The sequence below is a fragment of the Engystomops pustulosus genome, chromosome 4, assembly GCF_040894005.1.
Source record: "Engystomops pustulosus chromosome 4, aEngPut4.maternal, whole genome shotgun sequence".
In the NCBI taxonomy this organism is placed as follows: Eukaryota; Metazoa; Chordata; class Amphibia; order Anura; family Leptodactylidae; genus Engystomops; species Engystomops pustulosus.
Genome location: NC_092414.1, coordinates 215,776,239 through 215,891,031, shown reverse-complemented (window position 1 = coordinate 215,891,031; position 114,793 = coordinate 215,776,239). Strand labels below are relative to the sequence as shown.

The 114,793-nt window shown below is 44.5% G+C and overlaps 5 protein-coding genes across 5 annotated transcripts; all 5 read right to left on the bottom strand.

Annotated features, from left to right (window-relative positions):
* Positions 1–14,722: 14,722 nt before the first annotated feature.
* Positions 14,723–23,622, bottom strand: LOC140128596 (extracellular calcium-sensing receptor-like). Its single transcript, XM_072150295.1, has 6 exons — positions 23,450–23,622; positions 22,987–23,278; positions 20,450–21,277; positions 17,969–18,196; positions 16,463–16,586; positions 14,723–15,645 (listed from the first exon to the last, which is right to left on the bottom strand). Exons 1-6 carry the CDS (start codon positions 23,620–23,622, stop codon positions 14,723–14,725), a joined length of 2,568 nt encoding a protein of 855 aa, XP_072006396.1.
* Positions 23,623–27,206: 3,584 nt separating this feature from the next.
* LOC140128595 (extracellular calcium-sensing receptor-like) lies at positions 27,207–43,490 on the bottom strand. Its single transcript, XM_072150294.1, has 6 exons — positions 43,318–43,490; positions 42,864–43,155; positions 40,189–41,016; positions 37,175–37,402; positions 36,214–36,337; positions 27,207–28,129 (listed from the first exon to the last, which is right to left on the bottom strand). Exons 1-6 carry the CDS (start codon positions 43,488–43,490, stop codon positions 27,207–27,209), a joined length of 2,568 nt encoding a protein of 855 aa, XP_072006395.1.
* A 3,975-nt stretch (positions 43,491–47,465) lies between these two features.
* Positions 47,466–57,149, bottom strand: LOC140128594 (extracellular calcium-sensing receptor-like). Its single transcript, XM_072150293.1, has 8 exons — positions 57,061–57,149; positions 56,288–56,573; positions 54,022–54,849; positions 53,248–53,355; positions 52,191–52,484; positions 51,605–51,737; positions 49,047–49,951; positions 47,466–47,513 (listed from the first exon to the last, which is right to left on the bottom strand). The coding sequence occupies exons 1-8, from the start codon at positions 57,147–57,149 to the stop codon at positions 47,466–47,468; spliced, it is 2,691 nt and encodes an 896-aa protein (XP_072006394.1).
* A 1,239-nt stretch (positions 57,150–58,388) lies between these two features.
* On the bottom strand, positions 58,389–71,389 carry LOC140128593 (extracellular calcium-sensing receptor-like). The gene is made up of 6 exons (XM_072150291.1): positions 71,201–71,389; positions 69,899–70,726; positions 68,315–68,536; positions 67,457–67,580; positions 64,371–65,285; positions 58,389–58,462 (listed from the first exon to the last, which is right to left on the bottom strand). Exons 1-6 carry the CDS (start codon positions 71,387–71,389, stop codon positions 58,389–58,391), a joined length of 2,352 nt encoding a protein of 783 aa, XP_072006392.1.
* A 10,488-nt stretch (positions 71,390–81,877) lies between these two features.
* Positions 81,878–90,563, bottom strand: LOC140128592 (extracellular calcium-sensing receptor-like). Its single transcript, XM_072150290.1, has 6 exons — positions 90,475–90,563; positions 89,490–89,781; positions 87,209–88,036; positions 85,501–85,728; positions 83,537–83,660; positions 81,878–82,803 (listed from the first exon to the last, which is right to left on the bottom strand). The coding sequence occupies exons 1-6, from the start codon at positions 90,561–90,563 to the stop codon at positions 81,878–81,880; spliced, it is 2,487 nt and encodes an 828-aa protein (XP_072006391.1).
* Between the last annotated feature and the right edge of the window lie 24,230 nt (positions 90,564–114,793).

Below are 114,793 nucleotides of genomic sequence, written 5' to 3'. Positions count from 1 at the left end.
GGTGCTGTGACCAATGCATTTCCCACCCTCGGCTTATACACAAGTTAATAATTTTTCCCAGTTTTTGGTGGTAATATTAGGGGTCTTGGCTAGAGATGAGCGAGCACTAAAATGCTCGGGTGCTCGTTATTCAAGACTTTTCCCAATGCTCGAGTGCTCGTCTTGAATAACGTACCCCATTGAAGTCAATGGGAGACTCGAGCATTTTTCAAGGGGACCAATGGTCTGCACAGGGAAGCTTGGCCACCCACCTGGAAACCTCAGAAAATGATGGAAACACCACGGAAATGGACAGGAAACAGCAGGGGCAGCATGCATGGATGCCTCTGAGGCTGCTTAATCGCACCATAATGCCAAAATTATCGGCAACAGCATGGCGATGACAGAGTGACTGAATGAGGCTAGATAGCATCTAAAACATCCAATAATTGACCCCGACACTATAGAAGACGGCATGCAGAGGCAGCGGCAGCAGTGGCAGGCTAGAGAGTAGCATGGCGACATACCCCAAATGGACTCAGGCTTCAAACCAATTTAAAAAATTCCTTTTGGCAAGGATAACGTGTAGCACTGTATGTATCAGCATTTTGCCTGGTTAAGGCGGCAGAGAGGAACCAAAGGAGGTGAGCAAGAAGCGCTGAAATGATTTCCTATGTGAACAAAAGGTTGACGGTATATTTAGTCGATAACACAGCATGGTGGCGACATAGTGACCAAGTTCCATAACGTATCTGGTGAAACACCCGAAAAATGAGCCTGACACAGCTCGTTTGATAAGGGGACGACATGTGGAGGCAGCCATGGAGACGAATTCCATGATTAAGAGCGACAGTATGGGGCATTCATATTGCGCTGCTATGATTGAAACTTCAGGTCTCCAGCATGGCGGCGACAGATGCGCCGAGTTCCATTATGTCTCTGGTGAAACACCTGAAAATTCTGCCTGACACAGCTTGTTTGATAAGGGGATGATGTGCTGTATATCCTCTCACGCTCCAGCGTCTGGGGTATAGACAGTTGAAAGTTGCGCATGGAGACATTGGTGGACGCTGTGGAGGATCGTGGAGGCGAAATGGTCAGGAAACAGCAGGGGCAGTATGCATGGATGCCTCTGAGGCTGCCTAATATTGGGATGGAGCTGGCGGTCCACTGCCAGGCGAGCTTTCGCCTGTCCAAGCCCCTGTCTCTCGGCTCCTCCCCACCCAAAATGGGCCTGGGGGCCAGAAGCGTTTACTTTAAAAAAAATTATAATTTTCAAAGCAGCCCGGGTCGTTTGAATATTTCATCTAGGAATAATGGAATAGCATAGTGGTTCTATTTTTAATTGTTTTTTCGGAAATGGTTCCATGATTAAGAGCGACAGTATGGGGCATCCATATTGCGCTGCTATGATTGAAACTTCAGGTCTCCAGCATGGCGGCGACAGATGGGCCGAGTTCCATTATGTATCTGGTGAAACACCCGAAAATTCTGCCTGACACAGCTCGTTTGATAAGGGGACGATGTATGGAGGCAGTAAAGTAGTAGTAGATTAAAGGTGCTGCAGTTAAAACTATGTTAGTTGGATCTTGGGATGGAGCCAGCGATCCGCTGCCAGGCGAGCTTTCTCCTGTCCAAGCCCCTGCCTCTCGGCTCCGCCCCACCCAAAATGGGCCTGGGGGCTGGAAGCGTTTACTTTGAAAAAATTATAATTTTCAAAGCAGGCGGGGTCTACAAACAGCACTTCAAAGAACATTTTGTATAAGATCAAGTGTAATACTGTTCTTATAAGTAATTGTCCTGGTTATGGCGGGGGAGGGGAACGAAAACAGATCTGCAAGCAGCGCTGAAATAATATCATTCAATGATAAAAGATTGGCAGTATATTTTGTGGATAACACAGCAGGGTGGCGACAAAGTTAACAAGTTTGATGTGGAAGCCGTTAAAGCAACCAAAAATTCTGCTTGACACAGCTCGTTTGCTAAGGGGACGATGTATGGAGGCAGCTATATGGACGACTTTTGGAGGCAGCTATGGAGATGATGTGTGCAGGTAGCAATGGAGACAACGTTTGGCGGCAGCTATAAAGACGACATGTGGAGGCTGCTATGGAGACAATTAAATTTGGATTGAGTGCCTGTATGAGGCAGTCCAAAAAAGTTTTCAAACCAGAGGAGTGCATACATTATTCAGGTTGAGCTTCTTTCACCTGGTGGAGAATGGAAATCCTGAGAAATCCAGGCGTAATTCATCTTGATAAGCATCAGCCTGTCAGCGCTGTCAGTCGACAGGCGTGTACGCTTATCGGTGATGATGCCACCATCTGCACTGAAAACCCGCTCAGACAACACGCTAGCGGCAGGGCAGGCAAGAACCTCCAAGGCATACAGCGCCAGTTTTTGCCACATGTCCAGCTTTGAAACCCAATAGTTGTAGGGAGCTGTGTGATCATTTAGGACGATGGTATGGTCAGCTACGTACTCCCTCACCATCTTTCTGTAAAGATCAGCCCTACTCTGCCGAGACTGGGGACAGGTGACAGTGTCTTGCTAGCGCTGTCAGAAGGGAAATACTGTTTCAGCTTGTGCACCAGGGCCTGCTGGTATTCATGCATTCTCACACTCCTTTCTTCTCCAGGGATGAGAGTGGAAAGATTTTGCTTGTACCGTGGGTCCAGGAGAGTGAATACCCAGTAATCGGTACTGGAATAAATTCTTTGAATGCGAGGGTCACGGGATAGGCAGCCTAGCATGAAATCTGCCATATGCGCCAGAGTCCCAACGCGCAAGAATTCACTCTTCTCACTGGCCTGACTGTCCCTTTCCTCCTCCTCCAACTCCTCCAACTCCTCTTCTTCTGCCTATACATGCTGAACAGTGAAGGACTGAGCAATGCTCCCCTCTTCTTTCTCGCCAACATTTTCCTCCTCTTCCTCCTCTTCCTCCTCCACCTCCTCCGATATGGCTGAGAAACAGACCTGAGAGTGCTTTGGCTATCAACAAGGGAATCTTCTTCCTTCGTCTCTTGTGACGAGCACAAAGCTTCCGACTTCATGCTGACCAGAGAGTTTTTCAACAGGCCAAGCAGCGGGATGGTGAGGCTGATGATGGCGGCATCGCCACTGACCATCTGTGTTGACTCCTCAAAGTTACTCAGCACCTGACAGATATCAGACATCCACGTCCACTCCTCATTGTAGACTTGAGGAAGCTGACTGACCTGACTACCAGTTCTGGTGGAAGTTGACATCTGGCAGTCTACAATCGCTCTGCGCTGCTGGTAAACTCTGGATAACATGGTTAATGTTGAATTCCACTTCGTGGGCACGTTGCAAAACAGTCGGTGTGGTTGGAGGCGGCGCTGCGCTGCCCTGAGAGTTGCAGCATCTGTGCTGGACTTGCTGAAATGCGCACAGATACGGAGCACCTTCGTGAGCAAATCAGACAGATTGGGGTATGTCTTGAGGAACCGCTGAACTATGAGATTTAACACATGGGACAGGCATGGCACATGTGTCAGTCTGCCGAGTTGCAGAGCCGCCACCAGGTTACGGCCGTTGTCACACACAACCATGCCTGGCTTCAGGTTCAGCGGTGCCAGCCACAAATCAGTCCACAAATCATGCCCTGTAATAGCTCTTGAGTGGTGTGCCTTTTATCGCCTAGGCTCAGCAGTTTGAGCACCGCCTGCTGTCGCTTAGCGACGGCACTGCTGCTGTGCCTAGAGCTACCGACTGATGGCGCCATGGCCACGGATGGTAATTCGGAGGAGGAGGTGGAGGAGGGGTGGGAGGAGGAGGCATAGTAGGCCTGAGAGACCTGGACCGAGGTAGGCCCCGCAATCCTCGGCGTCGGAAGTATATGACCAGCCCCAGGGTCAGACTTGGCCCCAGCCTCCACCAAGTTAACCCAGTGTGCCGTCAGCGATATATAGTGGCCCTGCCCGGCAGCACTCGTCCACGTGTCCATGGTCAGGTAGACCTTGTCAGAAACGGCGTTGGTCAGGGCACGGATGATGTTGTCTGACACGTGCTGGTGCAGGGCTAGAACGGCACATCGGGAAAAGTAGTGGCGGCTGGGGACCAAATACCGAGGGGCGGCCGCCGCCATGAGGTTGCGAAAGGCCTCGGTCTCTACCAGCCTATAGGGCAGCATCTCCAGGCTAAGTTTGGAGATGTGGACGTTGAGGGCTTGGGCGTGTGGGTGGGTTGCACTGTACTTCCTCTTGCGCTGCAGCGTCTGGGGTATGGAGAGCTGAATGCTGCGCATGGAGACATTGGTGGATGCTGTGGAGGATCGTGGAGGCGAAGGTGTGGTTTTCGCACGGGAGGTGTTTGGGCCGGGGTCCTGGGCAGGGGGCTGACTAGCAGAGGCTGCAGATGACACAGGGGAAGGAGCAGTGGTGTGCCCGGCCGGAGGTGAACGGCCTTGGTTCCATTGAGTGGGGTGTTTAGCATTTATATGCCTGCGCATACTGGTGGTGGTTAAGCTGGTAGTGGTGGAACCCCTGCTGATCCTGGTGTGGCACAGGTTTCACACCACAGTCCGTTGGTCATCCGGTGTTTCTTTAAAGAACTCCAGGCTTTCGAAAATCTATCCCTCGCCACGGGAGCTTCACTACGTGAAACATTTGGCGCTGATGCACCAGCTCTGGCCCTGCCTCTTCGTCTGGCCCCACCACTGCCTCTTCCAACCTGTTCTCGTCGAGGACTCGCCTCCGTATCAGAAGCACTGTGTTCACCCGACCTATCAACCCAGCTTGGGTCTGTCACCTCATCATCCTCCGATCCCTCAGTCTGCTCCCCCCTCGGACTTCCTGCCCTGACAACAACTTCACCACTGTCTGACAACCGTGTCTCCTCATCGTCCGACACCTCTTTACACACTTCTTCCACTATGTCAACAATGTCATCATCACCCACACACTGCGACCAGTGGAAAACCTGGGCATCGGAAAAGAGCTCAGCAGCAACCGGACAAGTGGTTTGTGACTCTGAGAAGGGTCCAGAAAACAGTTCCGCAGAGTATGACGGTTCAAATGCCAAATTTTCCTGGGAGGGGGCAGACTGGAAGGAAGGAGGCTGAGGTGGAGGAGCTGGAGGAGTGCTGATTTCGGTGACATGGGTGGACTGCGTGGAAGACTGACTGGTGGACAAATGGCTAGAAGCATTGTCCGCAATCCACGACATCCCCTGTTCGCACTGTTCTGGCCTCAACAGTGCTCTACCACGAGTCCCAGTAACTTGAGACATGAACCTATAAAGTGTAGCTCTGCGGTGTTCCCCTGCTCCCTCATCAGCAGGTGGAGTCTCACCCCGCCCAGGACCACGGCCTCTGACCCCTGCAGTAGTTGGATGCCCACGCCCTCGTCCTCTACCCCTAGCCCTCGGGTTCAACATTTTCAGAATTAAAGATTACACTTTAAATTTTTTTTTTTTTGTGGTTTTTTGTGTTTTTTTATTTTTGGTGTTTTTTTGTGTTTTTTTGTTGTAGTTTTTTTGTGGTTTTTTTTGTTTGTTTTTTTTAACAAAACGATCAGAAGAAATCAAACAGCAACCACAGAAGATGATGATGATTGCTATGTCTAGTTTCTAACCTAGCAGGATTTTGTGCTGTGCCTGTGATGACTTTCAGTTTTGAAAAAAAAAAAAAATTCGTCAGACTTAATTCAATCAAACCCCTAATAAATTGTCCCACTTAGGTGTTTGAGATGGATATGTGTGTCACTAAGTGCTAAATAGAACGTTTGCAAGTCTCCCTGCAAATTCGTCACAATATGGTACTAGCTGCACTACAAGTGCCAGCAAGCCCAGCCACAAGCAAAGAAAAAAAAAAAAATTCTAGCCCTAACAAGGGCTGTTGGGTTCTTGTAGACTCACTCCTGCCTAACAGTAAGCTAATATAACACCCTAACGCTATCCCTGCAGCAGCAGCAGCTCTCTCCCTAACGGCATCCAGACAGTGAATGATGCGAGCAGCGCGGGCAGGGGCTAGTCTATCCCAGGGTCACCTGATCAGGCCATCCAACCACTGCTATCGACGTGTAAGTGTACCACGTCATGCTGGGTGGAGTGCAGAGTCTTCTGGCTTGTGATTGGCTTTGTTTCTGGCCACCAAAAATCAAAACGGCGGGAGATGCCATTTTCTCGAGCTGGCGAAATATTTGTCCGAGCAACGAGCAGTTTCGAGTACGCTAATGCTCAAACGAGTGTGTTCGCTCATCTCTATTTCTAACGTGATGCAGGAAATATGGTAAATTCTCACAATATTACCAAGTTTATATGATAACAATCACAATAACAATTACAATATTTTTACTAGTTAGTTTTACTAGTAGTACCATATTGTGGAGAATTTGCAGGGAGACTTGCGAACGTTCTATTTAGCTCTTAGTGACACACATATCCACCTCAAACACCTAAGTGGGACAATTTATTAGGGGTTTGATTGAATTAGGCACAGTCTACCGCTTTTTTTTTTTTTTCTCAAAACTGAAAGAAACAGGCACAGCACAAAATCCTGTTGTGTGCTGTCAGTGTAGGTTAAAAACTAGCCATAGCAATCATCATCATCTTCTGTGGTTGCTATGTGACTTCTTCTGATCGTTGTGTTAGAAAAAAAAACACAAAAAAACACAAAAAAAATTTACAGTTTACACTTTCATTTTGAAAATGTTGAACCCGAGGGCTAGGGGTAGAAGACGAGGGTGTGGGCGTCCAACTACTGCAGGGGTCAGAGGCCGTGGTCCTGGGCGTGGTGAGACACCACCTGCAGATGAGGGAGCAGGGGAACGCCGCAGAGCTACACTCCCTAGGTTCATGTCTCAAGTTACTGGGACTCGTGGTAGAGCACTGTTGAGGCCAGAACAGTGCGAAAAGGTGATGTTGTGGATTGCGGACAATGCTTCTAGCCATTTGTCCACCAGTCAGTCTTCCACGCAGTCCACCCATGTCACCGAAATCAGCACTCTTCCAGCTCCTCCACCTCAGCCTCCTTTCCCCAGTCTGCCCCCTCCCAGGAAAATTTGGCATTTGAACCGGCATACTCTGAGGAACTGTTTTCTGGACCCTTCCCAGAGTCACAAACCACTTGTCCGGTTGCTGCTGAGCTCTTTCCCGATGCCCAGGTTTTCCACCAGTCGTAGTTTGTGGGTGATGATGACATTGTTGACGTAGTGGAAGAAGTGTGTAAAGAGATGTCGGACGATAAGTAGACACGATAGTCAGACAGTGGTGAAGTTGTTGTCAGGGCAGAAAGTCCGAGGGGGGAGCAGACTGAGGGATCGGAGGATGATGAGGTGACAGACCCAAGCTGGGTTCATAGGCCGGGTGAACACAGTGCTTCTAAAACGGAGGCGAGTCCTCGACGAGAACAGGTTGAAAGAGGCAGTGGTGGGGCCAGACGGAGAGGCAGGGCCAGAGCTGGTGCATCAGCGCCAAATGTTTCACGTAGTGAAGCTCCCGTGGCGAGGGCTAGGTTTTCGGAAGTCTGGAGGTTCTTTAAAGAAACACTGGATGACTGACGGACTGTGGTGTGCAACCTGTGCCACACCAGGATCAGCAGGGGTTCCACCACTACCAGCTTAACCACCACCAGTATGCACAGGCATATGAATGCTAAACACCTCACTCAATGGAACCAAGGCAGTTCACCTCCGGCCGGGCACACCACTGCTCCTTCCCCTGTGTCATCTGCTGCCTTTGCTAGTCAGCCCCCTGCCCAGGACACCGGCCCAAACACCTCCCGTGCGAAAACCACACCTTCGCCTCCACGATCCTCCACAGCATCCACCAATGTCTTCATGCGCAGCGTTCAGCTGTCTATACCCCAGACGCTGGAGCGCAAGAGGAAATACAGTGCAACCCACCCACACGCCCAAGCCCTCAATGTCCACATCTACAAATTATTCAGCCTGGAGATGCTGCCCTATAGGCTGGTAGAGACCGAGGCCTTTCGCAACCTCATGGCGGCGGCCGCCCCTCGGTATTCAGTCCCCAGCCGCCACTACTTTTCCCGATGTGCTGTTCTAGCCCTGCACCAGCATGTGTCAGACAACATCATTTGTGCCCTGACCAACGCCGTTTCTGATAAGGTCCACCTGACCACGGACACGTGGACGAGTGCTGCCGGGCAGGGCCACTATATATCGCTGACGGCACATTGGGTTAACTTGGTGGAAGCTAGGACCGAGTCTGACCGTGGGGCTGGTCATATACTGCCGACGCGAAGGATTGTGGGGCCTACCTCGGTCCAGGTCTCTCAGGAATACTATGCCTCCTCCTCCTCCCACCCCTCCTCCACCTCCTCCTCCGAATTACCAAACGTGGGCATGGTGCCATCAGTCGGTAGCTCTAGGCACAGCAGCAGTGCCATCGCTAAGCGACAGCAGGAGGTGCTCAAACTGCTGAGCATAGGCGATAAAAGGCACACCGCTCAAGATCTATTACAGGGCATGACAGCGCAGACTGATTTGTGGCTGGCACCGCTGAACCTGAAGCCAGGAATGGTTGTGTGTGACAACGGCCGTAACCTGGTGGCGGCTCTTCAACTCGGCAGACTGACACATGTGCCATGCCTGGCCCATGTGTTAAATCTCATAGTTCAGCGGTTCCTCAAGACATACCCCAATCTGTCTGATTTGCTCACAAAGGTGCGCCGCACCTGTGCGCATTTCAGGAAATCCAGCACAGATGCTGCCACTCTCAGGGCAGGGCAGCGCCGCCTCCAACTGCCCACTCACTGACTATTGTGCAACGTGCCCACGAGGTGGAATTCAACATTAACCATGTTATCCAGAGTTTACCAGCAGCACAGAGTGATTGTAGACTGCCAGATGTCAGCTTCCACCAGAACTGGTAGTCAGGTCAGTCAGCTTCCTCAAGTCTACAATGAGGAGTGGACGTGGATGTCTGATATCTGTCAGGTGCTGAGTAACTTTGAGGAGTCAACACAGATGGTCAGTGGCGATGCCGGCATCATCAGCCTCACCATCCCGCTGCTTGGCCTGTTGAAAAACTCTCTGGTCAGCATGAAGTCAGAAGCTTTGCGCTCGTCACAAGAGACGGGGGAAGAAGATTCCCTTGTTGATTGCCAAAGCACCCTTAGGTCTGTTTCTCAGCGCATATCGGAGGTGGTGGAGGAGTAAGAGGAGGAGAATGTTGGCGAGACAGAAGAGGGGAGCATTGCTCAGTGCTTCACTGTTCAGCGTGTATGGGCAGAAGAAGAGGAGTTGGAGAAGTTGGAGGAGGAGGAAATGGACAGTTAGGCCAGTGAGAGGAGTGAATTCTTGCGAGTTGGGACTCTGGCGCATATGGCAGATTTTATGCTAGGCTGCCTATCCCGTGACCCTCGCGTTCAAAGTATTTATTCCAGCACAGATTACTGAGTATTCACTCTCCTAGACCCACGGTGCAAGCAAAATCTTTCCACTCTCATCCCTGGAGAGGAAAGGAGTGTGAGAATGCATGAATACCAGCAGGCCCTGGCGCACAAGCTGAAACAGTATTTCCCTTCTGACAGCGCTAGCGGCAGAGGGCATACTTCTGCGGGACAAGTAGTGAGGGAGAGTAGGCAAGCAGGCAGCTTGTCCAGCACTGGCAGGGGTACGCTTTACAAGGCCTTTGCCAGTTTTATGTCACCCCAGCAAGACACTGTCACCTGTCCCCAGTCTCGGCAGAGTAGGGCTGATCTTTACAGAAAGATGGTGAGGGAGAACGTAGCTGACCATACCATCATCCTAAATGATCACACAGATCCCTACAACTACTGGGTTTCAAAGCTGGACATGTGGCACTAACTGGCGCTGTACGCCTTGGAGGTTCTTGCCTGCCCTGCCGCTAGCGTGTTGTCTGAGTGGGTGTTCAGTGCAGCTGGTGGCATCATCACCGATAAGCGTACACGCCTGTCGACTGACAGCGCTGACAGGCTGATGCTTATCAAGATGAATTACGCCTGGATTTCTCAGGATTTCCATTCTCCACCAGGTGAAAGAAGCTCAACCTGAATAATGTAAGCACTCCTCATTTTCCTCCTTCTCCTCCTCTTTGTACACTAAAGCAGAGGAAACTGGCTATTTTTTGCCAGGGCAAACTGGCTCTAGCTATAGTACTCTATGTATTTAATTTTTCTGAAGGGCCACCTACCCGGTCCTCTGTTTTAAACAATTTTTGGGGGTGCCACATACAGGTACTCTATGTATTTAATTTTTCTGGAGGGCCACCCAACCGGTCCTTTGGTTTGAAAACTTTTTGGACTGCCACATACAGGCACTCAATCTATTTAATTTTTCTGGACGACCACCTACCTGCTCCTCTGGTTTGAAAACTTTTTCGGACTGCCACATACAGGCACTATCCAAATTTAATTGTCTCCATAGCAGCCTCCACATGTCGTCTTAATAGCTGCCGCCACACGTTGTCTCCATTGCTACCTCCACACATCATCTCTATAGCTGCCTCCAAAAGTCGTCCATATAGCTGCCTCCATACATCGTCCCCTTAGCAAACGAGCTGTGTCAGGCAGAATTTTGGGTTGTTTTAACGGCTTCCACATCAAACTTGTTAACTTTGTCGCCACCCTGCTGTGTTATCCACAAAATATACTGCCAATCTTATATCATTGAACGATATTATTTCAGCGCTCCTTGCAGATCTGTTTTCGTTCCCCTCCCCCACCATAACCAGGACAATTACTTATAAGAACAGTACTACACTTGATCTTATACAAAATGTTCTTTGAAGTGCTGTTTGTAGACCCCGCCTGCTATGAAAATTATAATTTTTTCAAAGTAAACGCTTCCAGCCCCCAGGCACATTTTGGGTGGGGCGGAGCCGAGAGGCAGGGGCTTGGACAGGAGAAAGCTCGCCTGGCAGACGATCGCTGTCTCCATCCCAAGATCCAACTATCATAGTTTTAACTGCAACACTTTTAATCTACTACTACTTTACTGCCTCCATACATCGTCCCCTTATCAAACGAGCTGTGTCAGGCAGAATTTTGGGTTGTTTTCATGGCTTCCACATCAAACTTGTTAACTTTGTCGCCACCCTGCTGTGTTATCCACAAAATATACTGCCAAACTTTTATCATTTACCGATATTATTTCAGCGCTTCTTGCGCATCTGTTTACATACCCCTCACCCGCCATAACCAAGCCAATTACTTTTAAGAACACTACTACACTTGATCTTATACAAAAGGTTCTTAGAAGTGCTGTTTATAGCCCCGCCTGCTTTGAAAATTATAATTTTTTCAAAGTAAACGCTTCTGGCCCCCAGGCCCATTTTGGGTGGGGAGGAGCCGAGAGGCAGGGGCTTGGACAGGAGAAAGCTCGCCTGGCAGCGGACAGCCCGCTCCATCCCAAGATCCAACTAACATAGTTTTAACTGCAGCACCTTTAATCTACTACTACTTTACTGCCTCCATACATCGTCCCCTTATCAAACGAGCTGTGTCAGGCAGAATTTTCGGGTGTTTCACCAGATACATAATGGAACTCGGCCCATCTGTCGCCGCCATGCTGGAGACCTGAAGTTTCAATCATAGCAGCGCAATATGGATGCCCCATACTGTCGCTCTTAATCATGGAACCATTTCCGAAAAAACTATTAAAAATAAAACTGCTATGCTATTCCATTATTCCTAGATGAAATATTCAAACAACCCCGCCTGCTTTGAAAATTATAATTTTTTCAAAGTAAACGCTTCTGGCCCCCAGGCCCATTTTTGGGTGGGGAGGAGCCGAGAGACAGGGGCTTGGACAGGCGAAAGCTCGCTTGGCAGCGGACCGCCAGCTCCATCCCAAGATTAGGCAGCTTCAGAGGCATCCATGCATGCTGCCCCTGCTGTTTCCTGTCCATTTCGCTTCCACGATCCTCCACAGCGTCCACCAATGTCTCCATGCGCAACTTTCTACTGTCTGTACCCCAGACGCTGGAGCGCGAGAAGATATACAGCACATCATCCCCTTATCAAACGAGCTGTGTCAGGCAGAATTTTCAGGTGTTTCACCAGATACATAGTGGAACTCGGCCCATCTGTCGCCGCCATGCTGGAGACCTGAAGTTTCAATCATAGCAGCGCAATATGGATGCCCCATACTGTCGCTCTTAATCATGGAAGTCGTCTCCATGGCTGCCTCCACATGTTGGCCCCTTATCAAACGAGCTGTGTCAGGCTTATTTTTTGGGTGTTTCATCAGATACGTTATGGAACTTGCTCACTATGTCGCCACCATGCTGTGTTATCGACTAAATATACCGTCAACCTTTTGTTCACATAGGAAATCATTTCAGCGCTTATTGCTCACCTCCTTTGGTTCCTCTCTGCCGCCATAACCAGGCAAAATACTGATACATACAGTGCTACATGTTATCCTCGCCAAAAGGAATTTTTAAAATTGATTTGAAGCCTGAGTCCATTTGGGGTATGTTGCCATGCCACTCTCTAGCCTGCCGCTGCTGCCGCTGCCTCTGCATGCCGCCTTCTATAGTGTCAGGGTCAATTATTGGATGTTTTAGATGCTATCTAGCCTCATTCGGTCACTCTGTCATCGCCATGCTGTTGCCCATAATTTTGGCATAATGGTGTGATTAAGCAGCCTCAGAGGCATCCATGCATGCTGCACCTGCTGTTTCCTGTCCATTTCCGTGGTGTTTCCATCATTTTCTGAGGTTTCCAGTTGTTTGGCCAAGCTTCCCTGTGCAGAGCCTTGGTCGCCTTGAAAAATGCTCGAGTCTCCCATTGACTTCAATGGGTTTCATTATTCGAGACGAGCATCGGGAAAAGTTTGTCTCGAAAAACGAGCACCCGAGCATTTTAGTGCTCGCTCCTCTCTAGTTAGGAGGGATGCATCTGGCCTGCAACACCCCCCAATAAAATCTTCCTGCGGACATTTCCAGTGCCATCAGGGACCTGGCCTGCATCACGCCCTTGTAATTGCAGGCCGTACATTGCCTGCCTCCCTTCACCCTTTTTTTGCAACCTGCAGCAGCTTATGCTAGACTTGCACCCCAGAACTCCTATTTGGGCACCAAGCAATAACCTGCAGTGGGAGCTCCATGTCGGAGTCAACAGAGTGCCAGATCGGAAACCTGGCTGACAAGAGCATAAGTCACAGGGTCATTGGAGCCCCTGAACTGTAAGTGATTCCACAACCAGTACCCAACCACAAGTCAGGAGGAACATTGCCCCAGTGACCCAAAAGGTAGCCTGTAACCAGACAGATTAAGCGCCGGAATGTGGCAAAAGTTGATCCATGGGCAGTGTCTACTCCACCTCAAACCACACAGTTTTCCCCACAATACCATTAATGCTGCAGCAGCATCCCAACTGTACTAACCCCTATGTATGTAGCCTGTGTCCATTTGCTATGGTCAGTAGTATTTTTGTTTGTACCGCAGTTGCATGTGCTAATGTTGTAGTTATGTTCAGGGGCGTAACTACAGTGGTAGCAGCCCAAAGTGTCAGAGGGCCCTGTCATCCAAACTAACTATAACAAATAAAGGATATGCACCATTATACATATGCTGTACGTTTGTATATGGCACTGTATGTGTGTATATGTGATGTGAATGTGTTTAAGAGTGTATAAATGTGTGTGTATGAACTGTATGTTTATGTATATAGGTATATAAATGTGTGTGTTTATATGTGAGCGTAATATGCAAAGGGGGGCCCCATTCAGAAGTCTGCTATGGGGCCCTGCCTATCCTTGTTACACCCCGGGTTATGTTAACCTGTATTGTGCTATATTGAAATATTCTGTAAATATTTCTGTACTCAACTAAGGAACGTGCCTCTCAAAGAGTATGTGTGTGCGCAATTGTGATATTAACCTAACTGTGTGTAAAAATTGCCGGGAGACAAGACATACAAAAGAATTTTCCCCCAGGGGATCAATAAAGTATCTTATCTTATTCTTGCAGCTGTTAATTACTTTTGATGTCAGAGTTTGGTGTATTTTGCTTTTGCTTTAAATTCTCATAAATACCATTCAATGACCATTTTCTACTCCCAATAAATTAAGCAGAATTATTCAAAATTTTATTAAAATTTATTTTAAAAATTTGACTTATAATTTTTATGTCAAGTTCAATATCAAAATAATTTCAGTTCACCACTGTTGACTTCATATGTATACAGTCTGTTACAGCATCCGCCGTGGCTTCTAAATCCAGCTCTATGTTTTTGTTTCTCATGGGCATGCCAAAATATTTTGTGTTATAGATGATTGATTTCCAGTTAAAAAAATAGACCGGAAGATCATGTTCTCCACCCACATTTTAAAATGCCATATTTTGGTTTTGGCACCACCATGGGTTTGGGTACAAATGTGTCTTCTCCAACAGTTAGTTGTTCATGGTTTATAATGAGAACCTTTGTATGGTCATAACACAGTCTTATTAAGTGAGGGAAGGAATAATTTTGCAGAAAGCTGTGATGGTCTGGGCCAAAGATCACTTCCAATTGGCAAAAATTATGGCTCTCCATCATAGAACAAAAAACAGACAAAGGAGTGTTTTGATTAACCAGTCAATGATACCTAGCAATTATGGAGCATTGGGTATTCCTTATTCATTATGGTTTGAAGTTTGGTTTGGAAAATCTTGAAGAGGGTCATTTTTTAGACAACGAAACACTCTACTATGGTATTAGGAGCTTATATAGGTGAGAAGGTATTCTGAAGATCCCTGAACATAAAGACTTATTTTCTTTAGGCCATATTTGTTGAGGTTTATTCTGTCTAATATCTACTTGCACTTTCGTTCTTATTTCTCATCATGAGATTTTCTTTCGAGTTCATCTCCGGTCTGAACAGTAAAATATAACATTTAGGAAAAAACATACAGACCAACACTGCCCAACTAGATGCCAGGATAGCAAATACCTCCATGGCCACTGTATATTTACCCTGAGCACTGAGAGAGGCCGGAATATAAGATATCCAGACACTAAGAAAAGCCAACATACTAAATGTAATAAACTGGGCTTCATTGAAACTGTCTGGGAGTTTTCGAGCCAAAAAGGCCACTATGAAGCTAATAGTGGCCAGAAGAAAAAGATAACCAAGCATAGTCCAGAAGGCAATGGTTGTCTCATTGTTACAATCAACAATGATGAGATCTGGTTTCACTTCCAGGTTGTACTGTGGTAATGGAGGAGCCACTGACATCCAGGTGATGCATAGTGTTAATTGTAGAACGAAACAGATCAAAATAATTGTGTAGGAGACTCTTAGAGTCGTCCATTTTTTTAGACTACTTCCTGGTCGAGTGGCCATGAAAGCAAAAACCACCATGATGGTCTTAGCCAATATACACGCAACACAGAGAGTGAAGATCAGACCAAAGGACACCTGCCGTAGGAGACATCTCTCATGGTTCGGATAACCAATGAATCCTAGAGAGCAGAAAAAGCAGAAGCTTAAGGACTTTAGCAGAAGACAACTTAGCGAATAACTGCTGGCCTTCACAATAGGTGTGTTGTTATGGTGGACAAAAAGTCCCAAGATCAGGGCGGGTACAATTGAGGACATTATGCTGGCTGCGGCTAAGGAGCCTCCTAATGAATCTTCATAAGACAAGAACTCAATTGGCTTTTGAAGACATTTGGACTTTTCAGGATTCGGCCATTGATCCCATGGACATCTGAAGCAGGTCAACGAATCTATAGATAGAAAATTATTTAGTTTGTTGCCATGATTCTTTATAAACTAATAAAGTCTTGCATAGATTTAGGGATCAAGAGAATTTACAGCAAAATTGTGAAATGGGAGCGCTAGATACCATTATCGCAAAAATATGGACTTTCCTGATCTGAAACCCTGTCAGGGTATTTATTAGATGATTTTCTTTCATGTTTTTCTGGAAGAAAAGTGCCCATCAGTCCTCCAAAGTTATACTTAATCTTTTATTTGATATTATTGAGATCTGTGGGATCTCAAGCAGCTCTTTCAGATTTTGCAGCAGAATGCACAGGTCTCTACCTGACAAAAGTAATGATATGTCTTCAATTTATATCCTGCTACCTATCCTTGACCACCTGAGCCCAACACTAATGTACTTGAGGATTATTCTTACAAAAGTTCAATAAAAATTCTCAAAAAATACCTTTAGAGGATTTAAATTCCTATATTTTTTAAGTAAATGGGTGAGGTTAAGTTAAGGACACCAGTTGTAACCCCCCCACCCTCCCCGCTGGTACATAATGTTATAGGTTCCTGCCGTTTAGTAGATCGTGACTCAGCTCGGCCATGTCTGGATTAGGTCTGACCTGGCGGAGCTTTTATTTATAGTTTTTTCATAGTCTCTGCCAGCTTATCAGTGGACATTATAGTAGATAAATTGGGCTGGGGAGTTCCGGGTCTTGGCCAGCCTTCTGCCCATCCCACTCTCATTGAGCTCTTTACCCTGGTGTGCGGGAGCATATGTCTCCATTCTCTTTTTGGTACTTAATATATGCACAGACTGCTGTGGAGTATCACCTGTCTGATTTGAGATCTCTCCTTGTAGACATGGAACACAAGCATAGCAACAAGTAGGTTTCCCTTGTAGGGCGGCTTTCCTGAATCCCACGGCACAACTGTCACTACAACTTGAGGATGGGACCTGGAAATATATTAAAAAAAAATATATATGATTTTAAGATGCCTTATAATTTAATAAAATTTATAAATTAAGATACCAATAAAGTAAAAACCTAACCTTAAAGAGGTTGGCCACTTCTGGTGGCCACAATAATGTTTTCCGTTAGACATGTCTCTGCATGTTTGTGTATTTGCCTCCATTGAGTGCTTTTCCCTCAGCCTTTCCCTCTTCACTACATGCTACTCTCTGCATATAAACAGAACTTCCTTCAATTCGTCCAAATGGCATCACCCACTGTGACTCTTTCTCTCACAGTCACACTCTCACCGATAGACGCTGGGAGAAGGGAAGGGGTTATGTCCACAAAGATCCCCAAGAGTTTGCAAACAGCACTTAAGTAAATAGCAGGACTGCTGAATCCCTTGATGAACATTCAGTGATTACTGTTAAGGCAGTAAAATCACATGGGTAACTTATGTAAAAGAATGGCAAACCCTCTTCAGCTTGTGCAGAAAATGGTGCATTACCATTGCACAATGGGTTGTCTCCATATCTGTCTCCTCTATTTCTCTACTCCTTCTCCGATTAATAGGAGAATTAGGACAAAGGAGCCTGTAGCATAGGATTATTAGAGATATCCCATACCTACTTGAACACCCTGGTCAACAGTGCATCCCTGGTTACTTTAGGAGACACTTAAAGGGCACCTACCACCACAAATCTACCTATAAAGGTAGATCGGGTGGTAGGTGGATCAATAGGACGTGAGGATAGCCCTTTTAAGGGACAATCCTCATGTCCACACACGGTTTCGATAACTTTTATTATCTCTATATTCAAATTTTTTTATGCGGCTACTGGGGCGTGGAGTAGCCGCATCTAAGGTTACACGGGGTGGCTACTCCTCACCCCGGTAGCCTCTTTTCTCCTCCTACTGAAAATCTTCGGCGCGTATCTGCTGTCTCCACATGCGCAGAACAACAGGCCCGTGCCTGTGCAGCTCCGGCTTCGGAGCAGTGACCGCACAGGCGCGGGCCTGCTGTTCTGCGCATGCGCAGACAGCATATTCGTCGGACGAGGGCGCGAGTAGCCGCCCCGTGTAACCTCAGATGCGGCTACTCCACGCCCCAGTAGCCGCATAAGAAAATTTGAATATAGAGATAATAAAAGTTATCGAAACCGTGTGTGGATGTGAGGATTAGCCCTTAAAAGAGCTATCCTCACGTCCTATTGATCCACCTACCACCCGATCTACCTTTATAGGTATTTTCGTGGTGGTAGGTTCCCTTTAAGGATACACTCTCATTTTCTTCTGTTGGTTTTCTCCTTCTCATCCACCTTCTTTCCTGGTTACTATATTTCTCTATTATTTATTATAACTGTTATCCTTTTTTTCCTCCCACCTGTTTGCTCCCCAAATTCCACATGATGAGACTTGAGTTCATGGTCAGAGTCCGATGAGGAGGGACTGTTTTATTATAGTTGCCTATCTTAACGTGCGTCATGGTCCCATTAGGCTTCAGCTGCCAGTTGATAATGGCGTAAACTCCAGGTGGATCTCCGTTCTCATCAATATATTTTTGATTGTCCACTTTAATGTTGGGCTGGGACCTCCGTATATAGTAGGTGAGCTAAAGAAGGAAAGAAATCTTTACTGAAACAAATTTACTCTACAAGCAGTTAGTCCAATCGGTAATTGTCATGGGACTGATAGTGGTACCATATGTACATGTCAAGAACTCATAGAACATTTCGAGATCCCCACAAAATTACAACTTTAATAAAAAACGAGATTTATGAATCAGGTGCCCCTAGAAGTCATGGCACAGTGGTGCTTTCTCTTACCAATGTCAATCTGTTTTTTGATGACTTACGAACGATAAATCATAATCGATAAACTCCACTTCTTTGTTACAACGTTAAAAATACCAAGTTAAAAGACCAAGGGTGGTGGGGCCCATTTTGAAATTACTAACTACTGCACATCAACAATGCAGATTTTGATCCTGAAATGGTGACCTACTCACTTTTGGTAGTTACTACAAAAATATTTCTCTTAAAGTGAATCTGTGACTAGATTTTCACTAATAAACGTAATGTCAGGTTCCCATAGCACTATGCTAACAATTGCCAACAATGTTTCTAAGCTTACTATCCACAATATATGAATTTTGTAGGCCTACCTAGATGGAGCAGGGAGTCATAAAGGGTATATCTTATTTGGCAAACTCACTGTGTGACTCAGCCCATGTCTCCTGCATCTCCGTCATCCCCCCTCCCTTTGGTTGATGTCACCCACTGCTCACAATGAATTCCTACACCTGCACATTCACAGATTTTCATTAGTTTTTTTTTTTTGTCAAAATCTGCTGAGAGGGACTGTGCCAGCACTGGGCATACCTGGGCATTGCTGCTGGGGGGGGGGGGGGCACATTAGGCTGTACATAAGAAATCCATGGGGTTGAGGGGACTGTATATAATGAATACATAGGGTGTGAGGGGGGCATATATAAAATAACCATGAGGGGGCTGTTTGTTATGATAATATAAGGAATGTTTTAGTTTCTGAATTTTCAATGCCGCTACGTTAGTTCACTGCAAAGGGGCCTACAGACGCTCTGTCGCCCAAGGGCCTACTGAAGTTCTGGAGCCGTCCCTGTTTGCTGACTGGTTCAAACTAACCCTGGAGTCCCAACCAAATTACTTCTAAGTTGGTTAATGTGGGATGTAAAGCCATGCCTACTGTGTGAAAATTTAGCATCCTACAGCTGCCAGAAACATTTTTTCGGCAAAGAACGGTAGACCTCATACACAATGGTCCACATCTACTAAGGGCCGTACGCCACTTTTCAGGTGGACTTTGCGCATTCTTATATACTCTGCAAACTGCTTACACATGTATTTAAGAAGTGTTTTAGACACATTTCTGGCACACGCAACACAATTGTGGCATGCAACACTTTGTGGCGAACGCTGCACTACTCTTCATGTGACACAAATTTCTGCACTGAAATGGGCGTTCCGGTGCTCAGTCGCATTATGCAAAGTTCATCAGAACTGTGTTGTAAGCCCCTTGTTAAAGGTGCACCAAAAATAAAGTTAGTACACTCTGTCGAAACAGTGTAAAGGGCGCCAGATTCAAGAAGAACGTGCGGCAGAAATCCTGAATCTGGCGCCCCCTGCACACTACACAGGCAAATTGCACATAGTGAAGACTGCGCTGTTCTTAGTAAACGTACCCCAATGTTTGTTCAGCTGCCCTAACTGGGCATTCCAAGTTGTTGAATTCCAAGTTGACAATCCTTATCTACCACAAAATTTGCTATCTGAGGACTAGTAAGGGCTCATACACAGTAAATATTTGTCCAATAATTTTAGTTTTATAGGGCCCTTAAAAGTTAAAGTGGTGTTGCCATCAGGGCAGTAATAGTGGCGCTTCCTTGCCAACCCCTTTTCTTTGTGCTGTGACTAAAGTATTTCTTCAGAATTTGAACCCATGGTGACTGCTAAACTGAACCCCCCAGACAGTCACCTACCTACTTACCGGATCCACCCTAACCAGTGGCCAGTTACTGGTCAAAATTCCTGTCCTATGCCAAAGTGAGGACACAAAACAAGACACAAAAGTGAGGTCAGAGGACCAGGTCACAGCAGACATAGCAAATGCGGCACAAAATCAGAATACAAAGGGATAGTCAAATTACGTAAGCCAAGGATTTTCTTTTATTAGTTGCAAACAATGGGAAATGCTCCTTTACCACCACCATGTTGTGGTCATTCTTTCTAGGCTCACATTTCTCAAGTTTGATAGCTTCCATCATAATCTTTATGCAACCCTAAATTACATACTTTATATTATTAACCCCCCCCCATTTTTTAATTACCTGCCATGGTTTAATATTCCAAATGTTTCCACAGGTTCCATTGAAAAATGGTCCTTCACCATTTTTGCAGCTTTTCAGATCTTCCAAAGCTGTGTACAATAGATGGACAGCAGCAAACATTTTATAGGTAGACTTCAAGCTAGAGATATAGTTGGAATTGTTCTTGATATCTTGTACACGTTCTGATCCGGTACAAACTTTCACTGGGTTTACTAAAGAAACTGTTTGGTTCTCAGGGAGAAATTGGCAGGAGAACACTTTCTCCCAATACATCTTAGTCCATGTTGCTGTTGTAGATGTAGATGGATGGATCTTGTTTAGGAACTCACTTAATCCAGGGACAACAAAATCTTCACCGGAAAGCCCAAGAGTACCAGATAATACAGGAAAATATTGGCTTTGGGACAATAACACTGACCTGGCCCAACCAGCATTTGCAATAAAGATTTTCCCTGTGACCTTCTCCTTGACCATCTCACTTAAAATGGGGACAAAATCCGCTTCATTAGAAAAAACAACCACAACTGAAGCTGTGGACTCTTTTATGGCCTTCACTATGCGTGGGGCATTCCGATCTGGTTGACCAAGCCGAATATATTCGATGAAAGCCACACATGCTCCAGCCTTTACTATCTCTTCTTTTATTGGCTGAATTCCCTCAAGGCCGTAATCATTGTCAAGAGCCATAAGACCAATCCAGGTCCAGCCAAAGCTCAGAATCAGTTGGACCAGTCCTTTAGACTGGACTATGTCACTGGTGACAGTCCTGAAGAAGGATGGAAACATTTTTCTGTTACTTAAGATGGGAACACTGGAAAATGGACTGATCTGAAAAAAATGCACAATAATAAAAAATGATTTAGCAATTTGAAATGGAAATACATGCATTTCTTGGATGTATTTTACCACCAGCACCCATGACAGGACAGATTTGCCATTTTGGGAACCTTAAGCAAAATTTTTTTTGGGGCTCCCAGATGCTAAAGTTGGCTCTTGGTATAACACTGTGCTGTCTGTACCCACACTCCTTGTCTTGGTTTGTCCCCTCCTTATAGCACCTGAGAAGGGGGAAAGTGGGGCTGGGAGCAGGCACACATCGCACTAAGGGGTCTTCATACCACTTCTCTGTTGTTCCTCTGAAAGGCTGTTAAAATACTTGCACTCTGGGGGGCCCCGATAATTTAAGGACAAATCTCACCTGACTCAGTCCCTTTATTTTGGAGGAAGCGGGAAAGATTATTTTGGGCTAAATGATGGGTTTCACTGGATATTCACTGGATAAAAGGCAGGTCATAGTAATAGTTACAACTCTCTGGTCATCCCAGTGGCTGGTCAGAAAGCCAAAACCACCATGGTCCAGGGCCACTGGAGTTAAAGTGACTGGTCTCCTGGAGTTTTCGTCGTGTGTTGTAATGTATGTCCTTGATAGCATATAAATAGCCAGCTTTCCCATGCTTCTTGGTCAACATATTAGTAATATGGTGACGCAATCCCCTCCCATGACATTTTGTCCCTTACAATGTTCCTATCCTCAATAAAACAAGTGTGCGGCCGCACATCAGAAGTATGAGCGCTGTAAGACTAGGGTACCAACCTAAATAAATGCATCATGAAAATAAGCCAAAATACTACTTTAAGAAGGTCAAAATTGTGATTTTTAATGAAACATGGCAAAAACTTCCACAGTTGCGTAACCTTTCGGCCACTTTAGCCTTTGCCAAACACAATAGCTTTAGGTAGGATATAGGGAGAAGGTGTAGGGCAGCAGCATGAGGTAAAGTACGTCTGTACGGGGTGTGCATGGTGACGCTGTACAGATGTATATAACCTTCTTGATGTTCCTATCCTCGACTATCTCTATGAACTTCCTGGGCCTATTGCTATGGAATAGAATGTTGTCTCTTGCCAAAGCCAAAATACAACCTATCTGGTTGCAGACTCTCTTAAGCTTGGCTTGTGATGGTAAAGCTTTATATAATAAACCCCACCTCCTTTCTAGAAAGGTCTAGAAGACTGTACCACTATAGTTTACAGGGATTCACAGGAAACAATGGTTTGTTCTACGTTAAAGCCATATTGTAATTTAAAAACAGTCCAACATTATCTGAAACATCTAAAAAAGCATTAAAGAGGTTATGAGGGGAGCATCAAAACTAAATCGGTGACAGTAATGTCCCTCCAAAAGTCTTCTACCCTTTTCAATTATTGACATTTGTAAGTTAATTAAAATTAGCAAGTTCCAGGGACCAGGGATCAGCACCTTCTAACAGACTTGCATTGATGCTATGGGTCGTCAGGCATTGAATCATGCTGGATCTAAGCTGCAACATTCAAGTAAACCTTCTGCAAAGGAGGGTTTCTAACTGTGCTACTTTTGGTAGCCAATAGGAAAGCTACCCTTTGCAAACAGGACCATAAAGAACATATCCGTGGTTAGGCTGGTGCTGGAAAGGAGAATCTGGACCCCAGTGGAACCCATGGGTGTTATAAACAATGTCAAGCTGTATCTTTTCCTATCTTCTGAAGCTCCTTCTTACCTGTGGATACATGAAAGTCCCCAAAACATGAGCCATAATGATTGAATTTGATGAGACTGTTGTCCCAATAGCAGCAGTGAACAGCGGCCTAGAATTACACTGGTTGCCAGCGATAGAGGTCCTAGAGTCCGTCAGGAACTGTAAAGCTCCTTGTAAATCGTAGTGAGGTATGTTACATGTGTCATACATCTGGAATCCTATTGTTATGTTTGACAAAATATTGCGATTTCTGTTGATTTCCTCCATTGTATACAGGAATGACTGGAGCCGGTGGTAATATTCAAAGCTAAATCTTTCAAAATAGATAAAAAAAAGGATAGATAAGTTTGAGAAATGATGAATTTCTCTGAATTTTTAGGAATAATTTTGCAAATTCATCAAAAATTTGCCAAGTCAACAGTCATTTTGAGTCTAAATCTTGTTCGATATCAATGTATTGTTATATAGGACCTTCAGTACTCACAGTCTGCAGGTCGTCTTCGATGGTCGGGTAGTAAATGTCAGTTTCTCGTAGATCTTGTCAGTGTTAACAGGGACTAAAACTCCTACCATGACATCTCCAGGTTGTCTTATCCCTTCCAGCTCTGATAAAGGTGGCAATTTACACATCTGACCCACGGTGTAGATAACCGACATGGGGTACAAGAATAAGATCTCAATACAGACTATGTACACATGAAACATATTGCGATAGCTCTCCATTGGCTTAGCTGAGAACAAAAAATTTACATAATTATTATCTGTATATTATACCACCCGTCGATGCTATAAACTTTTAAAATGTAGACATTATATGGACCTTACGTTTTAGCTACGTGACACCATTGACCATTACTTTTACATGTGGTTGCATTATACATGTTATGATATATCATGAAGGCAATTTACATGTGCACCACCAAAAGTTGTCAGGTGGATCTATCCATAGGTCAATAAACACATGAACCAGGCAGTTGAAGGGGAGCTACAGAAGAGTCTGGGAAGCATCCAGTTCTGGTTGATGGGTTTGGTAAACTTCCTAGAAGATTGGTAAACTGAGGCCACAGGAAGCCATGGATAAGATCAGTCTTGATGCATCTACATGGCCTAAATTTGACACTTTGGAGCATGTATGATGAGAAACCTTTTCAAGACCACTCAGACTACTAAATATTGCAGTTAGATATTGCAAGATGAACCCCGGTTTATTGCACTGTAGATAACTAGGAAGTGGGGGTGATATTAAGGTGAACCACCCAAAGCCTAGGATTATGGCCTAAGAGGAACTGACATAAGGAATGAACTTCAGCTGTAGTCTATCATGATTAGAGAAGACCAACCAACATGTCTCAAGTGAGAAAACAATTCACCATTAATGGATGGAGATAAATTAAGTCCACCTTCTGAAGGTTGAAGTGTCCAGAGTATAGAAATCCCTGCCTCTTGCTTGATGTCTTCCTTGTGGAAAGTTCTTCAGTTCTGGCTAAGCCCTACCTCCATCCCTGAGTGAAGAAGCATCCAACACCAGAGCACCAGAAAATTCAAAGGTGTATACCAAAAACCTTAAAATAAATACCAAGCATATTTGTTTGGTACAGGTCGGACCCCTGCACTTTACCGATAGCACCTCCACTAACACACCATTTGTATATACTTTTTATACATTTTTGTTAAGTGTATATTGGGAGGTAGGATAATGCTGAGTAACGTCTTCTTAACACCAAAAACCTACTTGTGACCTTGGGATGAGCAGATATTTGAATGCCTTAAAAGCGTAAAACCTACTATAGAAGTGATTTATACATTTTAAATGTTGTGTATCTGAGTATTTATTTGTACATTTAAAGCAAAACTATTTATATTTCTGTATATTTTGTGTATTTTAGCTTTTTTTAAAAAAAATTGTATTTATCCCAAATGATTCATTTTTTATTCTTTTGTATTTAGGACCTAAAACATAATTTAAGCATCTATTAACCTAATATTTTTTTTTTTAACTTTCTCACTATACTGTTCGTATGAAAAAAGGAACATCAGTTTATAATTTTTTTTCCCCACGATTTTAAAGAAATACAAATTATGCATTTTAATGAATACCTTAAGTTATTACAAAAAAATCATTAAAATGGTTTATTATATTTATCACAAATAGAAATCTAAACATGAATTATGCATTTGTTATTGTACTAATTCTGCTACTTTTTTCTTCACTACAGCAAAGTAATATAAAACCTAGGAAATAAAAATGTTATTTTCATTTCTTATCTTTCACTAGATTAAAGGAAATGCAAATACAGAATGAAATTCATAAAAATTATGTAATAATAAACATTTAAAATGTAATTGTAAGTAAATATAAATTAAACCATTAGATATTGTTTCAATTGTACAATGATAGAAAATTTTATATTTGTAGAAATTTTTAAGTTTGAGTAATTACATTTACAGTCATACATTTTGTGTCTATAAGTAGTTGTATGATGGACTTACTGAGAGTGAAAGTCTTCTACTTACAATATCCCTGGTCCTCCCCTATTCTCCTGTATCTACTATATGTATCTAATAAGTGTCTTATATACTGGAGGACACAGATATGAGAGTAGCCCCATCGAGGTCCTGTAGGGCCAATTTATTCTGGTTATAATATCATTATAATAGCCGCTGAGGCTCTGTATTTGTATGTGACATTGATGGCAGGATAAGTAGCTCCCAGGAAAATAATTACGTGGATTGAGCAGATGTGATCTCCTCCCCGATGGATAGGATTTTATGTATTATCAAGCTGTAAAGCCACAAAATACAGTGACTGATGGTTTTAAAATATTGAAAACTATATAATATCATAAAAAATAAGAGTGTGTGCAGTTAGAGCAAGGCATACGGAAGCATTAAACAAGACATATATTCTATATAATATTTCTAGAACATATATACAGAACTTCTACACCTCTGGACTAGAATGGCTCATTAAGTTTCAATAACTCTCCAATGCTGATGACATACAGATCTATATAGCTGGTCCCAGTATCTCCTCTCTTCTAGGTAGAATTCTAGAGTATCTATAAGCCATATCCTCCTTCTTCTCTCCCCACATTCTAAAATTCAATGTGGACAAAATGGAACTCATCATCTTCCCTCCACCTAATACATCCCTCCCACCTAACCTAACAGTCACAATTCACAGATCCACATGCTCCCAGGTCCCTTAAGTCCTCTGCCTTGGAGTCATCCTTGACTCTACCTTACCCTTTAAACCTCAAATCCAGGCCCTACCTAACAGTTACAATTCACAGCTCCACATGCTCCACGGTCCTTAAAGTCTGCTGCCTTGAAGTCATCATTGACTCTACCTTACCCTTTACGTGCAGGCCCCACCTAACCTAACAGTCACAATTCTCAGCTCCACATGCTCCCCGGTCCCTTAAGTCCGCTGCCTTGGAGTCATCCTTGTCATACCTGACCCTTAAAGCCTCACTAACAACCGCCTCCATCTCAAGAACATCAATTGCCTCCAACCCTTCCTCAATCCAGAGTCTACACAATTACTAGTCCACAACCTCATCTCCCACTTGAATGATTGCAATATTCTTCTCTAACGCCTCTCCTATCCATTCCTGGCTAATCCATCTGTCTCCTCAATTCTCCTCTCCGTTCCTCACACGGACCTTCTACTTCTCTCTATTACCATCCACTCTTCTCACAACCATCTCCAGGACTTCTCCCAAGCTCTGGAACTCTCAATAAAAGTGTGTTAGACTGTGGAAAACCCGTCACTTTGTGATCTACAACACACAATAACCGCACTGCTCTGCTTCGTGTCTCCGACCCCCCCCCCTCCCCATATAGATTGTGAGCCCTCACAGCCAGGGTCCTCCTTCCACTTGTTCCCACATTTCTGTAGTTTTTGAATTTGCATTTGTTCTTATCTTAAAGTAATGTATGTGATTTTCTTATTGATTGTACAGCACCTTATAATTAATGGTGCTCTACAAATAACAAACAACTTTCAATAAAAAACATAATACCATAAAACTAATAAAACATTCCAAACACATGTGCTCCCCCAGCACACTTTTTATGACATATACAGACTTTTTATATATTTATATGTGTATAATATATATATTTATCCAAAAAATAGCAGCTTTCCTGGATTCAAAGGTAAAGCTAATGGGGCACATTTATCAAGCTGTCTAAATGTCAGAATATTCTTAGGCCATATTTGTTGAGGTTTATTCTGTCTAATATCTACTTGCACTTTCGTTCTTATTTCTCATCATGAGATTTTCTTTCGAGTTCATCTCCGGTCTGAACAGTAAAATATAACATTTAGGAAAAAACATACAGGCCAACACTGCCCAACTAGATGCCAGGATAGCAAATACCTCCATGGCCACTGTATATTTACCCTGAGCACTGAGAGAGGCTGGAATAAAAGATACCCAGACACTAAGAAAAGCCAACATACTAAATGTAATAAACTGGGCTTCATTGAAACTGTCTGGGAGTTTTCGAGCCAAGAAGGCCACTAAAAAGCTTATAGTGGCCAGAAGAAAAAGATAACCAAGCATGGCCCAAAAGGCAATGGTTGTCTCATTGTTACAATCAACAATGATGAGATCTGGTTTCACTTCCAAGTTGTATTGTGGTAATGGAGGAGCCACTGACATCCAAGTGATGCATAATGTTAACTGTAGAAGGAAACAGATTAAAATAATTGTGTAGGAGACTCTTAGAGTCGTCCATTTTCTTAGACCACTTCCTGGTCTAGTGGCCATGAAAGCAAAAACCACCATGATGGTCTTAGCCAATATACATGCAACACAGAGAGTGAAGACCAGACCAAAGGACACCTGCCGTAGGAGACATCTATCATGATCAGGATAACCAATAAATCCTAGTGAGCAGAAAAAGCAGAAGCTTAAGGACTTCAGCAGAAGACAACTTAGCGAATAACTGCTGGCCTTCACAATAGGTGTGTTGTTATGGAGGACAAAAAGTCCCAAGATCAGGGCTGGTACAATTGAGGAAATTATGCTGGCTGCGGCTAAGGAGCCTCCTAATGAATCTTCATAAGACAAGAACTCAATTGGCTTTTGAAGACATTTGGACTTTTCAGGATTCGGCCATTGGTCCCATGGACATCTGAAGCAGGTCAACGAATCTATAGATAGAAAATTATTTAGTTTGTTGCCATGATTCTTTATAAACTAATAAAGTCTTGCATAGATTTAGGTATCAAGAGAATTTACAGCAAAATTGTGAAATGGGAGCGCTAGATACCAATCCCACAAAAATATCGAAACTTTTCTGATCTGAAATCACACATGTTATTGTGTTACTAAAAATGTCAGGGTATTGATTTTCTGGCAAGTTTTTCTGGAAGAAAAGTGCCCATCAGACCTCCAAAGTTATACTTAACCTTTTATTTGATATTATTGAGATCTGTGGGATCTCAAGCAGCTCTTTCAGATTTTGCAGCAGCATGCACAGGTCTCTACCTGACAAAAGTGATGATATGTCTTCAATTTATATCCTGCTACCTATCCTTGACCACCTGAGCCCAACACTAATGTACTTGAGGATTATTCTTACAAAAATCCAATAAAAAATCTCAATATATGCCTTTAGAGGATTTAAATTCCTATATTTTTTAAGTAAATAGGTGAGGTTAAGTTGAGGGCACCAGTCTTAACCACCACTCCTTCCCCCCTGCTGGTACATAATGTTCTAGGCTCCTGCCGTTTAGTAGATTGTGACTAGAGATGAGCGAGCACTAAAATGCTCGGGTGCTCGTTATTCGAGACAAATTTTTCCCGATGCTCGAGTGCTCGTCTCGAATAACGAACCCCATTGAAGTCAATGGGAGACTCGAACATTTTTCAAGTGGACCAAGGGTCTGCACAGGGAAGCTTGGCCAAACACCTGGAAACCTCAGAAAATGATGGAAACACCACGGAAATGGACAAGAAACAGCAGGGGCAGCATACATGGATGCCTCTGAGGCTGCTTAATCGCACCATTATGCCAAAATTATGGGCAACAGCATGGCGATGACAGAGTGACCGAATGACGCTAGCATCTAAAACATCCAATAATTGACCCTGACACTATAGGGGACAGCATGCAGAGACAGCGGCATCAGCAGCAGGCTAGAGAGTGTCATGGCGACATACCCTAAATGGACTCAGGCTTCAAACCAATGGGTGGCAGAGAGGAACCAAAGGAGGTGAGCAAGAAGCGCTGAAATGATTTCCTATGTGAACAAAAGGTTGACGGTATATTTAGTCGATAATACAGCATGGTGGCGACATAGTGACCAAGTTCCATAACGTATCTGGTGAAACACCAGAAAAATGAGCCTGACACAGCTTGTTTGATAAGGGGACGACATGTGGAGGCAGCCATGGAGACGACTTCCATGATTAAGAGTGACAGTATGGGGCATCCATATTGCTTCTATGATTGAAACTTCAGGTCTCCAGCATGGCGGTGACAGATGCGCCGAGTTCCATTATGTATCTGGTGAAACACCTGAAAATTCTGCCTGACACAGCTCGTTTGATAAGGGGATGATGTGCTGTATATCCTCTCGCGCTCCAGCGTCTGGGGTATAGACAGTTGAATGTTGCGCATGGAGACATTGGTGGACGCTGTGGAGGATCGTGGAGGCGAAATGGACAGGAAACAGCAGGGGCAGTATGCATGGATGCCTCTGAGGCTGCCTAATCTTGGGATGGAGCTGGCGGTCCGCTGCCAGGCGAGCTTTCGCCTGTCCAAGCCCCTGTCTCTCGGCTCCTCCCCACCCAAAATGGGCCTGGGGGCCAGAAGCGTTTAATTTGAAAAGATTATAATTTTCAAAGCAGGCAGGGTCGTTTGAATATTTCATCTGGGAATAATGGAATAGCATAGCGGTTCTATTTTTAATTGTTTTTTCGGAAATGGTTCCATGATTAAGAGTGACAGTATGGGGCATCCATATTGCACTGCTATGATTGCAACTTCAGGTCTCCAGCATGGCGGCGACAGATGGGCCAAGTTCCATTATGTATTTGGTGAAACACCCGAAAATTCTGCCTGACACAGTTCGTTTGATAAGGGGACGATGTATGGAGGCAGAAAAGTAGTAGTAGATTAAAGGTGCTGAAGTTAAAACTATGTTAGTTGGATCTTGGGAAGGAGCTGGCGGTCCGCTGCCAGGCGAGCTTTTGCCTGTCTCTCGGCTCCTCCCCACCCAAAATGGGCCTGGGGGCCAGAAGCGTTTACTTTGAAAAAATTATAATTTTCAAAGCAGGCGGGGGCTACAAACAGCACTTCTAAGAACATTTTGTATAAGATCAAGTGTAGTAGTGTTCTTATAAGTTTTGGTTATGGTGGGTGAGGGGAATGTAAACAGATGTGCAAAAAGCGCTGAAATAATATCGGTAAATGATAAAAGTTTGCCAGTATATTTTGTGGATAACACAGCAGGGTGGCGACAAAGTTAACAAGTTTGATGTGGAAGCCATGAAAACAACCCAAAATTCTCCCTGACACAGCTCGTTTGCTAAGGGGACGATGTGTGGAGGCAGCTATATGGACGACTTTGGGAGGCAGCTATGGAGATGATGTGTGGAGGTAGCAATGGAGAAAACGTGTGGAGGCAGCTATAAAGACGATGTGTGGAGGCTGCTATGGAGACAATTAAATTTGGATAGTGCCTGTATGTGGCAGTCCAAAAAAGTTTTCAAACCAGAGGAGCAGGTAGGTGGTCCTCCAGAAAAATTAAATAGATTGAGTGCCTGTATGTGGCTCTCCCAAAAATTGTTTAAAACAGAGGACTGGGTAGGTGGCCCTCCAGAAAAATTAAATTCATAGAGTGCTATAGCTAGAGCCAGTTGGCCCTGGCAAAAAATAGCCAGTTTCCTCTGCTTTAGTGTACAAAGAGGAGGACAATGAGGAGGAGGAGTGCATACATTATTCAGGTTGAGCTTCTTTCACCTGGTGGAGAATGGAAATCCTGAGAAATCCAGGCTTTATTCATCTTGATAAGCGTCAGCCTGTCAGCGCTGTCAGTCGACAGGTGTGTACGCTTATCGGTGATGATGCCACCAGCTGCACTAAAAACCCGCTTAGACAACATGCTAGCGGCAGGGCAGGCAAGAACCTCCAAGGCGTACAGCGCCAGTTCGTGCCATGTCCAGCTTTGAAACCCAGTAGTTGTAGGGAGCTGTGTGATCATTTAGGACGATGGTATGGTCAGCTACGTACTCCCTCACCATCTTTCTGTAAAGATCAGCCCTACTCTGCCGAGACTGGGGACAGGTGACAGTGTCTTGCTGGGGTGACATAAAACTGGCAAAGGCCTTGTAAAACGTACCCCTGCCAGTGCTGGACAAGCTGCCTGCTTGCCTACTCTCCCTCGCTACTTGTCCCGCAAAAGTACGCCCTCGGCCGCTAGCGCTGTCAGAAGGGAAATACTGTTTCAGCTTGTGCACCAGGGCCTGCTGGTATTCATGCATTCTCACATTCCTTTCCTCTCCAGGGATGAGAGTGGAAAGATTTTGCTTGTACCGTGGGTCCAGGATAGTGAATACCCAGTAAACGGTGCTGGAATAAATTCTTTGAACGCGAGGGTCACGGGATAGGCAGCTGAAAATGAAATCTGCCATATGCGCCAGAGTCCCAACGCGCAAGAATTCACTCCCCTCACTGGCCTGACTGTCCATTTCCTCCTCCTCCAACTCCTCCAACTCCTCCAACTCCTCTTCTTCTGCCCATACATGCTGAACAGTGAAGGACTGAACAATGTTCCCCTCTTCTGTCTCGCCAACATTCTCCTCCTCTTCCTCCTCATCCTCCTCATCCTCCTCCACCTCCTCCGATATGTGCTGAGAAACAGGCCTGAGGGTGCTTTGGCTATCAACAAGGGAATCTTCTTCCCCCGTCTCTTGTGACGAGCGCAAACCTTCTAACTTCATGCTGACCAGAGAGTTTTTCAACAGGCCAAGCAACGGGATGGTGAGGCTGATGATGGCGGCATCGCCACTGACCATCTGTGTTGACTCCTCAAAGTTACTCAGCACCTGACAGATATCAGACATCCACGTCCACTCCTCATTGTAGACTTGAGGAAGCTAACTGACCTGACTACCAGTTCTGGTGGAAGTTGACATCTGGCAGTCTACAATTGCTCTGCTCTGCTGGTAAACTCCGGATAACATGGTTAATGTTGAATTCCCCCTCGTGGGCACGTCGCACAACAGTCGGTGAGCGGGCAGTTGGAGGCGGCGCTGCGCTGCCCTGAGAGTGGCAGCATCTGTGCTAGACTTCCTGAAATGCGCACAGAGGCGGCGCACCTTTGTGAGCAAATCAGACAGATTGGGGTATGTCTTGAGGAACCACTGAACTATGAGATTTAACACATGGGCCAGGCATGGCACATGTGTCAGTCTGCCGAGTTGCAGTGACGCCACCAGGTTACGGCCGTTATCACACACAACCATGCCTGGCTTCAGGTTCAGCGGTGCCAGCCACAGATCAGTCTGCGCCGTGATGCCCTGTAATAGCTCTTGGTGTGCCTTTTATCGCCTAGGCTCAGCAGTTTGAGCACTGCCTGCTGTCGCTTATTGACGGCACTGCTGCTGTGCCTAGAGCTACCGACTGATGGCGCCATGCCCACGGATGGTAATTCGGAGGTGGAGGAGGGGTGGGAGGAGGAGGAGGCATAGTAGGCCTAAGAGACCTGGACCGAGGTAGGCCCCGCAATCCTCGGCGTCAGCAGTATATGAGCAGCCCCAGGGTCAGACTCGGTCCCAGCCTCCACCAAATTAACCCAATGTGCCGTCAGCGATACATAGTGGCCCTGCCCGGCAGCACTCGTCCACGTGTCCGTGGTCAGGTGGACCTTGTCAGAAACGGCGTTGGTCAGGGCACGGATGATGTTGTCGGACACGTGCTGGTGCAGGGCTGGGACGGCACATCGGGAAAAGTAGTGGCGGATGGGGACCGAATACCGAGGGGCGGCCGCCGCCATGAGGTTGCGAAAGGCTCGGTCTCTACCAGCCTATAGGGCAGCATCTCCAGGCTAAGTAGTTTGGAGATGTGGATGTTGAGGGCTTGGGCGTGTGGGTGGGTTGCAGTGTACTTCCTCTTGCGCTCTAGCGTCTGGGGTATGGAGAGCTGAAAGCTGCGCATGGAGACATTGGTGGATGCTGTGGAGGCGAATGTGTGGTTTTCGCACGGGAGGTGTTTGGGCCGGGGTCCTGGGCAGGGGGCTGACTAGCAGAGGCAGCAGATGACACAGGGGAAGGAGCAGTGGTGTGCCCGGCCGGAGGTGAACGTCCTTGGTTCCATTGAGTAGGGTGTTTAGCATTCATATGCCTAAGCATACTGGTGGTGGTTAAGCTGGTAGTGGTGGAACCCCTGCTGATCCTGGTGTGGCACAGGTTGCACACCACAGTCCGGCAGTCATCCGGTGTTTCTTTAAAGAACCGCCAGACTTCCGAAAATCTAGCCCTCGCCACGGGAGCTTCACTACGTGGAACATTTGGCGCTGATGCACCAGCTCTGGCCACTGCCTCTTCCAACCTGTTCTCGTCGAGGACTCGCCTCCGTCTCAGAAGCACTGTGTTCACCCGGCCTATCAACCCAGCTTGGGTCTGTCACCTCATCATCCTCCGATCCCTCAGTCTGCTCCCCCCTCGGACTTCCTGCCCGAACAACAACTTCACCACTGTCTGACAACCATGTCTCCTCATCGTCTAACACCTCTTTACACAATTCTTTCACTACGCCAACAATGTCATCATCACCCACAGACTGCGACCGGTGGAAAACCTGGGCATCGGAAAAAAGCTCAGCAGCAACCGAACAAGTGGTTTGTGACTCTGGGAAGGGTCCAGAAAACAGTTCCTCAGAGTATGCCGGTTCAAATGCCAAATTTTTCTGGGAGGGGGCAGACTGGGGGGAAGGAGGCTGAGGTGGAGGAGTGCTGATTTCGGTGACATGGGTGGACTGTGTGGAAGAGTGACTGGTGGACAAATGGCTAGAAGCATTGTCCGCAATCCACGACATCACCTGTTCGCACTGTTCTGGCCTCAACAGTGCTCTACCTCGGGTCCCAGTAACTTGAGACATGAACCTAGGGAGTGTAGCTCCCTTGCTCCCCTGCTCCTTCATCAGCAGGTGGTGTCTCACCTCGCCCATGACCACGACCTCTGACCCCTGCAGTAGTTGGACGCCCACACCCTCGTCCTCTACCCCTAGCCCTCGGGTTCAACATTTTCAAAATTAAAGTGTAAACTGTAGATTTTTTTTGTGTTTTTTTGTGTGTTTTTTTTTAAAGAAAATTATGCTATCCTATTGCTATGGCTAGTTTCTAACCTACACTGACAGCACACAACAGGATTTTGTGCTGTGCCTGATGACTTTTAGTCATCATGCACAGAAAAAGCAGAAAAAGCAGACTATGCCTAATTCAATCAAACCCCTAATAAATTGTCCCACTTAGGTGTTTGAGATGGTTATGTGTGTCACTAAGAGCTAAACAGAACGTTCGCAAGACTCCCTGCAAATTCGTCACAATATGGTACCAGCTGCACTACTAGAGCCAGCAAGGCCAGCCACAAGCAAATCAACAAAAAATTAAATATATAACGCTATTGTAGCCCTAAGAAGGCCTGTTGGGTTCTCGTATGGCTAGTTTCTAGCCTACACTGACAGCACACAACTGGATTTTGTGCTGTGCCTGATGACTTTGAGTTAAAAAAAAAAGAAAAGTAAAAAAAAAAATAGAAAAAGCAGACTGTGCCTAATTCAATCAAACCCCTAATAAATTGTCCCACTTAGATGTTTGAGATGGATATGTGTGTCACTAAAAGCTAAATAGAACGTTCGCAAGTCTCCCTGCAAATTCATTACAATATGGTACTAGCTGCACTACTAGTGCCAGCAAGGCCAGCCACATGCAAATAAAAAAAAAATATATATATATATATATAACGCTATTGTAGCCCTAAGAAAGCCGGTTGGGTTCTTGTATGCCTAGTTTCTAACCTACACTGACAGCACACAACTGGATTTTGTGGTGTGCCTGTCACTTTAAGTTTTGAAAAAAAAAAAAGGCAGACTGTGCCTAATTCAATCAAACCCCTAATAAATTGTCCCACTTAGGTGTTTGAGATGGATATGTGTGTCACTAATAGCTAAATAGAACGTTCGCAAGTCTCCCTGCAAATTCGTCACAATAAGGTACTAGCTGCACTACTAGTGCCAGCAAGGCCAGCCACAAGCAAATCAACAAAATATATATATGACGCTATTGTAGCCCTAAGAAAGCCGGTTGGGTTCTTGTATGCCTAGTTTCTAGCCTACACTGACAGCACGCAACTGGATTTTAAGTCACATTAAGTTTTGAAAAAAAAAAAAAATCGTCAGACTGTGCCTAATTCAATCAAACCCCTAATAAATTGTCCCACTTAGGTGTTTGAGATGTGTGTTTCACTAAGAGCTAAATAGAACATTCCCAAGTCTCCCTGCAAATTCGTCACAATATGGTACTAGCTGCACTACTAGTGCCAGCAAGGCCAGCCACAAGCAAACAAAATAAAATAAAATATAACTCTATTCTAGCCCTAACAAGGGCTGTTGGGTTCTTGTAGAATCACTCCTGCCTAACAGTAAGCTAATATAACACCCTAACGCTATCCCTGCAGCAGCTCTCTCCCTAATGGCATCCAGACAGAGAATGATGCGAGCAGCGCAGGCAGGGGCTAGTCTATTCCAGGGTCACCTGATCAGGCCAGCCAACCACTGCTATCGACGTGTAAGGGTACCACGTCATGCTGGGTGGAGTGCAGAGTCTCCTGGCTTGTGATTGGCTCTGTTTCTGGCCGCCAAAATCAAAACGGCGGGAGACTTTCTCGAGCTGGCAAAGTATTCGTCCGAGCAACGAGCAGTTACGAGTACGCTAATGCTCAAACGAGCATCAAGCTCGGACGAGTGTGTTCGCTCATCTCTAATTGTGACCCAGCTTGGCCAGGTCCGACTTGTTTAGATCAGGTCTGACCTGGCGGAGCTTTTAGATATAGTCTCTGCCAGCTTATCAGTGGACATTATAGTAAATATATTGGTCTGGGGAGTTCCGGGTCTTGGCCAGCCTTCTGCCCGTCCCACTTCCACAGAGCTCTTTGCCCTGGTGTGCGGGAGCATATGTCTCCATTCTCTTTTTGGTACTTGATATATGCATATAATGCTGTGGAGTATCACCTGTCTGATTTGAGATCTCTCCTTGTAGACATGGCACACAGGCATAGCAACATGTAGGTTTCCCTTGTAGGGAGGCTTTCCTGAATCCCATGGCACAGCTGTCACTACAACTTGAAGATGGGACCTGGAAATATAAAAAAAAAAAGTATGATTTTAAGATGCCTTAAAAGAGGCATCTATAAATCAAACAATTTATAAATTAAGATACCAATAAAGTACAAATCTAACCTTAAAGGGGTTGGCCACTTATTCTGGCTGCAACAAATCTCTTCCATTACACAGGTCTCTGCATGTTTGTGTATTCGCCTGTATTTGCCTGCCTTCACTACATGCTACTCTCTGCATATATACAGAACTTGCTGTTTCTCATTTCTTCAATTCGTCCAAATGCCATCAGCCACTGTGACTCTTTCTCTCACAGTCACACGCTCACTGACAGACACTGGGAGCAGGGAAGGGCTTATATCTCTCCTATTTCTACCCCTCCTCTTTATCAATGCTCAGACATGTACACATAGATCCACAAGAGTTTGCAAACAGCACTAAAGTAAGTAGCAGGACTGCTGAATCCCTTGATGAACATTCAGTGATTACTATTAAGGCAGTAAAAGCAAATGGGTAACTTATGTAGAAGAATCGCCAACCCCACTCAGCTTATGCAGAAAATGGTGCATTACCCTTGCACAATGGGTTGTCTCCATATCTGTCTTCTCTACTTCTCTACTCCTTCTCCAATTAATAAGAGAATTAGGACAAAGGAGCCTGCAGCATAGGATTATTAGAGATATCCCATACCTACTTGAACACCCTGGTCAACAGTGCATCCCTGGTTACTTTAGGAGACACTTAAGGATACCCTCTCATTTTCTTCTGTTGCTTTTCTTCTTCTCATCCACCTTCTTTCCTGGTTACTATATTTCTCTATTATTTATTATAACTGTTATCTTTTTTTTCCTCCCACCTGTTTGCTCCCCAAATTCCACATGATGAGACTTGAGTTAATGGTCAGAGTCCGATGAGGAGGGGCTGTTTTATTATAGTTGCCTATCTTAACGTGCGTCAAGGTCCCATCAGGCTTCAGCTGCCAGTTGATAATGGCATAAACTCCAGGTGGATCTCCGTTCTCATCAAAATATTTTTGATTTTCCACTTTAATGTTGGGCTGGGACCTCCGCATATAGTAGGTGAGCTAAAGAGGGATAGAAATCTTTACTGAAACAAATTTACTCTACAAGCAGTCAGTACAATCGGTAATTGTCATGGGACTGATAGTGGTACCATATGAGCATGTCAAGAACTCATAGAACATTTCGAGATCCCCTTCACAAAATTACAACTATAAATAAAAAATAAAAAATGAGATTTGTGAATCAGGCGCTTCTAGAAGTCATGGCACAGCTGTTCTCCATCTTACCGTTGTCAATCTGTTTTATGATGACTTACGAACGATAAATCAAGAAAAACTCCACTTCTTTGTTACAACGTTGTACAGATGATAGTTTTTAAAAATACCAAGTTAAAAGACCAATTGTAGTGGGGGCCATTTTGAAATTACTAACTACTGTACATCAACAATGTAGATTTTGATACTGAAATGGTGACCTATTCACTTTTGGTGGTTACTACAAAAATATTTCCCTTAAAGTGAACCTGTGACTAAATTTTCAATAATAAACTTAATAGCAGGTTCCCATGGCACTATGCTAACAATTGCCAACAATGTTTCTAAGCTTACTATACACAGTATATGAATTATGTAAGAATACCAAGATGGAGCAGTGCGTCATAAAGGGTATATCTTATTTGGCCAAGTCACTGTGTGACTCCGCCCATGTCTCCTGCATCTCCCTCATTCCCCCTCCCTTTGGTTGATGTCACCCTCTGATCACAATGAATTCCTACAACTGCGCATTCATAGCTTTTCATTAGGTTTTTTTTGTCAAAATCTGCTGACAGGGCCTGTGCCAGCACTGGACATACCTGGGCATAGCTGCCGGGGGGGCTACATTAGGCTGTACATAAGGAATCCAAGGGGTTGAGGGGACTGTATATAATGAATATATAGGGGCAGATTTACTTACCCGGTCCTGTTGCGATCCCATGGTGCGTTGTCCGAAGTGGATTCGGGTCTGCCGCGATTCACTAAGGTCGTGCGCCCATGCTTCTGCATCCGTCGCTTCTGTGCTGAGGTCCGCCCGAATTCACCTTCTTCTTCCCGGTGCTTGTAAGTGCGTGTCTTGTGACACAATTCTAAATGTTAAATCCCGTGCGTTGTCTGAATCCGTCGGGTTGTCTGATGGCCACGCCCCCCGATTTCTGACGTGTGCAAGCCAATGCGACAAAATCCGATTGCGTGTGCCAAAATCCTGGGACAATTCGGCGCAAAACGGTAAACCTTTTTTCATCAAAGAACATAAGAATCCAGCAGTTGAATATTAACTTACCCAAGCTGGCTGAGGACAGTGGTGGGCAACATTAAAATTTTTATCTCTTCTGAATTTGTTCATCCTAACACCTGTATACAATTAAAGGACAGAGTCTTGTCCTTACTCCTGTGAAAACAGCTTATCTAAAAAGAACAAAAGGAGCCATTTTGAACTTGCCTTACCCTTAGTTGGCTCTACATATGATTTCTGAGGAGAGCTGGTAGACCTCATACACAATGGTCCACATCTGCTAAGTTTTCTGGCAAACTTTGCACATTATTTTTAGTGTAAACTGCTTTCGCATGTATTCGGTGCTCAGTTGGACCATGCACCACATTTATTATGCAAAGTTCATCAGAATTGTGTTGCACGCCCCATGTTAAAAGTGCACCAAAAATAAAGTTGCACTCTGTCGGAGCAATGCAAGGGGACCAGATTCATGAAGAACGTGCGGCATAAATCCTGAATCTGGCGCCCTCTACACTATAAACAGGCAAATTGCACATAGTGCGGACTGCACTGTTCTTAGTAAATGTGCCCAATATTTGTTCAGCGGCCCTAACTGGGCAGTTGAATTCCAAGTTGATGTTCCTTATCTCCCACAAAGTTTGCTATCTGAGGAGACTCGTAAGGGCTGATACACAGTAAATATTTGTCTATTAATTTTAGTTTTATAGGGCACTTAAAAGTTAAAGCATACTTAAAAATAGAGTGTTGTTGCCATCAGGGTAGTAACAGTGGAGCTTCCTAGCCGGGCCCCTTTTCTTGTGCCGTGACTGAAGTCTTTCTTCAGAATTTGGACCCATGGTTTCCCTGGGTTGGAGGGTATATCCTTTATGTTTTAGTGGACATTTGGTGTTTTTTTCTAAAAAAATGACTTGGGTATGAAAACCTAGACCCATTATAGTCTCAGTGGGACTTTTTATGTCCAGAACAATTTAAATTATGTGCAGTATGAAAAAATATGTGTAGGATGGTAAACTGTAATGTGTGCCTGCATAGGAACCCCAAATTCCTGATGGCAAGCTGGAAGTAAAGGTGCCCAACTACATTTCATAACATGCAGGGTATGATATTTATCTTAAGTGATCTCATTAGTGACTCCTATTTTATTAGAAAAAAAGGGCATTGTAATTGAGGGACTGGATTTGGGGAGGACAGACAAAACTGTGACAGCAAAACTAAACCCCCCAGACTGTCACCTACCTACTTACTGGATCCACCCCAACCACTGGCCAGTAACTGGTCAGCATTCCCTTTCTATGCCAAAGTGAGGACACAATACAAGACACAAAAGCGAGGTCCGAGGTCCAGGTCACAGCAGACATAGCAAATATGGCACAAAATCAGAATACAAAGGGATAGTCAAATTTTATAAGCCAAGCATATTCTTTTATTAGTTGCAAACAATGGGAAATGCTCCTTTACCACCACCATGTTGTGGTCATTCTTTCTGGGCTCACATTTCTCAAGTTTAATAGCTTCCATCATTATCTTTATGCAACCCTAAGTTACATACTTTATATTATTAATCCCCCCATTTAAATACCTGCCATGGTTTAATATTCCAAATGTTTCCGCAGGTTCCATTGAAAAATGGTCCTTCACCATTTTTGCAGCTTTTCAGATCTTCCAAAGCTGTGTACAATAAATGAACAGCAGCAAACATAGTATAGGTAGACTTCAAGCTAGAGATATAGTTGGAATTGTTCTTGATATCTTGTACACGTTCTGATCCTGTACACACTTTCATTGTGTTTACTAAAGAAACAGTTTGGTTCTCAGGGAGAAATTGGCAGGAGAACACTTTCTCCCAATACATCTTAGTCCATGTTGCTGTTGTAGATGTAGATGGATGGATCTTGTTTAGGAACTCACTTAATCCTGGGACAACATAATCTTCACCGACAAACCCAAGAGTACCAGATAATACAGGAAAATATTGGCTTTGGGACAATAACACTGACCTGGCCCAACCAGCATTTGCAATAAAGATTTTCCCTGTGACCTTCTCCTTGACCATGTCATTCAAAATGGGGACAAAATCAGCTTCAATAGAAAAAACAACCACAACCGAAGCTGTGGACTCTTTTATGGCCTTCACTATGCGTGGGGCATTCCGATCTGGTTGACCAAGTCGAATATATTCGATGAAGGCCACACATGCTCCAGCCTTGACTATCTCTTCTTTTATTGGCTGAATTCCTTGAAGGCCGTAATCATTGTCAAGAGCCACAAGACCAATCCAGGTCCAGCCAAAGCTCAAAATCAGTTGGACCAGTCCTTTAGACTGGACTGTGTCACTGGCAAGAGTCCTGAAGAAGGATGGAAACATTTTTCTATTACTTAAGATGGGAACACTGGAAAATGGACTGATCTGAAAAAAACGCACAATTAAAAAAAAAATTATTTACTTATTTGAAAAACATACATTTCCAGGATCTATTTTACCACCAGCACCCATCATTTATCAAGCTGTCTGAAAGTCAGAATATTTCTAGTTGCCCATGGCAACCAATCACAGCTCAGCTTTCATTTTACCAGTGCTCATGAATATTTTAAAGGGGAGCTGTGATTGGTTGCCATGGGCAACTAGAAATATTCTGACTTTCAGACAGCTTGATAAATCTGCCCCAATATGTTTTGGGGCTCCCAGATTCTACACTTTGCCCTTGGTAGAACAATGTGCTGCCTGCCCACACTCCTTGTCCTTGTCCCCTCCTTATACCACCTGAAATTTCAGTATTCGCTATTGTGAGATGGAACAAGACCTAGAGGAGAAGGGGGAACGCGGGGCTTGGTGCAGGCACACATCGCATTAAGGGGTCTTCATCCCACTAATCTTTTGTTCCTCTGACAGGTTGTTAAAATACTTGCATTCAAGGGGGCCCCATGCAGTTGCGTTGGATGATTTAGGGACAAATCTCACTCAGTCCCTGTATTCTGGAGTAAAGGGGGATGATTATTTTGGGCTAAATGATGGGTGTTGACAACTGGATACTCACTGGATAAAAGGCAGCTCATAGTAATAGCTACAACTCTCTGGTCATCCCAGTGGCTGGTCATCCAGCCAAAACCACCATGGTCCAGGCCACTGGAGTTAAAGTGACTGGTCTCCTGGAGTTTTCAGCTTGTGTTGTAATGTATGTCCTTGCTAGAATAGGTATTAGAAGGAGTCAAGATACTTTGTGGCTACAAATAGCCATCTTTCCCACACTTGTTGGTCAAACATATTAGTAATATGGTGACACAATCCTCTCCCATGACATTTTTGGTCTTAAAATGTTCCTATCCTCAATAAAACAAGTGTGTGGCCACACATCGGAAGTATGGGTGCTGTAAGGCTACGATACCAACTGCAATAAATGAAAATAAGCTCAAATACTATTTTAAGATGGTCAAAATTGTGATTTTTAATGAAACTTGGCAAAAAGTTCCACAGTTTCGGCCAATTTGGCCTTTGCCGAACACAATTACTTTAGGTAGGATATAAGGAGAAGGTGTAGGGCATGCTGACGCTGTAAAGATGTATAAAACCTTCTGGATGTTACTATCCTCATCTTACATCTCTATGAACTTCCTGGGCTTATTGCTATGGGATAAAATGTTGTTGTCTCTTGCCAAAACTAAAATACAACTGGTTGGCGACTCTCTTAAGCTTGACTTGTGATGGTAAAGGTTTATGGAATAAACCCCACCTCCTTTCTAGAAAGGTCTAGAAGACTGTACCACTACAATTTACAGGGATTCACAGGCAACAATGGTTTGTTCTACGTTAAAGCCATATTGTAGTTTAAAAACAGTCCAACATTATCTGAAACATCTAAAATAGCATTAAAGAGGTTATGAGGGGAGCATCAAAACTTAATCAGTGACGGCAATGTCCCTCCAAAAGTCTTCTTCCCTTTCCATATCCCGACATTTTTAAGTTAATTAAAATTAGCAAGTTCCTAACAGACTTGCAATGATGCTATGGGTTGTCAGGCATTGAATCATGCTGGATCTAAGCTGCAATATTCAAGTAAACCTTCTGCAAAGGAGGAAAGGTTTCTGACTAGGCTACTTTTGGTAGCCGAAAGGAAGGCTACCCTTTGCAAACAGGACCATAAAGAACATATCCGTGGTTAGGCTGGTGCTGGAAAGGAGAATCTGGACCCCAGTGGGACCCATGGGTGTTATAAACAATGCCAAGCTGTAGATACAGCTTCTGAAGCTCCTTCTTACCTGTGGATACATGAAAGTACCCAAAATATGAGCCATAATGATTGAATTTGATGAGACTGTGGCCCCAATAGCAGCATTGAACAGCGGCCTTGAATTACATTGTTTGCAAGTAATAGAGGTCCTAGAGTCCGTCAGGAACTGTAAAGCTCCTTGTAAATCATAGTGAGGTATGTTACATGTGTCATACATCTGGAATCCTATTGTTATGTTTGACAAAATATTGCGATTTCTGTTGATTTCCTCCATTGTATACAGGAATGACTGGAGCCGGTGGTAATATTCGAGGCTGAATCTTTCAAAATATAAAAAAAATGTTAGAGAGGCTTGAGAAATGATGAATTTCTCTGAATTTTTAGGAATAATTTTGCAAATTCATCGAAAATTAGCCAAGTCATTTTCAGTCTAAATCTTGTTCGATATCAATGTATTGTTATATAGGACCTTCGGTACTCACAGTCTGCAGGTCGTCTTCGATGGTCGGGTAGTATATGTCAGTTTCTCGTAGATCTTGTCAGTGTTAACAGGGAGTAAAACTCCTACCATGACATCTCCAGGTTGTCTTATCCCTTCCAGGTCTGATAAAGGTGGCAATTTACACATCTGACCCACGGAGTAGATAACCGACATGGGGTACAAGAATAAGATCTCAATACAGACTATGTACACATGAAACATATTGCGATAGCTCTCCATTGGCTTAGCTGAGAACAAAAAATGCACATAGTTATTATCTGTATATAATACCACTCGTCGATGCTATAAACTTTTAAATGTAGACATTATATGGACCTTACGTTTTAGCTATGTGACACCATTGACCATTACTTTTATATGTGGTTGCATTATACATGTTATGATATATCATGAAGGCAAGTTACATGTGAACCACCAGCATTTGTCAGGATCCATAGGTCAATAAACACACGAACCAGGCAGTTTAAGGGGAGCTACAGAAGAGTCTGGGAAGCATCCAGTTCTGGTTGATGAGTTTGGTAAACTTCCTAGTAGATTGGTAAACTGAGGCCACAGGAAGCCATGGATAGGATCAGTCTTGATGCATCCACCTGCCCTAAATTTGACACTTTAGAGCATGTATGATGATAAACCTTCTCAAGACCACTCAGACTATATTGCAGTTAGATATTGCAATAAGAACCCCAGTTTTTTGCACTGTAGATAACTCGGAAGTGGGGGTGATATTAAGGTGAACCACCCAAAGCCTAGGATTATGGCCTAAGAGGAACTGAGATATGGACTGAACTTCAGCTGTAGTCTATCATGGTTAGGGAGGACCAACCAACATGTCTCAAGCAAGAAAGTAATTCACCGTTAAGGGATGGAGATAAAGTAAGTCCACCTTCTGAAGGTTGAAGTGTCCAGAGTCTAGAAATCCCTTGTTGCCTCTTGCTTGTTGTCTCCTTGTGGAAAGTTCTTCAGCTCTGGCTAAGCCCTACCTCCATCCCTGAGTGGAAGAGGCATCCAACAGCAGAGCACCAGAAAAATTCAAAGGTGAACACCAACCCACCTACTTGTGACCTTGGGACGAGCAGATATTTTAATGGCTTAAAAGCGTAAAACTTACTGTTGAAGTGATTTATACATTTTAAATATTGTGTATCTGAGGATTTATTTGTACATTTAAAGCAAAACTATTTGTATTTCTGTATATTTTGTGTATTTTAACTTTTTTTCAGAATATTTGCATTTATCCCAAATTATTCATTTTTTAAAATGCTTTTCTTTACACGGCCAGTAAAAAGAATAAAGTTATAGAATCTTATTCAAAATAAAGACACCCAAAAGTGAAATTTAATTTTATTCTATGTTTCACATTATGTTTCTTATTTCCGATTTTTGTATTTAGGATCTAAAACATAATTTGCGCATCTATTAACCTAATATTTATTTTTATACTTTCCCACTTTACTGTTTGATCGTATGAAAAAATGGAGATCAGTTTATAATTTTTTTTCCCTACGATTCCAAAGAAATACAAATTATACAATTTAATGAATACCTTAAGTTATTACAATAAATCATTAAAATAGTTTATTATATTTATCACAATTAGAAATATAAACAGGATTTATGTATTTGTTATTGTATGAATTCTGCTACTTTTTTCTTCACTACAGCAAAGTAATATAAAACTTAGGAAAGCAAATTTTATTTCCATTTTATATCTATCACTACGTTAAAGGAAAGGCAAATACGTAATGAAATTCATAAAAAATATGTATTAATAAACCTTTAAAATGTAATTGTAAGTAAATCTAAAAAAAACCTTTAGATATTGTTTCATATTGCACAATGATAGAATATTTCATATTTGTAGAAAATTTTTACAAATTTGATAATTTACTTTTTACAGATTGAAGTGAATGTGGGGTGAGTAGTAACAGTAGGTTTATATACATTTATACATTTTGTGTCTGTAAGTAGTTGTATGTTGGATTTACTGAGAGTGAAAGTCTTCTACTTACAATCCCCCTGGTCCTCCCGTATTCTCCTGCATCGACTATATGTATCTAATCTCTTATAGACAGAAGTGTCTTATATACTGGAGAACACTGATATGAGAGTAGCCCCATCGAGGTCCTGTATGGCCAATTGATTCTGGTTATAATATCATTATAATAGCCGCTGAGGCTCTGTATTTGTATGTGACATTGATGGCAGGATAAGTAGCTCCCAGGAAAATAATTACGTGGATTGAGCAGATGTGATCTCCTCCCCGATGGATAGGATTTTATGTATTGTCAAACTGTAAAGTCACAAAATACAGTGACTGAGGGTTTTAAAATATTGAAGACTATATAATATCACAGAAAATAAGAGTGTGTGCAGGGAGCCAGCAGGAGAGCAAGACATACGGAAGCATTAAACAAGACATACATTCGATAGAATATTTCTAGAACATATATACAGAACTACTACATCTCTGGACTAGAATGGCTCATTAAGTCTCATGGCTTTCAATAACTTTCCTATGCTGATGACATACAGATCTATATAGCTGGTCCCAATATCTTCTCTCTCCTAGGTAGAATTCCAGAGTGTCTATCAGCCAAATCCTCCTTCTTCTCTTCCCATGTTCTAAAAACTCAATGTGGACAAAATGGAAATCATCATCTCCCCTCCACCTAATACATTACTCCCACCTAACCTAACAGTCACAATTCACTTCTCCATATGCTCCACGGTCCTTAAAGTCTGCTGCCTTGGAGTCATCCTTTACTCTACCTTACCCTTTAAACCTCACGTGCAGGCCCCACCTAACCTAACAGTCACAATTCTCAGCTCCACATGCTCCCCGGACCCTTAAGTCCGCTGCCTTGGAGTCATCCTTGACTCTACCTTACCCTTTAAGCCTCACATCCAGGCCCTTACTACAACCTGCCACCTCCATCTCAAGAACATCAATTGCCTCCAACGCTTCCTCAATCCAGAGTCTACACAATTACTAGTCCACAACCTCATCTCCCACTTGAATGATTGCAATATTCCTCTCTAATGCCTCTCCTCTCTGCTGCCTGGCTAATCCCTCTGTTACCTCGATTCTCCTCTGCTTCTCCTCTCTGCAGCCCGGCTAATCCATCTGTCTCCTTGATTCTCCTCCGTCTCTCCACTGGTTGCACATTGCACAGAAAATTCTATTTAAAATCCTAACCATGACTTACAAAGCCAAACACGACCTGTCCTCTCCATATATCTCTAATCAGTCAAAATCGTCATCTCCGTTCCTCACATTGACCTTCTACTTCGCTCTATTACCACTCTTCTCACAACCATCTCCAAGACTTCTCCCAAGCTCTGGAACTCTCAATAAAAATGTATTAGACTGTGGAAAACCCACCTCTTCATGATCTACAACACACAATAACCGCACTGCTCTGCTTTGTGTGCCCCCCAGCCCACTTTTTATGGCATATACAGACTTTTTATATACTTATATGTGAAATATATATATATATATATATATATATATATATATATATACATATATATATATTTATTGTCAGGCTCAGAGATAGTGGATCCTTTGAACCACCGCGGACGATGACACAAGCCACTACCGGGGATCGAAGTCTAAGTGGTACCCGGTTTTCACCAGAGCCCGCCGCAAAGTGGGCTGAATTTGCTGCGCAGTGGTACCACCAGGTTGTTCCACAGGCGTGACTTGTCCATAGTGGCAGCCAAGGTGAGGTACAGAAGGTACAGAAGGCAGGCAATCTCGTAGTCGGGGACAGGCTGGAGGTCAGAACAGGCAGCACAGGATCAAAATCAGAGATGTAGCAAAAGGTCAGGGCAGGCGGCAAAGGAGTAAAGTCAGAAACGGAACTGGGGTCACAACGGTAAATCATGATAATAGCGCAAGGCATCAAACACAGCTTTCTCAACAGCTCGAGGCACACAGATCCGGCAGGGTTTGCAGGAAGAGGCAGGCTTAAATAGTTTTTTAGAAAATGGCCAGTGCCAATTAGCGGCGCACTGTCCCTTTAAATCTTTATAAATCTTTATATATCTATATATAAATTTATCCAAAAAATAGCAGCTTTCCTGGATTCAAAGCGAAGGCTATTGTGCTTTAATCACCATAAGTCACAATGTTTCAGAGCCCTTCCAAGAGAAAGTGGCTTGAGAAAGACTCTGTATGTTAAGAGACATATGGTGAACAAAGAACAAAAGCTTTCACTTTGAATCCCAGAGTGCTGCTGTTTTCTGGATCTATTTCGATGTACTATGTCTGAGCCCCAGGCTTGCACCTGGGTCACTGTATATATATAAATATTCACCTATTCTGAGTTCCTGATATTGCCATCAAGTGAGATCTTTAAAAGTAATAGTGCCACACACTGTTAAACTTGAAAATAATACTTTTTGCCAGACAAAAAGTGCCTTAGTGCCACCCATAAAGCATCTTTTCCTAATGATTGACCCTTGACTTGTCCACTGACTGTGTTCCCTATCTGCTATGAACTGTGTATGACCCTGATTGGTTGGACAGTCTACAGGGTAGCTGAAATGGGCAGTCTGTATTGACAATTGTCTGTGTATCATGTTTGGTGCAACCAATTCACTAAGATCATACTCCAGAAATAAAGAATGTGTCGCTTCCCCGCTCAGGTCCGACAGAGTTCACCATCTTTTGGTGGTGCACCTTTAACATAGGGCGTTCACACAATTTTAAAGTTAAATACAGGGCCCAGTCCGAATCAGTTAGACCGATCGACAGCATGCCTCCTAATTTGTGTGACATGGAAGCCAGGGCAGCTGCGCTACAAAAGGTTCACATGCACAATCACTACGCAGACACTTCTTAAATACCTGTGAAAGCCGTTTTAGCCTAGAAGAACATGCACAGTCCGACAAAAGTGCGGCGCGAAGCGCTTAGTAAAGTGCCCCATAGTGAAGCAGGATGGTTGTTTAATCAAATTTGTCACCATCTAAGCTGTTCTGATCTAACAGTAGGGAGGTTTTTGAAGTACAGTAGTGGCTACTTGAGGTCATGCAGGGTAGGTCCAGTGAGACCACCAGTGGACAGGATTTTGTGATCCACCAACAAGCAGATCCCAGAGCATAGTTCACCTTCAGGACACGAGGGGCTCCTTCATCACACTTTCCTGTCTCTACCCAAACCAATTGACCAGCAGAAGGCAATTTAGTGTCACAGCACCAACAGTGTTTAGTTAGCATTGCTTTCATGAATGAGACATCATGACTGCTTCCAACTTGAGCTGTATTGTCTCCAGGATATCTTTAGGATCTGATAAAGGTTGGTTTCTAGCATTGAGGCCTTGTGGTAAGTACTTCCATACTGCCTCTGCTCTGGAGTGCCACATTGCCCCCAGATACCCCTGTGAAACCATGGCATACAATAGTTGGTCAACCTTAGCCCAGAGGTACGCATCAGTGAATTATGACCTAGCCGTGTGTTCCCGGGCCCTCCCCCCAACAGGCCTGGTCGCGGTAGCACCCTCTGCAACTGCAATTGTTACGCCCCTGGTAATCACTTTCATATATAATTATGACAGTCACACAAAGAAAGTTTCCATCTTGGTGGAGTAATAAGTGTCAAAAATGTTCTCAATTTATTCAAGAAAATTAACATTTACAATATTTTACTGTTATAATCATATACATATAGATGGTTTACTTTGTATATAATCTGTTTTTTATTACTTTATCCTTATTTCTCATTGTGAGATAGTCTTTGGAGTTCATCTCTGGTCTAAACAGCAAGATATAACATTTAGGAAAGAACATACAGATCAACACTGCCCAACTAGATGCCAGGATAGCAAATACCTCCATGGCCACTGTATATTTGCCCTCAGCACTAAGAGAGGCCGGAATAAAAGATATCCAGACACTAAGAAAGGCCAACATACTAAATGTAATAAACTGGGCTTCATTGAAACTGTCTGGGAGTTTTCGAGCCAAGAAGGCCACTATGAAGCTTATGGTGGCCAGAAGAAAGAGATAACCAAGCATGGCCCAAAAGGCCACGGGTGACCCATCATTACATTCTACAATGATGAGACCTGGTTTAGCTTCCAAGTTGTATTGTGGAAATGGAGGAGCCACTGACATCCAAGTGATGCATAATACTAATTGTAGAAGGAAGCAGATCAAAATTATTGTATAGGAGACTTTTAGGGTTGTCCATTTTCTCAGATTGCTTCCTGGTTTAGTGGCCATGAAAGCAAAAACCACCATAATAGTCTTAGCCAATATACACGCAACACAGAGAGTGAAGACCAGACCAAAAGACACCTGACGAAGGAGACATCTATCATGATCAGGATAACCAATAAATCCTAGTGAGCAGAAGAAGCAGAGACTGAGGGATTGCAGTAGAAGACAACTTAGTGAGTAATTACTGGCCTTCACGAGTGGTGTGTGTTTATAGTGGATGAACAAACCACAGATAACAGCTGGGATGGAGGAAGACAATATGCTGGTGGCCGCTAAGGAAGCTCCTAATATATCATCATAAGACAAAAACTGTATCGTTTTTGGAAGACACTTGGACTTTTCAGGATTTGGCCATTCGTCCCAGGGACATCTGAAGCAGTTTACAGAATCTATAGAAGAAAATACATTTTATTTGTTAATTCAATGATTTTCTTTCTTACTTTTATCTTGCCTTGGAAAGCACAAGCGATTATGATGAGACAACAAATTGACAACTGTTAGTACAATGGGGCTTATTTACTAAGGGTCCCACGGCCGCATTTTCGTGGGGTTTCCTGAGTTATCGGGGATCGTGATCGGATTGTGTCGCAATCGCGCCAGCTTTCACAGTTCACAAATCGGGGGGCGGGCAGTCGGACGATCTGATGGATTCGGACTAAGCTCAGGATTTAACATTCAAATTTGTGTCACAAGCCATGCACTTACATGCACCGGGAAGAAGATGGTGAACTCCAGTGGACCTGAGCGGGGAGCGACACATGCAGGATATCGGGCACAGTGCATCATCGTCGGGGAACGCCCCTTGGGGTCGCAACTCGGACAGGTATGTAAATGTGCCCCAATATCTCAGTAAAGCTAGAAACTAGGTTACAGTGAGACCAATGATGTTCTACAGCTATACTGATCTGAAACCACATGGTAAACTCTACATATTGTTTTCTTATGATAATGTCTAAATGTATAAAAGTCATTCCTTTAGGTACACATATGGGCTTATTTACTAAGGGTCATGGATCGCACTTTTGTCGGACTGTTCGCTATTTTTTCAGGGTTTGCACTTCTTGGACAGGTATTTAACAGGGGTTTTTGCTGGGATTGTGTCTCACGCAATCAGATTTTTTCCCAGTGGCGCTGGTTTTCATGCAACAGAAATTGGGTGGCGGGCCGTCAGACAATTGGACTGATTCGGACTGAGCGCGGGATTTAAGTTTCAAATTCTGTCACAAAACAATGCACTTACATGCACCCGGAAGAAGAAGGTGAACTCCGGCGGACCTGAGAGGGGAAGCGACACATGCAGGATATCGGGCGCATGATCTTAGTGACTCCCTGCACAGCGCATTATACATGGACAATGCACTTACATGCACTAGGAAGAAGAAGGTGAACTCCGGCGGACCTGAGAGGGGAAGCGACACATGCAGGAAATCGGGCGCATGATCTTAGTGACTCCCTGCACAGCGCATTATACATGGACAATGCACTTACATGCACTAGGAAGAAGATAGTGAACTCCGGCGGACCTGAGAGGGGAAGCGACACATGCAGGATATCGGGCGCAGGATCTTAGTGACTCCCCGCACAGCACATTATACACAGACAATGCACTTACATGCACCAGGAAGAAGAAGGTGAACTCCGGCGGACCTGAGAGGGGAAGCGACACATGCAGGATATCGGGCGCATGATCTTAGTGACTCCCTGCACAGCGCATTATACATGGACAATGCACTTACATGCACCAGGAAGAAGAAGGTGAACTCCGGCGGACCTGAGAGGGGAAGCGACACATGCAGGAAATCGGGCGCATGATCTTAGTGACTCCCTGCACAGCGCATTATACATGGACAATGCACTTACATGCACTAGGAAGAAGATAGTGAACTCCGGCGGACCTGAGAGGGGAAGCGACACATGAAGGATATCGGGCGCACGATCTTAGTGAATCGCGGCAGAGGTCATTATCGTTGGACAACGCACTTTCTGTGAACTCCTCGGACCGGGTAAGTAAATGAGCCCCATAGACTGCTGTGGAGTATCACCTGTCTGATTTGAGATCTCTCCTTGTAGACATGGGGCACAAGCATAGCAACATGTTGGTCTCCCTTGTAGAGCGGCTTTCCTGAATCCCACGGCACAGGAGTTACTACATTGTGATATTGGGACCTGGAGATAAGAAACATTTCATCTTATGACAAAGATATCATCAATGGTAGGTGAAAAAATCTTCAAAATAAGACACCAAGGAAGCATTAACTTCAGAAAAATAACATGATGTTAGTGAAGTATTTAAATAATCTTTTTGGATTTTTTAAAAACTGAATTGAATTGAATTACTAGCATTCCCTTGGTTTGTGCAGGTGTCTTCTCTCCTACTTTCCCCCTTCCCTTACTTGGTCCTCATACTCACTAAGTCCTCAGTAAGGCCTTAAGCAAACTACTGTACAAATTGTGGCAATCTCATGGTCCCTATAGCCTTCTGTTATGAATGGTCATGGTCCAGTGAGGCTTGGTCCATAGCAGACCCCATAGGCTTCTCTTATGGATGATCAAGGTCTGGTGATTTATGCTGCGAACCCTGTAACTCGCCACATTCAAAATGTGCCAGATATCTGCATTGTGAGGTACAGAGCAGGTCCTATTCCTGGTCATTTTGCAACGTTGGTCTGTAATTTTTGACTTGATGGACTTTCTGTCAAAGGGAGTTGTTTCCCACTTGTCAATATCCACCAGTTGTTGCACAAATGTTTGTCCATCCCTCTCTTTTTGCTTTGATGTTATGATCTCTGACTCTATCCTTCCTTCATTCACTCTTTGCTTCTCTCCTTCTTTATACTTTCTTGCATTAGATACCAGGAGCCCTCCATAGCTGATGGTTCTGAGGGTCCATCCTTCATTCACAATGGATGTGCGCATTCCTATCTAGGATATATTATTAATAACATTTAATAACCCATAGCATTTACCTATAAATTAAACTATATGGCACTTCCAAGTTGGATTGTCTTCTGTTGGATTTGGGGGGGCTCATCATTGAGGCACATTTACTAAGGGCCCGAATCGCTCTTTTTCGTTGGACTTCACAAAAATTACCGGTTTGTGCCGAATTGCCCCGGGTTTTTGGCGCACGCGATCGGATTATGGCGCATCGGCGCCGGGTTGCATGCGACAAAAATCGGGAGCGTGGCCGTAGGAAAACCCGACGGATAAAAAAAAAACGTGTCGCTTGACACGCGCTTATATGCACCAGGTATAGGATGGTGAACTCCGGCGGACTTCAGTGGACCTCGGCGCAGCAGCGACACCTGGTGGACATCGGGCGCATGACCTTATTAAATTGCCGGAAGACCCGGATCCTCGTTGGAGAACGCGCCGCTGGATTGCGACAGGACCGGGTAAGTAAATGAGCCCCATTATGTTTTAATATAAACATGGGCCCAACCCTGCTGTTCTCCCTATAATACCCTATAATCCCTTATAGCCCCCAACCTCATCCATATCCCTGCTTTCTCCTCATTAATTCAATTGTCAAGTGAAATTTCTGCCGAGAAACCCCCAATTTAATTAGGAAATAAAAAAAATACATGCACACCTCTTTACTTCCCAGGTTCCACTTGATGAGACTTAAGTTCAAGGTCAGAGCCCTAGAAGGAAGGAGCTTAGAATTAAAGTGGCCTATCTTTACATTTGTCGTAGTCCCATCTGCCTTCAGCTGCCAGTTGTAAAAAGTATTAAAAGAATTTTCAGAATCCACATTAATGTTGAGCTGGACCCTCCGGATATAGTAAGTGAGCTAGAAATGAAAAGAAGAAGTGGTTGAAATTACACCATTGATTATACTCAAGTCATCTTTACACTCACAATCCAAGATTTTTGCGCCATAACATTGCTAATACCCCATAGAATTTTTGTGTTTTGGTGGATTACAAGCTTTAAGAAGACTTATATTATATACCAGTGATGGCTAACCTATGGCACTGGTGCCAGAGGTGGCACTCGGAGCCCTTTCTGTGGGCACTCAGGCCATCACCAGAGATGACTCCAGGTATCTTCCTGCAGTCCCAGACAGCCCAGGACTTGCTGTGCACAGAGCTATTTTAAAGTGACAGCTGTACCTGGGACTATTTTCTGCCTTATTGGTGTCCTCAGGGGCTGATATCAATGAAAACTGTGACAGAGAAGGGAGAATAAATCACAAATTAAATTTCTGTGCTGGTACTTTGCGATAAATAAGTGGGTCATGGTTGTAGTTTGGGCACTCGGTCTCTAAAAGGTTCGCCATCACTGTTATATACTATAATTTTAGGCCCATATTTTAGCTGGTCAGCATGGAAATCCCGCCTTATATTAGCATATTATAGGAGAAATTTAAAAGAACCTTTATGCACAATTTACTGTCAACATTAACCAGTATGAACTTATTTCAGAAGAAAATAACTAGATATGGACATAAAATTACCTGCCATGGTCTGAAATTCAAAATATTTGCACAGGTCCCATTAAAAAATGGCCCCTCACCCATTTTGCAACTTCTCAGATCTTCCAAAGCTTTGGCTATGACATGGACAGCAGCAAAAATAAAATGAGTTGTTTTCAAGCTTGAGATGTAATTGGAACTGTTCTTGATATCTTCTAAACGTTCTGCTCCAGTACACATCTTCACTGGGTTTACTGAAGAAAATGTTTGGTTTTCAGGACGAAACTGGCAAGAAAACACGTTTTCCCAATACATCTTGGTCCATGTTGCCGGTGTAGATGTATTTGGATGGATCTTGGCCAGGAACTGGCTTAATCCAGGGACAGCATACTCTTCCATTGCTAAACCAAGACTTCCAGATAAAACTGGGAAATATTGACTTTTAGACAATAACGTTGATCTGGTCCATCCCGCATTCCCAACAAAAATCTTACCCGAGATATTCTGCTTCATCATCTCATTTACAATTAGAAGGATTTCAACTTCAGTAGAAAAAACAACTACAACCGTAGCTGTGGACTCTTTTATGGTCCTCACTATATGTGGGACATTACGATCTGGTTGACCCAGGAGAATATATTCTATGAAGGCCACACAGGCTCCAGCTCTAACTATTTCTTCCTTTATTGGCTGAATTCCTTGAAGACCATAATCGCTATCAAGAGCTACAAGACCAATCCAGGTCCAGCCAAAGCTGAGAATGAGCTGAGCCAATCCTTTAGACTGGACCAAATCACTTGAGAGAGTTCTGAAGAAGGATGGAAACATCTTCCTGTCACTCAAGATGGAAACACTGGAAAATGGACTAATCTGTAAATGAAAAAAAGTATATTTAATATCTTGAAATTTTACCAGATTGTTTGGCTGTAAGTCTCCACACGGACTTCTAGGGGCAGATTTACTTACCTGTCGTGATCCCGCGGTGCATTGTGCAAAGAGGATTCAGGTCCGGCACGATTCACTAAGATCGTGCGCCGAGTTCTTGCATCCGTCGCTTCCCCGCCGAGGTCCGCCGGAGTTCACCTGCTTCTTCCCGGAGCATGTGAGTGCTTGATCTTGCGACACAATTGCGTTTTTAAATTCTCCGGTTTGTCCGAATCCGTTGGGATGCCCGATGGCCCCCCCACACACGATTTCTGTTGCGTGCATGCCGGCGCCGATGCAACACAATTCGATTGCGCGTGCCCAAATCCCGGGGCAATTCGGCGAAAAACGGAAATCGACAAGTATGCGTCCGATGGACCCTAAGTAAAGGAGCCCCATAGTCTCCATAACATGTCCAGGACAAAAAAAAAGACTAGGAGAAGAAACAATGTAAGGACCCATAAAGGAAAGAGTAGATGCATCTAATTCTGAGAGAAGAAGTTTAGGGAAACTACTGAGAAACATCTAGCCAAGTACTAGCAAATCCCACAGTAAAGACTTGCAGAGTCAAGACTCTAGAATAAGCCAGAATTATCAAGTGGTTATGGCAACCATCAGGTGACAGTTGTCAACAATCAGAGCCTCCCTAACTGGACCAGAACTGGGCTCTCACAAGAATGAAAAGAGTGAACAATGGGAAAGGAAGAGACTATTCTCCTTTTGGAAGATTGGCATCAAAAGGCCACATTAGTAGGTGTTTAGAGCCGTGTATACTCCTTTATGGATTCTGGAAAATCTGTTTTCCAGGGTGGAATACAGAAAACTTGGCATCAAAGTTATCTTGAAGGCAGCCTCTTTTGCTCTTAGAATGACCTTCAAGAAGCCTATTGAGATGATGTGGGATTAAAGCCAAACTAGTTTCTATTCCAAATGGAAGTCCCAGCTATGGACTTTTTTAATGTTTATGCACGCTGTCAGCATCATAAAGGGAACTGGTTTGTCTAGGTAATTGTCCGTAGATGGAGGTCAGGGAAAAAACTATTCTCCAATGTCAGTGCTAGTGAAAAAATTCAAAAATATTCATCATAGAGTCTAACAGATGAGAGTAAACACAACCCTAGTCTAAAATATGGGTCGAAACATGAAGAAGTCACTTACATAAAGTAAAAAACTTGGTCAAGAAAGAAGAAATCCACTTCAACTTCGAAGAAGACAATAGAAAAAAAGTGCAGTCACTTTTATAGATTTATAGCAGGTTATAGAAATTGAGAAGACATGTTCAACTTTTTATAGGAGACCGGTGTAGGGAAAGAAATACAAGCAACTGTGGTGGTGACACAGCTGTCGCCTAATGATCGAAAAAGTATCCTGGAAGGTTCCTTACCTGTGGGTATCTGAAGGTCCCCAAAAAATGAGCTAAGAGAATTGAATTGGCTGAAGCTGTGGCCCCAACAGCAACAGTGAAGAGCGGTCTAGATTTACACTGACTGTCGGTGATAGAGGTCCTAGAGTCCGTCAGGAACTGTAAAGCTCCTTGTAATTCAAAGTGAGGTATGTTACATGTGTCATACATCTGGTATCCAAGAGTCACATTTGACAAAATATTAGTATTGACTTCCCCAACTGTAAACAGGAATGTCTGGAACCGGTGATAATATTCCAGGTTGAATCTTCAAAAAAAAAAAAAAAAAAAAGAAATATATTTTTTTAAAAACAGAAAGATTAATATAATAAAAATGTAAACTTTTAAAAACCAATTCAATTAAAAATTGGGGGTATTTAAAACATCAATTTATAAAATACAAGGTGAAAGCAGAGTTAATGACTGTACAAACAATGCCCCACCACCACCATCACACCACCACCCATGTGCTTCTAAAGGTATCTCACTGCTCTCCGCTGTTTTGCAAAGGACACACAGATAAAAATATATATACAGTCAAAAAGGTGAAACCTATAGATTGTGGCCAATTACTAATGGGTGACAGCTTGGTCCGACAATCCACCATAATACTATGCCCCCAACCCTCTTATTGGATAGGAGAGGCAAGTTCAGCCTCGTCAAGACCAGATGACCATGTACATTTCCTGCCCCAACGATGGGAGTTGTTTAATGTTGTTTGATGTACCGGTATATTTTCAAAGGATAAAACTTACAATCTGCAGGTCGTCTTGGGTGGTGGAACATTGAACGTAAACTTTTGGAAGACTTTATCGGAGTTAATAGGCAATCCAACTCCAATCATGATGTCGCCAGGTTGCCATAGCCCCTCTAGGCCAGAGGTAGGAGGCAAATTACACATCTGGCCCATGGAGTTAATAACTGATATGAAGTATAGGAGAAGGGCAGTCAGAAATACTATAAACATATGGCTTGTATAGTAGGTCTCCATTGACTATGCTATGAATAAAAAACAAACATCATCACCAAATTCACATAACACAACACAGAACTACAGAGTCGGTCACATTTGTTTCCTCGAATGAAATTAGAACTTTATATACACTTTGTGAATCAATTCTTGCATTTCATTTACAATAACAATTTGCAATTTATTGTTTTTTTTTCATTTGTAAAATATTCGCTTTGCATTTTATATATAATTCTCTATTACTTAAAATAACAATAATAATCTTGAAAAATAAAAGTACAATAATAATCTTGAAAAATAACATTTGCTCTTTAATGTTTTGAATGCATCACTCAATTTAGTTACCATTTAAAGATCGACTCTTACATTTTTGTATTGTTATGTAGAACAACTTTGCCTATTATCTTGATTAGCTTTGTGCAGCAATTTTTAGCTATCCTCCTCAGTTTAGCCTTGCTCTGTCCTAGCTGTGTCTGCTGGCTGTGCTGATTTTTGTTATCATCCGTTGAGTAGTTCACAGATACGGACATACAGAAAAGGAGGTGCTACTGCTTCTTGCTCACAGAGGAGGAGGGTGGGGAAGGTCATATGACTGTCCTTTCTGTGTGTAGCTGAGAGGCAGTAGTGGAGCTGATTGTGTTCAGTGCTGTGAATGCAAAAGTCTCCTACTCAGAATATTGAGGTAAAAGATCTCTCCTCTTCAGTATAAGGCCCTTCATTCCATTCTGTGATTCTGAAGAACTTTCTGTCTCTTTTTGCACCTTATGCTGTCATATACGCCTCCGCACTCCCTTAACTACATTTTGCTCTGTGGGGAAGGGAGTGCTGTGCATTTTCTGCACAGTGCAGATAAGCTATAAAATCTTAGTGCTCACGAAGCACAGATTATAAGTATGTCACTGCTGGTTTCTATTACTTATAACAGGCTGCATGCTCCTCCACGTGAAGAAAGCTGTTAGGCTAGTCACCATGCTGTAGATTCTGTATGTACACTATACAGTGGATTTACTTGTAGGAATTTCATGGTATTTTCTGCTGAATTGCTGAATGGTGCCATTAACTAAGTGAGGGCTAACTCAATTTGACTCAGCTTCAAGGCAGTTACAGAAGAGGTTAGTTTCCACCTTCTTCACTGCTATTGAAGAATACTTTTTCCAAGTATCTGTGGAACAGAAAATACCATAACTCTGGAATGAAAAGCATTGCAGTTAAGTGAGCAGTACAATATGATGAGTGTACTGGAGAATCACAGGTGTCAATTTGTTTAAAAAGATTATAACATCAGAGGTATGCAATATATAATTAGTATCTTAAGTTTTATTTTATGTGTATTTTCAATTTTTGTTTAATCTTTCAAAATTGAAATCATTGACTATACCATGATAACTATGACACTAAAGACTAGGAAAGCTGTTGAGCTATTGAAGATTATGAAAAGTATTATTTTTGTTTTTTAATTTTAATTAAATTTTTTCAATTTGTCAAAATGAATTTTATGATTTTAAGCTTTTAAGATTTTAATGTGGGAATGTGACAGCAATATATGAAATTCCAATATTTTTTGGACAAATTCTATTATTTATTATTATTTATTATGAATTCATCATTTTTGTGGATATTATAAAAAATGAAGAATTTTAAGAGGAAATGTGGAATTTTTATTTCTTAGATTTTGGATTCTCTATTTATCACTTAGCTTGTATTAGTATTACCTTAATGAAACTTATTTGCAGAATGTTTTTATATTTTAAGAAAGTTTAATTTGATCAAAACTGCTAATTTTGTACAATATGTTATTAGTGATTTGATAAAGATTTACAGCACAATATTGTACAGTAATTGTATAATTGGTTCTCTAAGAGTGATATGTGTTATACTTACAATCCCCACGATCTTTAGGATTCTGTATCTAAGTAACCTCTCTGGCTCTTTTATAGACTGGTGAGCGCTCGTTCAGGGTCACCCCAGGGCATCGTAGTATAATTTTCTGCTACGATAATGTTATTATAATCATCGTTGTGACCTAGGGTTATCTAAAGGGGATTTTTCACTTTACAATTATGTGATGACTGAGCAGATGTTACCTCACTGCCTTTTTCATGCACTTTGATAGATTTTTATATATTTTTTAGATTGCTAACAAAATAATTGATTTAAACAATAAATAAAAACAATATAGTAAATAAAAATAGGATAAACTCCTCTCTATGGCATCTCATTACAATGTGGAAATCTGTTTTCAAGATAAAACAATACAACAGTTCCCTTGGTTATGGGAATTTTAATAGTATTCTACTAACTTAACATAATAATGTTGTTACAATTTGCACGCACTGCTGTTTGAAATACAAAGACTAGACGGCCTTTTCATCAAAGTGTCTAGTGCTGAATTAGAGAAGTTAATTGAATTGAATGGACCCAATTGGAAACCAGTAGCGAACTTCCCTCCCTTCCCCCAAAATAATTGTACATGGTTGTGTGAAAATAAAAGTCTTGTGTAACCCATCATCCTCATAGACTGTAAGCTCTTGTGTGACCCCCTCATCCTCATAGACTGTAAGCTCTTGTGTCACCCCCTCATCCTCATAAACTGTAAGCTCTTGTGTCACCCCCTCATCCTCATAGTCTGTAAGCTCTTGTGTCGCCCCCTCATCCTCATAGACGGTAAGCTCTTGTGTCACCCCATCATCCTCATAGACTGTAAGCTCTTGAGTCATCCCCTCATCCTCATAGACTGTAAGCTCTTGTGTCACCCCCTCATCCTCATAGACTGTAAGCTCTTGTGTCCCCCTCATCCTCATAGACTGTAAGCTCTTGTGTCCCCCTCATCCTCATAGACTGTAAGCTCTTGTGTGACCCCCTCATCCTCATAGACTGTAAGCTCATGTGTCACCTCTCATCCTCATAGACTGTAAGCTCTTGTGTCACCCCTCATCCTCATAGACTCTAAGCTCTTGTGTCACCCCTCATCCTCATAGACTGTAAGCTCTTGTGTCACCCCATCATCCTCATAGACTGTAAGCTCTTGAGTCATCCCCTCATCCTCATAGACTGTAAGCTCTTGTGTCCTCTCTCATCCTCATAGACTGTAACCTCCTGTGTCACCCCATCACCCTCACAGATTGTAAGCTCTATATACTACCGGGGGCTGGCAGGCTATATACTACTGGGGCTGGCAGTCAATATACTACAGGGGGCAAACAGGCTATATTCTACAGGGAGCTGGAAGGCTGCATAATACAGGGGGCTGGCAGGCTATATACTACAGGGGTTGGCAGGCTATACACTACAGGGGGCTGGCAGGCTATACACTACAGGGGGATGGCAGGCTTTACACTACAGGGGGATGGCAGGCTTTACACTACATGGGGCTGACAGGCTATATACTACAGGGGGCTGGCAGGCTGCATTTTACAGGAGGCTGGCAGGCTATATACTACAGGGGGCTGGCAGGCTATTCACTAAAGGGGGCTGGCAGGCTATACACAACAGGGGGATTGCAGGCTTTACACTACAGGGGGCTGGCAGGCTATATACTACAGGGGGCTGGCAGGCTATATAATACAGGGGCTGGCTATATACCACACGTGGCTGGCAGGCTATATACTACAGGGGGCTGGCAGGCTATACACTACAGGGGGCTTGCAGGCTATATAATACAGGGGCAGGCTATATACTACAGAGGCTGGCAGGCTATATACTAAAGGGGGCTAACTATATACTACAGGGGGCAGGCTATATACTACAGGGGCTGTCAGGCTATATACTACAGGGGGCTGGGAAGGCTGTATACTACAGGTGCCAGGCTATATACTACAGGCGGCTGGCAGGCTATATACTACTGGAGGCGGTGGTGGTAATGTGTATGGGGTGGTGGTGGTGGTAATGAGTATAGGGGTTGTGGTAATGTGTATGGGGGTGTGTGGTAATGTGTATAGGGGGGCTGGTGTGGTAATGTGTATGGGAAGGTGGTTGTAATGTGTATGGGGCGGTTGGTGCTAATGTGTATGGGGGTGTTGGTGGTAATGTGTATGGGTTTTTTTGTAATGTGCATGGGAGGGTGGTGTATACTACAGGGGGCTGGCAGGCTGGATACTACAGGGGGCTGGTTGGATACTACAGGGGGCTGGCAGGCTGTATACTATAGGGAGCTGGGAGGCTGTATACTACATGTGACTGGCAGGCTATATACTACAGGTGACTGGCAGGCTATACACAACAGGGGGCTGGCAGGCTATACACTACAGGGGGCTGACAGGCTATATAATACATGGGCTGGATATATACTACAAAGGCTGTCAGGCTATATACTAAAGGGGGCTAACTATATACTACAGGGGGCAGGCTATATACTACAGGAGCTGTCAGGCTATATACTACAAGGGGATGGGCAGGCTGTATACTACATGGAGCAGGCTATATACTACAAGGGGCTGGCAAGCTATATACTACTGGGGGCGGTGGTGGTAATGTTTATTGGTGGGGGCAGTGTTCATAATGTATATGGGGGTTGGTGGTGGTAATCAGTATGGGGGGTGGTGGTAATGTGTATGGTGGTGTGTGGTAATGTGTATGGGGGGGCTGGTTTGGTAATGTGTATGGGGTAGTGATGGTAATGTGAATATGGGGGTGGTGGTAATGTGTATGTGTGGGGTGGTGGTTGTAATGTGTATGGGAGGGTGGTGTATACTACAGGGAGCTGGCAGGCTGGATACTACAGGGGGCTGGCTGGCTGGATACTACAGGGGGCAGGCAGGCTGTATACTATAGGGAGCTGGAAGGTTGTATACTACAGGGGACTTACAGGCTATATACTACAGGGGGCTGGCAGGCTATATACTACTGGGGCTGGCAGTTAATATACTACAGGGAGCTAACAGCTTTATACTACAGAGAGCTGGCAGGCTGCATAATACAGTGGGCTGGCAGGCTATATACTACAGGGGTCTGGCAGGCTATACACTACAGGGGGCTGGCAGGCTTTACACTACAGGGGGATGGCAGGCTTTACACTATATGGGGCTGACAGGCTATATACTACAGGGGGCTGGCAGGCTGCATAATAATGGGGCTGGAATGGTCTGGAATGCTGTATAATTGAGGGGGCTGGCAGGCTATATACTACAGGAGGCTGGCAGGCTAAATACTACAGAGGCTGGCAGGCTATATACTACTGGGGCTGGCATTCAATATACTACAGGGGGCTAACAGGCTATATACTACAGGGAGCTAGCAGGCTGCATAATATAGGGGGCTGGCAGGCTTTATACTACAGGGGGTCTGGCAGGCTATACACTACAGGGGGATGGCAGGCTTTACACTACATGGGGCTGACAGGCTATATGCTACAGGGGGCTGGCAGGCTGCATAATAATGGGGCTGGCAAGCTATATACTACAGGGGTGAACAGGCTATATACTACATGTGGCTGGCATGCTATACACTAAAGAGGGCTGTCAGGCAATACACAACAGGGGGGTGGCAGGCTTTACACTACATGGGGCTGACAGGCTATATACTACAGGGGGCTAGCAGGCTGTATAATAGAGGGGGCTGGAAAGCTATATACTACACGGGGCTGGCAGGCTATATACTACAAGGGGGTGGCACGCTATATATTACTGGGGTTGGCTATATACTACAGAGGCTGGCAGGCTATTTACTACATGTGGCTAACTATATACTACAGGGGGCAGGCTATATACTACAGGGGCTGTTAGGCTATATACTACAGGGGGCTGGGCAGGCTGTATACTACAGGGGGCTGGGCAGGCTGTATACTACAGGGGGCAGACTATATACTACAGGGGGCGGTGATGGTAATGTGTATGTGTGGGGGCGGTGGTGGTAATGTGTATGGGGGTGGTGGTTGTGGTATTGAGTATGGGGGTGGTGGTAATGTGTATGGGGGTGTGTGGTAATGTGTAAGGGGGGTTGGTGTAGTAATGTGTATGGGGATGGTAATGTGAATATGGGGATGGTGGTAATGTGTATGTGTGGGGTGGAGGTAATTTGTATGGGGGCTAGTGCTACTGTGTATGGGGGCAGTGGTGGTAATGTGTATGGAGTGGTGGTTGTAATGTGTATGGGAGGGTGGTGTATACTGCAGGGGGCTGGCTGGCTATATATACTACAGAGAGCTGGCAGGCTGGATACTACAGGGGCTGGCTGGCTGGATACTACAGGGGGCTGGCAGGCTTTATGCTATAGGGAGCTGGGAGGCATTATACTATGGGGATGGTAATGTGAATATGGGGGTGGTGGTAATGTGCATGTGTGGGGGGTTGTAATGTGTATGGGGGGTTGGTGCTAATGTGTATGGGGGTATTGGTGGTGGTGGGGTGGTTGTAATATGTATGGGAGGGTGGTGTATACTACAGGGGGCTGGCTGGCTGGATACTACAAGGGGCTGGCAGGCTGTTTACTATAGGGAACTGGGAGGCTGTATACTACAGAGGCTGGCAGGCTATATACTACAGGTGGCTGGCAGGCTATATAGAACAGGGGTCTGGCAGGCTATACACTACAGGAGGCTGACAGGCTATATAATACAGGGGCTGACTATATACTACAGGGGCTGGGAGGCTATATAGTACAGGGGACTAACTATATACTACAGGGGGCAGGCTATACACTACATGGGGCTTACAGGCTGTATATTACAGGGGCTGGCAGGCTATATACTACCGGGGGCTGGCAGGCTATATACTACAGTGGGCTGGCAGGCTATATCTCATGCACCCTTTTCTGTAGTCTCCTCATTTTTTGATCTCTATTCTATAGTCCCCTGTGTCAACTTATGTTCCTCCCTTCAGTAGCACCTGCTGAGATCTTAGTACCATATTGTTTGTCAATTCTTCAGGTAGTCTTCTACTAGGGCATTGAATGGATGCAGTGTTTTTACATCGTTTTTATTTATACACTCTCCTTCACTGAGGTTTATAGTATGTACAGTACAAGAGAGCAGCACATGATATATGGTGTTTAAATATATATATATAAATATATCAAATATCACACATGATTCCAGAACATAAATATTTTTTATACTGGCATCTGCTGTACATTTATTATTCGTACAGGTCTATAACCTACTTGTAGCATCTCTGTTCTTATTTCTCATCATGAGATAGTCTTTGGAGTTTAACTCTGGTCTAAGCATTAAAATATAACATTTAGGGAATAACATACAGATCAACACTGCCCAACTAGATGCCAGGATAGCAAATACCTCCATGGCCACTGTATATTTGCCCTGAGCACTGAGAGAGGCCGGAATATAAGATATCCAGACACTAAGAAAGGCCAACATACTAAATGTAATAAACTGGGCTTCTTTGAAACTGTCTGGGAGTTTTCGAGCCAAGAAGGCCACTATGAAGCTTATGGTGGCCAGAAGAAAGAGATAACCAAGCATGGCCCAAAAGGCCACAGATGACCCATTGTTACAGTCTACAATGATGAGACCTGGTTTAGCTTCCAAGTTGTATTGTGGGAATGGAGGAGCCACCGACATCCAGGTGATGCACAAAATTAACTGTAAAATAAAGCAAATAAGAATAATTGTGTAGGAGACTTTTAGGGTTGTCCATTTTCTTAGATTGCTTCCTGGTCTAGTGGCCATGAAAGCAAAAACCACCATAATAGTCTTAGCCAATATACATGCAACACAGAGAGTGAAGATCAGACCAAAAGACACCTGACGTAGGAGACATCTATCATGATCAGGATAACCAATAAATCCTAGAGAGCAGATAAAGCAGAGACTGAGGGATTGCAGTAGAAGACAACTTAGTGAGTAGTTACTGGCCTTCACGAGTGGTGTGTGTTTATAGTAGATGAAAAAAACCCAGATAACAGCTGGCACAAAAGAGGACACTATGCTGGTGGCCGCTACGGAAGCCCCTAATGGGTCTTCAAAAGACAGGAACTCTATAGGTTTTGGAAGACACCTGGATTTTTCAGCATCAGGCCATTGGTTCCATGGACATCTGTAGCAGTTCAAGGAATCTATAGATGAAAAAAAAAATAATTTGCTTTTTATTTCCCTTTGTTTACTAAAAAGTCTCTGAGACATTACAATCAAACAGATGGAATGAATACCATATCTAAGAGAAATAAGTTGCTTAGGTTCTTCCTATTTCTTTTTGGAAGTGAAGGATTTTTAAATGTTCGAGCGGGAAGCTAGGGAGAAGAAATTTTGGCACAATCGGCAGCGAAAAACAAAATGAATCGTAGAGTAATTGTATTTCCTGTGGCAAAAGGACCTGTTATGCATCTCAGGGACAATAAGCTTCTTCATCTATACCCAATTTACAAGTGAATCTATAGGACCTGCGAGAGAGTGAGCACTATGTTATTATCAACATAATCAAAGATCCTATAGGAACAAGATCAAATATCTCCATTTGCTGGACACCAGTAGGTTACATAAACATGGAGTGGAAGGAGATTGAAATTGGTGAGAGGCTTGATAAAGAGGAGGGAAGTGGGAGGAAGGATCAATATTGTTGGGCTGGGCCGGGTATAATGAGAACCTGCCCTACAGACCCCTCTTTATTTGCCCCACTGTTACAAATCTATGCTTTAGACACAAAATATAGTGATGGGCTCATCTATGTTTTCATGAAGTCCATGGTGAGAACATCTTGAATCTATCCAGTTCAAAATTATGTCCTGTTCCGACCCTGTAGTTGGGTGGTTGAGTCTGGACTGCCTACAAGGCTGTGCTACAGAGGGTGCTGAACTTTATTACTGCACATTGTACACCAATAATCAGTTAAGTTAACTGGACTGACTAGGATTCTGGATCTTACTAAGCAAGTGAACTGCCTCTTACATTGCCTTTCTCTTTACTGGACTATGGTCTTCATTTTTGTGCCAATTAGTTCTTTGTTAGATAAAACTGGTAAACAGTAGTTACTTTTGGTAAATTTGCTTCTATTGGTGATCACTAAGCTATTCACTGAACCTCCAAAGGCATGCTTCTCATATCCTTGCCATATTGGACAACATGACAGTCAATAAGAGATCCAAACTTCCACTATCCTCACCCAACTAACCTTCTGGCTATTCACAGGGTATGTGCTTGTGAGGCTACTCCTGATTATGTTACTTCCTCTTCTTGAGCTCTTCTTATCAGCTAAGTTTTATCAGATGCGCTCACACTAGTATATTTGGCTCACGACCTCCATAAACAATTAAGGGTTACCTTTACTCCAGAAATTGGTCTCCTCAACCCCAACAATTGAAGGAAAATAGCATCAGATATCTGCTTATTAATTTAGATCTGATGGTAGGTTTCTTGTGACCTTCTAAACCCTAATCTATCTTTTGCAAATACTAGAATCTTTTCTACACTAAACTACAGTTTAACTAATATGCTAATTTCTGGCTACCCATTGGCTCCAAAGCTGTGGCTACAGCACATGTGCAGAGCTCCGAAGGAGCCGATGATGCAGAAGCAAGGCAGCAATGTTCTTGGAACAAGCAGGTGCAGAGGGATTGCAGAGGCTAATGGGCCATGAAGCAGCCTTTGCTCCAAATACCCGGAGAGGCTACTCCACGCCTCAGTAGCCTCTGCCAAAAATTAGCAAAGTGGTTAGATAAACTGTCGTTTAGTGTACAAAGTATTCTAGGATTATCTTAAGATAGATAAGGGTTTAGTATATCACTGGGGACCTACCATCCGATCTACCTTAATAGGTAGATTTCTGATGGTAGGTTTCCTCTTTTTCAGGGTAGGTTATCCTGAAAAAGACCATTCAAGAGGGACCAACTGCAACATCAGAGGTAGAAATACACTGATTCCAGATTGGAAGTTTTTCTGTAGCTCCAGGGCTATCAGTGCAGATTATTGGCATTCCATAAATTGGCACACAGTAAGCATGCTTGGATCTCTACTGACCGGTGGGGGTCCTGGCCTGGAGAAGACTGTCTAGCACCTCTCAGCTGATAGTATAGATGCTTAGGATATGGTGGGGACAAGAATGGTGGGGCTAGTAAAGTACCCCCAATAAATGATTCAAGGTTTGGATTTGATGGTAGTTTTGGAAGGTCTACTTTGCATGAAAGAATTTGTTTGCTATTTTCACATATATAGCTGGGTATAGGGGTTTGGGTTCTGGGACCATTTTCATTGTTTGCACTTGTGATACATATAGACCGCTGTGGAGTATCACCTGTTTGATTTGAGATCTCTCCTTGTAGACATGGAATACAGTCATAGCAACATAGTGGTTTCCCTTGCTCGACAACCTTTCTGAATCCTACGTTACAGTTGTCACTACAGCGTGAGGATGGGAACTGGAGGCATAAAAATATGATACTATGACTTGAAGATTCCATGGACGTGATGTCACACAATATGAAAAAATATATATTTTCCCAGATTAAGACAAGTAAAGGCACCAGGGGTAATCATAGCAAATAAAATTGTGACCTCAGAAATCGATTTGTAGCATACTCTACTTTTCTTCTCTTTCTTGTCCCTACTTCTATCCCCTGTTAGTTTAAAGAGACATGCACCTCTCCAACAAGTTCTTCCCATCTGGCATGCCCACCCGTCCCTTGTCCTGGCGCCGGATAAAGCATTGGTTTCAGTATGTATGGGGCGCAGTGGCAGGGGATGGGTGGGAATGTCAGGTGGGCGGAAGTTGACGGAGCAGAGTGTGTCTGCCTCTGTAAACAAACAGGGCTACGGCACTGTTTTGGTGGGTGGCGGTCCAGGACAAGGCGTGACAAGGCGTGCAGGTTTTTTACAGCCCCCACCTGTTAAAACACTCAGACAAACCCTTTAATTTTTTTTTAGGAGTCTCTTTACCTCCCTCAATTAATAACCTATATGTTCTTATCCCTCAATCCCTATTGACAACTCCATCATTTGCTCCTTCATCACCACAATAAACCTCTCTCATTGCCTTTTCTCTATCTTTATATCCTTCTATTGGTTAATGTTAACCCCCCCTTCATAGTAAACACCAAATCCCACTGACATATCTTGTCAAAATGTATGTTTTATAATCTCTATACCTGCCCACCTGTTTACTCCCCAGGTTCCACATGATGACATCTGAATTCATGGTCAGATCTTGAGAAGGAAGGAGCTTAGAGTTATAGTTGCCTATTTTAACTTGTGTCATGGTCCCGTCTGCTTTTAGTTGCCAGTTGACAATACTGTAAAATCCAGAAAGATCCCCATAATCATTAAAGTATTTCCCAGTGTTAATGTCAAGTTGGACCCTTCGAATATAGTAAATGAGCTGCAATGGAAAAGATGAAGCTTTGGTTGAACATTATCATTAAAGATCTCACCATCAACAATTCTGAAAAACTGGAAGAATCATAGAGTCATGTTATCGTAGTATTTTTTTGACTCCTTCACACTCTGTGCCGTACATGTACGGTGCATAGGTGTGGAGTCTATGTGAAGAGGGCTTATGGGCAGCAAACATCCAATGCTAACACCCACAATCGGTGCTCAACCCCTTCAATGCCACGAGTGGAGCCGCCTTCTTTGTTGCGAGCGCCGCTCCCTGGGACATCATTGGGGAGAGGCGATTGGTTGCCATGACAGCATTGGGTCTTTGTCAAACCCGAGGCTGTCTGGTTTCTGAAGTTTTGCTACTAAGTAGTATTATTTTTAACGCACAGTAAAAGTTATAAAAACTGAGCCAAAAAGAAAGTGACTTAAATGTGTTTTGTTGACAATTTCACCACATTTGGAATTTTTTTCCAGCTTCCTAGTACAAAGCATTGAATAATAAATAACCTCACTGAGAAGTAAAATTTATTATGCATAACATAAACCCTCACACAGCGTTGTACAAGGAAAAATGAAAAAATTATGGATTCTTGAAGGTGGAGAGCAAAAATGAATTAAAAAACCCTGAGTCCTTAACGAGGACCCGTCACCCTAAAAACTCACTAGGAGCTGCTTACTAAAATAAGCTGCTCCTAGAACTATCCCATTTTTAGCAGTGATAAAATGCTAGCTTTAACGAAAACCCTCCGATAATGCAGCGCCATAGCCTCGGAATGCCAGACCAAGTTTACAGCGGTCCGGTGTATTCATGAGGGGGTGGTCCGAGGCGCTGCTTCTTCCCCGCACCGCCCCTCACGCCATAGACCAGCGTGACTGCCTGCCTTTATGTGGCAGTTACCGCCTCCTCGCACTGCTCCCTCATGAATACGCCAGACCACTGTGATCTTGGTATTAGAAATGGGGTAGCGCTAGGAGCTTCTTACTTGAATAAGCTGCTCCACATGCATTTATGTTAGTTAGGGTGACAGGTCCTCTTTAAGGGGTTAAAGAAGAAAATCACAAACCACCTTAATGGGATGGGAGTGTAGACAAGAATAAAAAAAAATCCCATTCCTGCAATGCAACCATTGTACTGTTTACCACCTGGGCCAGAATTGATGTCACACGACTACTCAGGTTCATCGGAAGCAAGAACGATGACATCACTGTGGCCATCAGCATTCTCTCTCTATGAAGAAATATTGTAAACGACTTTGAAGACCCAACATACCAGACTATTTCCTAGTATTAACATATTTCAGGATGCTTCGTTGGCAATATTATACATTATTGTGTTTGACTCTATTGTATGTATAATTACCTGCCATGGTTTGAAATTCAAAAAATCTGCACAGGTCCCATTGAAAAATGGCCCCTCACCACTTTTACAACTTCTCAGATCTTCCCAAGCTTTAGCTATGACATGGACAGCAGCAGACATATAATATGTTGATTTTAAACTGGATATGTAGTTGGAATTGTTCATTACATCTTCCAGACGTTCTGATCCTGTACACAACCTCACTGGGTTTATTGAGGAAACATTTTGGTTCTGAGGGAGAAACTGGCAGGAGAAGACTTTCTCCCAATACATCTTGGTCCATGTTGTAGGTGTAGATGTAGATGGATGGATCTTGGACAGGAATTGGCTTAATCCGGGGACAACATAATCTTCAGCGGCTAAGCCAAGACTTCCAGATAAAGCTGGGAAATATTGTTTTGAGGACAACAACACGGACCTGGACCATCCAGCATTCCCAATAAAAATCTTTCCTGTAATAGTTTGCTTCACCATCTCATTTATTAAAGGAACACATTCAATTTCATTCGAAAAAATGACCACAGCCATAGCAATGGATTCTTTAATGGTCTTCACTATACGTGGGACATTGCGATCGGCTTGGCCAAGGAGAATATATTCAATGAAGGCCACACAGGCTCCAGATTTCACAATTTCTTCCTTTATTGGCTGAATTCCCTGAAGACCATAATCATTGTTAAGAGCTACAAGACCAATCCAAGTCCAGCCAAAACTGAGAATAAGCCGTGCCAATCCTTTTGCTTGGATAAAATCACTCGAGAGAGTCCTGAAGAAGGATGGAAACATTTTTCTGTTGCCTAAGATTGAAACACTGGAGAACGGACTGATCTGAAAAGACAAACGAGTAAATATTCAATAACATAAAATTGAAGCAAACTTCAGTTTTACAATATAGTAACAGTGGTCAACAATCGCTTTTTGTTAAAGGGATATTTATACTAACCCCTGTCATGTATCGTTAAAGACTCTGAAATTAGAAAAATGTAGGTTCTGCCTCGACTTGACATCAGGATAGAGGTTTTGTTTGGTGGCGTCAAGAAAGGGTCAAGGATGAAGACAAATTAAATACATGAATAAGGACACAAATCGGATTTGTCTCCCATTTGGAAATCCAGTCCTTGTTTAGAGAGGATTGAACAAGTAGCATAATCACAAACCAAGACTTAAAGAGGTTAAAGAAGGTTTTACAATTCTACAACCCACAGCTGGTAAAGTAAATTAAAGTTGATGGCCCTATCTATAAACTATACAAGGGTGCGGGAAGAGCAACTCTGATAGTATGAGGGACACCAAGGTTCTTACCTGCGGGTATCTGAAGGCCCCCAAAACATGTGCTAAGATGACTGAATTGGATGAAATGGTGGCTCCAATAGCAGTGGTGAACAGTGATCTAGAAGTACACTGGTTGTCGGTGATCGAGGTCCTGGAGTCAGTCAGAAACTGTAAAGCCGCTTGTAAATCATAGTGAGCTATGTTACATGTTTCGTACATCTGGAATCCTGATGTCACGTTTGACAAAACATTGGGATCTTTGTTGATTTCCTCAATTGAAACAGGAATGTCTGGAACCTGTGATAATATTCTATACTGAACCCTCAAGAAATAAAAAATGTAAATCTAAGAAAGTGTTTAACATTTCAATGTATTTTGTGATTATTCTCATACATACATTTATTCATTTCGATGGTTTTAAAAAATGTACCTATCTGAAAAAAATGTACTATCTGAAGATAATTTTCATAACCGTAGCTATGTTTTCCCATAGAAATGAGAACTGTCCTTGGATATGACCACCCTCGCACTCTGGTAGTGCCCTGGTAAGCCCTGACTGACAACCTGGATTCAGTGGCAATTACCACAGGATGGCTGTGAAAAATTCAGTGAATTCTTATCATTTTATATGCAAAAACATTTTTTTTTGTACAATCACTTCAACAGCAGTGGTCGTATCCAAGGACAAACAATCTAATTTCTGAGGGACCATATTACTACATTTATGGGAAAATATCTTCACACAGGGACATTTTTTTAATAATATCCAATTCAAGAAATGTATATATAAGACAGATTAATTAAATTAAAGGGGTATGCTCATACCTGAATACCCCATTCAGGTTTAAGGAGGAAGGACCTCCCTGTGAGAATACTATATCAATTATTAAGATTCTTTTCTGCTGCCTTATCAAAGATAAGATTTAAACCCTAGACCTACTGCATGGAAGGCAGGAACAGTAACAGTGATCCAAAGGCCACATTTTGAAGGTTTTACCAATGTTGGGATAATGTATGGTTAATTGAAATCTGTCAATCAAATTAAGAAATACACCCATCAACACATTAGGTTATATTATTGAAGGCAAAGTTATTTGTATTTATATGTATTTTTTTATTTCCATTTTTCAAAATTTTCAAATGTTCACACAACAGAAGTATCACAACTTTTGTTAAAAAAAATTCACATTTATTGCTTAGATTTTCTTAATAATTATAATTCTATAAGCTTGTCCTAAATAAAATATAAAATGTTTACTTTCCATTGGGAAATTAATTTTTTAAATTATCAAAACTTTCCTTATATGAGATTGCTGTAACTAGGACGACTAATTGAATACTTAGCATAAGGCCACATAGATAAACTTGTAGATGCTTAAAAATACTTGCAAAAAAACCCAAGATGGAGTATAAAAGAGGTAAAATAACTTATCAGCTTGCAGTTGTCTTTCATGGGTTGGTCTATTTTTGTTTGGAAGGGGGGATATTTGTGTTGAAATTTATTTATATGGTCTTTACCATTTACACACATACACGAAAACCCTTTCTGAACGCCATCGAAGACATTTCTGGTGGAAAAGCTAAAAGTGAAGGCATAGGAGACCATAAGGGATCTTCTAAGATCCTAATGTTTATTCTCTCCTTATCTACAAAACCATAGACTTCAAAGAGGTTGGGTTTCTTTTTCTCATGATTTCACACTCTATATGAAAGAACGTCAAGATATTTCTGTGAATTTTAACTCAACAACTTAACAATTAACAACTTAAAACTTAATATTTCATTGTACTTTTTGTCTCCAACTTTGGCTCCAAGTTTGGAGTTGTCTTGTGACTCAATGGACCATGATATGGATTTGAACCTCAGCTATGATCCATGTTCTCTACGAAAGAAATTTGAAAACCTGATTGGACCTTGTATGGTAAATTGTATGACATGGAGATATGGATATTATGTCACTCATTATCCATTATAGAATCAGACCTACTTACAATCTGCATGTTGTCTTCTGTGGCTGGACTTTGAATGAAAGTTTCTGGTAGATCTGGTCAGAGTTAATAGGCAATCCAACCCCAATCATCACATCTCCAGGTTGCCTTATTCCATCTAAGTCTGAGGTAGGGGGCAATCTACACATCTGCCCCGTGGAGTAAGTGAAGTGTAACATGAGGGCTGTCAGAAATGCTACATACATATGACTCATATAGAAGTTCTCCATTGACTTGGATAGACTGTGAAAATAAAGCATAAATCACACAATACATTTTAGTAGAAATAGGTGACATTTCCTAAGGTAATAATTACCTGTAAAGAAATCCACAGGCTCGGCCCAGAATTCATTTCCAAAAACTTTATATGTAAACATTTTAAATATATATTTTTTATTTCATTACATTTTATTTCAATTTATTGTGTTTCTTTTATAAATATGATGCAATAAAATAGGCAATTTCCATTTTCAGAAAAAAATGTGTTAAAATGTTTTGCATTGGTAGATTTTATTTAATACAATTGTTATAGTAATTTATGTGTATTTTACATTTTTTCTCTTCCTTTTTAACCGATTTTTTAAAATTATCACCAAAACACAGTATCAGGATTTTAAATTTAAACTTAAAATTTTATCCATCTTATATTTTGCGCTAAGTTTCTGAATTTTTATTTCTATATTTATTACAAAATCGGAATGATGATAATGTACAAGTTTTGATATTTTTTTGAACTTTTTTTTATGATTCCTTATTACTGTGTAATAAAAAAATGTTTCAATATGAAATAGTCATCAAAAGAAATTAAACTGGAGCATGGTTTATATTATATTCTCTCCAATTGTATTGATCTGTGAAATATATGTCCCTTAAATTAATCAGTTAACTAATCATTGTTGTGAAATTATAATGTAAAATATTTTTGAGGATACATTTTTAAAGTTAAAATTGCTAAACTCTGAATATAGAACATTATGTTAGTATTGGATAATGTGTTAGGATCCTACTACGAGTAATATGTCTTAGACTTACGATTCCCGTGGCCTTCGAGTCCTCTCTCCTCTGTATCTACATAACCGCTCTACACTTTTATAGACTGGGGCACGTTCAGTCACAGGTGTCCCAGGGCATTGTAAGAGCATTTGATGGTGATTATAATTTCATTATAATCATCGATGAGACTTGGGTTTATTTTTCACTTGAGAAAGTGAGTAGATGCTTCCTCCGTGCTCTTTTTTTGTGCTCTAAAAGATGGTCAGAAAATGATTTCAATGATTTAAAAAAATCAATTAAAATATAAAAACCAGTTCAACATTTTATCACAGGAAGTTGTGTGATCTCAATGTATATCAGAGTAATTAAGATGGAAGTTGGGGGTAATCATCAAGTTGTCTTTATTTACTACTTTTGTAAAATGATATGGGGCAGATGTATTATTGATGATTTTGTCTATGTTTGACGTGGTTTTGGCGCAGTTGTGGTGCAAATGCTGTTTTGCGACTTTTCATTGCACCAAACAAACATAGGACAATGCAAGGCACTGTGACATAGACCCTGTTTGCGCCAAATTCATTATTTATACAGACTAGTTCTCTCGATAATTGTGAAACTGAATTCATGAATAGCTACTTTCCATTTATAATACAACAAACAATGCACATAAAAAGAGAAAAGCTCAAATTTAGGGCCAGTTGTATCACTTTTTTGTTGTTGTTTTTGAACCTTTTCATATTGTTGTACTGTTTTTGCACCAGTCAATCATTACAGATGTTTTGCTGCACATAATAATTATTCATTATTTGCAACTTTTTTATTTAATTGCAATTTAGGCACAAAAACACTCCAGTCTGAAGGTGGTGTAGAGAAGCAACACTGTACAGTACAGCAGCAGAGCAGCTTATCCCCTGTATAGTGCAGCAGTAGAGCAGTGTATCCCCCTGTATAGTACAGCAGGAGAGCTCAGACAGTTTCTACACTACGTGCAGCCTCCGTTTACAGTTCATGAGCTTCTATTTACAAATAATTTCCAAAATAAGCAGCTCAGAGCAGGATAGAAGAGAAGTGAGTGGGAGCCGCAGACAGGACAGAGAAGTATTCCCGTGTGGCAGGATAGAAGAAAAGTGAGTGGGGAACACAGGACAGAGAAAAGTCCCCATGTAGCAGGATGACCAAACTAGTATCTGAGGAGGAATACTTGAAAGAATTACAGAGGGGCAGCAGAAAATCAGCACTGGAGGATCCCTTCCTGGAGAAGCCATTGCTAAGGGAAATCACTAAGTGCAGCTTTGCACACACCTGGGATCTGTTGTGAGGGTCATTTTCATGGTGAGGTGTGGGAGAGAAGCAGAGTGGAACTTGTAGGAGGATGTCAAAGATTGCGCCTAATTGCGCCTAAAGTGCAGTCGCAAAATTGTGCTGACAGTCACAAGTGATTAATAAGAGGCAGGAACTCAACTCAGATGGCACAGATGGCTGTAGCTTGTGATAATTCAGGCGCAACAATGTGCCTCATTTAGGCACAAAAGCAGAACTAGTGCTCTACAACTGTGATACATCTGGCCCCATACTGTAGCGTTGTGGATAATGATTTCATTCAGTAGATAAGAGTCATTGGTGGCTCCTTACCATAAGCGGTTGTATAATAGCCACAACCAAGTACTTTATTTTACTGTTTTATCCACGAGGCAGCCCATGGTGACCCAATCGCAGGGATCTAGTGGGTATTTTCATATAGAGACATATGCACTTGACAGTAGGATAAAAATGATTGCTTTATTATATAAAAAACATTGGGGCAGATTTACTTACCCGGCCCTTTCGCGATCCAGCGGCGCGTTCTGTGCGGTGGATTCGGGTCTTCCGGCGATTCACTAAGGCAGTTCCTCCGCCGTCCACCAGTTGTTGCTGCTGCGCTGAAGTTTCCCGAGGTCCACCGGAATGCACGAGCCTATACCTGGTGAAGGTAAGCGCGAGTCCCACGACAATTTTTTTTTTTTAAATGCAGCGGTTTTTCCGAATCCGTCGGGTTTTCGTTCAGCCATGCCCCCCAATTTCCGTTGCGTGCATGCCGGCGCCGATGCGCCACAATCCGATTGCGTGCACCAAAATCCCGGGGCAACACAGGGAAAATCGTCACTAATCGGAAATATTCGGGTAACACGTCGGCAAAACGCGAATCGGGCCCTTAGTAAATGACCCCCATTAGGATCAGTGGAAGTGGATGTTCTGTACCACTTTGGACGATGTTGTAGGCTGACACCTGGGATCGGAGTCTAATTGGTACCTGGTTTCCACCAGAGCCTGCCGCAAAGCAGGTTGGACTTGTTGCAGCGTGGTACCACCAGATCTTTCCACAGGCGCGACTCTGGTGGTTACTGGCCAGGCAGGCTCCGGTGGCACAGTAAGGCACATGGTGGCGCCTGCGACCTGGGATATGGGTCGCAAAGGCACCCGTGGCAGTGACACATTTAACATAAAAAAATATGTTTCTAACTTTAATAAAATCTATGTATTATAATTAAAAAATGTAGGCACAAGTTGTGGCGCAAATTGACTCTATTCTCCAGTCTTCTCCTGTAGCATCCTTTCCTTCAGACTCCTCCTGCAGCCCCCTGTAGCATCCTGTCCTTCAGCCTCCACCTGTCCTCTTTCCTTCTTCACTGGCCCCTTGTCCTCCAGCATCCTCCTGTCCTCCAGCCTTCTCCTGTGGTCCTCTTTCCTCCAGCCTCCTCCTGTCCTCCAACCTTCTCCTGTGGCCCCCTGTCCTCCAGCCTCCTCCTGTGGCCCCTTGTCCTGCAGTCTTCTCCTGTGGTCCCCTGTAATCTATCCTACTTTTGTAGCCTCCTGTCCTCCAGCTTCCACCTGTCCTCTATCCTTCTTCACTGGCCCCTTGTCCTCCAGCATCATCCTGTCCTCCAGCCTTCTCCTGTGGTCCTCTGTCCTTCAGCCTCCTCCTGTCCTCTAACCTTCTCCTGTGGCCCCCTGTCCTCCAGCCTCCTCCTGTGGTCCCTTGTCCTGCAGTCTTCTCCTGTGGTCCCCTGTAATCTATCCTACTTTTGTAGCCTCCTGTCCTCCAGCCTCCTCCTGTGGCTCCCTGTCCTCTATTCTCCTCCTGTGGCCCCCTGTCTTCTATCCTCCTCCTGTGGCCCTTGTCCTCTATGCACCTCCTGTGGCCTCCTGTACTGCAGCTCCTCCTGCAGCCTTCTGTCCCCCAGCCTTCTCCTGCTGCCTCCTGTCCTCCTACCTCCTCCTCTGATACCCTGTCCTTTATCCTCCTCCTCTGGACTCCTGTATTCTATCCTCTTCCTCTGGCCCCTGTCCTCCAGCCTCCTCCTGCTGCCTTCTGTCCTTCAGCCTCCTCCAGTGGCCACTGTCCTCCAGCCTCCTCCAGTGGCCCCCTGTTCTCCAAACTCCTCCTCTGGCCTCCTGTCTTCCTGCCTCCTCCTGTGGGCCTCTATCCTCCTCCTCTTGCCCACTTTCCTCTATCCCCCTCTTTCTGTGGCCCCCTATCCTCTTTCCTGGTCTGGTGGCCCTAGTCCTCCTGCCTCCTATGGGCCCCTGTTCTCTATCCTCATCTTCCTCTGGCCCCCTGTCTTCTATCCTATTCTTCCTCTGGCTCCCTATCCTCTATCCTCCTCTTCCTCTGGCCTCCTATCCTCTATCTTGGTCTGGTGGCCCTGTGCTCCGGCCTCCTCCTAGGGCCCCCTGTTCTCTATCCTCCTCTTCATCTGGCCCCCTATCCTCTATCTTGGTTTGGTGGTCCCTGTCCCCCAGCCTCCTCCTATGGCCCTTTGTCCTCTATCCTCCTCTTCCTATGGCCCCCTATTCTCTATCCTGGTCTGGTGGCCCCTGTCCTCCAGCCTCCTCCAGTGGCCCCCTGTCCTCCAGCCTCCTTCACTGGCCTCCTGTATTACAGCCTCCTCCTGTGGCCCCTGTCATCTATCCTCCTTTGCCCCCCTGTCTTCTATCCTTCTCTTAGTGTGCCCCCCTGTCCTCTATCCTTCTCTTCCTGTGGCCCCCTATGCTCTACCCTGGTCCAGTGGCCCCCTGTCGTCCAGTCTCATCAAGTGGCCCTGTGTCCTCCAGCCTCCTCCTCTGGCCTACTGTCTTCCAGTCTCCTACTGTGGCCCCCTGTCCTCTATCCTCCTCTTCCTTTGGCCCCTAGTCCTCTATCCTCCTCTTCCTCTGGCCCCCTTTCCTCTATCCTCTTCTTCCTCTGGCCCCTTATCCTCTATCTTGATCTGGAGGCCCCTGTCCTCCAGCCTCCTCCTATGGCCCCCTGTTCACTTTCTTCCCTTTCCTCTGGCCCCCTGCCCTCTATCCTCCTCTTCCTATGGCCCCCTATTCTCTATCCTGCTCTGCTGGCCCCTGTCCTCCAGCCTCCTCCTATGGCCCCCTGTCCTCCAGCCTCCTCCAGTGGTCCCCTTTCCTCCAGCCTCCTTCACTGGCCTCCTATCTTCCAGCCTCCTCCTGTGGCCCCTTTTCTCTATCCTCCTTTGCCCCCCTGTCTTCTATCCTTCTCTTAGTGTGGCCCCCTGTCCTCTATCCTTCTCTTCCTGTGGCCCCCTATGCTCTACCCTGGTCCAGTGGCCCCCTGTCCTCCAGCCTCATCAAGTGGCCCTGTGTCCTCCAGCCTCCTCCTCTGGTCTACTGTCTTCCAGTCTCCTACTGTGGCCCCCTGTTCTCTATCCTCCTCTTCCTTTGGCCCCCTGTGCTCCGGCCTCCTCTTCCTCTGGTCCCCTATCCTCTATCCTAGTCTGGTGGCCCCTGTCCTCCAGCCTCCTCCTATGGCCCCCGTTCTCTATCCTCCTCATCCTCTGGCCCCCTGTCCTCCAGCCTCCTCCTGCGACCCCCTGTCCTCCAGCCTCCTCCAGCTTCTTAGACCAGGTCCCCTGTCCTCCAGCCTCCTCCTCTGCCCTGCTGTCTTCTAGCCTCCTCTTCCTGTGGCCCCCTGTCCTCTATCCTGATCTGGTGGCCCCTGTCCTACACCCTCCTCCTGTCCTCTATCCTCCTCCGTGGCCCCCTGTGGGTATTTAACAAAAAAACCCTATGTTTCTTCCCTTCCCTCATTCCCCTGCCTCAGTCACTTCTTCTCCCAGCTCAGTCTGTAACTCAAAAGGGGAAGGGTGGCCGACCGAGGGGCAGAGCTTCCTCCTCACATGTCCTCTATCCTCCTATGTTGCCCACTGTGGATATTTAACAAAAAAGACCCTCTGTTTCTTGCCTTCCCTCTTTCCCCTGCCGCAGTGTACTCGAAGGTTGGAAGGTGGCTGACCGAGGGGCTGAGCTACCTCCTCACATGCCTAAAGGAGTCATATGAGCAACATTTGATAAGGGACTTGACCCGCCTTCTGCTTGCTCTGATGCAAGTGATGCTCTGCAGCAGACAAGGGAAAGCCGGGACAACCTCCCAGCTGTCAGTGCATTTCAAAAAACAACATGTAAAATTTCTGTGCTCAGCTCTTGGCCCCCACATTTGTGCTCCTGTACAGCACCTCCCTCCCCCCCTGATGTCATCTCACCAGGCTGCGAGCTCCGTGTAGGAGCAGGAGGGAGGAGCAGCACAACTAGCACAAAGGTGGGAGCTGAGAGCTAAGGAGTCTGCAGCACAGAGAATTCACATGTCATATTTTGAAATGCATCCAAACCAAAGCCCAACCCCTAGGACAGTGGTGGCTAACCTATGGCACGGGCCTTTTCTGTGGGCACTCAGGCCATCACCAGAGATGACTTCAGGTATCTTCCTGCAGTCCCAGACAGCCCAGGACTTGTTGTGCACAGATCTATTTTAAAGTGACAGTGCTACCTGGGACTACTGGAGGAGTGGGATGGTGTGGACAGATCTGGATTATCATTGTAGCTCCTGCTCCGGCCTGACAATTCTTCCTGTTTATGGGACCCTGGAGGGAAGCTACAATGCTCATCCAAATTTCTTCTATTTTCTGCTTTATTGGTGTCCTCAGAGTGCCGGTATCAATGAAAACTGTGACAGAGAAGGGAGTATAAAACACAAATAACACAAATTTCTGTGTTGGCACTTTGTGATAAATAAGTGGGTTTTGGTTGTAGTTTGGGCACTCGGTCTCTAAAAGGTTCGCCATCACTGCCCTAGGACTACACAGAGGATTCTGCTAGGGTGCAAGGTAAGTTATAACACACAATTATATTGTATTGAAAATACTTAGAGAAAGCAGAAAGACATATTTGCACGGCAGGTGTGATGGGCTTCTGTAACCTGAAGTCACTGGTGACAGGTTCCCTTTAAATCGACATCCTTTATATTTATTTGTCCCATGTCTATTGTACTCTTTTGGTCCCAGCCTTTGAAATACTTTTTGCGTTCCATGAGTGTTTGTATACTTCCGGGTATAAGACTTTATATGCTTTATTTGCTTTATATGTGTCCCATACTCCCCTACCTGATGTATGAGTGGTGGTCAGCCTATCCGGAATCCCCTTTGTGTATATAATGGCTCACAGGTATTACCCATCACCCCAGAGGAAGCCCGGGGAATGGACGATACACGCCTTGGTTCACCCCCTTTCTCTTTGTGTAATGTATATTGGTTTTCTATGAGACACTTGCATCTTGGTCTGTCTTGGCTACTTTGTACTATAACATTATTATTGCTATTGTGGATACCTGATTAATGCATTGGTTAGCCTCCCATCACACAGGTCCTTATTTTGGACAGATTGGGGGTCATTTACTAAGGGTCGGGTTTCCCGAAAATTACCGATTTGCGCCGAATTGCCCCGGGTTTTTGGCGCACGCGATCGGATTGTGGCGCATCGGCACCGGCATGCACGCAACGCAAATCGGGGGCATGGCCATTGGAAAACCCGACGTATTAGGAAAAAACGCAAAATTTTTTTTAAAAAATGTGTCGCTTGACACGCACTTATCTGCACCCAGGATACCTTGGTGAACATTAGTGCACTCCGACGGACTTCAGCGCAGCAGCGACACATGGTGGACATCGGGCGCACTACCTTAGTGAATCGCCAGAAGACCCAAATCAGCGTTGGAGAACCCGTCGCTGGATCACGAATGGACCGGCTAAGTAAATCTGCCCCATTGAGTACCATATTGTGTGGTTATTATATACTCTATTCTCATATTGAATTGTTTGTATTCAGGTGTATATATTATGATGTACCCAACAACACATCTCTATTTTTTTATTCATATGGTTCTCCGGGATGTTTGGGCCTCCCATAGGGGGTTTATGGACCTTTTTTTTTCAAGGTATACATTTCAGCCATAAAGGTAGTGGAGGCTATAGCCAGAAGCTGTTTAGACCCGGTCTGACCTGGCGGATATTGCATCTAGATCTACTAAAAGGCAGGAGCCTCTTAGTAGATCTGGGAGAAGGAGTGCTGGTGGGGGGTTGGGGGGGGGGGTTAAAATGCCTCCTATGCCTTTACAGAATAATAATGAGGTAGGTGAAACAGGTTTATAAGAACAAGAATATAGATATATAAAATATAGAATATTTATTACGTATGACTTTCAATTAAAAGACCAGAGGATCAGGGTGCCAATTGTTAAAGGGGTCTCCATCTAAGTCAATTTTTCTCAACAAGATAATAAAATGACTTCCCCTCGAATGAAAACTTTATCAGAGTTCTTACTACATCTTTATAGTAGCATCTAAATCATATATACAATATCATTATTCTACAGTATATTAGGTCCTATATTAAATTAACTGTAGGTCTATAATCTATTTGTTGCTCTTTTATCCTTATTTCTCATCATGAGATTTTCTTTCGAGTTCATCTCTGGTCTAAGCAGTAAAATATAACATTTAGGAAAGAACATACAGATCAACACTGCCCAACTAGATGCCAGGATAGCAAATACCTCCATGGCCACTGTATATTTGCCCTGAGCACTAAGAGAGGCCGGAATATAAGATATCCAGACACTAAGAAAGGCCAACATACTAAATGTAATAAACTGGGCTTCATTGAAACTGTCTGGGAGTTTTCGAGCCAAGAAGGCCACTATGAAGCTTATGGTGGCCAGAAGAAAGAGATAACCAAGCATGGCCCAAAAAGCCACGGGTGACCCATTGTTACAGTCAACAATGATGAGACCTGGTTTAGCTTCCAAATTATATTGTGGGAATGGAGGAGCCATTGACATCCAACTCATGCACAAAATTGATTGGAGAAAGAAACAGATTGAAATTATTCTGTAGGAGACTCTTAAGGTTGTCCATTTTCTTAGATTGCTTCCTGGTTTAGTGGCCATGAAAGCAAAAACCACCATAATAGTCTTAGCCAATATACACGCAACACAGAGAGTGAAGACCAGACCAAAAGACACCTGACGTAGGAGACATCTATCATGATCAGGATACCCAATAAATCCTAGAGAGCAGAAGAAGCAGAGACTGAGGGATTGCAGTAGAAGACAACTTAGTGAGTAGTTACTGGCCTTCACGAGTGGTGTATGTTTATAGTGGATGAAAAATCCCCAGATAACAGCTGGGATGAAGGAAGACAATATGCTGGTTGCAGCTAATGAAGCTCCTAAGATATCTTCATAAGACAGGAACTCAATGGGTTTTGGAAGACATTTAGATTTTTCTGGATTTGGCCACTGATCCCAGGGACATCTAAAGCAGTTCACAGAATCTAGAAAAGGAAAGAAAGTTAAAATGTTATTTCATGATTTTCTTCCATGTTTGCACTGTTAGAAAGGTTTTACGGCCATAAGACAACATAACATGATACAGTATATAACTAGTGAAATGGACAACTAGATTACAGTGAGAATGATGATCCCACGGACTGCACACCTTGTACAATACGGAAGGGCTTCCCGTCTGGTGGCCAATCTTCAGTAATGGGACTGTCTTACCATACAGGCCCGTTCATGTTCATTCAACCTAAATGAGTTGATGAGACACATAGGGGGATATTTATCATACGCTGGCGCTCGTGCGCCAGCGTATGATAGCCCCGCCGCTGCAAATTCGCAGCCCGATACATGAAGAGGCTTCTGCCTCTTCATGTATCGGGCTGCCAGTTGCGCAGCGTTTATCCTACGCCAGGCAGGGCCTGGCACAGAAAAAAACGCAACCGGCGACTTTTCACGCATGAAAAGTCGCCGGCAGCAGCGAGTGCGCAGGCGCGGGGACAGTAACGCCCCGCGCCGGCCCACTCCCGTCCGGCCGCGCCCCCCGCTCGGCCGGCCGCGCCCCCCCCTTCACGCCCCTTCACGCCCCACTGGCGTGAAGGTGGCGGATTGGAGAAAATAATCCCAAAAGCTAGCAATAAGCTAGCATTTGCGATTATTTCAGGGCCTCTGCGCCACTGGCGGTGCGCAGAGGTCCTGATAAATATGCCCCATAGTGTGCAGTATCACCTGTCTGATTTGAGATCTCTCCTTGTAGACATGGAACACAAGTATAGCAGCATGTTGGTTTCCCTTGCTGGGCAGCTTTCCTGAATCCCATGGTACAACTGTCACTGCAATGTGATGATGGGACCTAAAAATATAACATATTCCATTACTGAAAGTGATATAAAACAGTGAAATGAGACACAAAATATTAAAATATGAGCAGTTTCTTGCACAAGAGATGTTCATGTCCTATCCTGATGTGACTGGGGAGGAATGGACCAGAATAGCAATGGTACAGTTCCTACTGACTGACTTAATCAGAAGTCCTGGTTTCGGTCTGGCTCAACCGAAGTGCCGCTGGTCGAACTCAACCTGACCTGAACTTAAGTGGGTCTGTTCATTCCTAGCTGTAACATCATAGAAAGAAAATGTTCCGTGCTTGGGAAGTATTTCACAAAAAATCTGTGCCTTGGTTTGGTAGCATTCTCTTTCTATGCCAGATGTTCCTATTCTTCTCCTTCCCTATGTTCTCCAATCTCTTTTTAGTTTTAGCGTTGACCTCCTGTACCCTCTTCTTCATTCAATTAGTCAATTGGTTAATTTTCTTCCTTCACTAAATACTCTTCAGAGTTGGACTGGGATACCATGGGCCCACTAGTCGTGATCCAGAAAGTTTGCCTAAATCTTCTATAGATCTACAGTATATTTTTAATTTATCTTACAAGATATAGGTCCACATTTAGTAACAACAGTGTGGTCTGTACTATGTGCAGTTTGCCTGTGTAGTGTGCAGGGGGCGCCAGATTCATGAATTGTGGTGCTTTCTGTACTGCTCCGACAGAGTGCACTAACCTTTTTGTTGGTGTACCTTTACCATGAGGCATGCAACACACTTCTGTCAAACTTTGCAAGATAAGTGTGCCACATCGGATTGCCCACTTCCGTGACAAAATTTGTGTAGCGTGAAGAATAGTGCAGCTGCGCCACAAAATGGCCGCGCATGACACATATGTGGTGTGGATACTTCTTAAATACCTGCTTGCACATGAAAGAATGTGTAAACTCCACCAGAAAAGTGTCGCAAGCACCTTAGTAAATGTGCCCCATAAAGTATCAAGTGGTTGCTCTTGCAGGTTTGTCTTCTGCTGGATCTAGGGGCCCATTATTATGTATCAAGGCCTGGTGGTACTTATGGTACGATGGGGGGGTAGTCCAAACCTGCTACTCTCCAAATCCCTCTATATCAGTCTTTTTACTTTTTCACTTTTACATTCTTGTCTGCTCCCCTCCCCATCTTCTTCCTTTCACTCCCTACTCACACCTCTTCCATGCCTCCCTTATCATCTTTTATATCATTCTTCTCCCCCTCTTCTTTCCTTTTTTCCTTATCCTGCTTTCAACTCATCGCATCCTTATGTGAGTTGTTATATAATTTTCCTCAACTCCACATGATTTGTCTGAAAGCAGAACATACGAGTAAAGCTCGCTGAGAAGGCCATCCATTAGGTATAATGGGGCAGATTTACTTACCCGGTCCATTCGCGATCCAGCGGCGCATTCTCTGCGGTGGATTCGGGTCTTCCGGCGATTCACTAAGGTAGTTCCCCTGATGTCCACCAGGTGTCGCTGCTGTGCTGTAGTTCGTTGGAGTGCACTGAAGTTCACCGTCCTACGCTGGGTGCAGGTAAGCGCGTGTGAAGCGACACTTTTTTTAAAAAAATGCGGCGGTTATTCCGAATCCGTCTGGTTTTCTTATGGCCATGCCCCCCGATTTCCGCCACGTGCATGCCGGCGCCACAATAAGATTGCGTGCGCCAAAATCCCGAGGCAATTCAGGGAAAATCGGCGCAAATCAGAAATTTTCGGATAACCCTCGGAAAAAATGCAATTCGGGCCCTTAGTAAATGACCCCCAATGTCTTGAAACCTCCGAATCACATATAATCACTGATATCCAGTTGAAATGATCAATGTTATATTACCCACCTGCTTACTTCCCTGGTTCCACATAATGAGACTTGAGTTCATTGTCACAGCCCAAGAAGGAAGGGCCTTAGAACGAAAGTTGCCGATCTTAACTTGTGTCATAGTCCCATCTGCCTTCAGCTGCCAGTTGACAACTGCATAAACTCCAGGAGGATCCCCGTTATCATTAAAAAATCTTCCATTTTCCACATTAATGTTGAGCTGGACCCTCCGAATATAGTAAGTGAGCTAGAAATGAAAAATGAATGAAAATACTATTTAATATTTTCTATTTATATAATTCTATTTATTTTAATTCAACACCAACAATGTTAGAATCAACAATATTTTGGACCGATCAATTTGTAAAACTTTTTTTTTTCACAATTTTTTAGACCCCCTAGGGTACTTTAACTCTAGGTTTCCTGATTGATCCCACCAAATACTGTAATACTACAGTATTTCAGCATATGGCAATTTTCCGCACCATCTTTTACAATGTGCAAATCATACCTTGTAATTGATGGCGTAAAACGAGACAGCTTTGGGTCTTTGTATGACCCGAGGATGTCATGGCCAATAATAAAAAAGTAAAAAGAAAAAAATTAAAATCACCCCCCTTTCCCTAGAATCGATATAAAATGTAAACATTATACAAAACATAAACAGTAAAAATTACAAACATGTTTATAAAAAGTGATCAAAAGGTTGCACAGTCCTCAAAATGGTAGCAATGAAAACATAATCACGCATCTTAGACAGTTCCATTCACCTAAGTATGAAAAAGTTATTAGCGTCAGAAGATGGCAAAACTAATTTTTTTTGGTACACATTGGGGCTTAGTTACTAATGGTCCACGCACACTATTGTCGGATATTCTTACGTTTTCCGCTTTGCGCCGCATTTAGCAGGGTTTTTGGTGCACGCAATCGGATTTTGGCGCATCTGCGGCGGCTTTCATGGGTCACAAATGGGGGGGGGGGGAGGCGGCCGTCAGATGATTGGACTGATTTGGACTAAGCGCGGAATTTAACTTTTAAATTGTGTCGTAAGCCATGCACTTACATACACCGGGAAGAAGAAGGTAAACTCCAGCCGACCTGAGCGGGGAGAGGCACATGCAGGATACCCGGCGCACGCTAGTAGTGAATCACACCACAATCCATGCTCGTCGGACATTCCGGATCGGGGATCCTGACATGGACAGGTAAGTAAATGTGCCCAATTGTTTTAATTTCTGAAAATGTATTAAAACACAATAAAACCTTGCACCGGACCAAAGCATAAAACAGATGTATCATTTGGAGCTCACAGTGACAGCTATAAAAACTGAACAATTTGTCCCTAATAGGTTTGTAGATAAATGTAAGGTAGATAAATGCACTTGGGTCGAGGAGATGAAAATTACAATTAATTGGTAAATTTAAAACAAGATTGGGCTTTGGAAAGGAATATTTCCCTGCTTTGAGCAAATTGGATAAGCCTTGTATAAGGGTTTTGCCTTTATCTGGAGCAAATAGGCGGTTTTTACTAAAATTATTTTCTTTGTTACCTTACAAAAAGTCTAAAATATAAAAAAATTATCCTTTGAGAATTTTGCTGTGTAATTATGACTTATACACAATTTATTGCAACAGTTAAAAGTATTTCGATGCAAATACGGTAACTGCCCATTCATTGTAAATATTATACATCATTGTCTTGGACAACTAAATATTAATATAATTACCTGCCATGGTTTGAAATTCCAAATATCTGCACAGGTCCCATTAAAAAATGGCCCCTCACCCCTTTTGCAGCTTCTCAGATCTTCCAAAGCTTTGGCTATGACATGGACTGCAGCAAACACATAATAAGTTGACTTTAAACTGGAGATGTAGTTGGAATTGTTCTTGACATCTTCTACACGTTCTGATCCTGTACACACCTTCACTGGGTTTGCTGAGGAAACATTTTGGTTCGGAGAAGGAAACTGGCAGGAGAAGACTTTCTCCCAATACATCTTTGTCCATGTTGTTGGTAAGGATCTAGATGGATGGATCTTGCTCAGGAATTGGCTTAATTCAGGGACAACATAATCTTCAGAGGCTAAGCCAAGACTTCCAGATAAAACTGGGAAATATTGACTTTGGGACAATAACACTGACCTGACCCATCCCGCATTCCCAATATAAATCTTCCCTGTAATATTCTGCTTCAGTATCTCATTCACAATAAGAACAAAGTCAACATCAGTAGCAAAAACAACTACAACCGTAGCAGTGGACTCCTTAATGGTCTTCGCTATATGTGGGGCGTTGCGATCTGCTTGGCCAAGGAGAATATATTCTATGAAGGCCACACAGGCTCCAGATTTCACAATTTCTTCCTTGATTGGCTGAATTCCCTGAAGACCATAATCATTGTCAAGAGCCACAAGACCAATCCAGGTCCAGCCAAAGCTGAGAATGAGCTGAGCCAATCCTTTAGACTGAACCAAATCACTTGAGAGAGTTCTGAAGAAGGATGGAAACATTTTCCTGTTACTTAAGATGGAAACACTTGAAGATGAGCTGATCTGAAAGTAAAGAATGAAAATACTAAGGAATTATAAACAACTGACATGTAGCATGCATCACATACTATTGATTTCTTGACAGGAATTGCTCTTTGAAGGAAACCTACCACTTTATAATCGTAGTTATAAGCCTCAAATACCTTGCACCAGCTCAGGGTGAGCTGGTGCCAGAGCATATCTTTATTATTTCCAGAAAGCACTGTATTGCTTTTTAACATTGTTTTAATCTTTATATTCTAAGCATGCTTCAGGGCACCATGATACATGCTCGACGCACCATGCATGCGACCGTGTGTGCGCCTGAATAGGAAGTGCCGGAGAGCCGTTGACGTCACAGAGCTCTTGGGCACACTCGCGCCTGCCCAACTTACAATTTTCATCCTGGCTGGCTTTTCATGCAAAGTTATGAAGTTTCCTTTAAGTCTTCAGGAAACTTACAGGACAAAGCCACCCAAGCATGACAAGGCTAACTCCAGACTCCTCACAAGAAGGGTTGACCTTGTATGCCAAAGACCCATGTTACCACTACAGCATGCATTACAGAAAACACACATAAATTAAAAACCACTTGACTGGTCAATAAAATAAAATACAGATGTTATGCTGCCTGTAGGCACTGGAAGAACTGACAAGGATAGTGGTTCCTAGCTGTTCCTATCTAATTGCCAGCCTACCCTAAGTGGTAGGTAAAAACTGGTTGACATTCCCTTCCTGTGGTAAAGTTCAAACATGGAGATAAAGACTGGTCCAATACAAACATTAAAGAGTAATCAACAAAATACAAGTCAGAACCAACAGGACAAAAGCAGTTCATAATTCATAGGCAAACAGATAGTCAGAAAACTTGCAAAGGGTCAAGAGATACAGAATACAGAAATCAAGATAAGTGCTAGCTGGCTCCAAAAAACTTATAACTTGCAAGGAAGAAATACAGTTTTGGAGTTTTTGGATCAGTTCTCTGACATCCAGACAGGGCAGATAAACAAGCAAGAAATGCTGGTAGAGGAAGATTCTGTCCATCTTAGCTAAATTAACTGTTTATAACGTAGAGCAAAATCCACAGGAGAAAGAAGGGTGTGGTGGAAATCAATTAAGAAAGGAATAAAACAGTGTTCAGACTGGTAAGGACAGAGTGAAACCAAAGCACACTTATGAGGGCATCCTCAGCCATAGTTTCTGGACCGAGGATGCTGTTGAACCCAAAGCAGAGAATTAAAGTGTATAACAGGTTAAAAAATAACAGGTTATAAAGGAGTATGCTCAAGTATGCCAGCTAGGGAAGAAACATAAAGAGGACGTACCACTTTATAAAGCGTTCAACTAACCAGAGTTAGACCAATTCAGAAAAAAACTGCTGTGGTGTTACACAAGGTGCTATGTCTTCTTCACATGAAATAGGGCCCAGGGCTACAAACCTTTTAATGTATCATCATTTTCTAAAGTTTGTCCTTACCTGTGGGTATCTGAAGGTCCCCAAAACATGAGCTAAGTTGATTGAATTGGATGAGACTGTGGCCCCAATAGCAGCACTGAAGAGCGGTCTAGAAATACACTGGGTTTCATCGGCAGCCGTCCTAGAGTCCATCAGGAACTGTAAAGCTGCTTGTAATTCATAGTGAGGTATGTTACATGTGTCATACATCTGGAATCCTAATGTCACGTTTAGCAAAATATTCAGATCTCTGTTAATTTCCCCAACTGTAAACAGGAATGTCTGAAATCGGTGATAATATTCTAGGCTAAACCTAAAAAAAAATCGAAAAACAACAGCATAAATAAAAAAAAAATTCAAAATTAATAAATAAGATTTTCATGTCTTGACATTATAGATTTATAGATTTGTTTTTACAACAAAATATAAACCTTGTCACCTATTATTATGTTACTAATAGGGTCATAGGGTAGAATGGGTAATACAAATCTATGATTTCACATTGTTATACTACACATCAACCATATTACACTTCTATAAAGATTCAAATACTAACGTAATACAGTGCCAGTGGCTAAATATTAGTGCCACAGTATATGCAGATCCCAGGTTACCCATAATGTGTGCTCAAAACAAGTCCATTTCTAAGACATCACAATAATAGTGCCACAGAATGTCTCAACAATGTAATACAACTACAATAAAAATTTATGATGGTCACAAGCCACAGGTTCCCGTGCCATTAAGGTTGTATCATTCAGAAGCTTCGGCCATTGTTTATGGGGTCTATAGTATGAGATCCATAGGTATTGGCAAGCTAGCATTCCAGAAAAAATTGGGTTGCCTATTGTCTATCATTCAAACCTAAATTTAAAATTTGCTTTGAGATCAGTTTGAGAACTTTTTGACTTACTTGAGATACAATATTGGAAATGACGTGGCTGGTTCCTTAATTCCTCAGTATATAACAACAAAAACCATCTAATATAGCATTAGATCTACTTACAATCTGCAGGTCGTCTTGGGTGGCCGGACGTCGAATGTAAGTTTTTGGTAGATCTTGTCAGAGTAAATAGGTAATCCAACCCCAATCATGATGTCGCCAGGTTTTCTTTGCCCCTCTAGGTTTGAGGTAGGGGGCAATCTACACATCTGCCCCGTGGAGTAAATAACTGATAGAAAGTTTAAAATAAGTACTGTCAGAAATACTATACACACAGGGCTCAAAGGGTAGGTCTCCATTGACTTTGCTGTGAATAGGAAAGATATATCACACAAATTAGCAGATCAGCAACAGGTCGTTTCCTCTGTGTGTTCAGAATATTTAGAAAAGTTTTAACTTTTAAAATTTTGTTAATTTTTTTTACAAAAGTATAGTAATTTCCTATAAGTTGTGGCTTTTAAAGTACAGTATTGTAAGTTAATTATAACACTTAGGTCAATTATCTTTATTTTACTTAAGACTTAAGGAAAACATATGGAAAACTTAAGGAAAACTAAGAAGTGACGAGACTTTTGTGTGACATTTTTGAGATGTTTGTAACAAATGTCTCAAAAAGAGATTTGAAAAAAAAATTTAACACAAGGAAAAAGTGAGATTGATAAATTACCAAAGAAGCAGATGGAAAAACAACCAAAAACTAACCAAAACAACCAGAGAGAAGATAGATGACCCCCTTAATCTCATACTACATTGTATATAAAACAATAACTTTTAAGTACATTTAAAACGTAATTGATGTTGCTAATTATCTTTACATATTTTGAAATGTTGTGTTCTAATTAGAGATGAGCGAACACTAAAATGCTCGGGTACTCGTTATTCGAGACGAACTTTTCCCGATGCTCGAGTGCTCGTCTCGAATAACGAACCCCATTGAAGTCAATGGGAGACTCGAGCATTTTTCAAGGGGACCAAGGCTCTGCACAGGGAAGCTTGGCCAAACACCTGGGAACCTCAGAAAAGGATGGAAACACCACGGAAATGGACAGGAAACAGCAGGGGCAGCATGCATGGATGCCTCTGAGGCTGCCTAATCGCACCATTATGCCAAAATTATGGGCAACAGCATGGCCATGACAGAGTGACAGAATGAGGCTAGATAGCATCTAAAACATCCAATAATTGACCCTGACACTATAGGGGACGGCATGCAGAGGCAGCGGCAGCAGCGGAAGGCTAGAGAGTGGCATGGCGACATACCCTAAATGGACTCAGGCTTCAAACCAATGGGTGGCAGAGAGGAACCAAAGGAGGTGAGCAAGAAGCGCTCAAATAATATCGGTACATGATAAAAGTTTGCCAGTATATTTTGTGGATTACACAGCAGGGTGGCGACAAAGTTAACATGGAAGCCATGAAAACAACCCAAAATTCTGCCTGACACAGCTCGTTTGATAAGGGGACCATGTATGGAGGCAGTGAACTAGTAGTAGATTAAAGGTGCTGCAGTTAAAACTATGTTAGTTGGATCTTGGCATGGAGCTGGCGCTCCGCTGCCAGGCGAGCTTTCGCCAATCCAAGCCCCTGTCTATAGGCTACTCCCCAAACAGCACTTCTAAGAACCTTTTGTATAAGATCAAGTGTAGTAGCGTTCTTATAAGTTTAGGATATGGCGGGTGAGGGGAATGTAAACAGATGCGCAAGAAGCGCTGAAATAATATCCCTAAATGGTAAAAGTTTGCAAGTATATTTTGTGGATTACACAGCAGGGTGGCGACAAAGTTAACAACTTTGATGTGGAATGCCCTGTAATAGCTCTTGGGCGGTGTGCCTTTTATCGCCTAGGCTCAGCAGTTTCAGCACCGCCTGCTGTCGCTTAGCGACGGCACTGCTGCTGTGCCTAGAGCTACCGACTGATGGCGCCATGCCCACGGATGGTAATTCGGAGGAGGAGGAGGTGGAGGAGGGGTGGGAGGAGGTATAGTAGGCCTTTGAGACCTGGACCGAGGTAGGCCCCGCAATTCTCTGCGTCGGCAGTATATGACCAGCCCCAGGGTCAGACTCGGTCCCAGCCTGCACCAAGTTAAGTGTAGTAGCGTTCTTATAAGTTTGGGATATGGCGGGTGAGGGGAATGTAAACAGATGCGCAAGAAGCGCATGATGCGCATGGAGCTGGCGTTCCGCTGCCAGGCGAGCTTTCGCCAATCCAAGCCCCTGTCTCTAGGCTACTCCCCAAACAGCACTTCTAAGAACCTTTTGTATAAGATCAAGTGTAGTAGCGTTCTTATAAGTTTAGGATATGCCGGGTGAGGGGAATGTAAACAGATGCGCAAGAAGCACTGAAATAATATCCCTAAATGGTAAAAGTTTGCCAGTATATTTTGTGGATAACACAGCTGGGTGGCGACAAAGTTAACAACTTTGATGTGGAATCCATGAAAACAACCCAAATTTCTGCCTGACACACCTCGTTTGATAAAGGGACGATGTATGGAGGCAGCTATATGGACGACTTTTGGAGGTAGCAATGGAGACAACGTGTGGAGGCTGCTATGGAGACAATTTAATTTAGATAGTGCCTGTATGTGGCAGTCCCAAACATTTTTCAAACCAGAGGAGCAGGTAGGTGGCCCTCCAGTAAAATGGGATAGATTGAGTGCCTGTATGTGGCAGTCCCAAAAATGTTTCAAACCAGAGGAGCAGGTAGGTGGCCCTCCAGTAAAATGGAATAGATTGAGTGCCTGTATGTGGCAGTCCCAAAAATTCTTCAAACCAGAGGAGCAGGTAGGTGGCCCTCCAGTAAAATGGAATAGATTGAGTGCCTGTATGTGGCAGTCCCAAAAATTGTTCAAACCAGAGGAGCAGGTAGGTGGCCCTGCAGTAAAATGGAATAGATTGAGTGCCTGTATGTGGCAGTCCCAAAAATGTTTCAAACCAGAGGAGCAGGTAGGTGGCCCTCCAGTAAAATGGGATAGATTGAGTGCCTGTATGTGGCAGTCCCAAAAATGTTTCAAACCAGAGGAGCAGGTAGGTGGCCCTCCAGTAAAATGGAATAGATTGAGTGCCTGTATGTGGCAGTCCCAAAAATTCTTCAAACCAGAGGAGCAGGTAGGTGGCCCTCCAGTAAAATGGAATAGATTGAGTGCCTGTATGTGGCAGTCCCAAAAATTGTTCAAACCAGAGGAGCAGGTAGGTGGCCCTGCAGTAAAATGGAATAGATTGAGTGCCTGTATGTGGCAGTCCCAAAAATTTTTTAAAACAGAGGACCGGGTAGGTGGCCCTCCAGAAAAATGGAATAGATTGAGTGCCTGTATGTGGCACTCACAAAAATTGTTTCAAACAGAGGACCGGGTAGGTGGCCCTCCAGAAAAATTAAATGCATGAAGTACTATAGCAAGAGCCAGTGGGCCCTGTCAAAAAATAGCCATTTTCCTCTGCTTTACTGTACAAAGAGGAGGAGAAGGAGGAAAATGAGGAGGAGGAGGAGGAGTGGATCAATTATTCAGGTTGAGCTTCCTTCACCTGGTGGAGATTGGAAATTCTGAGAAATCCAGCCTTTATTCATTTTAATAAGCGTCAGCCTGTCAGCGCTGTCAGTCGACAGGCGTGTACGCTTATCGGTGATGATGCCACCAGCTGCACTGAAAACCCGCTCGGACAAGACGCTAGCGGCAGGGCAGGCAAGAACCTCCAAGGCGTACAGCGCCAGTTCGTGCCACATGTCCAGCTTTGAAACCCAGTAGTTGTAGGGAGCTGTGTGATCATTTAGGACGATGGTATGGTCAGCTACGTACTCCCTCACCATCTTTCTGTAAAGATCAGCCCTACTCTGCCGAGACTGGGGACAGGTGACAGTGTCTTGCTGGGGTGACATAAAGCTGGCAAAAGCCTTGTAAAGCGTACCCTTGCCAGTGCTGGACAAGCTGCCTGCTCGCCTACTCTCCCTCGCTACTTGTCCCGCAGAACTACGCACTCTGCCGCTAGCGCTGTCAGAAGGGAAATACTGTTTCAGCTTGTGCACCAGGGCCTGCTGGTATTCATGCATTCTCACACTCCTTTCCTCTCCAGGGATGAGAGTGGGAAGATTTTGCTTGTACCGTGGGTCCAGGAGAGTGAACACCCAGTAATCGGTGCTGGAATAAATTCTTTGAACGCGAGGGTCACGGGATAGGCAGCCTAGCATGAAATCTGCCATATGCGCCAGAGTACCAACGCGTAAGAATTCACTCCCCTCACTGGCCTGACTGTCCATTTCCTCCTCCTCCAACTCCTCCAACTCCTCTTCTTCTGCCCATACACGCTGAACAGTGAAGGACTCAACAATGGTCCCCTCTTGTGTCTCGCCAACATTCTCCTCCTCTTCCTCCTCATCCTCCTCCACCTCCACCTCCTCCGATATGCGCTGAGAAACAGACCTCAGGGTGCTTTGGCTATCAACAAGGGAATATTCTTCCCCCGTCTCTTGTGACGAGCGCAAAGCTTCCGACTTCATGCTGACCAGAGAGTTTTTCAACAGGCCAAGCAGCGGGATGGTGAGGCTGATGATGGCGGCATCGCCACTGACCATCTGTGTTGACTCCTCAAAGTTACTCAGCACCTGACAGATATCAGACATCCACGTCCACTCCTCATTGTAGACTTGAGGAAGCTGACTGACCTGACTACCAGTTCTGGTGGAAGTTGACATCTGGCAGTCTACAATCGCTCTGCGCTGCTGGTAAACTCTGGATAACATGGTCAGTGTTGAATTCCACCTCGTGGGCACGTCGCACAACAGTCGGTGAGCGGGCAGTTGGAGGCGGCGCTGCGCTGCCCTGAGAGTGGCAGCATCTGGGCTGGACTTCCTGAAATGCGCACAGATGCGGCGCACCTTCGTGAGCAAATCAGACAGATTGGGGTATGTCTTGAGGAAACGCTGCACTATCAGATTTAACACATGGGCCAGGCATGGCACATGTGTCAGTCTGCCGAGTTGCAGAGCCGCCACCAGGTTACGGCCGTTGTCACACACAACCATTCCCGGCTTGAGGTTCAGCGGTGCCAGCCACAGATCAGTCTGCGCCGTGATGCCCTGTAATAGCTCTTGGGCGGTGTGCCTTTTGTCGCCTAGGCTCAGCAGTTTGAGCACCGCCTGCTGTCGCTTAGCGACGGCACTGCTGCTGTGCCTAGAGCTACCGACTGATGGCGCCGTGCCCACGGATGGTAGTTCGGAGGAGGAGGTGGAGGAGGGGTGGGAGGAGGAGGAGGCATAGTAGGCCTGAAACACCTGGACCGAGGTAGGCCCCGCAATCCTCGGCGTCGGCAGTATATGAGCAGCCCCAGGGTCAGACTCGGTCCCAGCCTCCACCAAGTTAACCCAATGTGCCGTCAGCGATATATAGTGGCCCTGCCCGGCAGCACTCGTCCACGTGTCCGTGGTCAGGTGGACCTTGTCAGAAACGGCGTTGGTCAGGGCACGGATGATGTTGTCTGACACGTGCTGGTGCAGGGCTGGGACGGCACATCGGGAAAAGTAGTGGCGGCTGGGGACCGAATACCGAGGGGCGGCCGCCGCCATGAGGTTGCGAAAGGCCTCGGTCTCTACTAGCCTATAGGGCAGCATCTCCAGGCTAAGCAATCTGGAGATGTGCACATTAAGGGCTTGGGCGTGCGGGTGGGTTGCACTATATTTGCGTTTCCGCTCCAGCGTCTGGGGTATGGAGAGCTGAACGCTGGTGGATGCTGTGGAGGATCGTGGAGGCGACGATGGGGTTTTTGTGCCAGGGTCCTGGGCAGGGGGCTGACTAGCAGCTGACACAGGGGAAGGAGCAGTGGTGTGCACGGCCGGAGGTGAACGGGCTTGTTGCCACTGAGTGGGGTGCTTAGCATTCATATGCCTGCGCATACTGGTGGTAGTTAAGCTAGTAGTGGTGGAACCCCTGCTGAGCCTGGTTTGGCAAATGTTGCACACCACAGTCCGTCGGTCATCCGGTGTTTCCTTAAAGAACCTCCACACTTCTGAAGATCTAGCCCTCGCCGCAAGAGCCCTCACCACGGGAGCTTCACTAGTTGACAGTGGCGCTGATGCACCAGCTCTGGCCCTGCCTCTCCGTCTGGCCCCACCACTGCCTCTTCCAACCTGTTCAGGTCGAGGACTCTCCTCCGTCTCAGAAGCACTGTGTTCACCCGGCCTCTCAACCCAGCTTGGGTCTGTCACCTCATCATCCTCCGATCCCTCAGTCTGCTCCCCCCTCGGACTTCCTGCCCTGACAACAACTTCCCCACTGTCTGACAACCGTGTCTCCTCATCGTCGGACACCTCTTTACACACTTCCACTACGTCAAGAAGGTCATCATCACCCACAGACTGTGACTGGTGGAAAACCTGGGCATCGGAAAATTGCTCAGCAGCAACCGGACAAGTGGTTTGTGACTGTGGGAAGGGTCCAGAAAACAGTTCCTCAGAGTATGCCGGTTCAAATGCCAAATTTTCCTGGGAGGGGGCAGACTGGGGGGGAGGAGGCTGAGGTGCAGGAGCTGGAGGAGTGGGGATTTCGGTGACATGGGTGGACTGCGTGGAAGACTGACTGGTGGTGGACAAATTGCTCGAAGCATTGTCAGCAATCCACGACATCACCTGTTCGCACTGTTCTGGCCTCAACAGTGCTCTACCACGAGTCCCAGTAACTTCAGACATGAACCTAGGGAGTGTAGCTCTGCGGCGTTCCCCTGCTCCCTCATCAGCAGGTGGTGTCTCACCCCGCCCAGGACCACGGCCTCTGACCCCTGCAGTAGTTGGACGCCCACGTCCCCGCCCTCGTCCTCTACCCCTAGCCCTCGGGTTAAACATTTTTAAAATGAGAGTTATAACTTTTTTTTTTTTTTTACTTCTTTTTGTTTTTTTTTGTGTTTTTTTGTGTTTTTTGTTTTTTTTGTGTTTTTTGTTTTTTTTTGAGTTTTTAAAACCAAACAATCCTATCCTATTGCTATGGCTATTTTCTAGCCAAGTATCAAAGGAAGCACACTACTATGCCAGATGAGATGACACTGAGTTATTGCCTAATAGAAATCCAACCCCTACTGAATTTTGCCACTTCGGCCTTTGCTATGGATATGTGCGCCACTAAGCGCAGAACACAGCGGTCGCAAGTCTCACTACAAATTGCTCAGAATTGGCAAGTACATGCACTGCAGAAACTACAGCCACCAGCAGATCAACCAGAAATCAAATATATAGAACGCTACTGTAGGCTTCAAGAAGCTGTTTGTATTCTCCTATGGCTATTTTCTAGCCAAGTATCAAAGGAAGCACACTACTATGCCAGATGAGATGACACTGAGTTATTGCCTAATAGAAATCCAACCCCTACTGAATTTTGCCACTTCGGCCTTTGCTATGGATATGTGCGCCACTAAGCGCAGAACACAGCGGTCGCAAGTCTCACTACAAATTGCTCAGAATTGGCAAGTACATGCACTGCAGAAACTACAGCCACCAGCAGATCAACCAGAAATCAAATATATAGAACGCTACTGTAGGCTTCAAGAAGCTGTTTGTATTCTCCTATGGCTATTTTCTAGCCAAGTATCAAAGGAAGCACACTACTATGCCAGATGAGATGACACTGAGTTATTGCCTAATAGAAATCCAACCCCTACTGAATTTTGCCACTTCGGCCTTTGCTATGGATATGTGCGCCACTAAGCGCAGAACACAGCGGTCGCAAGTCTCACTACAAATTGCTCAGAATTGGCAAGTACATGCACTGCAGAAACTACAGCCACCAGCAGATCAACCAGAAATCAAATATATAGAACGCTACTGTAGGCTTCAAGAAGCTGTTTGTATTCTCCTATGGCTATTTTCTAGCCAAGTATCAAAGGAAGCACACTACTATGCCAGATGAGATGACACCGAGTTATTGCCTAATAGAAATCCAACCCCTACTGAATTTTGCCACTTCGGCCTTTGCTATGGATATGTGCGCCACTAAGCGCAGAACACAGCGGTCGCAAGTCTCACTACAAATTGCTCAGAATTGGCAAGTACATGCACTGCAGAAACTACAGCCACCAGCAGATCAACCAGAAATCAAATATATAGAACGCTACTGTAGGCTTCAAGAAGCTGTTTGTATTCTCCTATGGCTATTTTCTAGCCAAGTATCAAAGGAAGCACACTACTATGCCAGATGAGATGACACTGAGTTATTGCCTAATAGAAATCCAACCCCTACTGAATTTTGCCACTTCGGCCTTTGCTATGGATATGTGCGCCACTAAGCGCAGAACACAGCGGTCGCAAGTCTCACTACAAATTGCTCAGAATTGGCAAGTACATGCACTGCAGAAACTACAGCCACCAGCAGATCAACCAGAAATCAAATATATAGAACGCTACTGTAGGCTTCAAGAAGCTGTTTGTATTCTCCTATGGCTATTTTCTAGCCAAGTATCAAAGGAAGCACACTACTATGCCAGATGAGATGACACCGAGTTATTGCCTAATAGAAATCCAACCCCTACTGAATTTTGCCACTTCGGCCTTTGCTATGGATATGTGCGCCACTAAGCGCAGAACACAGCGGTCGCAAGTCTCACTACAAATTGCTCAGAATTGGCTAGTACATGCACTGCAGAAACTACAGCCACCAGCAGATCAACCAGAAATCAAATATATAGAACGCTACTGTAGGCTTCAAGAAGCTGTTTGTATTCTCCTATGGCTATTTTCTAGCCAAGTATCAAAGGAAGCACACTACTATGCCAGATGAGATGACACTGAGTTATTGCCTAATAGAAATCCAACCCCTACTGAATTTTGCCACTTCGGCCTTTGCTATGGATATGTGTGCCACTAAGCGCAGAACACAGCGGTCGCAAGTCTCACTACAAATTGCTCAGAATTGGCAAGTACATGCACTGCAGAAACTACAGCCACCAGCAGATCAACCAGAAATCAAATATATAGAACGCTACTGTAGGCTTCAAGAAGCTGTTTGTATTCTCCTATGGCTATTTTCTAGCCAAGTATCAAAGGAAGCACACTACTATGCCAGATGAGATGACACCGAGTTATTGCCTAATAGAAATCCAACCCCTACTGAATTTTGCCACTTCGGCCTTTGCTATGGATATGTGCGCCACTAAGCGCAGAACACAGCGGTCGCAAGTCTCACTACAAATTGCTCAGAATTGGCAAGTACATGCACTGCAGAAACTACAGCCACCAGCAGATCAACCAGAAATCAAATATATAGAACGCTACTGTAGGCTTCAAGAAGCTGTTTGTATTCTCCTATGGCTATTTTCTAGCCAAGTATCAAAGGAAGCACACTACTATGCCAGATGAGATGACACTGAGTTATTGCCTAATAGAAATCCAACCCCTACTGAATTTTGCCACTTCGGTCCTTGCTATGGATATGTGTGCCACTAAGAGCTAAACACAACGGTAGCAAGTCCCCCTGCTAATTCCTCACAAAATGGTAAAAGATGCAAATTAAAATAAAAAAAGTAGAACGTTATTGTAGCCCTAAGAAGGGCTGTTGGGTTCTTTGAGAATCACTCCTGCCTAACAGTAAGCTAATAGAACACCCTAACGCTTTCCCTGACCAGCAGCAGCTCTCTCCCTAGCGGCATCCAGAGACAGAATGATCCGAGCAGCGCGGCCAGCGGCTAGTCTATCCCAGGGTCACCTGATCTGGCCAGCCAACCACTGCTATCGACGTGTAAGGGTACCACGTCATGCTGGGTGGAGTGCAGAGTCTCCTGGCTTGTGATTGGCTCTGTTTCTGGCCGCCAAAAAGCAAAACGGCGGGAGCTGCCATTTTCTCGAGCGGGCGAAGTATTCGTCCGAGTAACGAGCAGTTTCGAGTACCCTAATGCTCGACCGAGCATCAAGCTCGGACGAGCATGTTCGCTCATCTCTAGTTCTAATCCTTTGTTCCATGTTTCCCTATTTTTAAATTTAATACAAAATAGAAATATGAGAACTATTAATGTTTTCCCCTTGGATTTTTAAAATTTTAGTTATATGAATTAGTTAGAAATGAATTGGAGAAGGTGTAAATTCAGACTAAAATGAATTTCTGAAAAACATTCATTTTCGATGAAACCTTCCATTGCGTTTCCTTTTTGTTGTCTTTCCTGAGACGTTAGTTGTTACTTAAATTTTTCAAGAAAAATCTATCACAAAATAGGAAAATAAGAAATTTTTATGCAGTTTTTGAAAATATTTTGTAACTGTTTATAATGGATTATTCATTTACTTTTTGTCTGTATGTGATAGGACAACTAAATAAAAAAAATTAGATTTTTTTTAATAAGAATTTGCAGGATTTTTATTTTCGAATCTCTTATTTTATTGCATCAATTAGTTAAAATATCTTTAAAATAAAAGTTTAATTACAATGTTTTCAGATTTATGGATAAAATAGTATAAATTTATAAAACTTGCTAATTTTCTGTTTATGCATTAATTTGTACAATGGGTTAGTAGTGGTAATGGATTTCGATAGAGGTTCTTAGCAATCCAAGACGTAAATGTTATAGTAAGTAATTGTATAATTGATCCTCTAAGAGTAAAATGTGTTATACTTACAATCCCTACGATTCTTCCATGTATGTAACTACATAACCTCTTTGGCTCTTTTATAGACTGTCGAGCGCTCGTTCTGGGTCACCCCAGGGCATCGTAACTGCAATTTACTGCTATGATCACATTAGTATAATCATCGTTGAGACCTGGGGTTATCTAAAGGGGATTTTTCACTTGACAATCATGTGACATAGGCAGATGTTGCCTCACTCATCTGTCTTTAAAAAAATAAAAAATTGTGAAAAAAATAGAATATACTTTTGTCTATGGTATTTTATTAAAGCATTTATGAGACTTGAGACAACCCCCTCGATGATGGTAATTTTAGAGTGTTCTACCAAATTTATATTATAATGTCTTTCAAATTGTGTAAAAGAGAATCTGACCATTATAACCATTATGACTAGAGATGAGCGAACATGCTCGTCCGAGCTTGATGCTCGGTCGAGCATTAGGGTACTCGAAACTGCTCGTTACTCGGACGAATACTTCGCCCGCTCGAGAAAATGGCAGCTCCCGCCGTTTTGCTTTTTGGCGGCCAGAAACAGAGCCAATCACAAGCCAGGAGACTCTGCACTCCACCCAGCATGACGTGGTACCCTTACACGTCGATAGCAGTGGTTGGCTGGCCAGATCAGGTGACCCTGGGATAGACTAGCCGCTGGCCGCGCTGCTCGGATCATTCTGTCTCTGGATGCCGCTAGGGAGAGAGCTGCTGCTGGTCAGGGAAAGCGTTAGGGTGTTCTATTAGCTTACTGTTAGGCAGGAGTGATTCTCAAAGAACCCAACAGCCCTTCTTAGGGCTACAATAACGTTCTACTTTTTTTATTTTAATTTGCATCTTTTACCATTTTGTGAGGAATTAGCAGGGGGACTTGCTACCGTTGTGTTTAGCTCTTAGTGGCACACATATCCATAGCAAAGACCGAAGTGGGAAAATTCAGTAGGGGTTGGATTTCTATTAGGCAATAACTCAGTGTCATCTCATCTGGCATAGTAGTGTGCTTCCTTTGATACTTGGCTAGAAAATAGCCATAGGAGAATACAAACAGCTTCTTGAAGCCTACAGTAGCGTTCTATATATTTGATTTCTGGTTGATCTGCTGGTGGCTTTAGTTTCTGCAGTGCATGTACTTGCCAATTCTGAGCAATTTGTAGTGAGACTTGCGACCGCTGTGTTCTGCGCTTAGTGGCGCACATATCCATAGCAAAGGCTGAAGTGGGAAAATTCAGTAGGGGTTGGATTTCTATTAGGCACTAACTCAGTGTCATCTCATCTGGCATAGTAGTGTGCTTCCTTTGATACTTGGCTAGAAAATAGCCATAGGAGAATACAAACAGCTTCTTGAAGCCTACAGTAGCGTTCTATATATTTGATTTCTGGTTGATCTGCTGGTGGCTTTAGTTTCTGCAGTGCATGTACTTGCCAATTCTGAGCAATTTGTAGTGAGACTTGCGACCGCTGTGTTCTGCGCTTAGTGGCGCACATATCCATAGCAAAGGCTGAAGTGGGAAAATTCAGTAGGGGTTGGATTTCTATTAGGCAATAACTCAGTGTCATCTCATCTGGCATAGTAGTGTGCTTCCTTTGATACTTGGCTAGAAAATAGCCATAGGAGAATACAAACAGCTTCTTGAAGCCTACAGTAGCGTTCTATATATTTGATTTCTGGTTGATCTGCTGGTGGCTGTAGTTTCTGCAGTGCATGTACTTGCCAATTCTGAGCAATTTGTAGTGAGACTTGCGACCGCTGTGTTCTGCGCTTAGTGGCGCACATATCCATAGCAAAGGCCGAAGTGGCAAAATTCAGTAGGGGTTGGATTTCTATTAGGCAATAACTCAGTGTCATCTCATCTGGCATAGTAGTGTGCTTCCTTTGATACTTGGCTAGAAAATAGCCATAGGAGAATACAAACAGCTTCTTGAAGCCTACAGTAGCGTTCTATATATTTGATTTCTGGTTGATCTGCTGGTGGCTGTAGTTTCTGCAGTGCATGTACTTGCCAATTCTGAGCAATTTGTAGTGAGACTTGCGACCGCTGTGTTCTGCGCTTAGTGGCGCACATATCCATAGCAAAGGCCGAAGTGGCAAAATTCAGTAGGGGTTGGATTTCTATTAGGCAATAACTCAGTGTCATCTCATCTGGCATAGTAGTGTGCTTCCTTTGATACTTGGCTAGAAAATAGCCATAGGAGAATACAAACAGCTTCTTGAAGCCTACAGTAGCGTTCTATATATTTGATTTCTGGTTGATCTGCTGGTGGCTGTAGTTTCTGCAGTGCATGTACTTGCCAATTCTGAGCAATTTGTAGTGAGACTTGCGACCGCTGTGTTCTGCGCTTAGTGGCGCACATATCCATAGCAAAGGCCGAAGTGGCAAAATTCAGTAGGGGTTGGATTTCTATTAGGCAATAACTCAGTGTCATCTCATCTGGCATAGTAGTGTGCTTCCTTTGATACTTGGCTAGAAAATAGCCATAGGAGAATACAAACAGCTTCTTGAAGCCTACAGTAGCGTTCTATATATTTGATTTCTGGTTGATCTGCTGGTGGCTGTAGTTTCTGCAGTGCATGTACTTGCCAATTCTGAGCAATTTGTAGTGAGACTTGCGACCGCTGTGTTCTGCGCTTAGTGGCGCACATATCCATAGCAAAGGCCGAAGTGGCAAAATTCAGTAGGGGTTGGATTTCTATTAGGCAATAACTCAGTGTCATCTCATCTGGCATAGTAGTGTGCTTCCTTTGATACTTGGCTAGAAAATAGCCATAGGAGAATACAAACAGCTTCTTGAAGCCTACAGTAGCGTTCTATATATTTGATTTCTGGTTGATCTGCTGGTGGCTGTAGTTTCTGCAGTGCATGTACTTGCCAATTCTGAGCAATTTGTAGTGAGACTTGCGACCGCTGTGTTCTGCGCTTAGTGGCGCACATATCCATAGCAAAGGCCGAAGTGGCAAAATTCAGTAGGGGTTGGATTTCTATTAGGCACTAACTCAGTGTCATCTCATCTGGCATAGTAGTGTGCTTCCTTTGATACTTGGCTAGAAAATAGCCATAGCAATAGGATAGGATTGTTTGGTTTTAAAAACTCAAAAAAAAACAAAAAACACAAAAAAAAAAAAAAACACAAAAAAACACAAAAAAAAAAAAAAAGAAGTAAAAAAAAAAAAAAAGTTATAACTCTCATTTTAAAAATGTTTAACCCGAGGGCTAGGGGTAGAGGACGAGGGCGGGGACGTGGGCGTCCAACTACTGCAGGGGTCAGAGGCCGTGGTCCTGGGCGGGGTGAGACACCACCTGCTGATGAGGGAGCAGGGGAACGCCGCAGAGCTACACTCCCTAGGTTCATGTCTGAAGTTACTGGGACTCGTGGTAGAGCACTGTTGAGGCCAGAACAGTGCGAACAGGTGATGTCGTGGATTGCTGACAATGCTTCGAGCAATTTGTCCACCACCAGTCAGTCTTCCACGCAGTCCACCCATGTCACCGAAATCCCCACTCCTCCAGCTCCTGCACCTCAGCCTCCTCCCCCCCAGTCTGCCCCCTCCCAGGAAAATTTGGCATTTGAACCGGCATACTCTGAGGAACTGTTTTCTGGACCCTTCCCACAGTCACAAACCACTTGTCCGGTTGCTGCTGAGCAATTTTCCGATGCCCAGGTTTTCCACCAGTCACAGTCTGTGGGTGATGATGACCTTCTTGACGTAGTGGAAGTGTGTAAAGAGGTGTCCGACGATGAGGAGACACGGTTGTCAGACAGTGGGGAAGTTGTTGTCAGGGCAGGAAGTCCGAGGGGGGAGCAGACTGAGGGATCGGAGGATGATGAGGTGACAGACCCAAGCTGGGTTGAGAGGCCGGGTGAACACAGTGCTTCTGAGACGGAGGAGAGTCCTCGACCTGAACAGGTTGGAAGAGGCAGTGGTGGGGCCAGACGGAGAGGCAGGGCCAGAGCTGGTGCATCAGCGCCACTGTCAACTAGTGAAGCTCCCGTGGTGAGGGCTCTTGCGGCGAGGGCTAGATCTTCAGAAGTGTGGAGGTTCTTTAAGGAAACACCGGATGACCGACGGACTGTGGTGTGCAACATTTGCCAAACCAGGCTCAGCAGGGGTTCCACCACTACTAGCTTAACTACCACCAGTATGCGCAGGCATATGAATGCTAAGCACCCCACTCAGTGGCAACAAGCCCGTTCACCTCCGGCCGTGCACACCACTGCTCCTTCCCCTGTGTCAGCTGCTAGTCAGCCCCCTGCCCAGGACCCTGGCACAAAAACCCCATCGTCGCCTCCACGATCCTCCACAGCATCCACCAGCGTTCAGCTCTCCATACCCCAGACGCTGGAGCGGAAACGCAAATATAGTGCAACCCACCTGCACGCCCAAGCCCTTAATGTGCACATCTCCAGATTGCTTAGCCTGGAGATGCTGCCCTATAGGCTAGTAGAGACCGAGGCCTTTCGCAACCTCATGGCGGCGGCCGCCCCTCGGTATTCGGTCCCCAGCCGCCACTACTTTTCCCGATGTGCCGTCCCAGCCCTGCACCAGCACGTGTCAGACAACATCATCCGTGCCCTGACCAACGCCGTTTCTGACAAGGTCCACCTGACCACGGACACGTGGACGAGTGCTGCCGGGCAGGGCCACTATATATCGCTGACGGCACATTGGGTTAACTTGGTGGAGGCTGGGACCGAGTCTGACCCTGGGGCTGCTCATATACTGCCGACGCCGAGGATTGCGGGGCCTACCTCGGTCCAGGTGTTTCAGGCCTACTATGCCTCCTCCTCCTCCCACCCCTCCTCCACCTCCTCCTCCGAACTACCATCCGTGGGCACGGCGCCATCAGTCGGTAGCTCTAGGCACAGCAGCAGTGCCGTCGCTAAGCGACAGCAGGCGGTGCTCAAACTGCTGAGCCTAGGCGACAAAAGGCACACCGCCCAAGAGCTATTACAGGGCATCACGGCGCAGACTGATCTGTGGCTGGCACCGCTGAACCTCAAGCCGGGAATGGTTGTGTGTGACAACGGCCGTAACCTGGTGGCGGCTCTGCAACTCGGCAGACTGACACATGTGCCATGCCTGGCCCATGTGTTAAATCTGATAGTGCAGCGTTTCCTCAAGACATACCCCAATCTGTCTGATTTGCTCACGAAGGTGCGCCGCATCTGTGCGCATTTCAGGAAGTCCAGCCAAGATGCTGCCACTCTCAGGGCAGCGCAGCGCCGCCTCCAACTGCCCGCTCACCGACTGTTGTGCGACGTGCCCACGAGGTGGAATTCAACACTGACCATGTTATCCAGAGTTTACCAGCAGCGCAGAGCGATTGTAGACTGCCAGATGTCAACTTCCACCAGAACTGGTAGTCAGGTCAGTCAGCTTCCTCAAGTCTACAATGAGGAGTGGACGTGGATGTCTGATATCTGTCAGGTGCTGAGTAACTTTGAGGAGTCAACACAGATGGTCAGTGGCGATGCCGCCATCATCAGCCTCACCATCCCGCTGCTTGGCCTGTTGAAAAACTCTCTGGTCAGCATGAAGTCGGAAGCTTTGCGCTCGTCACAAGAGACGGGGGAAGAATATTCCCTTGTTGATAGCCAAAGCACCCTGAGGTCTGTTTCTCAGCGCATATCGGAGGAGGTGGAGGTGGAGGAGGATGAGGAGGAAGAGGAGGAGAATGTTGGCGAGACACAAGAGGGGACCATTGTTGAGTCCTTCACTGTTCAGCGTGTATGGGCAGAAGAAGAGGAGTTGGAGGAGTTGGAGGAGGAGGAAATGGACAGTCAGGCCAGTGAGGGGAGTGAATTCTTACGCGTTGGTACTCTGGCGCATATGGCAGATTTCATGCTAGGCTGCCTATCCCGTGACCCTCGCGTTCAAAGAATTTATTCCAGCACCGATTACTGGGTGTTCACTCTCCTGGACCCACGGTACAAGCAAAATCTTCCCACTCTCATCCCTGGAGAGGAAAGGAGTGTGAGAATGCATGAATACCAGCAGGCCCTGGTGCACAAGCTGAAACAGTATTTCCCTTCTGACAGCGCTAGCGGCAGAGTGCGTAGTTCTGCGGGACAAGTAGCGAGGGAGAGTAGGCGAGCAGGCAGCTTGTCCAGCACTGGCAAGGGTACGCTTTACAAGGCTTTTGCCAGCTTTATGTCACCCCAGCAAGACACTGTCACCTGTCCCCAGTCTCGGCAGAGTAGGGCTGATCTTTACAGAAAGATGGTGAGGGAGTACGTAGCTGACCATACCATCGTCCTAAATGATCACACAGCTCCCTACAACTACTGGGTTTCAAAGCTGGACATGTGGCACGAACTGGCGCTGTACGCCTTGGAGGTTCTTGCCTGCCCTGCCGCTAGCGTCTTGTCCGAGCGGGTTTTCAGTGCAGCTGGTGGCATCATCACCGATAAGCGTACACGCCTGTCGACTGACAGCGCTGACAGGCTGACGCTTATTAAAATGAATAAAGGCTGGATTTCTCAGAATTTCCAATCTCCACCAGGTGAAGGAAGCTCAACCTGAATAATTGATCCACTCCTCCTCCTCCTCCTCATTTTCCTCCTTCTCCTCCTCTTTGTACAGTAAAGCAGAGGAAAATGGCTATTTTTTGACAGGGCCCACTGGCTCTTGCTATAGTACTTCATGCATTTAATTTTTCTGGAGGGCCACCTACCCGGTCCTCTGTTTGAAACAATTTTTGTGAGTGCCACATACAGGCACTCAATCTATTCCATTTTTCTGGAGGGCCACCTACCCGGTCCTCTGTTTTAAAAAATTTTTGGGACTGCCACATACAGGCACTCAATCTATTCCATTTTACTGGAGGGCCACCTACCTGCTCCTCTGGTTTGAAACATTTTTGGGACTGCCACATACAGGCACTCAATCTATTCCATTTTACTGCAGGGCCACCTACCTGCTCCTCTGGTTTGAACAATTTTTGGGACTGCCACATACAGGCACTCAATCTATTCCATTTTACTGGAGGGCCACCTACCTGCTCCTCTGGTTTGAAACATTTTTGGGACTGCCACATACAGGCACTCAATCTATTCCATTTTACTGCAGGGCCACCTACCTGCTCCTCTGGTTTGAACAATTTTTGGGACTGCCACATACAGGCACTCAATCTATTCCATTTTACTGGAGGGCCACCTACCTGCTCCTCTGGTTTGAAACATTTTTGGGACTGCCACATACAGGCACTCAATCTATTCCATTTTACTGCAGGGCCACCTACCTGCTCCTCTGGTTTGAACAATTTTTGGGACTGCCACATACAGGCACTCAATCTATTCCATTTTACTGCAGGGCCACCTACCTGCTCCTCTGGTTTGAACAATTTTTGGGACTGCCACATACAGGCACTCAATCTATTCCATTTTACTGGAGGGCCACCTACCTGCTCCTCTGGTTTGAAGAATTTTTGGGACTGCCACATACAGGCACTCAATCTATTCCATTTTACTGGAGGGCCACCTACCTGCTCCTCTGGTTTGAAAAATGTTTGGGACTGCCACATACAGGCACTATCCAAATTAAATTGTCTCCATAGCAGCCTCCACACGTTGTCTCCATTGCTACCTCCAAAAGTCGTCCATATAGCTGCCTCCATACATCGTCCCTTTATCAAACGAGGTGTGTCAGGCAGAAATTTGGGTTGTTTTCATGGATTCCACATCAAAGTTGTTAACTTTGTCGCCACCCTGCTGTGTTATCCACAAAATATACTGGCAAACTTTTACCATTTAGGGATATTATTTCAGCGCTTCTTGCGCATCTGTTTACATTCCCCTCACCCGGCATATCCTAAACTTATAAGAACGCTACTACACTTGATCTTATACAAAAGGTTCTTAGAAGTGCTGTTTGGGGAGTAGCCTAGAGACAGGGGCTTGGATTGGCGAAAGCTCGCCTGGCAGCGGAACGCCAGCTCCATGCGCATCATGCGCTTCTTGCGCATCTGTTTACATTCCCCTCACCCGCCATATCCCAAACTTATAAGAACGCTACTACACTTAACTTGGTGCAGGCTGGGACCGAGTCTGACCCTGGGGCTGGTCATATACTGCCGACGCAGAGAATTGCGGGGCCTACCTCGGTCCAGGTCTCAAAGGCCTACTATACCTCCTCCCACCCCTCCTCCACCTCCTCCTCCTCCGAATTACCATCCGTGGGCATGGCGCCATCAGTCGGTAGCTCTAGGCACAGCAGCAGTGCCGTCGCTAAGCGACAGCAGGCGGTGCTGAAACTGCTGAGCCTAGGCGATAAAAGGCACACCGCCCAAGAGCTATTACAGGGCATTCCACATCAAAGTTGTTAACTTTGTCGCCACCCTGCTGTGTAATCCACATAATATACTTGCAAACTTTTACCATTTAGGGATATTATTTCAGCGCTTCTTGCGCATCTGTTTACATTCCCCTCACCCGCCATATCCTAAACTTATAAGAACGCTACTACACTTGATCTTATACAAAAGGTTCTTAGAAGTGCTGTTTGGGGAGTAGCCTATAGACAGGGGCTTGGATTGGCGAAAGCTCGCCTGGCAGCGGAGCGCCAGCTCCATGCCAAGATCCAACTAACATAGTTTTAACTGCAGCACCTTTAATCTACTACTAGTTCACTGCCTCCATACATGGTCCCCTTATCAAACGAGCTGTGTCAGGCAGAATTTTGGGTTGTTTTCATGGCTTCCATGTTAACTTTGTCGCCACCCTGCTGTGTAATCCACAAAATATACTGGCAAACTTTTATCATGTACCGATATTATTTGAGCGCTTCTTGCTCACCTCCTTTGGTTCCTCTCTGCCACCCATTGGTTTGAAGCCTGAGTCCATTTAGGGTATGTCGCCATGCCACTCTCTAGCCTGCTGCCGCTGCCTCTGCCTCTGCATGCCGTCCCCTATAGTGTCAGGGTCAATTATTGGATGTTTTAGATGCTATCTAGCTTCATTCTGTCACTCTGTCATGGCCATGCTGTTGCCCATAATTTTGGCATAATGGTGCGATTAGGCAGCCTCAGAGGCATCCATGCATGCTGCCCCTGCTGTTTCCTGTCCATTTCCGTGGTGTTTCCATCCTTTTCTGAGGTTCCCAGGTGTTTGGCCAAGCTTCCCTGTGCAGAGCCTTGGTCCCCTTGAAAAATGCTCGAGTCTCCCATTGACTTCAATGGGGTTCGTTATTCGAGACGAGCACTCGAGCATCGGGAAAAGTTCGTCTCGAATAACGAGTACCCGAGCATTTTAGTGTTCGCTCATCTCTAATTATGACCATTCCTTGTCTCACGACTCTCCCCTTAATACAGGAAGTCCCCAGGTTACCCAGGTTTGAACTTAAAGGGCATCTACTACCAGAATGAGAGTCTTTATGCAAATGAGCCTGAGAGGCTACAGACTCCATAGGTGTTAATGGAGCCTGAAGCCCCTCAAGCTCATTTGCGTACAGTCTTTCAACCTGATGGTGCCCTTGACGTTGAATTTGTAGATAAGTTGGAACTGTATATTTAATAATTGTAGCTCCAGAAAAAAGTTCTTTTTGTCCCAGTGACTATTTGATTTTCAAAAATTTTTGCTGTAATGGGACCAAGGATTATCAATAAAACTTCATTACAGACACCTTACAGCTGACGATTACAGTCTGGGACTATGGTAAAGCATTCAGAGAGCTTCACCAGAGGTCACAGTGGGGAGAGAGGTTTGTCTGTAACTAAGTCGGGTGTCCTTAAGTAGGGGATTTCCTGTATACTTGAATATTATACAGGGCCATAGCTATTTGGAACAATGCTCTATATGTCATTTAGGAATGGCACAAAAAATTTGCTGGAAAACCATTCCTGGTCTTGAATTCCATAAATTGTTACATCCCTGTGGTCATCCTCAGCATGTCACCTGCTCATCTTCAATGTAAACATATTTGACAAGAAAATTAAATTATGGCCTTATCTAATTCACCATAGTTTGGTCAGAGTAGTTTCTATAACTTAGGACTTGGAGGCATGTTTGTTGTCATGCCTGGTACCAGCACCAGGCATACCTGGGCAAGTGTCGGGGACCAAAGGTACTAGAGGTGCCCACTAGGGTGCGAAAAAAAAAAATTGCCTCCCGAATTGATCAAATGATCATCTGGTTAGTTTTCTCAATGCGGCACTTGTAGAGAACGTAGCATAAAGGCACAATGCGAAACTCACCTTTCCTCGTTCCCCACTGTAAGCACTGGCTCTGAAGCCGGCACAAATGATGGTGTCATCACTTCACATGGGCCGGCTTTGGAGCCGGCGAGTACAGCGGGCAGGTGCTGAAGAAATAAGGCTGCTGCTGGTGCTGGTTTGCCAGAGTGAGGAAAGATGAATAAATAGGTTTTTTGGGGGGGGCAGTTTGTCTACTAGGGAGGGGTGCAATATGGCTACTGGGGAGGAAGGGACAGTGTGGCTACTGGGGGATCAGTGTGGCTGCTGGTGGGGGGGCAGTGTGGCTAATAGGGTAGGGGGGACAGTGTGGCTACTTGGGAGGGAGGGGACAGTGTGGCTACTGAGGGGGCAGTGTGGCTATTTTGGGGGGACAGCATGTCTACTATAGTGGTGGGGAAGTGTGGCTACTGGGGTGAGGCAGTGTGGCTACTTGGGGTTTGAATACTCGTGGGGCACTGTGGCTACTGGGGTCAGTGTGGGGGCACTTTGGCTGATGGGGAGGCACTGTGAATACTAGGGGCACTTTGGCTACTGGAATGGCACTGTGGCTACTGGGAGGCATTGTGGGGCACTGAGTGTGCTGGATCGGCACTTTGGCTACTGAATGGGCAGTGTAGTTACTGGGGTTAGTGTGCAGGCACTGTGGCTGCTGGAATGGAACTGTGGCTACTGGACGGACACTGCCGCTATTGGAGGGCAATGTGGGGGCGATGTGGCTGCTGGATGGGCAGTTTGGCTACTGAATGGGCACTGTGGCTACTGTGGTGGGACGCTGACTACTGGCTACTGTGGAGGCACTGAAAATTGGAAACTGTTGGGAGGCACTGTGACTATATTGGCTATAGTAGTTCTGGTACTCTATGTAGTAAGCTTGGTTCTGTTAACATATCTATGTTATAAGATTAGTTCTGGCCCTGTATCTATGAGAATCAGAACTTAATTTTCAAACTTCTGTTTGTAAAATGATAGCTGAGCTCTAATTGGTTGCCATGGGCAACTAGAAAATGTTTACGTCAGACACTTCTGGTAATGTATCTACATAGTGATCTTTGTTCTGTGCTCTATCTATGCAGTAATCTTGATTTTTTGGTAATGTCCCCACAGTTTATGGTATAGCTCCTATGTAAGAACTATTGTTACTCTACTGTTTTAATGAACTACGCAGATTATTTAAATATGTTAGTGTCACGGGTGGTCTCACCCGTGCTCCTCTGTCCACGCCAGCCTGTCCCGGCTCCTGGCTCACTCCCCTCCGCTGTGCGAGCATGCGCGCGGCAGCTTCTCCAGATTTAAAGGGCCAGCGCGCCATTAATTGGCGCTGGCCATATTGCCTAATTCTACATGAGCCTGACTCTTCCTGCAAGCCCCGCTGGATCTTTGTGTATCACAGCCTGAGAGAAAGCTTCCTGGTGATTATTCCTGTATATTCCTGCGTTCCTGTGTATTCCTGCGTTCCTGTGTGTTACCCAAGTTTCTCCGTGTTGCTGTGTCCGTGTGCCTGTGTTCTGTTCCCACCTGCCTGGACCTCCCGTTGCTGTCCCCGGATTTGGACTTGACCTTGCATCTCTGTCGCCTGCCCTGACCCTGGACTTGACCACGAGTCTGTCTTCCACTAAGGTACCTCGACCTTGACTGCCACTGCGGGCAAGTTGCACCTGTGGAATGACCTGGTGGTATCCTGCCGCAGCAAGATCAACCCGCTTTGCGGCGGGTGAAAACCAGGTGCCACTTAGACTCCGGTCCCAGGTGTCGGCTAGTTCCATCTCCCGCGGTGCTCCAGAGGATCCACTAATCCTGACAGTAAGATCTGGCCATGGATCCCGCCGAGGTTCCGCCTCCCAGTCAGCCTGATCTTGCCACCATTGTGATCCACCAATCCCGGCAGATTGCCGCACAGCGGAATCAGCTAGAGCAAGTCACCGCCATGCTGCAACAGCTGCTAGCTACCCAGCATCAGCAACAGTCTCCTAAGGCAACCCCTGCGACTCCTGCTACCCCGGCTTATCTTCCTGCAGCTGAATCCAGGCTACGTCTCTCTTTGCCCGGCAAGTATGATGGGGATCCCAAGATGTGCAGGGGCTTCATAACCCAGTGCTCCCTACACATAGAACTCATGCCGTCGCAATTCGCCACAGAGCGGTCCAAGGTGGCATTTGTCCTCAGCCTCCTTTCCGGGAAGGCCCTGGCATGAGCTTTTCCTCTTTGGGACAGAGAAGACCTCATTATAGCTACCCTCACGGCATTTCTGGCAGAGTTCCGGTCAGTCTTCAAAGACCCGGCATGGGCCTCCTCTGCAGAGTGTGCATTATTGAACCTGCGCCAGGGCAACTCGTCCATGGGAGAGTATGCAGTTCAGTTCCACACCCTGGCTTCCGAACTTGCCAGCAACGATGCAGCCCTCAACGCTACATTTAAGAAAGGACTCTCTGCGCAGGTCAAGGACGTCAGACGTTTTCTAGGAGTTTGTTAATGATATCTTCAGGGACTTATTGTGCAGCTGTGTTATGGTTTACCTGGATGACATTTTCGTGTATTCTGCTGACCTCGAGTCCCACTGTTCCCATGTACGGCAAGTGCTCAGCCGCCTCAGGGTCAACCATCTCTACGCCAAACTGGAGAAATGCCTGTTTCATCAGAAAAACCTTCCATTCCTTGGCTACATTATTTCCGATAGAGGCTTGCAGATGGATCCTGACAAGTTATCTGCAGTTCTTCAGTGGCTACGCCCAGTGGGACTGCGGGCTATTCAAAGATTCCTGGGCTTTGCAAATTATTATAGACAATTCATTCCACACCTTGCCAGCCAGCTCTTCACCCACATCTTTCGCCTACATGGACTTCTGTCTCGGACCGAGGGGTCCAGTTTGTCTCCCGCTTCTGGCGATCCCTGTGTAATCAACTGCAGGTAAAACTGGACTTCTCTTCTGCGTACCATCCTCGGTCTAATGGACAGGTTTAAAGAGTTAACCAGACTCTGGGCTGTTACCTGCGTCACTTTGTCTCTGCCCGTCAGGACAACTGGTCCACTTTGCTACCTTGGGCAGAGTTCTCATGTAACTCCCTAGATTCTGAGTCTGCCAGTGCCGCACCTTTCTTTGTTCTGTATGGAAGGCATCCACGTCCACCTCTACCTCTCTCCGTGTCTGCTGATGTTCCTGCCCTGACCCTGAGCCTGGACTTGACCACGAGTCTGTCTTCCGCTAAGGTACCTCGACCTCGGCTGCCAACGTGGGCTAGTTGCACCTGTGGAATGACCTTGTGATATCCTGCCGCAGCAAGTCCAACCCAGGTGTCGGCTAGTTCCATCTCCCGCGGTAGTCCAGAGGATCCACTGATCCTGACAGTTAGATAGGTGTGGGAGGGCACAAAATTTGCTAGGCTGTGCCTGTGGAAAGGGGGCATTGCTGCCCTCGTGTATCACTGCCTTTCTGATGTGAGCTTATGAAAAAGGGCCCACTAAGGCTTTGTCACATGGAGCCAGCCCTTTTTGTTGTCCTTATCATGTGGTTCTTCTTTGCAGTGGTGGAAGTGAGCTCTTGTGTGGTCATTGTTGGCAAGATGTAAGACTGTCTCAAAAAGCTGAGGTATAGGAAGGGTAATCAAGGACTGGAT

Coding starts and splice junctions, on each gene's coding strand:
- LOC140128593 (XM_072150291.1), bottom strand. CDS start 71,389: ATGTACGAAACATGTAACATAGCTCACTATGATTTACAAGCGGCTTTA. Junction 70,727..71,200: donor GGGCCTTCAGATACCCGCAG/GTAAGAACCTTG, acceptor TTGTCTTTTCAG/ATCAGTCCGTTCTCCAGTGT. Junction 58,463..64,370: donor TAAGAACAGAGATGCTACAA/GTAGGTTATAGA, acceptor TTTTCATTCCAG/AGTTATGGTATTTTCTGTTC.
- LOC140128595 (XM_072150294.1), bottom strand. CDS start 43,490: ATGTCGGTTATCTACTCCGTGGGTCAGATGTGTAAATTGCCACCTTTA. Junction 43,156..43,317: donor TCGAAGACGACCTGCAGACT/GTGAGTACCGAA, acceptor ATATTTTGAAAG/ATTCAGCCTCGAATATTACC. Junction 36,338..37,174: donor GGAATTTGGGGAGCAAACAG/GTGGGAGGAAAA, acceptor TTATATTTCCAG/GTCCCATCTTCAAGTTGTAG.
- LOC140128592 (XM_072150290.1), bottom strand. CDS start 90,563: ATGATTGGGGTTGGATTACCTATTTACTCTGACAAGATCTACCAAAAA. Junction 88,037..89,489: donor GGACCTTCAGATACCCACAG/GTAAGGACAAAC, acceptor CTTTACTTTCAG/ATCAGCTCATCTTCAAGTGT. Junction 82,804..83,536: donor AGAGATCTCAAATCAGACAG/GTGATACTGCAC, acceptor TTCCTTTTCTAG/ATTCTGTGAACTGCTTTAGA.
- LOC140128596 (XM_072150295.1), bottom strand. CDS start 23,622: ATGTCGGTTATCTACACCGTGGGTCAGATGTGTAAATTGCCACCTTTA. Junction 23,279..23,449: donor TCGAAGACGACCTGCAGACT/GTGAGTACTGAA, acceptor CTATTTTGAAAG/ATTTAGCTTTGAATATTACC. Junction 18,197..20,449: donor GGAATATTAAACCATGGCAG/GTAATTAAAAAA, acceptor TTCCTTCTTTAG/CTCACCTACTATATACGGAG.
- LOC140128594 (XM_072150293.1), bottom strand. CDS start 57,149: ATGATTGGAGTTGGATTGCCTATTAACTCCGATAAAGTCTTCCAAAAG. Junction 54,850..56,287: donor GGACCTTCAGATACCCACAG/GTAAGGAACCTT, acceptor TTTCATTTACAG/ATTAGTCCATTTTCCAGTGT. Junction 52,485..53,247: donor CAGATGGGACTACGACAAAT/GTAAAGATAGGC, acceptor AATATATCCTAG/ATAGGAATGCGCACATCCAT.